This window comes from Hemitrygon akajei, chromosome 8 (genome assembly GCF_048418815.1).
Source record: "Hemitrygon akajei chromosome 8, sHemAka1.3, whole genome shotgun sequence".
Classification (NCBI taxonomy): domain Eukaryota; kingdom Metazoa; phylum Chordata; class Chondrichthyes; order Myliobatiformes; family Dasyatidae; genus Hemitrygon; species Hemitrygon akajei.
The window spans coordinates 38,883,601-39,027,779 of record NC_133131.1 but is presented as its reverse complement, the minus strand read 5'-3'; the positions used below and the strand labels follow the sequence as shown (position 1 = coordinate 39,027,779).

General features: G+C 45.4%; 1 protein-coding gene across 15 annotated transcripts; it reads left to right on the top strand.

The window, feature by feature from the left end:
* Window positions 1–40,761: 40,761 nt before the first annotated feature.
* On the top strand, window positions 40,762–133,523 carry fkbp6 (FKBP prolyl isomerase 6). Of its 15 annotated transcripts, none has more exons than XM_073053659.1 (10): window positions 40,762–40,886; window positions 59,567–59,670; window positions 60,526–60,643; window positions 63,292–63,381; window positions 73,142–73,344; window positions 85,028–85,147; window positions 92,090–92,287; window positions 103,348–103,457; window positions 107,211–107,296; window positions 126,067–126,601. In XM_073053659.1, the coding sequence occupies exons 2-9, from the start codon at window positions 59,611–59,613 to the stop codon at window positions 107,269–107,271; spliced, it is 960 nt and encodes a 319-aa protein (XP_072909760.1). In that variant the 5' UTR covers window positions 40,762–40,886; window positions 59,567–59,610; the 3' UTR covers window positions 107,272–107,296; window positions 126,067–126,601. The 15 variants fall into 15 exon arrangements, 14 of the variants coding, with proteins under 14 accessions (XP_072909760.1, XP_072909754.1, XP_072909759.1 ...); XM_073053653.1 differs by having other exon boundaries at window positions 40,767–40,916; XM_073053658.1 differs by lacking the exon at window positions 40,762–40,886 and adding an exon at window positions 52,228–52,388.
* Window positions 133,524–144,179: the final 10,656 nt, after the last annotated feature.

Here is a 144,179-nt window from a genome sequence, read left to right as displayed (position 1 = left end):
CTGTACGGGCTTCTATTCAAGCCAGGAACCAGGGTCACTGAGATACCCAGACAAGGTAAAGATGCGGACGGAGGATTCTAGGGCAACACTTAACTAATGAACAGTTATTTTTACTAATTATCAAGTATTATTAGCCTTTAATGTGCATATTTAATTAGTCATTAACATTTGAAATATGTATTTTGATTGGTACTGAAATATGCAAATGATGGGACAAAGTTTCTATTGGATCAATATTTGTATACAACTAGGCAATTTCTGTATAAAAATGAGATTTCTTTGTTCAGACTTCAGAGTGGTGTGGTGACAGGGGCCGGGCTGTTCTCCTTCTACACGAGGAAGTGAAGTGTGGGTGAGGAAAGAGTGCAAGCTCTCAGACAGTGTGCATGTCGGAAACACAAAGGACCCCAGAGGAAAATCACAGGGATTTACAAAACCTGCAGTCCGTTCATGATTTTCCTTTGTGATAGATTTTTCATTGAATTTAAAGCACACAGCTCACAAAACCACACTGCTACCCATTTCAGTTTAGTGCACAGGCTTTGGGGTCAGTTCTTTTTTAAAATCAACACTTTCAAGTATTTTATGGCTCTCCAGCTTTTCAAAAAGATTGTCCAGCAGAGGTGAGGAGCCCTGGACTGTTACATCACATTATTAATTTGGTTGCCGCTGTTGCTTTGTCGGGAAACTCCTTTGATTTTGATTCTATGGCAACATCTTCCCTTTCACATTGCAGCTTTCTGCCCCTTTTACCATATCACCCGCTGTGATGAAACGCCTGCATTTCAAAAGCCTGCTTTAATCCCAATAACCCTTTAAACTCAGTATCACCATCCAGTTTACCTACTGAATAATTTATCTGGCTGAATGTTTACTACCTTATTTTTGTCCTAAAATTCATCCCTCAGAAATGTTATCAGTATCACCAGGGAAAGGGACGAGACTTTCGAGAACATGGGTTAATGAACACGGTTTGCATTATTTTTCTGGTTTTGTTCTGCGTTGGAATTATGTAAAAACAAAATAGTGTTGCAATGAAAATGTGATAGATTACATAACGAAACATGAAATCCTGACAGTCTCAATACAATAATCTGTTCTTTTTACCCTTACCCTGACTCGCTGATCTGGTCCTGACATTGGAGTCGTAGAGATATGCAGCACAGAAACAGGCCCTTTGCCCTTTGACTCTACTCGCCATGACAACCAAGTTGTTTACCTGAGCAAGTCCCATTTGACTCTATTTGGTCCAAATGCCTCTAAACTAGGGTTTCCGAACCTGGGGCCACCGACCCCTGAATTACTGGTAGGGGTCCATGGCACAAAATGTCAGAGACCTCTGCTCCAAACTATTCCAAACCATTCTTCTTAGATTCCCCTTCGTGCTCCCGATGCCGGGACTCAAGGACCTCCAGACCTTCCCGAATGCTCCATTCCCACTTTGAGCATTCACAGGCCAGGGATTCCCAGGAATTAGCAAGGATGCTCCATTTCTTCAGGGAAGCTTTGAGCATATTTTTGAACCTTTTCTTCTGTCCATCTGTTAATTTATTCAGTTACAATATCTGTTTAGGAGTCTGGTGCTGGTCATGGCTGCCCAACAAAACCAAACGCCTCTTACTTGGGAACTCAGTGCTGGGGAGGCTGGTCTGGGAGAGGACGCTGACATTGGTTCACTTGTTCTGACAGTGAAGTTGAATAGTTTTTGTGGAATTCGGTGGTGTTTCTACAATGTCTGCAGGTTCTTGCTATGGGTAGTCCAGGTCTTTAGAGAAGGGCAGGAATCACGACTGCCAGGTAGAGCAAGAGGCTATCGACCCTGCCCCCTTTGCTTTTAACATCAAAAATATACTGTATTCCTAAAATATACAGAAAATACAATCAGTGCAAGCCCTTTTCTACTCTCATCGTACCATCAATACCGGAATAATTCCTTAGAGCCAGCCAGGGAGAATTATAAGTTGGACCTGGAGGCTGGTGGGGTGGTAGGTGAGGGCAAGGGGAACCCTATCCCAAGTGGGGTGGCGGGCGGATGGGGTGAGAGCAGATGTGCGGGAAATGGGAGAGATGCGTTTGAGAGCGGAGTTGATGGTGGAAGAAGGGAAGCCCCTTTGTTTAAAAAAGGAAGACATCTCTTTCGTCCTGGAATGAAAAGCCTCGTCCTGAGAGCAGATGCAGCGGAAACGGAGGAATTGTGAGAAGGGGATAGCATTTTTGCAAGAGACAGGGTGGGAAGAGGAATAGTCCAGGTAGCTGTGAGAGTCTGTAGGCTTATAGTAGATATCAGTAGATAAGCCATCTCCAGAGATGGAGATAGAAAGATCAAGATAGGGGAGGATGGTGTCAGAAATGGACCAGGTAAATTTGAGTGCATGGTGAAAGTTGGAGGCAGAGTTAATTAAGTCAACGAGCTCAGCATGCGTGCAGGAGGCAGTGCCAATGCAGTTGTCGATGTAGCGAAGGAAAAGAGGGGGATGGATACCTGTATAGGCTTGGAACATGGACTGTTCCACAAAGTCAACAAAAAGGCAGGCATAACTGAGACCCATACGGGTGCCCATGGCTACACCTTTGGTTTGGAGGAAGTGGGAGGAGCCAAAGGAGAAATTATTGAGAGTAAGAACTAATTCCACTAGACGGAGGAGAGTGGTGGTAGGGGGGAATTGGCTGGGTCTGGAATCCAAACAGAAGTGTAGAGCTTTGAGACCTTCCTGGTGGGGGATGGAGGTATATAGGGACTGGACGTCCATGGTGAAAATAAGGCGGTGGGGCCCAGGAAATTTAAAATCATTGAAAAAATTCAAAACGTGAGAAGTGTCACGAACAAAAGTGGGAAGGGATTGAACAAGGGGGGATAAAACAGTGTCAAGGTATACAGAAATGTGTTCAGTGGGACAGGAGCAAGCTGAGACAATGGGTCTACCTGGACAGGCAGGCTTGTGGATCTTGGGTAGGAGATAGAAATGGGAAGTGCGGGGTGTGGGAACTATGAGGTTGGTGGCAGTGCATGGGAGATCCCCAGAGCTGATAAGGTTGATGATGGTTTGGTAGACAGTGCCCTGGTGCTCTGTAGTGGGGTAATGATCAAGGGGTAAATAAGAGGAGGTATCAGAGAGTTGACAATGTGCCTCGGCCAGGTTGAGGTCAGTACATCAGACTACAACAGCACCCCCCTTAAGTCCACCAGCGTTTTGTGTGTGTTGTTTGAATTTCCAGCATCTGCAGATTTCCTCGTGTTTGTTTTTTAAATTCACTACTGTGAAGCCTCTGCCAGTGATGCCCACACTGAAGAAATTTAAATCTTCTCTTCGATGGGAGTTCAGTGAAACCCTCTCTTGCTGCTCCCCATCTATAATTCCTTCGGCCCTTCAACTTTTCATCATATTCTGACCCAGACCCGCTATTACAGCCATATATCCTTCCTTGGAACGTGTCTCCGCCGCCAACTGACTCCTGTTGGCTTCAGGATCCGTTTTCAAGCTTCTCAATCTGGACCTTCTGAGGATCCCAGGTACTCACATTTAATTGACTCTGCCTCCCGTTGTTTCTCCCGTCGAGCTCTGAGGGCAACACTCTCCGCCATGAGAAGGTACCTGGCGTCCCTATCACAATCCCTTCCACACCTCCGGGACACCTCTTTCTCCGTTTGTAATGGACCTGTCCGTTATTTCATCCTCTGTCGGATCCATGCGCGCAATCGCCCTTTCTTTCACTTTAGGATCGCAAGATCTTCAATCCGCAGACCCCAGAGCGTGCTGGCTCCACCACTAGCAGGCATGGACTTTGTATCGCGGCCTCGGGCCCGGCCGTCAATCTCGGCTGCCCCAGCTACCCAGGGCATATTCAAAACACGGACTCCAGCACCATCGACGCGGGTTCCAACGACCATGGATTTGCCCCGGCCGTCAATCTCGGCTGCCCCAGCAACCCAGGGCATATTCAAAACCCGGACTCCAGCACCATCGACACGGGTTCCAACAACCATGGATTTGCCCCTGCCTTCGATCTCGGCTGCCCCAGCTACCCAGGGCATATTCAAAACCCGGACTCCAGCACCATCGACGCGGGTTCCAACGACCATGGATTTGCCCCTGCCGTCGATCTCGGCTGCCCCAGCTACCCAGGGCATATTCAAAACCTGGACTCCAGCACCAGCACCTCGGGTTCCAACGACCATGGACAGCTTCAAAGCGATTGCGCAACCACCGACTGCAACTCCAGCCTTGAACTCCAGGCCGGGTCTTCACATGCTACGATTGTGACTCCCATCTCCCCTTCCCCCACCACCACTCTGCAATACCCTCTCCCTCAGATCCCATCGTCAGCTCCTGGGCCCTCAGAGGCTCCATCTTCCTCTCACCCCAACCCTCCCCTCTCCACTGACACCACCAGCCTCCCTCCCCCCTCTGATCCCATCTCTCATCCGTGCCGTTCCCTCCGACCTTCAACTCTCTGAGGCAGAGCACTCTGTCCTCGGTAAGGGCCTCAGCTTTGTCCCCCTTTGCCCACACCTCAGCGAGTTCCATGTACGCCATGACGCTGAACTCTTCTTCCGCCGGCTCCGTCTCCGAGCTTATTTCTTTGGCAAGGACTCTCCTACCCCCACCGATGACCCCTTCTCCCGTTTTCAACCCTCCTCCCCTTCATGGACACCCAGCTCTGGTCTTCTGCCTGCTCTGGATCTCTTTATTGCTAATTGCCAACGGGACATCAACCGTCTCGACTTCACCACTCCGTGTTCCAATTCCAACCTCACTCCTTCCGAACGCTCTGCTCTCCGCTCCCTCCGCACCAATCCCAACCTCACTATAAAACCTGCTGATAAGGGAGGAGCTGTTGTAATCTGGCGTACTGACCTCTACCTGGCCGAGGCACAGCGACAACTCTCTGATACCTCCTCTTATTTACCCCTTGATCATGACTCCATTAAGGAGCACCAGGCCACTGTCTCCAATACCATCACCAACCTTATCAGCTCTGGGGATCTCCCATCCACTGCCACCAACCTCATAGTTCCCACACCCCGCACTTCCCGTTTCTGCCTCCTACCCAAGATCCACAAACCTGCCTGTCCAGGTAGACCTATTGTCTCAGTTTGCTCCTGCCCCACCGACCTCACTTCTGCATACTTTGACACTGTTTTATCCCCGCTTGTTCAATCTCTTCCCACCTATGTTCATGACATTTCTCACGCTTTGAATTTTTTCAATGATTTTACGTTCCTTGGCCCCCACCGCCTTATTTTCACCATGGACATCCAGTCCCTATATACCTCCATCCCCCACCCGGATGGTCTTGAAGCTCTTCGCTTCTTTTTGGATTCCAGACCTAACCAATTCCCCTCTACCAGCACTCTCCTCCATCTAGCGGAATTAGTTCTTACTCTCAATAATTTCTCCTTTGGCTCCTCCCACTTCCTCCAAACCAAGGGCGTAGCCATGGGCACCCGTATGGGTCCCAGTTATGCCTGCCTTTTTGTTGGCTTTGTGGAACAGTCCATGTTCCAAGTCTATACGGGTATCTGTCCCCCTCTTTTCCTTCGCTACATCGACGACTGCATTGGCGCTGCCTCCTGCACGCATGCTGAGCTCATCGACTTCATTAACTTTGCCTCCAACTTTCACCCTGCCCTCAAATTTTCTTGGTCCATTTCCAACACTTCCCTCCCCTTTCTTGATCTTTCTATCTCCATCTCTGGAGACGGCTTATCTACTGATACCTACTATAAGCCTACAGACTCTCACAGCTACCTGGACTATTCCTCTTCCCACCCTGTCTCTTGCAAAAATGCTATCCCCTTCTCACAATTCCTCCGTCTCCGCCGCATCTGCTCTCAGGATGAGGCTTTTCATTCCAGGACGAAGGAGATGTCTTCCTTTTTTAAACAAAGGGGCTTCCCTTCTTCCACCATCAACTCTGCTCTCAAACGCATCTCTCCCATTTCCCGCACATCTGCCCTCACCCCATCCACCCGCCACCCCACTCAGGATAGGGTTCCCCTTGTTCTTACCTACCACCCCACCAGCCTCCAGGTCCAACGTATAATTCTCTGTAACTTCCGCCACCTCCAATAGGATCCCACTACCAAGCACATTTTTCCCTCCCCCCCCCCCCTTTCTGGTTCTTGCAGGGATTGCTCCCTACGCGACTCCCTTGCCCACTCGTCCCCCCCATCCCTTCCCACCGATCTCCCTCCTGGCACTTATCCTTGTAAGCGGAACAAGTGCTACACCTGCCCTTACACTTCCTCCCTCACTGCCATTCAGAGCCCCAGACAGTCCTTTCAGGTGAGGCGACACTTCACCTGTGAGTCGGCTGGTGTGGTATACTGTGTCCAGTGCTCCCAGTGTGGCCTTTTATATATTGGTGAGACCCGACGCAGACTGGGAGACCGTTTCGCTGAACACCTACGCTCGGTCTGCCAGAGAAAACAGGATCACCCAGTGGCCACACATTTTAATTCCACGTCCCATTCCCATTCTGATATGTCTATCCATGGCCTCCTCTACTGTCAAGATGAAGCCACACTCAGGTTGGAGGAACAACACCTTATATACCGGCTGGGTAGCCTCCAACCTGATGGCATGAATATTGACTTCTCTAACTTCCATTAATGCCCCTCCTCCCCTTCTTACCCCCATCCCTGACATATTTAGTTGTTTGTTTTTTTCTCTCTCTCTCTGCCCATCACTCTGCCTGTTCTCCATCTCCCTCTGGTGCTCCCCCCTCCCCCTTTCTTTCTCCCTAGGCCTCCCATCCCATGATCCTTTCCCTTCTCCAGCTCTGTATCACTTTTGCCAATCACCTTTCCAGCTCTTAGCTTCATCCCACCCCCTCCGGTCTTCTCCTATCATTTCTCATTTCCCCCTCCCCCTCCTACTTTCAAATCTCTTACTATCTTTCCTTTCGGTTAGTCCTCACGAAGGGTCTTGGCCCGAAACGTCGACAAGTGCTTCTCCCTATAGATGCTGCCTGGCCTGCTGTTTTCCACCAGCATTTTGTGTGTGTTGCCCCCCCTTATTAGCGGGTTTTATAGTGAGGTTGGGATTGGTGCGGAGGGTGCGGAGAGCATTTGGAAGGAGTGAGGTTGGAATTGGAACACGGAGTGGTGAAGTCGAGACGGTTGATGTCCCGTTGGCAATTAGCAATAAAGAGATCCAGAGCAGGCAGAAGACCAGAGCAGGGTGTCCATGAAGAGAAGGAGGGTTGAAGAACGGAGAAGGGGTCATCAATGGGGGTAGGAGAGTTCTTGCCAAAGAAGTAAGCTCGGAGACGGAGCCGGCGGAAGAAGAGTCAGCGTCATGGCGTACACGGAACTCGCTGAGGTGCAGGCGAAGGGGGACAATGGTAAAGGCCTTACTGAGGACAGAGCCCTGTGTCTCAGAGAGTTGAGGTCGGAGGAATGGTAAAGACCCGGCACGGATGAGAGATGGGATCAGAGGGGGGAGGGAGGCTGGTGGTGTCAGTGGAGAGGGGAGGGTTGGGGCAAGAGGAAGATTGAGCCTCTGAGGGCCCAGGAACTGACGATGGATCTGAGGGAGAGGGGATTGCCGAGTGGTGGTGGGGGAAGGGGAGACGCGAGTCACAATTGCAGCATGTTAAATTAAATTTTTATTATATTTACTTTGATTTGTACTTCGGGGAGCGCGTAGCGCAGAAACAAATATCACTGTGATGATCGCACGCTCTAGAATCAATTGTTTGGTGACAATAAAGTATTTGTATTTGTATTGTATGTGAAGACCCGGCCTGGAGTTCAAGGCTGGAGTCGCAGTCGGTGGTTGCACAATCGCTTTGAAGCTGTCCATGGTCGTTGGAACCCGCGTCGATGGTGCTGGAGTCCGGGTTTTGAATATGCTCTGGGTTGCTGGGGCAGCCGAGATCGACGGCAGGGGCAAATCCATGGTCGTTGGAACCCGCGTCGATGGTGCTGGAGTCCGGGTTTTGAATATGCCCTGGGTTGCTGGGGCAGCCGAGATCGACGGCCGGGGTGAATCCATGGTCGTTGGAGCCCGCGGTGATGGTGCTGGAGTCCGGGTTTTGAATATGCTCTGGGTTGCTGGGGCAGCCGAGATCGACGGCCGGGGTGAATCCATGGTCATTGGAACCCGCGTCGATGGTGCTGGAGTCCGGGTTTTTGAATATGCTCTGGGTTGCTGGGGCAGCCGAGATCGACGGCTGGGCCCGGGGCCACGATACGAAGTCCATGCCTGCAGATGGAAGATCTTGCGATCCTTGCTGGACGCAATAAAGTCAAAGAAACGGCGATTGCACGCATGGATCTGACAGAGAATGAAATAACGGACTGAGAAAGAGGTGTCCCGGAGGCGTGGAAGGGATTGTGATAGGGACGCCAGGTACCTTCTCATGGCGGAGAGTGTCACCCTCAGAGCTCGATAGGAGAAACAACGGGAGGCAGAGTCAATTAAATGTGAGTACTGGGATCCTCAGAAGGTCCAGATTGAGAAGCTTGAAAACGATCCTGAAGCCAACTGGAGTCTGTTGGCAGCAGAGACATGTTCCAAGGAAGGATATATGGCTGTAATAGCGGGTCTGGGTCAGAATATGATCGAAAAGTTGAAGGGCCAAAGGAATTATAGATGGGGAGAAGCGAGAGAGGGTTTCACTGAACTCCCGTTGAAGAGAAGATTTAAACTTTTTCAGTGTAGGCATCACTCTGGCAGAGGCTTCGCAGTAATGAATTTAAAGAGCAAACATGAGGAAATCTGCAGATGCTGGAAATTCAAGCAACACACCCAAAATGCTGGTGGAACACAGCAGGCCAGGCAGCATCTATAGGAAGAGCACTGTCGACGTTTCGGGCTGAGACCCTTCGTCAGGACTAACTGAAAGGAAAGATACTAAGAGATTTGAAAGTAGGAGGGGGAAGGGGAAATGCAAAATGATAGGAGAAGACCAGAGGGGGTGGGGTGACGCTGAGAGCCGGAAAGGTGATTGGCAAAAGTGATACAGAGCTGGAGAAGGGAAAGGATCATGGGACGGGAGGCCTCGGGAGAAAGAAAGGGGAAGGGGGGAGCACCAGAGGGAGATGGAGAACAGGCAGGGTGATGGGCAGAGAGAGAGAAAACAAACAACTAAATATGTCAGGGATGGGGTAAGAAGGGGAGGAGGGACATTAACGGAAGTTAGAGAAGTTCAATGTTCATGCCATCTGGTTGGAGGCTACCCAAAGGTGCTTCCCGGGAGAGAGACAGCACCTCAGTGGAGTAGAAACCTGCTGTCTCCTCTCAGAGAGACACCTCCACAACTCCACCAACACCCTGCTGTTGCCTCTCTATCTGTCACCCAGGACAGTGGAGCAGCTCAATCCAAAGCCAAACCCCAAGCCTGGTCCAAACTACTTGCGATTGTCTGTAAGGCTCTCGGTGACTTCTCCAGTGGCGGCTGTGTACCTCATTAGTTATGTGTACAATACAGGTGTGTGAGCACGGGCATCTCTGTCTATGTGGGGTGGTGTGTAGGAGTGCATATGTGTGACTGTATGTTGGTGTGCATGTATGTGCGTTATGTGTGTGTTCGTGCACATGCACGAGTCTGTAAATGTGTTTTTTTATGACAGGTGTTTTTCTCTCACACTTCTAATTGATATTTATCAAGCCACCCCTCCTGCTGGTGGCCACATCGACGGACCGCAGCAAAGCCTTCTCGGACCTTGGTGAGAGGGCAAGTTTGGACCAGGTGGAGGACGTCCTGGGCTGGGGCAGTAGGCTCGATTTGTGATGAAGTGTGGCCCGGGAGGGGCAGACGCGAGTCTGTCCGTTTGGGAGCCAAGGTTGGATCAATCTTCACCCGGCATCTCGTCCACAGCCACTCCAACATGGTGGCCCTGAGTGGGCATCGCCTGATAGAGTCCTTGAAGCAGGCAAGCTTCCACACGATGTCAACGTGTTGATCCAGGTCGTGGAGGTGTAAACGTGTGAGTGTGTGTAATTTATAAAAATGTGGGAGCTTATGAGAACATGGGAGCCCGTTGTATAATGGGAGAAATTAGATCACATAACACAGAACAGAACAGCCTAGAGCAGGCCCAGCAGCCTAGAATATTGTACTCAACTAATTAAATAAATAATCTAATGGCCAACAAAACTAATCCCTTCTGCCTACACAATGTCCATATCCCTCCATTTCTCTCGCATTCATGTGCCTATCTAAATGCCTTTTAAAAGTCCCTAATGTACCTACCTCTACACCACCCCAGGCAGTGTGTTCCAGACACCCACCAATTTCTCTGTAAAAACTTACCCCTCACATCTCCTATAAACTTACCCCCTCACCTTCAATGCCCTCTGGTACTGGACATCTCAACCCCAGGAAGAAGATGAGATTGAACGTTGGCCAATTTTGTACATTGTCTCTATCCAGCAACTCTTGTGAATCTTCACGGTAACCAACATTTGGTCAGTATAATTCAGCCATGATGCCCCTACATCAGATTAATGAGTTAACGTCAGGGAATTCACTCAGTAATTCACCTACATTAATGAGATTTTGTTCCAAATGTCTTTTATACACTCTGGGGTTGAGAGAGCAGATTATGAATGGAAGGGTAGTTCAATAGTCAACAGTCTGTCTGTGTCTGTTTTTTGGGGCCATGTATGAAGGACAGGCAAGTCCTGTCTCATCCGCTGTGTTTTTGCAGGAAGAATGGACGTTTGATGAGGGAGCGGAATGCTGCCCTGTGGGCGAGTAAGACCGACACCTACAGTCATGAAAGTAAATGGGGGAGAGAAAGGAAAACAGAAGACAAAGCACCACTGAAAAGAGAAGTAATGTAGTGTACCTTTAAGCTAGAAAATCTTTCCTTGGCATATTGTGAGGTCAAAGTTACAATTAGGAATCCGCTCGAACTGAGTCAGTTTTCATGCCAGTGTTTATAAACGTGTCTGCAAAGTCAGTTACAACAGGGATTGAATTCTTCTCCTTCATCACTCTCACATCATTGGCAACTGTACCATGGCATAATTTAATAAATATCAATTGATTTTTGGATTTTCCTCTGATTACAGAGTACCTGTACTTGATGAATTTTGAGTCTCCCATCATTCTGGAGAAAACTAATGAAGTTTTTAAGCACTTGTTTGAGGAGCGGTGAGCAAATGTTTCTGGCAAGTAGATGAAGTCAAAATGAACAATGGATCTGCCAAGAAAAATTCCTGTGCTTAATACATTTTCAGTCAATTAATTCTGTTACCGTCTAGTATCCTTCACCAATATTCTTTCAGCTCCATTGCTGCTTAAACAATGTTTCCAATTCAAACAGCTTCAGAAGAAGAGAAGTTGGTGAACAAATCAGTAAAACCATTTGTGTAACGTATCTGAGGGAAAAGGCATAATGTTATCCTCAACAGTGATTGCTTCTATCGTCCGGTGGCAGTCTCCCTTTAGAGTTCATTATAATGTTATCCTCAACAGTGATTGCTTCTATCGTCCGGTGGCAGTCTCCCAGAAGAGTTCATTATAATGTTATCCTCAATATCATGATTGCTTCTATCGTCCGGTGGCAGTCCCTGTTAGAGTTCATTATAATGTTATCCTCAACAGTGATTGGTTCTATCGTCCTGTGGCAGTCTCCCGTTAGAGTTCACTACTTTCAGAGAGAGAAGAATATAGTGTAGAAAGGTCACGTGTCTCTGTGGTGGAACTGTATTAGAAAACACTGCAGAGATTCCAGCAGTTCTTACTCCAGATCCCATGGATGTAGAGTTCGAGGTTCACCGTACCATTCAATGACGTACAGTGCTGAAATATTCTGATTTACAGGGACTCCGCAATAAACACAAGTTTTGGAGTGAAACCCACATTACTACACCGAATTACACTAATATTACAATAATTTGTACACTACAATAACTTTAACATTGTAGAAAAATAAATAACATAAATACCACTACTATAATGCAGATAATTTAAAAAGCACTATGATTATAATCTGAAATAAGCACTAATTGTAAATAATTCTGTAATAATCAGCAATATTACAGAGAAAGGGTAGAACTGAGAAGCAAGCAAATATAATGTAAATGTGCACATTCCAATTCTCAGATCCCAGAGTGAGTGTTAATAATCCACACGTTACCAATCGGGTGTCACCCTATTGGTTTGCTTTGTGTTTGATTGGTGACCAGCTTTCAATGGGAAGGTTCTGATGTCAGTATAAACCTCACTGCTGAAATCTCATATTTATTTATTTGTTTTTACTCTTAAATTCAGAGATTAATTCATGGACCATCTAATTCCTGTTGCAGGCCCTCCCAGCCCTTTACCCTTCGGCAGTTGTCCCAGTCCATCAGGTCAGGAAGCACTGGGTATTGCCATGGTCTAGTCTGCCCACCAGCATCACAGGGCTTCCTGCTGATCGTCCGGTCAAGACCCTACAAGCTGCAGAGTTAATAAGGGCTGAATGTGAGACAACCCAGCCCATAGTTACAAACCTGCCATGAGAAATAGATTTCCTGTCACCAGCGAGGATTAATTTACCTCGTGTTTGCTTGCTTGCCTGATGCATGGATTTATAATGTGGAAGCAGAGCCCAGATACAACCTTCTTTGCAATTCCAAGTGAATCTGCCATTTTGTGCTGTTAGGCCTGTTCAACTCAGAATCACTTGAAGTGAGTATTGAGCCAGATAACCTCGTGCTACTCCACATTTTAAACACGCTGAATGGAGAAAGCAACGACACCGAGGGACCTGTAAGATAAAGCTGACTGTCAGGCCAAGAATGCTTGGCAAACCATCGTCTGAGCTCGACAGACTGTAAGTGTCAATGTGAACCCTGGTGCCTCAGGTGGAGACACAGGCAGTGCACACATGCAACGTAGATACAGGAGAAAACACCCAGATCCGGATCAGAGCCAAAACACCCGGAGACCAAAGTCTGAAAGAAGAACGTTGGATGTGTTTATGTTGAGTGAGCTGAGAGATTTATTGAAGTGTCTTTACTTAGAAGCTTAAAGAGTTCGAGCGTGTAACCGGATACTCTGACAACATTCTACAGATGTACTGAGGAACGAATCCTGACTGGTTGCACCATGGTCTGGTACAGCAATTCGAATGTAAAAAGCTGAGGAGATTAGCGTATCAGCCCAGTACAGAATGGGGACAACCCTCCCTCCATCCCCACCATGGACAGTTCAAAGGTAGTGTATCAGCCCAGTACAGAATGGGGACAGTCCGCCCTCCCTCCATCCCTACCATGGACAGTTCAAAAGTAGTGTATCAGCCCAGTACAGAATGGGGACAACCCTCCCTCCATCCCTACCATGGACAGTTCAAAAGTAGTGTATCAGCCCAGTGCAGAACAGGGACAGTCCACCCTCCCTCCCTGCCATGGACAGTTCAAAAGTAGTGTATCAGCCCAGTGCAGAACAGGGACAGTCCACCCTCCCTCCCTCCCTACCATGGACAGTTCAAAAGTAGTGTATCAGCCCAGTGCAGAACAGGGACAGTCCACCCTCCCTCCCTCCCTACCATGGACAGTTCAAAAGTAGTGTATCAGCCCAGTGCAGAACAGGGACAGTCCACCCTCCCTCCCTACCATGGACAGTTCAAAAGTAGTGTATCAGCCCAGTGCAGAACAGGGACAGTCCACCCTCCCTCCCTCCCTCCCTACCATGGACAGCTCAAAAGTAGTGTATCAGCCCAGTACAGAACAGGGACAGTCCACCCTCCCTCCCTCCCTACCATGGACAGTTCAAAAGTAGTGTATCAGCCCAGTGCAGAATGGGGACAACCCTCCCTCCCTCCCTACCATGGACAGTTCAAAAGTAGTGTATCAGCCCAGTGCAGAACAGGGACAGTCCACCCTCCCTCCCTACCATGGGCAGTTCCAAAGTAGTGTATCAGCCCAGTACAGAATGGGGACAACCCTCCCTCCATCCCTACCATGGACAGTTCAAAAGTAGTGTATCAGCCCAGTGCAGAACAGGGACAGTCCACTCTCCCTCCCTACCATGGACAGTTCAAAAGTAGTGTATCAGCCCAGTGCAAAACAGGGACAGTCCACCCTCCCTCCCTCCCTACCATGGACAGTCCAAAAGTAGTGTATCAGCCCAGTACAGAATGGGGACAACCCTCCCTCCCTCCCTACCATGGACAGTTCAAAAGTAGTGTATCAGCCCAGTGCAGAACAGGGACAGTCCACCCTCCCTCCCTCCCTACCATGGACAGTTCAAAAGTAGTGTATCAGCCCAGTGCAGAACAGGGACAGTCCACCCTCCCTCCCTCCCTACCATGGACAGTTCAAAAGTAGTGTATCAGCCCAGTGCAGAACAGGGACAGTCCACCCTCCCTCCCTACCATGGACAGTTCAAAAGTAGTGTATCAGCCCAGTGCAGAACAGGGACAGTCCACCCTCCCTCCCTCCCTCCCTACCATGGACAGTTCAAAAGTAGTGTATCAGCCCAGTACAGAACAGAGACAGTCCACCCTCCCTCCCTCCCTACCATGGACAGTTCAAAAGTAGTGTATCAGCCCAGTGCAGAATGGGGACAACCCTCCCTCCCTCCCTCCCTACCATGGACAGTTCAAAAGTAGTGTATCAGCCCAGTGCAGAATGGGGACAACCCTCCCTCCCTCCCTACCATGGACAGTTCAAAAGTAGTGTATCAGCCCAGTGCAGAATGGGGACAGTCCACCCTCCCTCCCTCCATCCCTACCATGGACAGTTCAAAAGTAGTGTATCAGCCCAGTGCAGAATGGGGACAGTCCACCCTCCCTCCCTACCATGGACAGTTCAAAAGTAGTGTATCAGCCCAGTACAGAACAGGGACAGTCCACCCTCCCTCCCTACCATGGACAGTTCAAAAGTAGTGTATCAGCCCAGTGCAGAACAGGGACAGTCCACCCTCCCTCCCTCCATCCCTACCATGGACAGTTCAAAAGTAGTGTATCAGCCCAGTGCAGAACAGGGACAGTCCACTCTCCCTCCCTACCATGGACAGTTCAAAAGTAGTGTATCAGCCCAGTGCAGAACAGGGACAGTCCACCCTCCCTCCCTACCATGGGCAGTTCAAAAGTAGTGTATCAGCCCAGTACAGAATGGGGACAACCCTCCCTCCCTCCCTACCATGGACAGTTCAAAAGTAGTGTATCAGCCCAGTGCAGAACAGGGACAGACCACCCTCCCTCCCTCCCTACCATGGACAATTCAAAAGTAGTGTATCAGCCCAGTGCAGAACAGGGACAGTCCACCCTCCCTCCCTACCATGGACAGTTCAAAAGTAGTGTATCAGCCCAGTGCAGAACAGGGACAGTCCACCCTCCCTCCCTACCATGGACAGTTCAAAAGTAGTGTATCAGCCCAGTGCAGAACAGGGACAGTCCACCCTCCCTCCCTCCCTCCCTACCATGGACAGTTCAAAAGTAGTGTATCAGCCCAGTACAGAACAGGGACAGTCCACCCTCCCTCCCTCCCTACCATGGACAGTTCAAAAGTAGTGTATCAGCCCAGTGCAGAATGGGGACAACCCTCCCTCCCTCCCTACCATGGACAGTTCAAAAGTAGTGTATCAGCCCAGTGCAGAATGGGGACAGTCCACCCTCCCTCCATCCCTACCATGGACAGTTCAAAAGTAGTGTATCAGCCCAGTGCAGAACGGGGACAGTCCACCCTCCCTCCCTCCCTACCATGGACAGTTCAAAAGTAGTGTATCAGCCCAGTGCAGAATGGGGACAGTCCACCCTCCCTCCCTCCATCCCTACCATGGACAGTTCAAAAGTAGTGTATCAGCCCAGTGCAGAATGGGGACAGTCCACCCTCCCTCCCTACCATGGACAGTTCAAAAGTAGTGTATCAGCCCAGTACAGAACAGGGACAGTCCACCCTCCCTCCCTCCCTACCATGGACAGTTCAAAAGTAGTGTATCAGCCCAGTACAGAACAGGGACAGTCCACCCTCCCTCCCTACCATGGACAGTTCAAAAGTAGTGTATCAGCCCAGTACAGAACAGGGACAGTCCACCCACCCTCCCTCCCTACCATGGACAGTTCAAAAGTAGTGTATCAGCCCAGTGCAGAACAGGGACAGTCCACCCTCCCTCCCTACCATGGACAGTTCAAAAGTAGTGTATCAGCCCAGTACAGAACAGGGACAGTCCACCCTCCCTCCCTCCATCCCTACCATGGACAGTTCAAAAGTAGTGTATCAGCCCAGTGCAGAATGGGGACAACCCTCCCTCCCTCCCTACCATGGACAGTTCAAAAGTAGTGTATCAGCCCAGTGCAGAACAGGGACAGTCCACCCTCCCTCCCTACCATGGGCAGTTCCAAAGTAGTGTATCAGCCCAGTACAGAATGGGGACAACCCTCCCTCCATCCCTACCATGGACAGTTCAAAAGTAGTGTATCAGCCCAGTGCAGAACAGGGACAGTCCACTCTCCCTCCCTACCATGGACAGTTCAAAAGTAGTGTATCAGCCCAGTGCAGAACAGGGACAGTCCACCCTCCCTCCCTCCCTACCATGGACAGTTCAAAAGTAGTGTATCAGCCCAGTGCAGAATGGGGACAACCCTCCCTCCCTCCCTACCATGGACAGTTCAAAAGTAGTGTATCAGCCCAGTGCAGAACAGGGACAGTCCACCCTCCCTCCCTCCCTACCATGGACAATTCAAAAGTAGTGTATCAGCCCAGTGCAGAACAGGGACAGTCCACCCTCCCTCCCTCCCTACCATGGACAGTTCAAAAGTAGTGTATCAGCCCAGTGCAGAACAGGGACAGTCCACCCTCCCTCCCTACCATGGACAGTTCAAAAGTAGTGTATCAGCCCAGTGCAGAACAGGGACAGTCCACCCACCCTCCCTCCCTACCATGGACAGTTCAAAAGTAGTGTATCAGCCCAGTGCAGAACAGGGACAGTCCACCCTCCCTCCCTCCATCCCTACCATGGACAGTTCAAAAGTAGTGTATCAGCCCAGTACAGAACAGGGACAGTGTACCCTCCCTCCCTCCCTACCATGGACAGTTCAAAAGTAGTGTATCAGCCCAGTGCAGAACAGGGACAGTCCACCCTCCCTCCCTCCATCCCTACCATGGACAGTTCAAAAGTAGTGTATCAGCCCAGTACAGAACAGGGACAGTCCACCCTCCCTCCCTACCATGGACAGTTCAAAAGTAGTGTATCAGCCCAGTACAGAACAGGGACAGTCCACCCTCCCTCCCTCCCTACCATGGACAGTTCAAAAGTAGTGTATCAGCCCAGTGCAGAATGGGGCAACCCTCCCTCCCTCCCTACCATGGACAGTTCAAAAGTAGTGTATCAGCCCAGTGCAGAACAGGGACAGTCCACCCTCCCTCCCTACCATGGGCAGTTCCAAAGTAGTGTATCAGCCCAGTACAGAATGGGGACAACCCTCCCTCCATCCCTACCATGGACAGTTCAAAAGTAGTGTATCAGCCCAGTGCAGAACAGGGACAGTCCACTCTCCCTCCCTACCATGGACAGTTCAAAAGTAGTGTATCAGCCCAGTGCAGAACAGGGACAGTCCACCCTCCCTCCCTCCCTACCATGGACAGTTCAAAAGTAGTGTATCAGCCCAGTACAGAATGGGGACAACCCTCCCTCCCTCCCTACCATGGACAGTTCAAAAGTAGTGTATCAGCCCAGTGCAGAACAGGGACAGTCCACCCTCCCTCCCTCCCTACCATGGACAGTTCAAAAGTAGTGTATCAGCCCAGTACAGAATGGGGACAACCCTCCCTCCCTCCCTACCATGGACAGTTCAAAAGTAGTGTATCAGCCCAGTGCAGAACAGGGACAGTCCACCCTCCCTCCCTCCCTACCATGGACAGTTCAAAAGTAGTGTATCAGCCCAGTGCAGAACAGGGACAGTCCACCCTCCCTCCCTCCCTACCATGGACAGTTCAAAAGTAGTGTATCAGCCCAGTGCAGAACAGGGACAGTCCACCCTCCCTCCCTCCCTACCATGGACAGTTCAAAAGTAGTGTATCAGCCCAGTGCAGAACAGGGACAGTCCACCCTCCCTCCCTACCATGGACAGTTCAAAAGTAGTGTATCAGCCCAGTGCAGAACAGGGACAGTCCACCCTCCCTCCCTCCCTCCCTACCATGGACAGTTCAAAAGTAGTGTATCAGCCCAGTACAGAACAGAGACAGTCCACCCTCCCTCCCTCCCTACCATGGACAGTTCAAAAGTAGTGTATCAGCCCAGTGCAGAATGGGGACAACCCTCCCTCCCTCCCTCCCTACCATGGACAGTTCAAAAGTAGTGTATCAGCCCAGTGCAGAATGGGGACAACCCTCCCTCCCTCCCTACCATGGACAGTTCAAAAGTAGTGTATCAGCCCAGTGCAGAATGGGGACAGTCCACCCTCCCTCCCTCCATCCCTACCATGGACAGTTCAAAAGTAGTGTATCAGCCCAGTGCAGAATGGGGACAGTCCACCCTCCCTCCCTCCATCCCTACCATGGACAGTTCAAAAGTAGTGTATCAGCCCAGTGCAGAATGGGGACAGTCCACCCTCCCTCCCTACCATGGACAGTTCAAAAGTAGTGTATCAGCCCAGTACAGAACAGGGACAGTCCACCCTCCCTCCCTCCCTACCATGGACAGTTCAAAAGTAGTGTATCAGCCCAGTACAGAACAGGGACAGTCCACCCACCCTCCCTCCCTACCATGGACAGTTCAAAAGTAGTGTATCAGCCCAGTGCAGAACAGGGACAGTCCACCCACCCTCCCTGCCATGGACAGTTCAAAAGTAGTGTATCAGCCCAGTGCAGAACAGGGACAGTCCACCCTCCCTCCCTACCATGGACAGTTCAAAAGTAGTGTATCAGCCCAGTACAGAACAGGGACAGTCCACCCTCCCTCCCTCCATCCCTACCATGGACAGTTCAAAAGTAGTGTATCAGCCCAGTGCAGAACAGGGACAGTCCACTCTCCCTCCCTACCATGGACAGTTCAAAAGTAGTGTATCAGCCCAGTGCAGAACAGGGACAGTCCACCCTCCCTCCCTACCATGGGCAGTTCAAAAGTAGTGTATCAGCCCAGTACAGAATGGGGACAACCCTCCCTCCCTCCCTACCATGGACAGTTCAAAAGTAGTGTATCAGCCCAGTGCAGAACAGGGACAGTCCACCCTCCCTCCCTCCCTACCATGGACAATTCAAAAGTAGTGTATCAGCCCAGTGCAGAACAGGGACAGTCCACCCTCCCTCCCTACCATGGACAGTTCAAAAGTAGTGTATCAGCCCAGTGCAGAACAGGGACAGTCCACCCTCCCTCCCTACCATGGACAGTTCAAAAGTAGTGTATCAGCCCAGTGCAGAACAGGGACAGTCCACCCTCCCTCCCTCCCTCCCTACCATGGACAGTTCAAAAGTAGTGTATCAGCCCAGTACAGAACAGGGACAGTCCACCCTCCCTCCCTCCCTACCATGGACAGTTCAAAAGTAGTGTATCAGCCCAGTGCAGAATGGGGACAACCCTCCCTCCCTCCCTACCATGGACAGTTCAAAAGTAGTGTATCAGCCCAGTGCAGAATGGGGACAGTCCACCCTCCCTCCATCCCTACCATGGACAGTTCAAAAGTAGTGTATCAGCCCAGTGCAGAATGGGGACAGTCCACCCTCCCTCCCTCCATCCCTACCATGGACAGTTCAAAAGTAGTGTATCAGCCCAGTGCAGAATGGGGACAGTCCACCCTCCCTCCCTACCATGGACAGTTCAAAAGTAGTGTATCAGCCCAGTACAGAACAGGGACAGTCCACCCTCCCTCCCTCCCTACCATGGACAGTTCAAAAGTAGTGTATCAGCCCAGTACAGAACAGGGACAGTCCACCCTCCCTCCCTACCATGGACAGTTCAAAAGTAGTGTATCAGCCCAGTACAGAACAGGGACAGTCCACCCACCCTCCCACCCTACCATGGACAGTTCAAAAGTAGTGTATCAGCCCAGTGCAGAACAGGGACAGTCCACCCTCCCTCCCTACCATGGACAGTTCAAAAGTAGTGTATCAGCCCAGTACAGAACAGGGACAGTCCACCCTCCCTCCCTCCATCCCTACCATGGACAGTTCAAAAGTAGTGTATCAGCCCAGTGCAGAATGGGGACAACCCTCCCTCCATCCCTACCATGGACAGTTCAAAAGTAGTGTATCAGCCCAGTGCAGAACAGGGACAGTCCACCCTCCCTCCCTACCATGGGCAGTTCCAAAGTAGTGTATCAGCCCAGTACAGAATGGGGACAACCCTCCCTCCATCCCTACCATGGACAGTTCAAAAGTAGTGTATCAGCCCAGTGCAGAACAGGGACAGTCCACTCTCCCTCCCTACCATGGACAGTTCAAAAGTAGTGTATCAGCCCAGTGCAGAACAGGGACAGTCCACCCTCCCTCCCTCCCTACCATGGACAGTTCAAAAGTAGTGTATCAGCCCAGTACAGAATGGGGACAACCCTCCCTCCCTCCCTACCATGGACAGTTCAAAAGTAGTGTATCAGCCCAGTGCAGAACAGGGACAGTCCACCCTCCCTCCCTCCCTACCATGGACAGTTCAAAAGTAGTGTATCAGCCCAGTGCAGAACAGGGACAGTCCACCCTCCCTCCCTCCCTACCATGGACAGTTCAAAAGTAGTGTATCAGCCCAGTGCAGAACAGGGACAGTCCACCCTCCCTCCCTACCATGGACAGTTCAAAAGTAGTGTATCAGCCCAGTGCAGAACAGGGACAGTCCACCCTCCCTCCCTACCATGGACAGTTCAAAAGTAGTGTATCAGCCCAGTGCAGAACAGGGACAGTCCACCCTCCCTCCCTACCATGGACAGTTCAAAAGTAGTGTATCAGCCCAGTGCAGAACAGGGACAGTCCACCCTCCCTCCCTCCCTCCCTACCATGGACAGTTCAAAAGTAGTGTATCAGCCCAGTACAGAACAGGGACAGTCCACCCTCCCTCCCTCCCTACCATGGACATGTCAAAAGTAGTGTATCAGCACAGTGCAGAATGGGGACAACCCTCCCTCCCTCCCTACCATGGACAGTTCAAAAGTAGTGTATCAGCCCAGTGCAGAATGGGGACAGTCCACCCTCCCTCCATCCCTACCATGGACAGTTCAAAAGTAGTGTATCAGCCCAGTGCAGAATGGGGACAGTCCACCCTCCCTCCCTCCATCCCTACCATGGACAGTTCAAAAGTAGTGTATCAGCCCAGTGCAGAATGGGGACAGTCCACCCTCCCTCCCTACCATGGACAGTTCAAAAGTAGTGTATCAGCCCAGTACAGAACAGGGACAGTCCACCCTCCCTCCCTCCCTACCATGGACAGTTCAAAAGTAGTGTATCAGCCCAGTACAGAACAGGGACAGTCCACCCTCCCTCCCTACCATGGACAGTTCAAAAGTAGTGTATCAGCCCAGTACAGAACAGGGACAGTCCACCCACCCTCCCACCCTACCATGGACAGTTCAAAAGTAGTGTATCAGCCCAGTGCAGAACAGGGACAGTCCACCCTCCCTCCCTACCATGGACAGTTCAAAAGTAGTGTATCAGCCCAGTACAGAACAGGGACAGTCCACCCTCCCTCCCTCCATCCCTACCATGGACAGTTCAAAAGTAGTGTATCAGCCCAGTGCAGAATGGGGACAACCCTCCCTCCCTCCCTACCATGGACAGTTCAAAAGTAGTGTATCAGCCCAGTGCAGAACAGGGACAGTCCACCCTCCCTCCCTACCATGGGCAGTTCCAAAGTAGTGTATCAGCCCAGTACAGAATGGGGACAACCCTCCCTCCATCCCTACCATGGACAGTTCAAAAGTAGTGTATCAGCCCAGTGCAGAACAGGGACAGTCCACTCTCCCTCCCTACCATGGACAGTTCAAAAGTAGTGTATCAGCCCAGTGCAGAACAGGGACAGTCCACCCTCCCTCCCTCCCTACCATGGACAGTTCAAAAGTAGTGTATCAGCCCAGTACAGAATGGGGACAACCCTCCCTCCCTCCCTACCATGGACAGTTCAAAAGTAGTGTATCAGCCCAGTGCAGAACAGGGACAGTCCACCCTCCCTCCCTCCCTACCATGGACAGTTCAAAAGTAGTGTATCAGCCCAGTGCAGAACAGGGACAGTCCACCCTCCCTCCCTCCCTACCATGGACAGTTCAAAAGTAGTGTATCAGCCCAGTGCAGAACAGGGACAGTCCACCCTCCCTCCCTACCATGGACAGTTCAAAAGTAGTGTATCAGCCCAGTGCAGAACAGGGACAGTCCACCCTCCCTCCCTCCCTCCCTACCATGGACAGTTCAAAAGTAGTGTATCAGCCCAGTACAGAACAGAGACAGTCCACCCTCCCTCCCTCCCTACCATGGACAGTTCAAAAGTAGTGTATCAGCCCAGTGCAGAATGGGGACAACCCTCCCTCCCTCCCTACCATGGACAGTTCAAAAGTAGTGTATCAGCCCAGTGCAGAATGGGGACAACCCTCCCTCCCTCCCTACCATGGACAGTTCAAAAGTAGTGTATCAGCCCAGTGCAGAATGGGGACAGTCCACCCTCCCTCCATTCCTACCATGGACAGTTCAAAAGTAGTGTATCAGCCCAGTACAGAACAGGGACAGTCCACCCTCCCTCCCTCCCTACCATGGACAGTTCAAAAGTAGTGTATCAGCCCAGTGCAGAATGGGGACAGTCCACCCTCCCTCCCTCCATCCCTACCATGGACAGTTCAAAAGTAGTGTATCAGCCCAGTGCAGAATGGGGACAGTCCACCCTCCCTCCCTCCATCCCTACCATGGACAGTTCAAAAGTAGTGTATCAGCCCAGTGCAGAATGGGGACAGTCCACCCTCCCTCCCTACCATGGACAGTTCAAAAGTAGTGTATCAGCCCAGTACAGAACAGGGACAGTCCACCCTCCCTCCCTACCATGGACAGTTCAAAAGTAGTGTATCAGCCCAGTGCAGAACAGGGACAGTCCACCCTCCCTCCCTGCCATGGACAGTTCAAAAGTAGTGTATCAGCCCAGTGCAGAACAGGGACAGTCCACCCTCCCTCCCTACCATGGACAGTTCAAAAGTAGTGTATCAGCCCAGTACAGAACAGGGACAGTCCACCCTCCCTCCCTCCATCCCTACCATGGACAGTTCAAAAGTAGTGTATCAGCCCAGTGCAGAACAGGGACAGTCCACTCTCCCTCCCTACCATGGACAGTTCAAAAGTAGTGTATCAGCCCAGTGCAGAACAGGGACAGTCCACCCTCCCTCCCTACCATGGGCAGTTCAAAAGTAGTGTATCAGCCCAGTACAGAATGGGGACAACCCTCCCTCCCTCCCTACCATGGACAGTTCAAAAGTAGTGTATCAGCCCAGTGCAGAACAGGGACAGTCCACCCTCCCTCCCTCCCTACCATGGACAGTTCAAAAGTAGTGTATCAGCCCAGTGCAGAATGGGGACAACCCTCCCTCCCTCCCTACCATGGACAGTTCAAAAGTAGTGTATCAGCCCAGTGCAGAATGGGGACAGTCCACCCTCCCTCCATTCCTACCATGGACAGTTCAAAAGTAGTGTATCAGCCCAGTACAGAACAGGGACAGTCCACCCTCCCTCCCTCCCTACCATGGACAGTTCAAAAGTAGTGTATCAGCCCAGTGCAGAATGGGGACAGTCCACCCTCCCTCCCTCCATCCCTACCATGGACAGTTCAAAAGTAGTGTATCAGCCCAGTGCAGAATGGGGACAGTCCACCCTCCCTCCCTCCATCCCTACCATGGACAGTTCAAAAGTAGTGTATCAGCCCAGTGCAGAATGGGGACAGTCCACCCTCCCTCCCTACCATGGACAGTTCAAAAGTAGTGTATCAGCCCAGTACAGAACAGGGACAGTCCACCCTCCCTCCCTACCATGGACAGTTCAAAAGTAGTGTATCAGCCCAGTGCAGAACAGGGACAGTCCACCCTCCCTCCCTGCCATGGACAGTTCAAAAGTAGTGTATCAGCCCAGTGCAGAACAGGGACAGTCCACCCTCCCTCCCTACCATGGACAGTTCAAAAGTAGTGTATCAGCCCAGTACAGAACAGGGACAGTCCACCCTCCCTCCCTCCATCCCTACCATGGACAGTTCAAAAGTAGTGTATCAGCCCAGTGCAGAACAGGGACAGTCCACTCTCCCTCCCTACCATGGACAGTTCAAAAGTAGTGTATCAGCCCAGTGCAGAACAGGGACAGTCCACCCTCCCTCCCTACCATGGGCAGTTCAAAAGTAGTGTATCAGCCCAGTACAGAATGGGGACAACCCTCCCTCCCTCCCTACCATGGACAGTTCAAAAGTAGTGTATCAGCCCAGTGCAGAACAGGGACAGTCCACCCTCCCTCCCTCCCTACCATGGACAATTCAAAAGTAGTGTATCAGCCCAGTGCAGAACAGGGACAGTCCACCCTCCCTCCCTACCATGGACAGTTCAAAAGTAGTGTATCAGCCCAGTGCAGAACAGGGACAGTCCACCCTCCCTCCCTACCATGGACAGTTCAAAAGTAGTGTATCAGCCCAGTGCAGAACAGGGACAGTCCACCCTCCCTCCCTCCCTCCCTACCATGGACAGTTCAAAAGTAGTGTATCAGCCCAGTACAGAACAGGGACAGTCCACCCTCCCTCCCTCCCTACCATGGACAGTTCAAAAGTAGTGTATCAGCCCAGTGCAGAACAGGTACAGTCCACCCTCCCTCCCTCCCTCCCTACCATGGACAGTTCAAAAGTAGTGTATCAGCCCAGTGCAGAATGGGGACAACCCTCCCTCCCTCCCTACCATGGACAGTTCAAAAGTAGTGTATCAGCCCAGTGCAGAATGGGGACAGTCCACCCTCCCTCCATCCCTACCATGGACAGTTCAAAAGTAGTGTATCAGCCCAGTGCAGAACGGGGACAGTCCACCCTCCCTCCCTCCCTACCATGGACAGTTCAAAAGTAGTGTATCAGCCCAGTGCAGAATGGGGACAGTCCACCCTCCCTCCCTCCATCCCTACCATGGACAGTTCAAAAGTAGTGTATCAGCCCAGTGCAGAATGGGGACAGTCCACCCTCCCTCCCTACCATGGACAGTTCAAAAGTAGTGTATCAGCCCAGTACAGAACAGGGACAGTCCACCCTCCCTCCCTCCCTACCATGGACAGTTCAAAAGTAGTGTATCAGCCCAGTACAGAACAGGGACAGTCCACCCTCCCTCCCTACCATGGACAGTTCAAAAGTAGTGTATCAGCCCAGTGCAGAACAGGGACAGTCCACCCTCCCTCCCTCCCTCCCTACCATGGACAGTTCAAAAGTAGTGTATCAGCCCAGTACAGAACAGGGACAGTCCACCCTCCCTCCCTCCCTACCATGGACAGTTCAAAAGTAGTGTATCAGCCCAGTGCAGAATGGGGACAACCCTCCCTCCCTCCCTACCATGGACAGTTCAAAAGTAGTGTATCAGCCCAGTGCAGAATGGGGACAGTCCACCCTCCCTCCCTCCATCCCTACCATGGACAGTTCAAAAGTAGTGTATCAGCCCAGTGCAGAATGGGGACAGTCCACCCTCCCTCCCTACCATGGACAGTTCAAAAGTAGTGTATCAGCCCAGTACAGAACAGGGACAGTCCACCCTCCCTCCCTCCCTACCATGGACAGTTCAAAAGTAGTGTATCAGCCCAGTACAGAACAGGGACAGTCCACCCTCCCTCCCTACCATGGACAGTTCAAAAGTAGTGTATCAGCCCAGTACAGAACAGGGACAGTCCACCCACCCTCCCTCCCTACCATGGACAGTTCAAAAGTAGTGTATCAGCCCAGTGCAGAACAGGGACAGTCCACCCTCCCTCCCTACCATGGACAGTTCAAAAGTAGTGTATCAGCCCAGTACAGAACAGGGACAGTCCACCCACCCTCCCTCCCTACCATGGACAGTTCAAAAGTAGTGTATCAGCCCAGTGCAGAACAGGGACAGTCCACCCTCCCTCCCTACCATGGACAGTTCAAAAGTAGTGTATCAGCCCAGTGCAGAACAGGGACAGTCCACCCTCCCTCCCTCCCTCCCTACCATGGACAGTTCAAAAGTAGTGTATCAGCCCAGTACAGAACAGAGACAGTCCACCCTCCCTCCCTCCCTACCATGGACAGTTCAAAAGTAGTGTATCAGCCCAGTGCAGAATGGGGACAACCCTCCCTCCCTCCCTACCATGGACAGTTCAAAAGTAGTGTATCAGCCCAGTGCAGAATGGGGACAGTCCACCCTCCCTCCATCCCTACCATGGACAGTTCAAAAGTAGTGTATCAGCCCAGTGCAGAACGGGGACAGTCCACCCTCCCTCCCTCCCTACCATGGACAGTTCAAAAGTAGTGTATCAGCCCAGTGCAGAATGGGGACAGTCCACCCTCCCTCCCTCCATCCCTACCATGGACAGTTCAAAAGTAGTGTATCAGCCCAGTGCAGAATGGGGACAGTCCACCCTCCCTCCCTCCATCCCTACCATGGACAGTTCAAAAGTAGTGTATCAGCCCAGTGCAGAATGGGGACAGTCCACCCTCCCTCCCTACCATGGACAGTTCAAAAGTAGTGTATCAGCCCAGTACAGAACAGGGACAGTCCACCCTCCCTCCCTCCCTACCATGGACAGTTCAAAAGTAGTGTATCAGCCCAGTGCAGAACAGGGACAGTCCACCCTCCCTCCCTGCCATGGACAGTTCAAAAGTAGTGTATCAGCCCAGTGCAGAACAGGGACAGTCCACCCTCCCTCCCTACCATGGACAGTTCAAAAGTAGTGTATCAGCCCAGTACAGAACAGGGACAGTCCACCCTCCCTCCCTCCATCCCTACCATGGACAGTTCAAAAGTAGTGTATCAGCCCAGTGCAGAACAGGGACAGTCCACCCTCCCTCCCTACCATGGGCAGTTCAAAAGTAGTGTATCAGCCCAGTACAGAATGGGGACAACCCTCCCTCCCTCCCTACCATGGACAGTTCAAAAGTAGTGTATCAGCCCAGTGCAGAACAGGGACAGTCCACCCTCCCTCCCTCCCTACCATGGACAATTCAAAAGTAGTGTATCAGCCCAGTGCAGAACAGGGACAGTCCACCCTCCCTCCCTACCATGGACAGTTCAAAAGTAGTGTATCAGCCCAGTGCAGAACAGGGACAGTCCACCCTCCCTCCCTACCATGGACAGTTCAAAAGTAGTGTATCAGCCCAGTGCAGAACAGGGACAGTCCACCCTCCCTCCCTCCCTCCCTACCATGGACAGTTCAAAAGTAGTGTATCAGCCCAGTACAGAACAGGGACAGTCCACCCTCCCTCCCTCCCTACCATGGACAGTTCAAAAGTAGTGTATCAGCCCAGTGCAGAATGGGGACAACCCTCCCTCCCTCCCTACCATGGACAGTTCAAAAGTAGTGTATCAGCCCAGTGCAGAATGGGGACAGTCCACCCTCCCTCCATCCCTACCATGGACAGTTCAAAAGTAGTGTATCAGCCCAGTGCAGAATGGGGACAGTCCACCCTCCCTCCATCCCTACCATGGACAGTTCAAAAGTAGTGTATCAGCCCAGTGCAGAACGGGGACAGTCCACCCTCCCTCCCTCCCTACCATGGACAGTTCAAAAGTAGTGTATCAGCCCAGTGCAGAATGGGGACAGTCCACCCTCCCTCCCTCCATCCCTACCATGGACAGTTCAAAAGTAGTGTATCAGCCCAGTGCAGAATGGGGACAGTCCACCCTCCCTCCCTACCATGGACAGTTCAAAAGTAGTGTATCAGCCCAGTACAGAACAGGGACAGTCCACCCTCCCTCCCTCCCTACCATGGACAGTTCAAAAGTAGTGTATCAGCCCAGTACAGAACAGGGACAGTCCACCCTCCCTCCCTACCATGGACAGTTCAAAAGTAGTGTATCAGCCCAGTACAGAACAGGGACAGTCCACCCACCCTCCCTCCCTACCATGGACAGTTCAAAAGTAGTGTATCAGCCCAGTGCAGAACAGGGACAGTCCACCCTCCCTCCCTACCATGGACAGTTCAAAAGTAGTGTATCAGCCCAGTACAGAACAGGGACAGTCCACCCACCCTCCCTCCCTACCATGGACAGTTCAAAAGTAGTGTATCAGCCCAGTGCAGAACAGGGACAGTCCACCCTCCCTCCCTACCATGGACAGTTCAAAAGTAGTGTATCAGCCCAGTACAGAACAGGGACAGTCCACCCACCCTCCATCCCTACCATGGACAGTTCAAAAGTAGTGTATCAGCCCAGTGCAGAATGGGGACAGTCCACCCTCCCTCCCTCCATCCCTACCATGGACAGTTCAAAAGTAGTGTATCAGCCCAGTGCAGAATGGGGACAGTCCACCCTCCCTCCCTACCATGGACAGTTCAAAAGTAGTGTATCAGCCCAGTACAGAACAGGTACAGTCCACCCTCCCTCCCTCCATCCCTACCATGGACAGTTCAAAAGTAGTGTATCAGCCCAGTGCAGAATGGGGACAGTCCACCCTCCCTCCCTCCATCCCTACCATGGACAGTTCAAAAGTAGTGTATCAGCCCAGTGCAGAATGGGAACAGTCCACCCTCCCTCCATCCCTACCATGGACAGTTCAAAAGTAGTGTATCAGCCCAGTACAGAATGGGGACAGTCCACCCTCCCTCCCTACCATGGACAGTTCAAAAGGTCAAAGTTAATTATACACACACATAGACACGGTATGTCACCATATACTACCCTGAGATTCTTTTTCTTGTGGGCATTCACCATAAATACAAAGAAACACAGTGGAATCAATGAAAAGCTACACACAAAATGGACAAACAACCAATGTGCAAGACAATAGACTTTGAAAATACAGAAAGAAAAATAAACAAAGTAATAATAATAAATAAATAAGCAATAAATATCAAGAACATGAGATGAAGAGTTCTTGAAATTGAGTCTATATGTTGTATGAACAGTTCAGTGTTGGAGTGGATGAAGCCTGATGGTTGAGGGGTAATAACTGTTCCTGAACCTGTGGCTGTGGATCCTGAGGCTCCTATACCTCCTTCCTGATGGTTGAGGGGTAATAACTGTTCCTGAACCTGTGGTTGTTGGTCCTGAGGCTCCTGTGTCTCCTTCCTGATGGCTGAGGGGTAATAACTGTTCCTGAACCTGTTGGTGTGGGTCCTGAGGCTCCTGTACCTCCTTCCTGATGGCTGAGGGGTAATAACTGTCCCTGAACCTGTGGTTGTGGGTCCTGAGGCTCCTGTGTCTCCTTCCTGATGGTTGAGGGGTAATAACTGTTCCTGAACCTGTGGTTGTTGGTCCTGAGGCTCCTGTGTCTCCTTCCTGATGGCTGAGGGGTAATAACTGTTCCTGAACCTGTGGCTGTGGGTCCTGAGGCTCCTGTGTCTCCTTCCTGATGGTTGAGGGGTAATAACTGTTCCTGAGCCTGTGGTTGTTGGTCCTGAGGCTCCTGTACCTCCTTCCTGATGGCAGCAGTGAGAAGTGAACAGGGCCTGGATTCCTGATGCTGGACGCTGCTTTCCTGCGACAACCCTCCGTGTACATGTGCTCAGCGGTGGGAGGGCTTTACCTGTGATCCCCTGGGCTGTATCTACCAGGTTTTGTCGGCTTTCCCATTCAAGCGATGGCTGGGAATCGGACAACAGGCCGAGTCCCATCTGTAGAGTGTGAATTCAGTCCAGGGATTTGAACTCAAAACCCGGGTGCACATTCCAGTGAAATTCCAGGAAGGGGCTGCATTATGAATGTCACCTCTTCCTGGCTGGCCAACAGCTCGACTGCCTCAAGACGATGTACAACATTACTTTGAAGAAAGGAAAAGTAGATCCTGCTGGTGTCCCAACCAAGATTTCTCCCTTGACGGTATCTAAAACAGATACCTTCATCACTTTACTCTTTCAATGATCTTACAATGCAGAATTGGCTTCTTGGCTTTCTGGATTGCAAAAGTGACAAGATTTCAGAGTAGATCATTGGCAGTGTGGCATTCACTCTGTCCTGGGTTTGTGAAAGATCCTGTGTAAATGTAAATCCCTTTCCTCCTCTTCTGGAGGGGATGTTCATTGCTTTCACAAAGTAGTGACTGTTTCCATGTAAGTGAGGGATTTATGAACAATACCTGCTGTATTAAGGTTTGTTATGATGATGGTTTTACTGAATGGGTAATTTCCCAACACTTGTTCCCTTCTGATTCAGGCTTCAGAGAGTGACAGCCTATCCTGACGTTGCAGTGAGCACTTCATCAGCAGAACATTTCCACCCTGACACACTCACTCTGGGCCATTTTTATTTCAGTAGAATTACGGGCTGTCATGTGCTCGGGATTCAGTATGATTTCACTCTTTGTTCCATCAGTCTCTGAATAATTTATTAACTGTTAGTGGAGTCGCTAGCTGTGCATTCAGACCTCGTAGAGATGGTGCAATGAAGCTAAGCGTGTGTTTTGTTATATTATGTAACGATGATCAATTGCCTTTGTAAAGAGTTGAATCGTGTATATGTTCACCAATCCATCACGGTTTATTGGCTCTTAGTGTCACAATCTGCAGGCTGTTAAAACCCAGGATCAGCTTCACCAAATTCCTTTCTGGGGTCTGCTTGACCTTTCGCCACCAGGGTCTGACTTGACCCCGGGGGTCACTCCCTAAACCTCAGGCCCTCTAGTCCTGGCATCTTCATAAATACTTTCTTTCCAGTTTAAACACATCTTTACCCCGTGGCCGCACCTCGTACTGCTTAGAATTAATTTTTCAGCTCCGTTGGTGGGTGAGGCAGAAGATGCCCAATTTCAGAGGGTTTAGGGTTAGGGGATAAAGCAGTAGACGAGTTATTTTATTTTAATTATTTTACTTTAAAGATTTTAATAATCCACATATTAAAGCAATTAACATTTTGCTTGCTTTGACAATAGTGATTTTTAAATCTATCCAGATATTGAAACATAAAACAAAAGAGTAGAGCAGACAAGCAGGCTCTTTGGCCCACGATGTTGTGTTGATCTAAACTATCCTTTCTGCCTGCACGTGGACAATCTCTCTCCATTTTCTACATCGTTGTGGGCCTAAAACCCTCTGTCATCTCAGCCCTCACCACCACAGCATTGCATTCTACACTCCGTGTAAAAAACGTGACCCCACATCTTCTTTGAACACTCTCCCTCTCAGCTGAATTCCAGGCCCTCTTGGAAATAATTAAAAACTGTTAAAATCATTTCTAATGTTGTCAGGGAACAAATCTCTGCTCCCAGAGCCTGTGGGGGCTGACCCGGGGAAAGAGCAACAAACAGTCTATCATCAGAGACCCCACCACCCAGAGGACCCCACTACCCAGGGGACCCCCAACACCCAGTGGACCCTCACCACCCAGAGGACCTCGATCACCCAGAGGATCCCACCACCCAGGGGACCCTCACCACCCAGGGGACCCTCAATACCCAGAGGACCCCCACCACCCAGAGGATCCCCAACACCCAGAGGACCCTCACCACCCAGGTCATGCTCACTTCTCGCTGCTGCCATCACGAGGAGGTACAGGAACCTCAGAGCTCACACCACCAGTTCCAGGATCGGTCATTACCCCTCAACCGTCAGGCTCGTGAATCAGTGGGGATAATTTCACTCAACTTCACTTCCCCATCACCGATCTGATTCCACAACCTGTGGACTCTCCATGTCATGTTCCTGATATTTATTGCTTATTTATTTATTGTTATTATTATTTTTTCTTTTGTATTTCCAGTTTGTTGTCGTTTGCAAATTGGTTGTTTGTCCATTTGGGTTTGTCTCTCACTGATTCTGTCATGTTTCCTGGATGTGCTGTGCATATCCACAGGAAAACGAATCGCAGGGTTGTATTTGGGGACGTATATGTAACTTAACAATAAATTTAGTTTGAACTTTGAACATTTCCTACAACTTGGCAGATCTACAATGTTCACCCAGTCCACGTTTCTCAGTGAATGCCTTGCAGCTGAGTTCCCTCTGTGATCGACTGTATCGAGGGATCAATCCTTTAAGGAAACAAACTCTCCTGGAGTTAGCCTTTGGGCCTTTTCACTGGGAGACTTGTTGGCAATCAGTATTTTTACGCAGTAGGGCAAGTTAAGGCAGCTTTAAACCATGCATTTTTGTGAAATGTAATGTTGTCTATTAGCCAGGACACGGGCATTCCGGGAGTTAAAAACACGGCAGGCTTGTCTTCATGAACTCAGGACACCCCAAATGACTGCAGAGTGACGGAAGGAGTTCTAGAAGTGCAGTCAGTGATAATGTGGGAAACACAGCAGTTTATACAGATTCGGGAAAATCTTCCACAACAGTGTAGGGGCAAACACATTGTCTTTTTCCACATACAAAATGCCAGCGGAACTCTGCAGGCCACTCCTGCTGAAGGGTTTCTGCCCGAAATGTCGACTGGACCCTTTTCCACAGATGCTGCCTGGCCTGCTGAGTTCCTCCAGCATTTTGTGTCTGTTGCTCAGATTTCCAGCATCTGCAGATTTTCTCTTGTTGGTCTTTTTTCCAAGAGTGTTTCCCTCAAAGATCACATGCACCGCTTTTCGTGAAATCTATTTAAAGACAATGGTTTATGGGTAAATCTGTGAAAATAATTACGCTAAAAGAGTGGAGATAAAACTGTTGTGTAAAGTAAGTGATTAACTTTCCTCTGTCTCTGAGAAATATTAATGTATTATGTGGCTTACAACAGAAGCTGTGTTTTGTTGTGAAGACAGGAGTGTGAGTAAATGGAAAATGTTACAAAATGTGACCTATTTCATTTTCTAAAGTTCTCATTCATTATTGAAATGAAACTGTCAATTTGCTTCGTGTTTGATTAATAGCTGCAGTCGGGAGCTGATCCAGGACTCGGAGAGCAATCGGCGCCATTTTAACCCATTGAATGCCGCAGAACCCAGATACTTGCACTTGTTACGTTTGCGATTGGATAGTGGGCTGTGTGTCCCACAAACTCCAATAATGAGCAAAGAGCTGAATTTCGCTCAATATCAACAGACTATCCGACAAATGAATTTCCTAAAGCAATTAGCATAATGGTGGAATTTTTAACAAGCAAAACCTCATGCTTATTAATAACACATCACTTTGTATGGAATTTGACATAAAGATGACAAAAACTAGACAATTCCACAACCTCATCACTCTGGCCATGTTAAAAAGCAGCTCTGCGTTCCAAAGAACAATGAGCTTCCCATCCTGCTTTCTCCTGTAGATTATTCCAAATAACAAATGTTCTCTCACCCAAGGTCCACTTCAGGTGTGGATGTTTGGGAGGTAAAGCTTTTCATCGGAGTGAGGAATCAGACCTCCACAGTACACAGTAAATTCAGGCTCCTGTTCCTCTTCCTTTCCAGTCTTGATGAAGGGTCTCAGCCCAAAGCATTGACTGATTACCACCCTCCATAGATGCTGCCTGACTTGCTCAGTTCCTGCAGCAGTTTTTGCTTTTTGCACCGTAAGTATAGTGACACATTTAATTAGAATTCTTTTGCACAGAAACTGGATATTTTGAGCATAGTGCAATTTAATTGTAATAAGAACTAGAGTAAAATGAGATTATGTCAAGTGACAGAGTCGATGAGTTCCCGTCATCCCAATGCACACGATTTGGATGTGGTTCCTGCTGCAACGTCGGCGTTACAAGAGAATGTTCTTCGTTCTCTTTCCTCTTCCCTCCTCACCCTGACCGTGCTTCCTCTGGTCCTCATGCCTCTTGTCACCATTCTGCTCAGCTGCCCCTTCCCCAACTACCAAAACCCTTTCCCACCCAGGCTCCAGTAACCAATTACCTGCCGTTACCCTCTCAACACCAACCAAATATCCACCCTTCTGATCCTGAACGGATGAATAGTCTCCCAAACCTAAATCATCCCACCCTCCTAATGACAGCTCAACCCTTACCCTTCTGACCTCAAAATAAACCCTACCCACTAGGAGTGATCTACACTCTAACCCCAACCAACCTCTACCCTCCCAATCCCACATTGACCCCGATTCCACTGACTCCACCTTCCAGAAGTTCTGATCCTTGCATTCAGGTCGATTTAACCCGACCGTTCTGATCTCTGACTGAACCTCACTCTCCTGACATTATTGACCCATCCTCCAACCCAGTCAGACCCGTCTTCCCAACTGTTACCCTTCCTCATGCTGACCTGAACCTAACCTCCCATTCCCAACGAAACCTCACTCTCCTGACATTATTGACCCACCCTCCAACCCAGTCAGACCCGTCTTCCCAACTGTTACCCTTCCTCATGCTGACCTGAACCTAACCTCCCATTCCCAATGAAACCTCACTCTCCGAACTCAGGACTGAGTCCATCATGGGTAAAGTCCCCCTCACCATTGAGCACATCTACATGAAGCGTAGTCATAGGAAAGCAGCATCCATCATCAGGGTCTCTCACCACCAGGTCATGCTCTCTTTTTGCTGCTGCCGTCAGGAAGAGGGTACAGGAGCCTCAGGACTCACACCACCAGGTTCAGAAATAGAGATTCCCTCTCAAGCATCAGGCTCTGGAACCAAATGGGATAATCTCACTGAACTTCACTTGCCCCATCATTGAAATGTTCCCAAACTATGGACTCACTTTCAGGGACTCCTCATCTTGTGTGCTCGATATTTATTGTTTATTTATTTATTATTTCTTTCTTTTTGTTTTTGCACAGTTTGTTGTCTTTTGCACACTGGCTGAACACCCAAGTTGGATTGGTCTTTCATTGGTTCTACTCTGGTCGATATTCTATTATTGACATATTGAGTATGCCTGCAAGAAAATGAATCTCGGGATTGTATACGGTGACGTATATGTACTTTGATGATAAATTTACTTTGAAATTTGAACACTTTGCCAGGAAGGATGCACTGAACTCGATGCTGGGATGATGAACTCGCGGGTGCAAGAGGAGTTACGTGGAGAAGTTAAACTACCCTTGATGAATCTGGATGAGGCTGATCACGCATGGTGAAGCAACACAAAGTCATTGGCAAGTTTGGAGAACACGATACACCAGATGTAATTAAAGTCAGGGAATTCCCGAGACAGGCCTGGAGCAAGATATAGGACAAGACTCAACAGAAGCTTTTGCCCTGGATCTGGAGGGAGGAGGTGAAGCAGAAGTGCGAGTTTTTCCCGACTACTGGGAAGACCTGCAGCAACAGTAAGAAAAACAACAATTTTCCAGTAAAATATTGTGGGGGAGAATTGCCTGCTCAGAGACAAAGGCTGAAGAAATCTTTTTACCCTGAATGACGCAGGGAGCGAGACACATGCTGGAATCTGCGTAGCAGCCTGTCCAACGTGGGGTCTACAAGGGTAGGCAGGATTGTAAGCTCATCACAAGTGAAGACTCTGTGGGTAAAAAAGTGAGGTTAGACTTGGACATCAACGAGCAGAGTGATAAAAATGAAGAAGGACACTGTCTACTGAAAGGAACATTGTACAAAATCAGTGATTACAAACCAGTAATGAACATGCATTTAATAGAGAACCATCCTCACAAATTCAGTGCTAAGATACTGTTCGATATCGAAACCAATCTCACAAACTCAGTGGCAAGATGTTGTTCAATATTGGAACCATCCTTGCAAATTCAGTGGTAAGATATTGTTTGATATTGGAAATAACAACAGAAAATGCTGTAAATACTCAGCAGGTCAGTCAGCATCTGTGGAGAACAACGAAGTTAATGTGTCAGGTCAATGACCTTTCATCAGAACAAGTGATGTGCAATGAAAGACCATCGACCAATAACATTCACTTTCTCTCTCCTGCTCCCTAACCGTCTCTGACTGTTAAAAGCAGGCTGGTGATAGGGTAAGACAAGATGAAGGAGAGTACCAAGTTAAACTTGACTAAGTAGTGGATCCACTTCAATAGGTCACGACTATTGCTGCCACCTTGTGTAGTAATAAATCCTTATTTCAAACATTTCACCAACCAAGGGCCTAACCAAGTGACCAAGGGCTTGTGTAACGTCTTTCCTGAAAACTGCCTGTGTTGTGCTGGTCCATCAAGCAAGTCATTCTGATGGCATTGTTCAAAAGGTGTTAATGTTAGTAACCCATTGTGAACATAATTGTCTTGTTCACTGGGATAAGGATCTTTTGTTCAGTAATTACTTTGGGAAATACTGCAGAACTGAGGCAATGGGAAACTCCTTGTCTGTAAACAAATTGACAATGCAGCATCTGTGGCCAAACCAAACCATGTGGTCATCAAGGCATCGGAGACAAGGTGGATATCAGAACCGTAGAGAGATACAGCATGAAGACTGTGACTTCATCCACCAACTTTGTGTCAACCATCATCACCCATTAATACATACCCACCTTCAACCCATTTTATTCTCCACAACGTCCCATCAACTCCCCCAGATTCCACCATGTGCCTACACATCGTCACCCATTAACATATACCCTACTCTAACCCATTTGATTCTCCCCAGCGTCCCATCAACTCCCCCAGATCCCACCATGTGCCCACACATCATCACCCATTAATATATACCCTACTCTAACCCATTTGATTCTCCCCAGCGTCCCATTGACTCCCCCAAGTACCTACAGTGGCCAGTGACCTTCCAAAGCACAGGTTGTCTGGGACGAGGGAGGAGGGCGCAATGCCTGAAAGGAAGATTCAGTCACAGGAAGGACATGCAAACAGACAGCAATGGAAACCGGGGTTGAAGCCAGGTCACTGGAGCAGTGAGCAAGCAGCTCCACGAGCTGGGCCGTTGTGATACGATGTCTGAAGCTGCTGTCTGCTTTATTGTTCAGCTGTTGGGTTAGCTATGCTCGGGTGGTACTAATCAACAATGGCATGGGATGCTGACATGATGAATCCAAAAGGTGATCTGGGTTCTTCAATCAACGTCAAGTGGACTCTGTGAAAGACCATTAACACAACGGCCATGGTTTGAGGATTGGGGAATAGGATGGAAGTTCTGCTTCTGGGCTGTATGAGAAAGAGAGAAAAGGAAGTTCAGACTGAAGACACCAGTACCTGTGTCTGAGAGGCTCCGGACGTTGGTCTGCAAGTTACTTGTCAACTATCATGTACGGTATTATAAGTAAAGAATTTTGTGCTTAACAAACTCTCAATAATTATACAGTTAATACTCTCAGATTATTGAGAGTATGCACCAATAATCATACAGTTGTCACAGTACAGACAATTGACATTGTTTGACTCAGGGAAGGGGGTGGAGGGGTCACGGTATACCCTGTAATCACAGTAGGCATTCTAATCACTCAGGCTGACAACTGTATGATTATTGGTCTCAGATTGAGATGTATCTTATTCCGGGAGCAACAATGGAAACATTAAGAACATTAATATTACTGGAGGTGATGTCTGATTCATCCTGGTGGATAATTCCTTTGTTCTCCAGCTTGTGCCTGATTCAGCAAAGGAGCTGTCACCTAGCCCTAGTGTAGCTGTTGGAAATTCACCTGTGTTATATGGTCAATAAACACTGATATCATTCCTATACACTCCCAGCTGCACTCTCTGTGTACTGGGGGGTCAAAATGCTGGGTAGCCCTGTGGTGATGAGGCAGATGTAAATCAATAAACACTGATATCATTCCTATACACTCCCAGCTGCACTCTCTGTGTACCTGGGGTCAAAACACTGGGTAGCCCTGTGGTGATGAGGCAGCTACAGTACATCTTTTCTAAAACACAGCGGAATAAATGGAATTTGTTCAAACTGAAAATGACCATGTAAATATTAAATCACACCTGGGCTGGTAGTGGTAGTAATTGTTGAGGATTATTTTAAGAAAAGAAAATCAAAGATTTTAAAGATTTATTTGGTAGAAGTTGAATCTAATCTGAAACTGTTATTCAAGAAAGATGAAAAGAAATTAATTATTAAAGGGATAACAAACTGATTGAAGGGAATTGTCAGGAGAAATCATGGTTAAGAACAACACGAGTTCAGTTTGCTTTCTACTGGAATTATAACGAGACTTGGGAAAATTTGTTCACTGTAGTATTTATAAAAGTTGCAAACACCTCTTAGAATGTAAAAATAGTGAAGTGGGTTCCGGATAAACAACTTTCTCACAGAGCCCAGTGGTTTACTCACCAGTCACATCCTTGAGTTGCATCGGAAGCGAGAATGGGCTGGAGAACTGTTGTCATTCGAAACCCTGTCTTTGCTGCAACACCGAGGGAAAACATTTCTCTTGGACGAAGCATTCCAGATCAGGAGCCTGAACAAAGATAGAATCACTTTAATCGCCAGGACTGATCACCCAAATTCCTTTCCATTCCCACAAGTAAGTTTATAAAATAGAGCTTGAAAGTATCAGATTATTTACTCTGGTCCAGGACAATTGATTACGTTAGTTAGTATTTATTTATTTGGAGATACAAATAGGTCTTTCTGGCCCTTGACCCCCCCCCCCTCCCCCAACTTAACCCTAGCCCACTCACTGAACAGTTTACAATGACCAATTAACCTACTAACCGGTACGTCCTTGGACTGTAGAATGAAACCGGAGCACCCGGAGGAAGCCCACACTTTCCACGGAGAGGACGTACAAACTCCTTAATGAGGTTGTCAGGACTGAGCTCCATGGCACCCCAGTAACAGATGATTCAGATTCAGTTTATTGTCATTTAGAAACCACAAATGCAATGCAGTTAAAAAATGGGACAACGTTCCCCCAGAATGATATCACAAAAGCATATGACAAAACAGACTACACCAGAAAATCCATGTAACGTTTGGCAATCCCCAATCCAGAGTCCAGAGAGGGTGCCGCGTATTAATATCGCGCTACCGTCTAGCGCGTTCCCCGGAAAGGAGCTCCAAATCCACCAGACAAAAACAAGACCAAAAACTAAAGCTACAACACACATAATTACAACATATAGCTACAACAGTGCAAACAATAGCATAATTGATAAAAAAAAAACAGACTATGGGCACAGTAAAAATAGTCCAAGATGTTAAAGGACTGTAAGTTCAAAAGAAATCACCACAGTTTCCACAAGTCCCCAGGGTCCCGACAGACTTGTCATCCCATGCTGGGGGCAGAAGGGAATACCCCCACTATGGACTTCCAAGGTGCCGCCCGACTCAGCCTCGCAGACGCAGCACACACCGAAAGTGACCCGAGTCCGTCGAACCTCTGAGCTGACGACCATCCCCTCTGGCACAGCTTCTCCAAGCACCATCCTCTGCCAAGCGTATTAAGACGGCCCCAGCAACAGCCATCGGCAACGCAACCCCAAGGACTGGGGGCCTCACAGCAGCAGCAGCAACGAAGAAAGTCTTCCTGGAATTTCCCGATGTTTCCACATCCGTTTTCAATCGATTATGATTGCGCACGGCAACCCACTTCACAAATAACAGATAATCAGTTCCGGAGTGGCCGCTGCAAGCTGCGTCACGCCACCATCTTGGATCTTGGATGGACAGCGATGTTGCTGGTGGCTGTTTCAACAGAATTGAGTTTGTTGTTGAAGGGTCCAGCGAGATACCACAAGTGATCATTTAAACATTAATGTTGAAATGTTCACAAAGTCCTCTTCGTACTCCATTGTAATGACTGGAAAGACACATTTGTGAAGTACAGTTGTATCATGAGTCGGTTTGAATTGATGGGCTCGTTTTATCCACTGATCCAACAGCTAATGCTTATTATCAGTTTGTTCCTTCAGGATGTTTGGTATTTGCAAATATGGAACTTAGAACAGTACAGCTCAGGAACAGGCCTTCAGCCCACAATAAACTAGTAATTAAATAACTAACCATCTCCTCAGCCCACATGGTGTCCATATCCCTTCACTCTTTGCACATGCGTGTGCCTGTCTAAGAGACACTCGCCTCTTAAAACCCTCATCATATCTGCAGCATATCCCAGACATCCACCACTCTCTGTCAAAATCTTACCCCACACATCTCCTTTGAAATTACCCCCTGCCTTCCACTGTTCGACATTCTGACCCTGGGAAAAGATACTGACTGCCTACTCCATCCACGTCTACCTTAATGCCTGCAACTATCTGTTGTCGTATTTCCTGCATAATAACTGGCATGAAGCTTGAAAGTACTTTACTGGCTGTTTGCATTTTGCCATGTCCACAGGTCATAAAGGCACCAAGTAAATACAACTTTCCCTTCCTTAAAGAATTGATTTCAGTGGAATCACCAGCTCACAGGCTGTGATAACTGAATAGAAAAATGTACAAAGTAATCCTTGGTAGAAGGTAAAGTCAATTGAAATTAAATTATATTAAATGCAATCATTTCTAAGGAGATAGAGGTCCAGGGGGTAGGGGTGTAGAAGTCCAGGGGGATGGGGGGGATGTGGAGGGTCCAGAGGGGTGGGAGGGTGTAGAGGGTCCGGGGGGGGGGGGTGTAGAGGTCTGTGGGGGGGGGTGTAGAGGTCTGTGGGGGGGGTGTAGAGATCCAGGTGTAGAAGTCCAGAGGGGTTTAGAGGATCCGGGGGTGGGGGTGGGGGCTCCGATGCGGGTGCCAGAGCCTCCAGGTCGCTCTGGACGAAGGGGTGTGAACCGTGCCCGGGATGGACCGGCCGTGTCTCTCTGACCCCGGGGGTCACGGGTCAGACCGGGCTAATGGCTTTTACAGTGAAGTTTGGCGGCGTCGCTCTGTCACTAAACATCACATTTACACTTCTCGGTTTGTGAACATAATAAAACGTTTCATTTGTATTTTTAAACTAAATCCCCAATGAACGGCAATTGGCGGTGCGGCAGGTGGTCACGTGGACGGGAGGGTCAGGGGTCAGTTTGTGAGGGGAAAGGAGTTTGTTTCCCTCAGGTGCCGCCGAGCGGAGGGAGGCTGTTTCCTCCGGGAGTGGCTGGTGGAGCATCTGCACGTCGTGTCGGAGCCGCTGGAGAGACTCCCGGGTGGGTGGAAGCAGAAACCCCGCATGGCCGGTGAGAAAGGGCCGCCCCTCACACCGTGTCCCTCTGATTCCCCCTCACTCACACCGTGTCCCTCTGCTCACTCGCCCCTCACTCACACCGTGTCCCTCTGCTCACTCGCCCCTCACTCACACCGTGTCCCTCTGATTCCCCCTCACTCACATAAACTCACGAGCAAGGGTCCACGAGAGTGGTGTAAAGCTGAAGCCTCCTTGAAAGCATTGTGGTGGGTGGTGAGAGTTGACGGGCTGGATGAAAGGCCTGGGAGCTGTTTGCCATCGTGTGCTCACCCTGTGAGAACTGGGAGCAGTCTGTTTCATGTTCCGTGCCATTCTATCATGGGTTAGCAAAGCCTCTAGTTTAGAAGAATGATTTTCTGTTCAACATTGTCTGTGATCATACTCATTGTACTGGGTCTTTAATCGGTAATCTGGAGGTGAAACTAACACGTATCTGGCTAGACACACCAGTTTGATGCTGAGACCCTGTTTGATAGGAGAGATGGGATGGGTGATGCTGGTGTCTCGCAGAGCATCTGCTTCTGCCTCCATTTCTTCTCTCTGTTTTTGTCTCAATTTAAAAAAAAGATATATATCTGACTGAGCCTTACAATTCTCCACAGTTTGGTATAAAAGTTTAGCCTAAGTCAGTGTGACACAAGAATGTGAGACTCCTTCAGCGTCTGGGTGAAGTTAGTTTGGTGACAGTAACTGGGGTAATATCTCATGCCTCACTTGGTAGGCTGTGTTTTTTAAAGAACTTTTTGCATTAAATATAAACATAACATTTTGTATTAAATATAAACATTCTGGCCTCTTAAATCTAGATTACCTGCTAGAAGCACATTTTGAGGGAGATTTTAGGTTGGGATTCATGCTTTGGGCACATAACTACAATTCTGACATGCACATTCCATCCAGATGGTGCCTAATGACCCTTGGGTCCCCCAACCTGTCCAATCACTGCCCCAACACAGTTTAACAGAACCATTTCCTGGTTTAAGACTGTAAGAGAAAAGAGCAGGAGTAGGCTCTTCAGCCCATTGAGTCTGCTCCGCCATTCATTCATGGGCTGATCCAATTCTTCCAGTCATCCCCACTCCCCTGCCTTCTCCCATACCCTTTGATGCCCTGGCTAATCAAGAACCTATCTATCTCTGCCTTAAATACACCCAATTGCTTGGCCTTCACAGCCTCTCATGGCAGCATATTCCACAGATTTACCACCCTCTGACTAAAGTAATTTCTCCGCATCTCTTCTAAATGGACGTCCTTCAATCCTAAAGTTATGCCTTCTTGCCCTAGACTCCCTTACCATGGGAAATAATTTTGTCACATCTAATCTTTAATTACCTTTTAACATTAGGAATGTTTCTCTGAGATCCCCCCCTCATTCTCCTGAACTCCAGGGAATACAGCCCAAAAACTGCCAGACGTTCCTCATACAGTAACCCTTTCATTCCTGGAATCATTCTCATGAATTTTTTCTGAACCCTCTCCAATGTCAGTATATCCTTTCTAAAATAAGGAGCCCAAAACTGCACACAATACTCCAAGTGTGGTCTCACAAGTGCCTTATAGAGCCTCATCATCACATCCCTGCTCTTATATTCTATACCTCTAGAAATGAATGCCAACGATGCATTTGCCGCCTTCACCACTGATTCAACCTGGAGGTTAACCTTTAGGATATGCTGCACAAGGACTCCCAAGTCCCTTTGCATCTCTGCATTTTGAATTCTCTCCCTATTTAAATAGTAGTCTGCTCATTTATTTCTTCCACCAAAGTGTATGACCATACACTTTCCAACATTGTATTTCATTTGCCACCTCTTTGCCCATTCCCCTAAACTATCTACATCTCTCTGCAGGCTCTCTGTTTCTCAACACTACCTGCTCCTCCACCTATCTTTATATCATCAGCAAATTTAGCCACAAATCCACTAATACCGTAGTCCAAATCGTTGACGTATATCGTAAAAAGCAGCAGTCCCAACACCGATCCCTGTGGAACTTCACTGGTAACGGGTAGCCAGCCAGAATAGGATCCCTTTATTCCCACTCTCTGTTTTCTGCCGATCAGCCAAAGCTCCACCCATACTAGTAACTCCCCTGTAATTCCATGGGCTCTTGTCTTGCTAAGCAGCCTTGTGTGCGGCACCTTGTCAAAGGCTTTCTAAAAGTCCAAGTACACCACATCTACTGCATCTCCTTTGTCTACCCTGCTTGTAAATTCCTCTAAAAATTGCAGTAGGTTAGTCAGGTAGAATTTTCCTTTCAAGAAATCATGCTGGCTTTGGCCTATCTTGTCATATGCCTCCAGGTATTTCATAATCTCATCCCTAACAATCGATTCCAATAATTTCCCAACCACTGATGTCAGGCTAACAGGTCTATAGTTTCCTTTCTGCTGCCTCCCACCCTTATTAAATAGCGGAGTAACATTTGCAATTTTCCAGTCATCCAGTACAATGCCAGAATCGATCTTTGACAGATCATTGTTAATGCCTCCGCTATCTCTCCAGCTACTTCCTTCAAAACCCAAAGGTGCATTCCATCAGGTCCAGGAGGTTTATTCACCCTCAGACCATTAAGCTTCCTGAGCACCTTCTCAATCGTAATTTTCACTTCCCTGACACTCTTGAATGTCCAGGAATGTCTTCCACTGTGAAGACTGATGCAAAATACGCATTCAGTTCTTCTGCCATCTCTGTGTCTCTCATTACAATATCTCCAACATCATTTTCTGTTGTTCCTATAACTACCCTTGACTCTCTTTTACCCTTTATATACTTAAAAAAGCTTTTAGTATCTTCTTTGATATTATTTGCCAGCTTCCTTTCATAATTCATCTTTTCCTCCCTAATGATCTTCTTAGTTTCCTTCTGCAAGTTTTTAAAAGCTTCCCAATCCTCTATCTTCCCACTAGCTTTGGCTTCCTTGTATGCACTCTCTTTTGCTTTTACTTTGGCTCTGACTTCACTTGTCAGCTACAGTAGTGTTACATACACATAACCCTGTATCAGTATCAGTAGCAATAAAACACACCTGGAGTCTAGTTTTCCTGTTAATAAATACTATTTTATTAGTAATTACATCATATAGTAACTTAAACCAGGTAAATCAAGTGTTAGCAGTGTTATGCATATATAAATGTGTAAATAAAGTTCTCAAACTTATTCAAGCTCAGGTGGCAAGAGTTGCAGTCTTACGATGATGTGATAAGAAAGTTCTGTTCAATTCAGTCCACAAAATTTGAAGTGAGAAAGAGATATTTGTAATCCAAACAAACAGGCGTCGTCGATCTTCCCGTTGTCCTCCGAATCCTCACATGAAATATCACCAGCAGTTGCTCATCACAAAGGGGACCATCTTCAAGGAAACCACTACCCAGGAAAGGGTCGACACACCGGTAGATTCCACAAGGTTACCGCAATCACACACAACGTGATAGCCACTTACCCAGTTCCACAACATGTAATAACTCCAACAGGGATTTACCACAGGGGTGCCTTCAGTGAACTACCACACCCAGACAAAGGGTAAACATACATGTGGCATTCACAAAGATTTTCCCTCGCTAGAGAACCCACTCCTGTGGATTAACTATGTGACAGTCACACTTTGGTATTCGAATGGAATCAAACTCACCCTTACCGGCTACTTAGAGAGAGAGTCCAAACAGTGATCTCTTTGTCACTAGGTTTCTTCTGTTTCAAAATTTCCTCTCCTTTCCTCTCTTCTCTGCAAACTTCTTCTAGTTGCAGCACTTGTGAGAGTCATTTATCAATACTCAGGATTGATCTCAACTTGCCCCTTTTGTGCTACTGGAAGTTTAAACCAGCGACCGACTTGCTGGTGTCTTCCATTGACCGAATCCATCTTGACTAACTGTGTGTCCTTGTATATTCAAAACAAGCCGCGAGAAACCATAAACATTCATTGTCCATCAAATAACTCCACCTCTGTCACCATAGTAACCAAGCAACTTTGCAGTCAGTAGAAATCCAACAGTGTCTAAAAGTCAGTCTCATTCTCTTAGCATTTTAAAGTGACAGTCCACAGAAAAAATGAACCCTGGGGGTATATAACAAGTGTCTTTCTTCCATTTGAAAATTTCTTCTTATTTGGAATATATCTGTCTTGCACTTCCCTCATTTTTCACAGAAACTCCAGTCAACTTTGGCCAGTTCCCCTCCCATACCATTGTAATTTCCTTTATTCCACTGAAATACTGACCCATTGGATTTTAATTTCTCCTCAAATTTCAAAGTAAACTCAGATCATATTGTGATCACTGTTCCCTAAGGGTTCGTTAACCTTAAGCTCTCTTATCACCTCTGGATCATTGTACAACACCCAACCTTAGTGGGCTCAACAACAAGCTGTTCTAAAAAGCCACCCCTTAGACATTCTACAAATTCTCTTTCTTGAGGTCCAGTACTGGCCTGGTTTTCCCAATCCACTTTCATGTTAAAATCCCCAAGGATTATCATGGCATTGTCCTTCTGACACACCTTTTCTATCTCCTGCTGTAATTTGTAATCCACATCCCAGCTGTTGTTTGGAGGCCTGTATACAACTGCCATTAGGGTCCTTTTACCCTTGTCATTTGTTAACGCAAGCCATAGAGACTCTACACCTTCCAATCCCACGTCATTCCTTTCTAATAATTTAATATTATTTCTTATACACAGGGCCACACCACCCCCCCCGCCTACTAACCTATCTTTCTGATACACCATGTATCCTTGGACATTCAGCTCCCAATGGCAGCCATCCTTTAGCCAAGTTTCAGAGATAGCCACAACGTCATACTTGCCAATCTGTAGCTGAATTTCAAGATCGTCCATTTTGGTCAATGTTTGCAATGTACTTGTATACTGGTGTTTAAATAAATTATATTTGTGATAATGAAATGTGATTGTGCTTGTTCACCAACAAAGGGCATTTAATCCTATTTTCATTTATTTTATTTGGAGATACAGTGCGGAATCGGCCCTTGCAGAATTTCAAACTGCACCACCCAGTGACCCCCTCCCCCCGCCAACCCAATTTAAGCCTAATCTAATCGTAGGACAATTTACAATGACCTACACAGTGCGTCTCTGAAATGTGGGAGGAAAGCAGAGAACCCAGAAAAATCCCCACGTTCCACGGGGAGGATGTAGAGACTCCGACAGAGAACACCAGGACTGAACACCAAACTCCAATGCCCCAGGCAGTAATAGTGTCACGCTAAATGCAAAGTACTGTGGTGCCCCAAGTATTACACATCATACTAATCAATATCAGCCCTCTGTAACCTTTTTAACTGTAAAATCAATTTCCAGTTACACTAATGTATACCTTTTTCTAGACAAAAGCTTACATTGCAGCATAATGATTGAAGCTTCCTTGGAGTGCGCGGCCGGTTAATAGAAATTCACAGAGGTGACCGTTGTGTCCGGCCCAGATTTCTGATCTGCTGTCGTGTACATTCAACCCCACCATGTACTACAAAGGGACTGTACAGAGGACAACAGAAGGAAGCCATGGCAACCTTTCTCACATTTTTCTTTGGTCAGTTATAAGGATTGTTTTAAGCTTCAGCTCCTTTACCTGGGCTGATGCATGGTTACGTGAACTACAGGCCCCAACAGCATGGAAACTTGCACATTGGTCCACCAAGTCCACTCCAACTTTCAACCACCTGTTTACATTAATCTCATTGTGCTCCTGCAATTCCCAACAACTCTTTGCCCACCCACCCCTGTGACAAAAGGATTGTCGCACTTACCTATGGACTAGGGACACTTTGCTGTGGCTAATGAATACCTTGATGTATCTGGGAAGAAAGATTATCTGAGAGGAGGCCAGTACACTCAGAGGAATCTCACATGGTCACGGAGAATGTGTGAAATCCACAGAAAGTACATCCAGGGTGAGGGTTAGATCCAGGTCACCCCAGCTGTGAGATAGAAGCTTGGACAGTTGTATCACTAATGGGTGTGGTGGGAGGGTCCCATGTGCCTGTCCAGTATTGCCACAAGTTTGGAAATAAATTATAGAAATCTTTTTTACCTTTCATTGTCCTGGTTACCTTAAGGTGGTTTGATTTGAGTTTTTAATTAAATTTTGGGCCTGTACTTACTGGAGTTTAGAAGAGTGAGAGGAAATCTCACTGAAATGTATCAAATATTGAACGGACTAAATAGTGGATGTAGAGAGGATGTTTCCCATTGTGGGTGAGTCTAGGACCAGAGGGCACAGCTTTAAAAGGAATTTCTTTATCTAGAGGGTGGTGAATCTGTGGAATTCGTTGCCAAGATGGCTGCGAAGACCAAGTCATTGAGCATATTTAAAGTGGAGGTTGATGGGTTCTTGATTAGTCCAGGTGTCAAAGGTTACGGGGAGCAGACAGGAGAATGGGGTTGAGAGAGATAATAAATCAGCCATGATGGAATGGCTAGCAGCCTCAATGGGCTGAATGGCCTAATTCAGCTCCTATGTCTTCTGGCTTTATGGAAAGGTGATTGAAAACCAAACTGCTTGAGATGTGAAATAAAGCAGAAGCACCACAGATGGATTCTAAAGGAGCTTAAGGCTTCAGGTGTTTTTGGATTGCCAACTTTGGTTTACTTTTCTGAGAACTTTAATAACGTGACCAACCTCCTCAATGTCCCTGTCAATCAAACCGTCTTGTATCCCTTCTTGAATGTTTTGTGAAGTAGAAATTTGACGTTAATATCCTCAGTGATTACTTCTGTGCATCCACCACTGCAGTGTCCCGGTGAATGGCGATTATTCCGTCATTGTGGACACCTCTGATACAAGCCTGAAGATTTGGAAGCTCCAGAGATGTAAATTGTAACTTGACTTGTATATCTCTGTGTATCTGTAGAGGGGCAGGAATGTTATCAAACATTACAGCGGGGTATGTGTGCAGAGGGTTGCATTCAGGTAAGTGCAAGGGGTTGCATTTTGGGAAGTGAGACAAGGGATAGGATGTACAGTGAATGGTCAGGCCCTGGGGAATGCTGTGGAACAGAAGGACCAAGGAGTTCAAGTACATAGTATGTTGAAAGCTGTGTCACAGATAGACGTGGTAGTAAAGAACGCGTCTGACATGCTGGTCTTCGTTAGTCAGGCTGTTGAATATCATACACAATGCTACAAGTTCTGCCCTTACTGAGGAAGCACTTGGAGTTTTGGGCATGATTTTCAAAGTTCAGAATACTTATATGTCACCATATACTGCTTTGAGTTCATTTTCTTTCAGACATTTACAGGAAAATAAAAATAAATACAATAAAATTTATGAAAAACTATACATAAGCAAAGATTGAACCAACCAATGTGCAGAAAAAGGCAAATCATGCAATTAATAAAGATGAAAAAATACAAACACGAATTGTAGAGTTCTTGAACGCGAGTCTGTAGATGTGGACAAGAGATTCTGCAAATGCTGGAAATCCAGAGCAACTTGCTCACAATGCTGGAGACAGTTCAGTGTTGAGCTGAGAGAAGTTATCCACACTGATTCCAGAGCCTGATGGTTGTAGGATAATAACTGTTCTTGAACCTGTTAGTGTTAAACCTCAGGCTCCTGTACCTCCTGTTCGATGGTAGTAGTGAGATTTTGGAAGTCCTGTTTTGAGAAGGTTGTCATTAAGCTGAAAAGAGTGCAGAGAAGATTTGAGGATGCTGCCAGAGCTCGAAGGCCTGCGTTATACAGAGAGGTTGGCTAGGCTAGGAATGTTTCTTGGAACAGAGGAGATTGAGCAGTGACTTTAGAGATGTATAAAATCACGAGGGGAGTGGATAGGTGGATGCATGGAGTCCTCTTCCCAGGGCACAAGTTGAAGGTGAGATGTGAAAGAGATTCACTGTCACACACATGATGGTGCATGTATGGAGTGAGCTGCCAATTGTGACAGGCACAATAACAACATTCAGAAGACATTTGGATAATTATATGGATAGGAAAAGCTTAGAGCGATTTGGGCCAAATGTGGGCAAATGGGACCAATTTGGTGGGGGCACCACTATTGACATGGGTGGTAGGGACTGTCTCCATACTGTGACTCTGATCTGCTCTACGTGGGTGGTAGGGACTGTCTCCACACCGTATACTCTGACCCTGACCCTGGCCTGCTGTACATGGATGGTAGGGACTGTCTCCACACCGCATACTCTGACCCTGACCCTGGCCTGCTGTACATGGGTGGTAGGGACTGTCTCCACACCGTATACTCTTACCCTGACCCTGGCCTGCTGTACGTGGGTGGTAGGGACTGTCTCCACACCATATACTCTGACCCTGATCTGCTGTACGTGGGTGGTAGGGACTGTCTCCACACCGTATACTCTGACCCTGACCCTGGCCTGCTGTACGTGGGTGGTAGGGACTGTCTCCACACCGTATACTCTGACCCTGACCCTGGCCTGCTGTACGTGGGTGGTAGGGACTGTCTCCACACCGTATACTCTGACCCTGACCCTGGCCTGCTCTACATGGGTGGTAGGGACTGTCTCCATACTGTGACTCTGACTTGCTCTACACTGATGTGTGTTTTTCCCTCTCTGGGAATTTTGAATCTGACACTGGTTGTGCTGCACCTTAACAGTTCCCACTTAAATGGAGTGGAGGTTTCGTACTGTTAACTAATGCAGCAGGTAAAACCCAACAGGAGGGGTAGGGGGAATAAAAGACTTGGGTGTTGGGAATCTAATTAAAACAGTCATTGACAGCACTAAATGTGGAGATTAAAATGGCTTTATTCTCATTTGCTGGATTAACATCACTTAATTATCAGGAACCGTTTCTAATGCACTATTTAATAGGTCAGTACGAGCTAATCAAATTTCCTTGGTTAAGGGAATATCTTGAATCCTACGGGAAATAAATGCTGATCTTTTCTTCATTGTTCAGCACCGGTAATTGATGCCAAATAGTGGCACTGAATGTGGAGTTAATGTCAATATCGAAGCTTCTTTACTCCAATTCAACGAGAGATTTCCAGCTAATCTCCTGTATTGACTGAAATTCAAATGTGGGCTATTGGACAAGGTTGCTTTTGGGAGGAATGCCTGAGAAATGTCTCTGCTGAATGCAGCCTTATCCGCTCGGGAAAAGCGATTTGGCTGTTAGAAATCAGGGCTGAGGTAAGCCGTACATCTTCAGCTAAAGTATAATAAGACCTTATTTATAAATAATGCATTTGCTTAATTTTTATCAACATGGTGCCAGCTTAGGTTATAATGTTTGAAAAGGCAGTGGCAAGATCTTAAACTGTAGAAAAAATATCTAAGACACTAAAAACAATTTAAAAAATCATGGATCTCTAAATGTGAAATAAAACACATCTGGTCAGACAGCATGTGTGGTGTGAAGAGCTGAGTTATTTTCCAGACTTTTGCACGCCCAAGGTCTGGAATGCAACTCAGGATGAATTCAGTAGATTGAAGATAACGGGGAGCTGGTTCCTCTGCTCCCGTATTACCAGCTTTTATGTGACAAGTCGTCTATAGTCTAGTACAAAGTAGGAAACCATTACAGTGAGCTCAGCTTCTATACTGCACTCTCTCTGGTCCAATGAAGACCTTTGCTGATAAACTGATGCATTGAATTCCTATCTACGACACTTAAACCTCTGTCTGTGATCATCATGTGAAGCTGTATGCAATGTGTAGTCTGTAGGTGGAGAGAGGGTGCAGAGGAGATTTATCAGGATGCTGCCTGGGTTGGAGAGCATGTCATGAGGAAAAGGCTGAAGCGAGCTAAGGCTTTTCTCTTTGAGCGAAGAAGGATGAAAGGTGACTTGTAGCGGTGTAGAAGATCAGAAACAGAATTGGGTTTAATATGACTGGCTTATGTTGTGAAATGGATTATCTTTATGGCAGTAGTACAGTGTGTGCGTACCCTTCGTATCTTCTTCACCTATAGCAAGTTGTTTCTCATCCTCCTTTGCCCCAAAGAGAGAAGCCCTCGCTCACTCAACCGTTCCTCATAACACATGTTCTCAAACCCAGCCAGCACCCTGTAAATCCCAACTGCACCCTCTCTAAAGCTTCCATATCTTTCCAGTAATGAGGCGACTAGAACTGTAACATGACCTTGCTGCTGAACTCAATCCCCTGACTATTGAAGGCCAACACACCATACACCTTCTTAACCACCCTATCAACATGCATGGCAATTTTGAGGGATCAATGGACTTGGACCCCAAGATCCCTCTGTTCTTCCAGTCTGCTAAGAATCTGCAGTTAAACTTGTACTCTACCGACAAAGCACAAAGAGCAGGTGTTCCAGATCGCCACTAGCCACAGATCTCCAGGCAGAATGTGCTCCATTTGCTGCCACCTTTTGCCTTCTGTGGGCAAGGCAATTCCGAATCCATGTAGCCAATTCCATGGATTCCATGCCTCGATAGCCTTCCATGGGAAAACTTGTCTTAACACTTCACTAAAATCCATATAGATCACATCTGCCACTCCACTTTCCATCAGTTTGTTCTGTCACTTCCTGGGAAAAGTCAGTCAGCCACTTAAGGCACAACCTGCCCCTAACAAAGCCAAGCTGATTGTCCCTAATGAGGACTGTGCTCTTCCAAATGTTCGTAAACCCCATTCCTAAGAATCCTCTCCATTAGTTTGCCCACCACTGACAGGACTCACTGGCCTGTAACTCCCTGGATTATCCCTATTACATTTCTTAAACAAAGAGCAGCATTTGTTCAACAATTGTAACAATCCTCTGTTACTCCTGTGACCAGTGAGGACACAAAGATCTCTATCAATCTCTTCCCTCACCAAGAGTCCTTCATTCTGCATTATTTTAGCAGTTTTTATGCTGCCCATTTTTTTTCAGTCAGTCAATGATGCTTCGTGGGGCTCGTCAGAGACCCCCGGACTGCTGGCTCAAACGTGCTTGTCTTTGAATCGAAGATGGAATTAATTTTGGTGAAGCTTCTGTCCCTTTACTGGATTTGTGAGGTTATTCTCTTTATTTCACCTAACTTGCTTTGTGATTTATTTGCCATCGTGCAGGTTAGAAGGAGCTTCCAGGTTTAGCATAAGTAATTATCCTGCCTTCTTGCATGTGTTACAAGCCAAAATTACACATGTTTGACACACTAAGGATTGTATACTTACACTGATTTACCATATGGGATAAAGTTGGCCCCTGAAATCTTTTCCTTTGCAATGGGTGAAAAGCTGAAAGGAATCCTGAGGTGTTTGAACAAGCAGGAGGATTTCCTTGTTGCCACGGAGATGGAAAGCGGTGCTTGACAGTGTGGGATGAGGTGCTTGACAGGTTACAGAGCCACAATGTCCAGCCGTAATGTAACAAGTGCATTTATGCAATCTGCAGTTGTCAGTTTGATTTTCTGAACTGGCGTGAATGGCTGAGATCTGACGAGAGAAAAGTGCAAGAGATCTGACTGCTGATGCCATGCTTTTCTCTTCCGGGGATACTGCAGTATTGCTCAATTTTTATCAGGTTGGCCAGTATTTGTAGTTATTGTAGAGAGTGGAGGCCTGGAGTGCATGAGAGTTATGTCGAGTGAACAAGTGAATCCTGTTGTGGTGCATCATGACAAACAGAAATCAGATTAACCCATGGAACCCCTCACGTATGAAATGTTATTCACTTTTTGACGGGTTCTGGCTGTCCGTTTTGGACTCGCTCGCTTTCAGAAGTCTCTCATTACCAGTTGTTTCACTCTGATCATTTACCTTTAAAGCTACTTTGAGCCAGACTACAAATGTTACAGCAGACATCCAATCATGTGGGGGTGTGAAGACCCTTGTGGTGAAAGCTGAATCGGCTGTTGGTGAGTCAAGGTGCCAGAATGTGGCCCAGAGCATTGACTGAAGGTGTGACGGGGCTCTCGGCACGCAGGAGGTGTGACGGGGCTCTCGGCATGCGGGAGGTGTGACGGGGTACTCGGCACGCGGGAGGTGTGACGGGGTACTCGGCACGCGGGAGGCGTGACCGGGGTTCTCGGCACGCGGGAGGCGTGACCGGGGGCGTGACGGGGGCACTCGGCACGCGGGGGGCGTGACGGGGGCTCTCGGCACGTGGGGGGCATGACGGGGGCACCCGGGACGCGGGGGGCGTGACGGGGGCACCCGGGACGTGGGGGGCGTGACGGGGGCACGCGGGAGGCGTGACGGGGTACTCGGCACGCGGGAGGTGTGCATACGAAGGTAATTGATCAAGATCTTCAATGTCTTGGTCTATGTATGAGGAATGGAGGCCATAATTGTGTACAGCTATGGTCTAAACATGTTGTACCCATCTCTTTTCAAGAGGATGTATGTTGACTACTTTCAGTTATTAAAGGACCGTTTGTTGTGCCTGTCAGTGGTAATGCTTCCAATCTCTCTGACAATCCATTGCAGTTAAGTGCCTCCTATGGCATGGATTGTAGACCCAAAGGCTACTTTTTGTGTGATATGTGCCCTCCCGTCATTACTGGATTCTTATAATGGTCCACAGTTCAAGCTGGTACAATTTCGCTCAAACGGAATCTGACATGCTGTAGTATCCCCATATCATTGTAGGAGTGAAGGGGAGGCAGAACATTCTGTCCTTTGAAGGAGACATGGAAGTGTCAGTCGTTGGATATAGGGTCCAAGTTATCCCTGAATTATTAACTGCCATTCTTTATAGATGGGACCAACTCCCCACTGCACCATTGACTATTCCTGGGTTATGAACATGTCTGACATTGCTGCAGTCTAGCTTGGAAGGAAGGGGAAGAACCAGTGAAGGAAAAGAAGAGCTGAAGCTGGTACAGGTCACAAGGTGATGGAGCAATGGCCTCTGACCACTAAGCCATGGAGGACTGTTGAGGTGACATTGTGAGAAGATTGCAGAAGTCCTTGGATTGTAGATGTCAAAATCTTTGTTGATCCATGCCTATCATATCAAAGAGTTGGTAATCAAGCAGGTGATGTGCAGGTTGTGTAATGGGATTGGTTCTGTGATGCAGCCACTCCTGGGCAGGGCTTGGGTCAGAAGGTAGCTGAAAACTAAGTTCAGGGTAAATTTATTATCTAGACAACCCTGAGATTCATTTTCTTGCAGGCATTCACAGTAAATACAAAGAAATGCCAATAGAATCAATGAAAATCCACACCCAAGCAAAGACGGATGAACAACCAATGTGCAAATGACAACAAATTATGCAAATACAAAAGGAAAAATAAAATAATAAAACAAATAATATTGAGGACATGAATTGCAGAGTCCTTGAAAGTGAGTCCAAAGGTTGTGGTATCAGTTCAGTGTTGGGGTGAGTGGAGTTATCCCCTCTGATTCAGGAGCCTGATGGTTGAAGTGTGAACCTGGTGTGTGAAACTTAAGGCTCCTGAACCTCCTTCCTGATGACAACAGCCAGAAGAGCATATGGCCTGGATGGTAGGGGCCTTTGGTGCTTTCTTGTGGCAGTGCGCCTTCTAGGTGTGATTGGTGGCCTTACTTGTGATGGGCAGGTGAGGTGATAAACAGCCTGTTGGAGGAGGTAATCCATCAGAATTAGGGGCATCTGCTTGGACACTAAAGGGAGAACAAGAACGTTTTAGTTGGGATCTCAGAGGTTTAAAAAAACTGATCATTTAAATTCATAGTTGAAAGTTGTGTTTGTATATAAATATCACTTCATAGTGTATGAAAAACGTTTGCAATTGTGTTTTAATTTTTAAAGTTGTGTACCATGTGTATGATTTGTTATATTTTGAAATAGCAGACATCACTGTTAGTAGGTGGTGACTATTTTTAGTAAGAAATCTTTCCTCTGTAGCTCTATCAGTATTACTTGTCTCACTGATCAGTGAAAGATCCCACAGGCATTACACTCAGCTCAATATCAAAATCCCAGTGTGGGTGTGAAGGCTTTAATTGACTCCTTATCCACAGACTTTTGTGGAGGCTCTTGATCTGTTATTGTGGTTGTCATCTCTAACCAATTAAATAATTGAGACCTTGTGATATTATTGTGGCATTTTATGCATTCCAGTACAGCTCAAGTCTCTTTATCCAAAATCTGAAAACCTCCAAAATCCAAATTCTTTTTAAGCACTGACCTGACGTCACAAATAGAAAATTCAACAAGGCGTTGGGAAGGTCCCCAGGTAATGCCCAGGTCTCTGTATCACAGACAGTTCTGAGCAGTGACCTCACACGTGTAATGAACTGAAGTTAATGACAAATAGAGAAACATTGTATAAAGGGAAAAATGAAGATCCTATAGTGGATATGTCAGCGTCAGAGTGAACACATTCCACTTAACGGTATGTTGTTTATGAAACTGGCACAGATCTACCATGATGAACTGAAAATGGAAGGTAATTGTAAATATTTATCAGGCCAGTTGTGGAAATTTAAGAAAAGGCACAGCATTAAATTTTGAAGAAAAAGTGTTCGCAAATCATGAGACAGCAGGTAAATTAATTTTTCTTTCCGTCCTCCCCTCTTCTTCTATGCCCCAATCTGGCCTGTCACCTCCCCCTGCTGCCCTTCCTCTTTCCTTTCCTCTTATAGTCCACTCATATCAATTCTTTCCTCTCCAGCTTTTACCTGCCTTCACCTACCACCCTTCTAACTATCCTTTTTCTCCTCTCCCCCCCCCCCCCCCCCCGCCACCCCAAACTTTTTATTCTGGTGTCTTCCCACTCCCTTTCCAGCCCTGAAGGAAGTCTCAACCTGAAACGTTGACTGTTTGTTCATCTCCATGGACGCTGCCTGACCTGTGCAAATCCTCCAGCATTTTGTGTGTGTTGCAGAGAAATTTGTTGATGAGTTTGTAAAGATGTCGCTGCTGAACACCAGAGCAAGTCTACAAAGCTGATTGTTTTTATACCTTCTGTAAAACACAAACACAGCGCACTGTAACCTTTTAATCAAAACACGGCATCGTAGGTGGAGACTGAAAGCCTGTGTTGTTTGTTTGTTGTCCAACAAAAGGTGACTGCTACCCTTAGAGATGTAAACCAGGAGAGCTAAGAATAATGGTGAAAACCTCCCCTGTGTGGCACTGTCTGGATGCCCTATTGATCAAATGTCTAGCAGGAAATTGATTGCTCTGCGACCTCCTTTACCTGACATCCCCTTTGTCTCCCCTTTTGGGAGCAGGCTATTAATACTTTCAGAAACCTCGGCTGTGACCTTGTCATTAAAAAGTGATCGATAAGGCCGAGCTCTTGAACATGGAGATGGTGGATTACCGGTGAACAATGACACTGAGTATTGACTGTTTCAGTGTGGAACCGTTTCTGGGTGGAAGTTGATTGCCATGGAGAATGACAGTGAAAGCACCGAGCTGCTGCATTGATATTTCAGTTTGGTTGGCATTTAGTTCATCGTCCTCATTGATTTTCTGCTGTAGACGACCGCTCTGATGTGTTTTGCTAGGAGCTATGGAAGAGTTGTCTTCAGCTGTTGGCAGGGTGTAGATCATAGAGTCATAGAACAATACAGCACAGAAACAGATCCTTCGGCCCATCTAGTCTGTGCTGAATCATTTAAACAGCCTACTCCCATCGACCTGCACCGGGACCATAGCCCACTACACCTCTACCATCCATGTACCTCTCCAAACTTCTCTAAAACGTTGAATCGAGCTTACATGTACCACTTGCACTGGCAGCTTGTTCCACACTCTTACGACTCAGTTGACTGACACACAGATGAACCATGAATGACTCTCCATGTCGCTCTTTAAATGTCCAGAGGTCAAATAGCAAACTAATATGATACAGAAGCGGCTGCTAAAGCCACAAAATGTGTCCCTTTTAAACAGGTCAACAGTTTCTCATTCTCCAGCTATACTCTTCCTCATTTTTAAGAACGTTGCCAGTTACTGTCGAAATTGAGATTTTAGTTTTATTTTTAGGTTCCGGATGTTGTTGGCATTCATTGTCTATCACCAATTGCCCTTGAAAAGGTGATGAAAAGCTGCAGTCTTGTGTTGGAGCTACTTTTGGAGAAGGAGTAGACCCAGTGACAATGAAGGGATAACAATACATTTCCGTGGCTGTGGTGGGCTACTTGGGGAAGAAACCAGTAGGTTGTGGTTATTGTGTTCCATTGCATCTGCTGCCCGTCACTCCCTCAATGATAGATATTGGCCTTGGCCGGTGTGGCGGGCGGCCTGGGCCGGTGTGGTCAGTGGACTGGGCCAGAGTGGCTGGTGGTCTGGGCCAGTGTGACTGGTATGGCCGGTGGTCTGGGACAGTGACTGTAATGCTTATTCTGTTGTCTGCCAGTGGTGGAGGGAGTGAATATTTGGGGTAGTTGACTGGGTGCCAGTCGAGTGGGCTGTTTGGTTATGTGTGGTGTTGGCCTGCCCAGGTGTTACTAGAGTTGCACTCATCCACTCATTCTGTGATGCTCCTGACTCGTGCCCTGGCAGATGTTGGAAGGGTTTTCAGGCGAGTCCCTTTTTGCAGCCGTGGCATTTATGTGGCTTGTCTAGTCGAGCTTCTAATCAATAGTGTTGATGGTGGGGCACTTGGTGTTGGCAGTACCATTGAATGCCAGAGATATGTTGCTCTAGTTTCTTTCTGGCACTGGCATGGTGCCAGTGTTCTGTCCCACTCGTAATATTGTCCAGGTATTTCACCAGGCTGAAAGTATGCTGGCTGGTTGGTGGTGGTTTATTATTGTCACATACAGTGAAAAGCCTGCTTTGCTTACTGTTCATACTGATCAAGTCCCACAGCTCATGTTTGTATGTTGTCCAGTGAAAGCAATGGTGACACAGAAATGAAACCAGCATTTGACTGAGTGTGGCATCGATAAGCTCTGCCAAATGGAAGTTGACATCGGGAAAAGTGATTACTCAGTCTGGTTGTTGACCAATTATTGCAACTCCAGGACATTGCTGCAGGAGTCCCTGGCCCAACCATCTTCAACGCTTCAAAGTCAGAAGTAAAAATTTTACTGAGGTTCACACAACTTTCAGTTCCACTCGCTGCTCCTCATCAAGGCCGTTGCTGCGGTTAACAGAACTGCATTCAGCCCCTGCTTTGGTCACTGGGCAGCTTTGCCTCATAATGACGTTGCTTTCATTAGATAACGGGAGCAGAGCATTGCGTTACAATTCGATGATGTCCACAGCAGAGGAAGAGAAGCTCAGAGGAGGGCTGAAATTGAATGTACCAGGAGTTTCATGTAGTTTGGATTAGGTTTTGGGAGCTGTGTGCTGGAAGGCAGAGTTTGGTAGATCAGCTACAGTACGTGGAAGGTTTTGTCCAAAGAACAGGGTGATCGATTGCTTCTGGGGTTACTGACGTTGTCTCTTGAAAGCTCCCTGTGCGCCCTTGAGAAGGGTTTTGGCCAATAACCTTGCATATTCATTTACTTTCCAATGAATGTTTAATGTATAAAAAGCAATAAGATGAAGAGCACATCCAGTGTCATTACCTGACAGGTCAGAAAGTGCTTTGTAACTTGGCTTTTAGATGAAGATTACCACTATAAAAATACCCTAAAGTAAAACATTGAAAGGTCGCTTTCAGTGAGAAATAAACCATTAAGCAGCAGTAATAAAGGAATCTACGTCAACAGACCTTGGGCCAGATTGGATTTTGATATTGAAATCCATTTTAAATACTGTGGTATATTAACATTTCCAGTGGTTTACATGTGGATGTGTTGGAGCAAGACTGAGATTGGAATTTGTAAATGGAAAACAATAGCAGGTTAAAATGGCGTTGGGGATGAAGAGAGGGGTAATATTGCCAGACTTTGAGATACTGAGTTTTTGTTAGTGGAGATGGGAATTTGATTTTAAAAGGACATAGCTTGTTTTTATTATATTTCAACCAATCAGTAAAGCAAACCTGCAATGACAAATTGCCAATGTTTGTGTGTTCATGTTTCTCTATAATAAAATATTTCACGGATCAGAGACTCCAGTATTTTATGGAATGCCAAGGAATCGATGTCACATACCTACAGTTTAGCTGGAAAAAGGGGCGGTGATGTACACAAGAGTCTTTTAGTTAGTTTTGTGTCAAATATTAATTGAAACAAACTGGGAAAATGTTGAATGAAGTTAAAGGGGAGGTTTTCTAAAGCATGAAATTAAACAATTTCAACTAATTCATATGAAGGATGGCTGAAGCATGCCAGTTGCTGTTGCCACAAATCTGGAGTGTCCTGGTTGCATTTGGGATAGTCAAAGGAGTCACCGTTTTGCCCTGATGGAAGGTTTGAATACAAGGTTGAAATTAAAAGTGAGAAATAAGATTTAAATAAAAAGGTAACCAAGTTGTGGAAAGAATTACCTGGAAGACTGTCAGTGCATAATTGTTGAACTGAGATGCTTGGCTGTCTCTATACAGTGGAGGATCTGAGGGATGTGATCAGAAAGAAATGGGTTTGGATTAATCGATGAATGTTGAACTGGCTTGTTTAATGACAGCTTTGTGTTCCTTCAGCACTCACTTATTATGGTATAGTAAATAATGAGTGAAGCTGTCTAATAACTTAGAACACTGAAACTTGTTTTAGCTCTCACCCATGAGCCGGAGTTCGTGATACCTCTGGAGAGACGTCAGTTGAGTACCATTTTTGCAGTACCATGAGGACTGAGCCAAGTAGAAGTGAATTTAGATCATGTAAAATGTTTGCAATTAATGTTTTAATTCTGATCTGTATAACTGCAGATTTCCATCCCTTCGTTGAACAACTTCCATTGTATACCCTCACTATGGCTGAAACAAAACCTGACTGGGCTATTAGAACCAACAGAGCATCTGAAGACCAACAGGTAATTCTTCAGGATATTATTTTCACGACTTTCTTTCAAGCAGTCAGATTGGCCAATCAGCGAGGTAAAGGCAGAAGCAGTTTGCTAGATGTCCGAGAGAGTCACTCTGGGTCTGCCAGTGTCCTGCTGCAGTGTGTAAATGTCGATCTCAGAACAGTGACTTGGTTCCTCTCTTCACGAAGCATGAAGATAACAGGAAATCATTGTTTCTCAGTTGTCCCTCGGTAGTGGGATGGAGTGGAGCTGGTCCATTCCCAGTCTCGGCTCTGGGGCTCCAAACTAAGGGGGTACATTTCACAGAGCATCGAACAGTACAGCTCAGTGTGGGTCCTTCAGCTGATCTTTTAACCTACTCTACCACCAATTTAACCTATCCTACATGGCCCATAGCCCTCCATTTTTCTTTCATTCATGTGCCCATCTACGTCTCTCTTAAATGTTCCTAAAGTATCAGCCTTGACCCCCACCCTCACAGTGCATTCCAAGCACCTACCATTCTGTTTAAAAACAACGCTTTGACATGTCCCCTGAACTCTCCTCCATTCACTAGAAAAGGAAGTAGAGTTGGGATCCTGAACTATCCAGAAGCCTGTGGTCAGGCATTGTTTGGTGGAAGCAGTTTTGGCTTGGACTGGGCCCTGATGTTTTTCAGGGGTAGACAAGCAAGTTTGTGCGTGTACCAGGTCAAGTGTGGACAGCACACCATTGGGAGACAATACGGCAGCATTAACCTTCCCCTTCCGAAATGGTGCATATTGCCTGAGGGTGGAGTGATATGGGAGAATAGATATGTATCTTTGGTCTGACGAGTACTGTAATTATGTACAAGTGATGTTCCATTAATTTTGTTTCCAGAGTCCCTTCCACTGCATGTCCCTGAGAATGCAGGATGTGGCTGGTGATGGTGGTGTGTTGAAAGAAGTTCTGCGGCCTGGCTCAGGCAGTGTAATTCCATCTACCGCATCGGTCTCTGGTAGGGTCAGTCACTGGGTTTCCTGAACTCTGCGTTTCAAGACTGGGGCGATTATGTTGTGCCTTTCTCTGGATGGGCTCAGTGAACTGAGAGGCACTGCTTGGAAATGAGGGGCTTCCCATTTGCCTTTAGTTATAGTTCCCCTTTTCCCAGCTGCGGATCATTAAATCATAAGGTGACACAACTGAGGAGAGGGTCTCTAGTTTCGACTTGGTCCCAGTAAATGTCTGGACGGCTGAGGAAAGGGTCTCTGGTTTCAGCCTGGTCTCAGTAAATGACTGGACAGTTGAGGAAAGAGTCTCTGGTTTCAGCCTGGTCTCAGTAAATGACTGGACGGCTGAGGAAAGGGTCTCTGGTTTCAGCCTGGTCTCAGTAAATGTCTGGATGACAGTCAGGCTGTTTGAGCCAGCAGTTCCCGTAATGGAACAAGAATTCTGTACTCATAGAAACATAGAAAACCTACAGCACAATACAGGCCCTTTGGCCCACAAAGCTGTGCCAAACATGTCCTTACCTTAGAAATTACTTAGGGTTACCCATGGCCCTCTATTTTTCTAAGCTCCATGTACCTGTCCAGGAGTCTCTTAAAAGATCCTATCATATTGGCCTCCACCACCATCACCAGCAGCCCTTTCCATGAACTAACCACTCTCTGTGTTTTTTTTAAAAAAAAACTTACCCCTGACATCTCCTCTGTACCTACTTCCAAACACCTTAACACTGTGCCCTCTTGTGCTAGCCACTTCAGCCCTGGGGAAAAAACCTCTGACTATCCACACACAGTCAATATCTCTCATCATCTTGTACACCTCTATCAGGTCACCTCTCATCCTCTGTTTTTCCAAGGAAAAAAGGCCGAGTTTACTCAATCTATTCTCATAAGGCATGCTCCCCAATCCAGGCAACATCCTTGTAAATCTCTTCTGCACCCTTTCTATGGTTTCCTTTCTATCCTTCCTATAGTGAGGCGACCAGAACTGAGCACAGTACTCCAAGTGGGGTCTGACCAGGGCCCTATATAGCTGCAACATTACCCCTTGGCTCTTAAACTCAATTCCACAATTGATGAAAGCTAATACACAGTACGACTTCTTAACCACAGAAATAACTTGTGCAACAGCTTTGAGTGTCGTATGGACTTGGACCCCATGATCCCTCTGATCCTCTACACTGCTGAGAGTCTTACCATTAATGCTATATTCTGCCATCATATTTGACCTACCAAAATGAACCACCTCACACTTATCTGGGTTGAATTCCATCTGCCACTTCTCAGCCCAGTTTTGCATCCTATCAATGTCCCGCTATAATCTCTGACAGCTCTCCACACTATTCACAACACCCCCAACCTTTGTGTCATCAGTAAATTTACTAACCCATCTCTCCACTTCCTCATGCAGGTCATTTATAAAAATCACGAAGAATAGGGGTCCCAGAACAGATCCCTGAGGCACAACACTGGTCACCGGCTTCCATGCAGAATATAACCTGTCTACAACCACTTTTTGCCATCTGTGGGCAAGCCAGTTCTGGATCCACAAAGCAATGTCCCCTTTGATCCCATGCCTCCTTACTTAATCAATAAGCCTTGCATGGGGTACTTTATCAAATGCCTTGCTGAAATCCATATACACTACATCTACTGCTCTACCTTCATCAATGTGTTTAGTCATATCCTCAAAAAATCCAGTCAGGTATGAATGGCACAACCTGCCTTTGACAAAGCCATGCTGACTATCCCTAATGATATTATGCCTCTCCAAATGTTCATAAATCCTGCCTCTCAGGACCTTCTCCATCAACTTACCAACCACTGAAGTAAGACTCACTGGTCTATAATTTCCTGGGTTATCTCTACTCCCTTTGTTGAATAAGGGAACCACATCCTCAACCCTCCAATCCTCCAGAACCTCTGCTATCCCCATTGATGATCATCGCCAGAGGCTCAGCAATCTCCCACAGTAACCTGGGGTACATCTCATCTGGTCCCGGTGACTTATCCAACTTGATGCTTTCCAAAAGTTCCAGCATATCCTCTTCCTTAATATCCACATGTTCAAGCTTTTCAGTCTGTTGTAAGTCATCCCTACAATTGCCAAGATCCTTTTCCGTAGTGAATACTGAAGCAAAATATTCATTAAGTAACTCTGCTATCTCCTCCAGTTGCATACACACTTTTCCACCTGAGTAGAGATGGCAAATTGTGGGCATATCAAGTGGCATAGGTTGTGTTAATTAAATTCTTACCCCAATGCCCGCCTGTGTCTACAGTGTGAGGATTGGTAACCAAGGGGGTTCAGTTTAACCCACTCAAGACGTTTAACACCATCATTGACCGATCTTGTTTATGTTAGATTTAGCTAGTAAAGGGGAAGAAGCAAGCAGACAAAACACCCAGCTTGCTTTTGCAAAGTGCTGAACTGGCTGACGTTCAGAGCCCCCTGCCTCCCCTGACTGTTTCTGGCAGAGCTTCTGCCCTGAATCACAGTGTTCTGTACTTGTTTGGGTCAAGGGCTCAGCAGGATTGCCTGTGGTTGTAATAGCCACAGTGGCTGAATCGTCTGAACCCTTTGAATCTGCTTGTCACCTTCCTTGGCTGAGCTTGCATCTCAGCTTTGTTTTTTTTTCTCCATTCACCTTTCTTGCAGTTCATTACAGTGCCTACAGTGAATACACAGACAGGCCCTTCGATTCCAACGTGCAGAGGAATACACCGAGGTTCATGAAGATTGGTCAAGGTGCGTGTTGTCTGTGGTGTGGGGACCCTTGCTGATGCCATCGAGAGTGGCCCGTCACAAACTGGCATTGCAGTGCTGCGCTGCTGCCATTTGTAACTTGCCTGAGCTGGGGGTACGATACTGCTGCATGTTCTCATCTTGCTGCCCAGCAAGCAACAGTACTCCAGTTTCTACACGGCAAGTGAAAAGGGGTGATTAAAGTGAGAAAATGGTGCACACAGTAGATTACTGAGGATATTGTCATTGTGAATTACCCAGTTTTGCTCTCGTTCTTGCCCTTGGTGAAAAGGCAAAAACTGGAAGCGAGTGGTTCTGTGAACTGATTTCTGTCTTGTGGATTGAAGCCAATCTGATTCCATTCAGCAACTTGAAATCTGGGATCTTTCATGTGTTGCTGCTGGGCACAAAGCAGGTGCTGTTTCTCTGCTGGCCGTCTCAGATCAATCTGTGTCCACTTGTGGCCGTCTCAGATCGACCTGTGTCCGCTTGCGGCCGTCTCAGATCGACCTGTGTCCGCTTGCGGCCGTCTCAGATCGACCTGTGTCCGCTTGCGGCCGTCTCAGATCGAGCTGTGTCCGCTTGCGGCCGTCTCAGATCGACCTGTGTCCGCTTGCGGCCGTCTCAGATCGAGCTGTGTCCGCTTGCGGCCGTCTCAGATCGAGCTGTGTCCGCTTGCGGCCGTCTCAGATCGAGCTGTGTCCGCTTGCGGCCGTCTCAGATCGAGCTGTGTCCGCTTGCGGCCGTCTCAGATCGAGCTGTGTCCGCTTGTGGCCGTCTCAGATCGACCTGTGTCCGCTTGTGGCCGTCTCAGATTGAGCTGTGTCCGCTTGTGGCCGTCTCAGATCGAGCTGTGTCCGCTTGTGGCCGTCTCAGATCGACCTGTGTCCGCTTGTGGCCGTCTCAGATCGATCTGTGTCAGCTTGGTGTTGTGGCTATATGCTGTTGGTTAGTGACATAGGTGGTAGAGGTTGGAGTAAATTTGCTGAGGACTGTGGGCATCAGCCTTGTGAGTAATGTGCATTAAAGGCTGAGGTGGCAGAATCCCTACACCAATCAACTCTTCCTTCTGGCAGTGATCACCATCACTAGAGTCTCACTGATATAAACTAGACGGTAAGCAGAATATTTCTGAAGATGAGATTGCTGATGCTTAAATGAAGAGCAACAGGAAAAGTATGGAGGAACTCAGCGGGTCAGGCAGCATCTGTGGTGGAAAATGAAAAGGTGATATTTCAGATTGAAATCATTCATCTGGACTCCTTTGGTTCTGATCAAGGGTCTTGACCTGAAACATCAACTGTACATTTCCTTTCAAAGTGGACTCCATCTTTGTGTTTCTGCACTTAGTCTGCTGCCAGTGGAAGTAAGGTTTTATGAAGGCTGGTTGGGGACTTCTGTGTGCTTTCTCTAACCATAAAATCAAAGTAGCAATTGTACAGACTTCAAAGCAAGGGACCAGGTATTATTCTTGTACTAGTTGCAGGCCATTTGAGATGGGATCTTAACACACTGAGGGGTTATTCTGAGCACAAATCCTCTTGGGTGCTGTATGAAGCCGCTGAAGTTTAACTCTGTGCTTCTGTTCACCCCCAGCCTCTCAAAGTGACCTTGAATTTGCAGCAAACCTGCGCTGAGAAATCGGGGTATTTTTGAGACAGCACTGATCGCCCAGCTCCAGGTTATCCGTGGTGCACTAGTGCCATCTAGGCATAAAACCCGAGTACTTCACCTCCTGGATTTTCATGTATTTGAACAAAAAGCTGCCCTTGTCATCAATAAAACACTCTGAGATCCTTAATTCCCAATATTTTTCAAGTTGGACAGTTAGGTTTTCTTGGTAGCCTAAATGTAGGGTAGTGCTGCTTTAATAATGAAAGGAAATGTTATCCTAAGGACTGTTTGTGTGTGTGTGGGGGGGGGGGGGGGGGGTTCAGACACTGACCTAGACCGGTGAAGGGACTGTGTTCTCTGCCAGTCACTGTGAAGCAAGGTTATGCAGTGTTTGCCTTCAACTTGCCACTAAATTGGCCGCTCCATTGACGTGTGATGGTAACCTAGAGTGCTGTGCCTGACGTGGAGCTGTGTATTGAAGCAGTGTAAACTGAAGTAACTTGGTAGCACTTCCCTCAGTGAGGTCACAAAATTACTAAACATACAAGACAATAAAGTCCTTTGCAAGGAGCTGTAGAAGCCACACACCACTATACTCAGCAATGCCAGAAATTGAGATTTCAGGCATTGGACCTGTTGTAACATGTCTTTTTTTGTTCTGATTTTTTGGACAATTATGTAATTTATTATTTTTGTGTATGTTGTTTGTGTGATACAATGTGTTTGTGATGATGCAGTTGGATTTTCTTTGCATCTCTGCATGTATGTACTGAGGCAAATGATAATGAACTTGACATCGACCTTAACAGCTGATACTAGGTGAGGTGGATTCATCTTAATTCTGCTGCAAGCCAACCGCTTTTAAGTAACAGTGGGTCATTCGAACCCTCAGTCCTACCATTCAACTGGTTTATAATTCCAATTCCGATCCCAGTTCCGATGTGTGGGTCCACGGCCGCCTCCTGTGCCAAGATGAGGCCACCCTCGGGGTGGAGGCACACCACCTTGTATTTTGTCTGGCTAGCTTCCAATCTGATAGTATAAATACCGATGTCTCCTTTTGATAAACACATTTTCCCTCCCCCTTCCTCTATTCCCCACTCTGACCTTTTACCTCTTCTTAACTGCTTATTACTTACCCTGGGTCCCCTCCTCCTTCCCTTTCTCCTTTGGCCCATTCTCCAGCCCTTGACCTTTCACATCCTAGCTTCACCTGCCACCTTCCGGCAAGTGCCCTTCCCCTCCCTCCACCTTTTAATTCTGGCATTTTCCCACTGCCTTCTCAGTCCTGAAGAAGGGGGGTCTCAGCCTGAAACATCGACTTTCTATTGTTTCCATAGATGCTGCCTGACTTGCTGAGTTCTTCCAGCATTTTGTGTGTTTCTTTATACTGTTCATTTCCTTGAATTCCTGTTGTTCCAAAACCTCCCCCCCCCCCCATTGTGAATATGTGTAAGAGGCTTCCAGAACCTGCTACAGTGGAGAAATCCAAAGATTTACAGCCTAGAATTAAGCTACTACTTGCTAATCCTAAATAGTTAACCCTTTTCTTTTAAGAAGTTCTAATCTTTCCTATAGTGGAAATGTCCTTCCATTGATATTGTGTCCTAGCTGTCTATGTGATATGCAAGACAGGACAGTTCGATATGGAGAGCAAGCTAGTGCCCACGTAGCAGGGTCTCCCTCTCCATGCTACTGATGAATCCAAAGGAATGGCAGAGACCAATACAGTTTGACATCAGCAGCATTGCAGGAGTTGCCAGACAGCGTTGAACTCAAAGTAGGATTGTCTGAGAGGCTCCAGCTCTGGATTTTTCCTGGGAGTTTACTCCTGAAGCCTTTCCCATGAATGGGCTTAGCAGCAGAGGTTTCAGGTCAGATTTTTCCTTCTCCTACATGAGCTGCCAACCACAGCTGAAGAGCCCCATCTGCCTGAAGCATCTGGTTTTAAGGAACCGGTGACCGACCTTTACCCCTTCTCCTGTCAGTAGAAATGGTTGCATCAGGGTTTGTAGCTAAGTCACACTTAGGAACTGGACTTTGTTGTTGGAGGCTACTGAGACACACGGCTTTGAGAGCACTGAGTAGGTAGTGGGAGCTTATCCCCATTACCTCCTTGTCTGTGATAACCTTAAGGAACCAAAGTACATGTATGTCACCAGATACCACCCGAGTTTCATTTTCATGTGGGCATTTGCAGTAAATATAAACAAACACAATCAAATCAATGAAAAATAACACAGAACAAACTGGACAAATAACCAAGTGCAAAATACAACAAATTGTACAAAGCAAAAAGGAAAAAAGAAACAAGATGATAAATAATTATTGAGAACGTCAGTTGTAGAGTCCTTGAAAATGAGTCCATGGGTGAGAAATCAGTCCATCGTTGGGGTGAGTGAATTTATGCACTCTTGTTCCAAAGCCTGATGGTTGAAGGCAAATAACCGTTCTTGAACTTGGTGGCCTAGGACCCAAAGTTCCTGTGCTTCCACCCCAATGGAAGCAGCGAGAAGAGAGCATGGCCTGGATGGTGGAATAAACCTTGATGATGGATGCTGCTTTTTTGTGACAACAAGCTTTGTAGATGTGTTCAATGGTTGAAAAAGCTGTATCTGTGATGGGCCAGGCTGTATTATTGTAGGCTTTTCCATTCAGGGGCACTGGTGTTTCTCAAACAGACCATGATGCAACCAGCAGCACCCTCTCCACTGCACATCTACAGAAGCTTGTCAGGGTTTTAGATGACAATGACATGCTGAACCTTCACAAACTTATAAGAAAGTAGAGACTCTGCTGTGCCTTCTTTGTAATGGCAGTTGTGTGTTGGACTCAGCCAGATCCTCTGAAATGGTAACGCTGAGTTATTGACCCACTCCACCTCTGATCCCCTAATGAGGACTGGCTCATGGACCTCTTGTTTCTCATCCTGTAGTCAATAATCAGCTCTTTGCTTTTGCAGACATTGAGTGAGAGGTTGTTTTCGTGACGCCATTCGGTCAGCTCCCTTCTCTCTGCTGATTTGTCACCACTTTTGATTTGGTCTACGTCAGTGCTGCCATCAGCAAATTTAAATATGGCAGTGAAGCTCTACTTAACCCTACAGTCATAAGTATCAAGTGAGTTGAGCAGGGGCTAAGCACACAGCCTGTGGTGCACCTATGATGATGAAGATTGTGGAGGAGGTATGTGGCCAAACTGAACTGACTGAGATCTGCAAGTGAAGAAATCAAGGTTCTAGTTGCACAAGGAGGTATTGAGACTTGGGTCTGGGGTCCTGTTGAATAGTTTTCATGGGATAGTAGTGTTGAATGCAGAGCTGCAGTCAAGAGCATCTTGAAGTATGCATTTTCACTGTCAGATGTTCCTGTGTTGACTGAAGAGCTAATGAAATGGCGTCTGCTCTTGACCTGTTGTGACAGTAGGCAAATTGGAGCTGATCTAAGTTGCTCCTCAGGCAGGAATTGATATATTTCATCACCAACTTCTCAAAGCACTTCATCACAGTGGATGTAAGTGTTACTGGACAATGGTCATTCTTCTTGAATGTCATAACCTCCTACAGAGTTAAACCTTGCGACACAGAGGACAGAAGAGCTTCGCTTCCAGATGGGCTTGATGCCTCCTGTGTTTGCTTTAACCACCAGAACAGAGAGGAACCATCACATGCTTCCATGTCTCCCAATGTCACAGTATCTGAAAATGACATGCGGCTGCCTTCAAGAGAGTGAATCCAAGGAAAGCATCCAGTCCGGATGGTGCACCTGGCCGAGTACTGAAGGCCTGTGCCGACCAACTGGCTGGTGTATTCATGGATATCTTCAACCTCTCACTCTGGCAATACCCATCTGCTTCAATCATACCAGTGCCCAAAAAGAGCATGGAACCTGTCTAAATGACTATCGCCCAGTGGCATATATCCACAGTGATGAAGTATTTTGAGAGGCTGGGGTTGAAGCGCATCAGCTTCTATCTGAATGGCGACTTGGATTCACTCCAAGCAACATCTACAGCAGATGCCATCTCATTGGCTCTTCACACAACCCTAGGACATCTGGACAGCAAAGATGCTCTCTTTGCATATGATGTTCTCTTTGTATACATAGGATCAATTACAGCTCAGCATTTAATTCCATCACCCTGTCCAAACTAATCAGTGACTCCCAAGATGTGGGCCTCAGCCGATTGGATCCTGCATTTCCTCACTTGTACACCCCAGTCATTTTGGATTGTGGGGATGTTTTTGCCAATCTTCATCAGCCCAGGATCACCACAGGGATGTGTGCTTAGCCCCCTGCTCTACTCGCTTTACACCTATGACTGTGTAGCTAAGTAGAGCTCCAACTCCATATAGAAGTTTGCTGATGACAGCACTGTTATGGGCTGTATCAAAGGGCGTGATGAATCAGCATACAGGAAGAAGACTGAAAATTTGGCTAAATGGTGTAAAAACAACAACCTTTCACTCAATATCAGTAAGACCAAGGAACTGATTGTAGACTCAGGAGAAAGAAACCAGAGGTCCTTGAACCAGTAATCATCAGAGGTGGAGAGGATCAGTAGCTTTAAATTCCTGGATGTCACTATCTCAGAGGACCTGTCCTGGACCCATCATATAAATATAATTGCAAAGAAAGCACGACAGAGCCTCTTCTTCCTTAGGAGTCTGGAGATTCAGCATGTCACTAAAAAACATTGGCAAACTTCTAAAGATGTGGGGTGGAAAGTGTGCTGACTGGCTGCATTACTGCCTGGTACGGGAACACCAATGCCTTTGAGTGGATAATCCTACAAAACGTAGTGGATTCGACCCAGTACATCACGGGTAAAGCCCTCCCAACCACTGAGCACATCTACATGAATCATAGACATAGAAAAGCAGCACCTACCTTCAAAGATCCTCACCACCCAGGCCATGCTCCTTTCTGCCATCAGGTGGAAAGTACAGAGCCTCAGGAATCACACCACCAGGTTCAAGAACAGTTCCTACCCCTCAACCATCAGGCTCTTGAACAAAAGGGGGTAACTACATTCATTCTATTTCTGGTGTTCTCACAACCAGTGATCTCACTTGAAGAACTCTTTATCTTGTTATTTTATGTTTGGTGTTCAGTTGCTATTCATTTATATTTGCATTTACACAGTTCATTGTCAACTGCTCTGTAGATTTGCTAAGTATGCCCACAGATAAAGAATCTCAGGGTTGTATGTGGTGATGTGTATTTACTCTGATAATAAATTTTACTTTGAACTTTTGAACTTTGGGCACCGGTATAATTAAAGCCTGCTTGAAGCAGGTTGGTACCTCAGATTGCCAAAGTGGGAGTTTTACGATAGCAGTGAATATTACATTAAGTTGATTAGCACAGGTCTTCAGCACCCATCCAGGTTCACTATCGGGCCAGAAGCTTTTCGCAGGTTCATCCTCCTGAAGAATGTTCTCACGACAGCAATGTGAAATCACCGAAGCATTGGGGGCTGTGGGTGTTCATGAAGATGCCTCTATGTTTTGTCAATCAAAGTGATCATAAAAGGCATTGAGGTCATCTGGGAGCGAAAACTTATTGCCACTTATGTCACTGGTTTCACTCTGTAGGAGGTGATAGCATTCCAGCCCTGCCTTGGCTGTCGAGCATCCTCCTGTGATTTAAGTTTGGTACAGACTTGCCACTTACATGCGAGATGGCTTTCCAGAGGAAGTACCTGGATCTCTTGAACTTCACTTGATCATCAGACCTGAATGCCAGTGATCTGGCTCTCAGCAGATTGTGAATCTCTTACATCACCCAGGGCTTCTGGTTGGGAAAGGCTGAATGATTTTGTGGGGAGACCCTTGTCCAGAACTGTTTTTATAAAAGTCATTGACAACTATGGCGTATTTGTTCAGATCCCCGAGTTGTTAAATATAGCTCAGTCCACTGATTCGAAGCAGCCCTTTACCTCCTGCAACCTCCTCATTGTTGTCCTTGCTTCGGGAGCCTTGCTCTTTTAGCCCTCGGCATCTATGAGGACAGCCAGATGATCGTATTTCCTGAAGTGTGGTCTAGGGAGGGAATGGCAGGCATTCCTGATTGTAGTATACAAGTGGTCAAGTGTGTTGGTACCCCTGGTGTGTTGATGATAATTGGGCAGATGTGTCTTCAAACAAGCCTGACTGAAGTCCCTGGCAATCATTTGAAAGGCATCCAGGTAGGCTATTTCTAACTTGCCTAATTGTGGTACTCAATGTATCGAGTGCTTGCTTAACATCTGCTTTTGACGGTCAGGATCACAAAGGAGAATTCTCTCAGTAAGTAGAACAGATAGCACTTAATAATTGAGTGTTCCACGGAGGAGGGCAAAACCGTTACATTTGAGCACCACGAAGGGTTTATCATGAAGTACAGACCCCAAACTCTTCTGTGAATCAGCACTTTGGTCCATTTGGTGGCCTGGGAAGTCTCTTGGGCTGGAGCACCATGTCTGGAGAGAGCCATGTTTCCATGAATCCCTCAACGCAGCAATCCCTCATTTCCCTTCAATACAGCAATCTTGCTCTTAGATGATTTGCGGTCTGTGGCTGCCCAGTTATCAAACCTATTCAACACAGCGATTCTTGGGCACCAATGGTTTGCAATTTTGTAGTCTGATTCTTAACATTCTTCATCAGCAGAATTGCGTTCCCACCTTCCAGTTTGCAAGTACCATTCTCAAACCATTGTGGTCATTATTCTTTTAACCACTTCTTTTAAAATCCTAGGACATGAGCCATCATGGGACTTAACACCTTTTGGCCCCGTTATTTTCTCCAGCATTGTTTCTTTACAGATTCTTAGTTTCTCATTTTTGATTTCCCTTTTTGTTTTGGTGATATCCAATCCAATGTGATCCCCTCTTTTGTAATTTATCCTATTTATCTGTATGCGACCAATCTGTTTCTTTTTTGTTTCATATAAATCTATTTCACAACTGATTAAATACCATGTTCGGTTTTCATTACCCATATTTGGATTGTGTTACCTGTGGACTTTTAAATTAATATTATGTAAAATGATTACGATTTTAAAAGAATATAAAATCTCATTGTTGATCTACTGATGTGCTTTAATCAGGTTTCCCATCTACTTTAATCAACATGCCTTGTATCTAATTTATTTAGATTCAGTTTCTCTGAATTAGTCATTAGCTTGCCTCACTGCACAATACTAGAACTAAATAGTCTGTTTTTGCATTATTCCTGAATATTTAGTCACCATCTCTCAAAGAATCAACTGACACCCTGGTCCATCAGTCACCAATGCTGACAATCAGGTAGCCTCCAACCTGATAACATGAACATCAATTTCTCTAACTTCCGGTAATGCCCCCCCTTCACCATTCCCTGTCCCCTTCACCCTCTCTCATCTTACCTCCTGCCCTGCCCATCACCTCCTGGTGCTCCTCCCCCTTTTTCTTATTTCCATGGCCTTCTGTCCTCTCTTATTAGATTATCCCCTTCTCCAGCCCTGTATCTCTTTTCACCAATCAACTTCCCAACTCTACTTCACCAACCCCCCCCCCCCCCCGTTTCATCTGTCACCTTGTGTTTCTTCCTCCCCTGCCCCCATCTTCTAATTCTTACTCCTCATCTCTTATTCACCAGTCGTGCTGAAGAGTCTCGGTGCAAAATGTTGACTGTACTCTTTTCCATAGATGCTGCCTGGCCTGCTGAACTCCTCCAGAATTTTGTGTGTGTTACTTGGATTTCCAGCATCTGCAGGTTTTTCTCTTGTTTGTGACAATCAGCTCTGCTTCTTTGTGCCCCGTACCCTCCTCAGTACATTAAGAAGTCTGCAAAATGGTCAAATAATTTCTGTCCTGGTCTCTCTGCCCCTCTCACCCTTCCATTTGTCAAGTCTAATTCCTTTGTGCTCTTTAAACAAAAGTATCAAGTGTCCCTGTTTAATTTCTCCTTGTTAGTTGCATTGTAATGTCTACATCAAACCCATTGACTTCATCCAGAGAGGTTGTGAGGTGTTGTTGATTCTCCTTGAGGCAGTCCGGTTGGACTATATGTAGTGATAGTCCATGTAACAAGTGCTGTACTACATGGGCAAAGTAATGCAGTGTGACTAACACGCTTTGCATCTCAGCTGCTGTGTGTGTTTTCATGGTGCCTGGTGTGTTCCAGATATAACGCTGCCTGGTATGGAACTAGCAATACTGACCATGAGGAAAGGAGAGTTTTCACGGTTTCTTTTCAAGCCAGAATATGCATACGGGAAGATGGGCTGCCCCCCTCGGATCCCACCAAATGCCACTGTAATGTTTGAAATAGATATCCTGGACTTTTTAGATACTTCGGAATCTGATCAATACTTCTCTTTGTCACAGGTAAGCAAATTTGCCTGCTCCACTATAAAGCAGTGTTGGTAAAAGTCGTGCCACTGCAGAACACAATTTGCTAACACAGTTTTATCTGAACTGTCACCCTGGCACCTGTCCGTGGGATTCAGTTCTGTTCTAGTTGCACTTCAATTTCTTCTTTGTTTATTTTCCTGGAAAGTTTCTGGGTGTGGAGATTTGGGACGGGCTGCGTTTTGCACAGTAACCTCACTAATAAGCAAATCTGAAAATCAATGACAGCTTGATCAGCCCATCAGGGCTTGTGGTGACACAACTCGTCGCATACAATAGTAGCAGTTCGGTATTTTGAGCAATGTTGTCATCTGTGTGTTTATTACTGCGTTAAGGCATTTCCAAGAGATTTTAATAGAATTTGCTTTGATTCTGTGTTTGGCATGGCCTTGTAAATGCGTGATTAGTGCAAATCAAAATCCAACTACAGATGCTGAACCTCTGAAATAAAAGCAGAAAATGGCACAAATGTTCAGCAGGTCGGTCAGTTAGGTCGAGGAACAGTTGACCTTTCAGTGTGAAAGTGCTGCCTGACTTATATTTCCAGCACTTCCTGGCATTTTCTGTTTTTTGTCCTGTGTGCTTAACTATTTTCTTAATCTTTTTTCCACTTGTTTCTTGTCTAGTTTGTGAGCTTCATTTTTAAGTAATTTGAAGCAGTGTTCAGGATTGAGTACAAGTTGTTAAATGACTTCAAATCTCAAACACGAGGCAATCTGCAGATGCTGGAAAATCAAGCAACACACACAAAATGCTGGTGAAGAAACACTGTCGACGTTTCGAGCCGAAGCTCTTCATCAGGAATAACTGAAAGAAAAGATAGTAAGAGATTTGAAAGGGGGAAATCCAAAATGATAGGAGAAGACAGGAGGGGGAGGGATAAAGCTAAGAGCTGGGAAGTTGATTGGCAAAAGGGATACAGAGCTGGAGAAGGGAAAGGATCATGGGACAGGAGGCCGAGGGAGAAAGAAAGGGGAAGGGGAGCACCAGAAGGAGATGGAGAGCAGGCAAGGAGTGATTGTGAGGGGGCAGAGAGAGACAAAAAAGGAGGGAGGGAGGAAATAAATAAATAAATAAATAGATAAATAAGGGATGGGGTAAGAAGGGGAAGAGGGCCATTAACAGAAGTTAGAGAAATCAATATTCATGCCATCAGGTTGGAGGCTACCCAACTGGTATATAAGGTGTTGTTCCTCCAACCTGAGTGTGGCTTCATCTTGACATATCAGAATGGGAATGGGACGTGGAATGAAAATGTGTGGCCACTGGGAGATCCTGCTTTCTCTGGCGGACAGAACGTAGGTGTTCAGGGAAATGGTCTCCCAGTCTGCTTTGGGTCTCACCAATATATAGAAGGCCGCACTGGGAGCATCGGATGCAGTATACCACACCAGCCGACTCACAGGTGAAGTGTCGCCTCACCTGGAAGGACTGTCTGGGGCCCTGAATGATGGTAAGGGAGGAAGTGTAAGGGCAGGTGTAGCACTTGTTCCGCTTGCAAGGATAAGTGCCAGGAGGGAGATCGGTGGGAAGGGATGAGGGGGGACAAATGGACAAGAGAGTTGCATAGGGAGCGATCCCTGCGGAAAGCAGAAGGGAGGGGGAGGAAAGATGTGCTTGGTGGTGGGATCCCATTGGAGGTGGTGGAAGTTACGGAGAATTATACGTTGGACCCAGAGACTGGTGGAGTGGTAGGTGAGGGCAAGGGGAACCCTATCCAGAGTGGGGTGATGGGAGGATGGGGTGAGAGCAGATGTGTGTGAAATGGGAGAGATGCGTTTGAGAGCCGAGTTGATGGTGGAGGAAGGGAAGCCCCTTTGTTTAAAAAAGGAAGACATCTCCTTCATCCTGGAACGAAAAGCCTCATCCTGAGAGCAGATGCGGCGGAAACGGAGGAATTGTGAGAAGGGGATAGCATTTTTGCAAGAGACAGGGTGGGAAGAGGAATAGTCCAGGTAGCTGTGAGAGTCTGTAGGCTTATAGTAGATATCAGTAGATAAGCCGTCTCCAGAGATGGAGACAGAAAGATCAAGAAAGGGGAGGGAGGTGTCAGAAATGGACCAGGTAAATTTGAGGGCAGGGTGAAAGTTGGAGGCAAAGTTAATGAAGTCAACAAGCTCAGCATGCGTGCAGGAGGCAGCGCCAATGCAGTTGTCGATGTAGTGAAGGAAAAGAGGGGGACGGATACCCGTATAGACTTGGAACACAGACTGTTCCACAAAGCCAACAAAAAGGCAGACATAACCGAGACCCATACGGGTGCCCATGGCTACGCCCTTGGTTTGGAGGAAGTGTGAGGAGCCAAAGGAGAAATTATTGAGAGTAAGAACTAATTCCGCTAGATGGAGGAGAGTGCTGGTAGAGGGGAATTGGTTAGGTCTGGAATCCAAAAAGAAGCGAAGAGCTTCAAGACCATCTGGGTGGGGGATGGAGGTATATAGGGACTGGACGTCCATGGTGAAAATAAGGCGGTGGGGGCCAGGGAACTTAAAATCATTGAAAAATTTCAAAGCGTGAGAAGTGTCACGAACATAGGTGGGAAGAGATTGAACAAGGGGGGATAAGACAGTGTCAAGGTATGCAGAAATGAGTTTGGTGGGGCAGGAGCAAGCTGAGACAATAGGTCTACCTGGACAGGCAGGTTTGTGGATCTTGGGTAGGAGGTAGAAAGTGTGGGGTGTGGGAACTATGAGGTTGGTGGCAGTGGATGGGAGATCTCCAGAGCTGATACGGTTGGTGATGGTGTGGGAGACAGTGGCCTGGGGCTCCTTAGTAAGGTCATGATCGAGGGGTAACTAAGAGGAGGTATCCAACCTGATGTCATGAACATTGATTTCTCTAACCTGTTAATGCCCCTCCTCCCCTTCTTTCCCCCATCCCTTATTATTCCCCCTTTTTTTCTTTCTCTGCCCCTCTCGCAATCACTCTTTGCCTGTTCTCCATCTCCCTCTGGTGCTCCCCTCCCCATTTCTTTCTCCCCAGGCCTCCTGTCCCATGATCCTTTCCCTTCTCCAGCTGTGTATCCCTTTTGCCAATCAACTTTCTAGCTCTTAGCTTCATCCCTCCCCCTCCTGTCTTCTTCTATCATTTTACATTTTCCCCTCCCCCTCCCACTTTCAAATCTCTTACTATCTTTTCTTTCAGTTGGTCCTGACGAAGGGTCTCGGCCCGAAACGTCGACTGTACTTCTTCCTATAGATGCTGCCTGGCCTGCTGCATTCCACCAGCATTTTGTGTGTGTTGCTTGACTTCAAATCTTCTGCTTTTTGTCCTTTTCTCATTTAATCAGTTTCTGTGAACTGTTTTTTCCCTGAATTTGTGAGTCTTATTCCCCTTTCTCTGTGCCATTTGCACTACTTTTTATATTGACTTTATTAAATTTTTCTGTTGTTAAAGTGTGGTCTGTCCAGTTTGCTGTATAAGCTTGCCACAAGTCCCATGTAGCACCACACTGGTCTAACCACATCCCAGCACTGTCAGGATGTGCTATATATACTGTATATTACAGTAAGACCTTGGAAACTTGTAGCTTCCAAATCCTGAGAGTTCACGTGCTGGATCTGCTTGTGTTTGCATTATTTGTGTTGTTTGATTTATTACACTGAACCAACAGAACTGCTCTATGACCAATGCCATTGCATCTGTCATGTACCTAGGCCCCATCACAGCCGGAAAACAAGGACAATTGTGTTAGAGTGCTGTTTCTGGATTTCTGGTCAACCCTATTGTCCCACAGGCTTGGTCTGAATACAGCACTGTACAGCTGGCTGTTGGACTTTCTCTCCAGCAGATAGTCGGGATGCACAACCACTCCTGCCTCTTCATCATCCTCAACACAGAGCTGTGTGCTGAGCCCATGACCATACACCCTGCTCTCACTTTTGCACAGCCAAAACCTGAGCAATCACATTGTCAAGTTTACCGATGACACGACAGTGGTGGGCTGTCAACAATGACGAAATAGCTACAGAGAGGTGATAGAGCTGGAGGCCTGGTACCAGGCAAATAACCTCTTCCTCAGTGTCACATGACAAAGGAGATGGCTATCGAGTTCAGGAGAACTCGCACCACTCACTAGGAAACTGCGAGCCACTCATAGAAACAAACCTTCAGCCCACAATGCAGTGCCGAACATGTACTTACTTTAGAAATTACCTAGGATTATCCATAGCCCTCTATTTTTCTAAGCTCCATGTACCTGTGCAGGAGCTTCTTAAAAGACCCATCGCTGGCAGCCCATTGGATGCACTCAGCACTCTGTGTATTTTTTTTAAAAAAGCTTATCACTGATATCTCCTCTGTATCTACTTCCAAGCACCTTAAAATTGTGCCCTCTCATGCTAGCCATTTCAGTCCTGGGAAAAACCCTCTGACTATTCACACAATCAATGCCTCTCATCATCTTGTATACCTTTATCAGGTCACCTCTCATCCTCTGTCACTCCCAAGAAAAAAAGGCCGAGTTCACTCTACCTGTTTTCATAAGGCATGCTCCCCAATCCAGGCAATATCCTTGTAAATCTCCTCTGCACCCTTTCTATGCTTTCCACATCCTTCCTGTAGTGAGGCGACTAGAACTGAGCACAGTACTCCAAGTGGGATCTGACCAGGGTCCTGTATAGCTGCAACATTACCCCTTGGCTCCTAAACTCAATCCCACTATTGATGAAGGCCAGTGCACCATATGCTTTCTTAACCACAGAGTCAACCTGCACAGAAGCTTTGAGTGTCCTGTGGACTCGGACCCCAAGATCCCTCTGATCCTCCACACTGCCAAGAGTCTTACCATTAATACTATATTCTGCCATCATATTTGACCAACCAAAATGAACTGCCTCACACTTAACTGGGTTGAACTCCATCTCCCACTTCTCAGCCCAGTTTTGCAACCTATCGATGTCCAACAGTGACCTCTGACATCCCTCCACACTATCCACAACACTTCCAACCTTTGTGTCATCAGCAGATTTCTTCACTTCCTCATCCAGGTCATTTATAAAAATCACAAAGAGAAGGTGACCCAGAACAGATCCCTGAGGCACACCACTGGTCACTGACCTCCATGCAGAATGTGATCTGTCTACAACCACTCTTTGCCTTCTGCGAGCAAGCCAATTCTGGATCCACAAAGTAAGGTCCCCTTGGATCCCATGCCTCCTTACTTTGTCAATAAGCCTTGCATGGGGTACCTTATCAAATGTCTTGCTGAAATCCATATACACTACATCTACTGTTCTACCTTCATCAATGTGTTTAGTCACATCCTCAAAAAATTCAATCAGGCTCTTAAGGCACGACTTGCCTTTGACAAAGCCATGCTGATTACTCCTAATCATATTATGCCTCTCTAAATGTTCATAAATCCTGCCTCTCAGGATCTTCTCCATCAACTTACCAACCACTGAAGTAAAACTCACTGGTCTATAATTTCCTGTGCTATCTCAACTCCCTTTCTTGAATAAGGGAACAACATCTGCAATCCTCCAGAACCTCTCCCATCCCCATTGATGATGCAGAGATCATTGCCAGAGGCTCAGCAGTCTCTTCCCTCGCCTCCCACAGTAGCCTGGGGTACATCTGATCCAGTCCTGAAGACTTATCCAACTTGATGCTTCCCAAAAGCTCCAGCACATCCTCTTTCTTAATGTCTATATGCTCAAGCTTTTCAATCTGCTGTAAGTCATCCCTAGAATCGCCAATATCCTTTTCCATAATGAATACTAATGCAAAGTATACAGTAAGTATCTCTGCTATCTCCTCCGGTTCCATACACACTTTTCCAGTGTCACACTTGATAGGTCCTATTCTCGCACATCTTATCCTCTTGCTCTCCACATACTTGTAGAATGCCTTGGGGTTTTCCTTAATCCTGCTTGTCAAGGCCTTCTCATGGCCCCTTCTGGCTCTCCTAATTTCATTCTTAAGCTCCTTTCTGCTAGCCTTATAATCTTCAAGATCTCTATCTAGTTTTTTGAAACTTTTGTAAACTTTTCTTTTTTTCGTGACTAGATTTTCAACAGCCTTTGTACACCACGGTTCCTGTGCCCTACCATCCTTTCCCTGTCTCATTGGAGCATACCTATCCAGAACTCCACGCAAATATCCCCTGAACATTTGCTACATTTCTGCTGTACCTTTCCCTGAGAGCATCTGTTCCCAGTTTATGCTTCCAAGTTCCTGCCTGATAGCCTCATATTTCACCTGGCTATGGTAATGGAGATAGAATTGTGATCACTATCTCCAAAATGCACTCCCACTGAAAGATCTGACACCTGACCAGGTTCATTTCCCAATACCAGGTCAAGTACTGCCTCTCCTCTTGAGGGCTTATCCACCTATTGTGTCAGGAAACCTTGAACACACCTAACAAACTCTACCCCATCTAAACCCCTCACTCTAGGAAGATGCCAATCATTTTTGGGAAATAAAAATCTCCCACCACGACAACCCTGTTATTATTTTGTTTGCCACAATATGTTTATTTGCATTTTAATACCACAAAATACAGCTTTTACCTTCCTATACTCTCTTATATTATTCAGAAAATACATAAGTTGCTGTATTAACACAACAAACAAGACAACACACACAAAAAAATGCTTCTATTTCAACAAGTGATAATCTATATATAAAAAATGTGTAAAGTTTAACAGGTATTTATAACACAATTCAAAAATCAAACAAATAATATGAATTTTCTACAAATTTTGGAAGCTGCATTGTCTACAACAACCCTGTTATTATTACGCATTTCCTATCTACTCCTCGATGTCCCTGTTACTATTGGGTGGTCTATATTTAAAAAAAACACCCAGTAGAGTTATTGACCCCTGTTCCTAACTTCCACCCAGAGACTCTGTAGACAATCCCTCCATGACTTCCTCCTTTTCTGCAGCTGTGACACTATCTCTGATTAGCAGTGTCACGCCCCCACCTCTTTTGCCTCCCTCCCTGTCCTTTCTGAAACATTTAAAAACTGGCACTTGAGGTAACCATTCCTGCCCCTGAGTCATCCAAGTCTCTGTATTGGCCACAACATCATAGCCCCAAGTCCTGATCAATGCTCTAAGCTCATCTGCTTTGTTGATGATTCACATGTTCATGGTCCCAGAACATGTCCTATACAGACAAGAAAGCTCACCAACACTTCCTACTTCCTGAGGAGGCTGAAGGGGTGGAGGATGCACATCAAAACTCACGACCTTCTACACTACAACAGACAGGAAGGCTCAACATCAGGTAGTCAAAGCTGCCCAATGCATCACCAGCATCAGTTATCAAGGACTTGTTTACAGAAAGGTGCCAGCAATATCATGAAGGATCCTACCAACCCTACTCATGGACTGTTCGCCCCTCTTCCCTCGGAGACCATCCACAGCAGGACTCCAAACAGTTTTTTTTCATATATATGCGCGTGCACACACACTCGTACTATCTTATGTATTTATGTTTATTGTCTTTTTTTGTTATTATGTTCTTGTCTTACTGTGTTTTTTTTGTGCTGCATCCAATCCAGAGTAACAATTATTTTATTCTCCTCTACACTTGTGTACTAGAAATGACATTAAACAGTCTGGAATCTAACAATATTAATTGTGGCAATGAAACATTCTTTTCCCTCAGTAGCTAATACTTTTTTTTCCTCAGAGTGACAGCAGATAGATTCTAGGAGTTGCATTTTCTTCAAATGCTCCTTTGTGCAATGGAACTTTGAAAGGCTGCTGCTAGAATTGAGGCTTGAGCATTTAGGGAGGCAGAGTGACTTAAATGCTTCACTTAACTGACTTGGCAGAAGTGAATTTTAGAAAGCAGTTTTATAAAAGAAGTGCAAGTTAAAATGAATTAATTGGGCACTAAAACTGCAAATGGATCAAATAGCAGTACATTTTTGTGAAGAGTTCTATGAGATACAGCAAAGTGATTTCCCATGGTGGGGGAGTCTAGGATACGACTTTAGGATTGAAGGACGTCCATTTAGAACAGAGATGCGGAGCAATTACTTTAGTCAGAGGGTGGTAAATCTGTGGAATTTGTTGCGAGGAGTGGCTGTGGAGGCAAAGTCATTGGATGCATTTAAGGCAGAGATAAATAGATTCTTGATTTGCCAGGGCATCAAGGGGTTTGGGGAGAAGGCAGGGAAGTGAGGATGACTGGAAGAATTGGATCAGCCCATGAGTGGAGCAGACTCGATGGGCCAAATGCCCAACTTCTGCTTCTATATCTTTGCCATATCTAATCTGTTCAGGCCTTTTAACATTCAGAATGTTTCTATGAGATCCCCCCCCCCCCCCCATTCTCCTGAACTCCAGGGAATACAGCCCAAGAGCTGCCAGACATTCCTCATACAGTAACCCTTTCATTCCTGGAATCATTCTCGTGAATCTTCTCTGAACCCTCTCCAATGTCAGTATATCCTTTCTAAAATAAGGAACCCAAAACTGCACACAATACTCCAAGTGTAGTCTCATGAGTGCCTTATAGAGCCTCAAAATCACATCCCTGCTGTTATATTCTATACCTCTAGAAATGAATGCCAACATTGCATTCGCCTTCTTCACAACCGACTCAACCTGGAGGTTAACCTTTAGGGTATCTTGCATAAAGACTCCCAAGTCTCTTTGAATCTCTGTATTTTGAATTCTCTCCCGTCTGAATAATAATCTGCCTGTTTATTTTTTCCAGCAAAGTGCAAGACCATACACTTTCCAACATTGTATTTCATTTGCCACTTCTTTGCCCATTCCCCTGAACTATCTAGGTCTCTTAGCAGGCTCTGTTTCCTCAACACTACCCGCTCCTCCACCTATCTTTGTATCATCAGCAAACTTAGCCACAAGTTCATTTATACCCTAGTCCAAATCATTGACATAGATCATAAAAAGCAGCAGTCTGAACACCAACCTCTGTGGAACTCCACTGGTAACCAGCAGCCAGCCAGAATAGGATCCCTTTATTCCCACTCTCTTTTCTGCCGATCAGCCAATCTCCACCCACACTAGTAACTGCCCTGTACTTCCATGGGCTCTTATCTTGCTAAGCAGCCTCATGACTGGCATCCTGTCAAAGGCTTTCTAAAAATCCAAGTACACCACATCTACTGCATCTCCTTTGTCTACCCTGCTTGTAATTTCCTTAAAGAATCGCAGTAGGTTAGTCAGGCAAGATTTTCCTTTCAGGCAATCATGCTGGCTTTGGCCTATCTTGTAACGTGCCTCCAGGTATTCCATTATCTCATCCCTAACAATCGATTCCAACAACTTCCCAGCCACTGATGTCAGGCTAACAGATCTATAAGTTTCCTTTCTGCTGCCTCCCACCCTTCTTAAATATTAAATGATGTGGGATTTTTTTAAGGTAGTACCATTGAATGGGAAGAATTATTCACTGCAGTTTCACTCTACATCTCTGCTGGGAAGTGTGCATACAGTGTATCTGATGATAACCGGATCATTGTCCATCGTGATATCCTCTGCAGTTAAGCAGTTGTATGGTACTTCCCGTAGTGACTTGGGAGACTAAGGCTAGCCGTAAGCAAAATGCTGGAGACCAAGTTGCTTTAGGGTTGGTGGATATGTGAGAATATTGGTGAGGAGGAACAGAAATTTGCTGGATCAGCTGGAATTTGGCAATCCCATTCCCACAACTGAGGGCAAGCTGTTAGAAACATGGAAAAGCTGCTTGGTTACACTTTTTTTAAAAACTTTTTTTATTGAGTTTTCAAATAATTACAGAAATAAAAGAAAATATATATATATATCCTTCCCCCCTCCCCTTAACCCCTCCCCCCTAACATCCCTATAGAAAAAAAAGAAAGAAAAAAAAAGAATGCCTGGATATCGGAAGATCCCCACATGCTCCATGGAGTTCATAATAACTTTAGTATATATACTTATTTATTTCCCCAAATAACCAATTATTTCATCTTTGGAGCACCTATATATTTAATCCTGTCTTTTGTAAATAAGGGTGCCAAATTTTCAAAAATGTTTCATATTTATCTCTTAAATTATAAGTAATTTTTTCAAGTGGAATACAGCTATAAATTTCCTTCTTCCAACGATCTATACTTAAGTATGCATCCGATTTCCAAGTTACTGCAATAGCCTTTTTGGCTACTGCCAGTGCAATTTTTATAAATTCTTTCTGATATTTATTCAATTTGGGTTTCGGTTTTATCCCTTCAATATCGCCTAGTAAAAATAATATTGGATTATGTGGAAGTTGTGTTCCAATAATTTGTTCAATAAAACTCTTAAATTTGTCCAAAAAGGTTGAATTTTAGAACAAGACCAAGTAGAATGTAAAAAAGTACCGATTTCTTGTTTACATCGGAAACACTGATCGGATAAATTTGGGTTTCATTTATTTATTTTTTGTGGTGTATTATATAATTGATGTAAAAAATTATATTGCACTAATCTTAACCAGACATTTATTGTATTTGTCATACTATCAAAACATAGTCTTGACCAATTTGTTTCTTCAATTTTAATATTCAAGTCACTTTACTCAATCACTACCAATACAACTACCCCAGAAGTTTTTTCAAGAGTTAAACAAATATGTGAGGAAGTTTCTTTGGAAAGGCAAGATGTCAAGAATATCGTTGGAAAAATTGACATGGAAATTTGATCTAGGAGGGTTACAACTTCCAAATTTTAAGAATTATTATAAAGCAAATCAACTTAGATTTATTGCATCTTTTTTTGAGAAAGATAGACCGGCATGGATTAGAATAGAACTACATAAAATAGGAGAAAATGCACCAGAAGATTTTATATATAAATGGGAATCTAAATGGATACGGGAAAAGAAAGAATCTCCTATATTAAAACATTTGATTGACTTATGGAATAAGATAAATGTTGATGATGAGACAAAAAAATATTTATTAGCAAAGAGATCTTTAATTCAAAATAGACTTATTCCTTTTACAATGGATAATCAACTTTTATATAATTGGTTTCAAAAAGGGATTAGATATATAGGAGATTGTTTTGAAGGAGGTATATTAATGTCATTTGATCAATTAAAGAATAAATATAAAGTATCAAACAACACTTTTTTTGTTACTTCCAACTAAGGGCTTATTTAAGAGAAAAATTAGGTCAAACAATGTTATTGCCGAAGTCTAATAAAATAGAAACTTTAATTCAAAAAGGAAAGATTAAGAAATTTATTTCTTGTATGTATAACTTGATTCAAAAATAGGCAATTAAACAAGGAGTCCATAAGTCAAGACAAAAATTGATTTACACTCTTGAGCATGGAGAAACTTGCTCCTACTTCTATCCATCTGACCTACTCCCTAATTCCACCATTGTCACTTTAAAGCCTCTTAACCCTGTACTGCTACGTGTCTCCCAATTGCTTCATCTTAAATGCTGGCAGGGTGTGGTAGAACTCCCTGTCATTTCAGCCGTCCAAGGGAGAACATTTTTGATATTGCAAACCAGAAGTATGATAATAAATCATGAAAATATTTTATGATCCGGTCACTTCTCACATCTAGTAGAATCCAGAGACTTTTAAAAACACCATTTATGGAAGACAGTTTATTTCTTTCAACTGACTTTTACTCCAAGATGTGTTAATCAGGACCTGGTTTTGTGGAAAGTGCCTTGATAACTGCTGGTTTTCTTTTATTCTTCGGCTTTAGGCAGAGCAGGTTAACTACCCTCTGGACAAACTGCTGAAGGTCGTCAACACGGAGAGGAAATTTGGGAATTATTTCTTCCACCAGAAGCAATACCAGGATGCCAAGGACAAGTACAAGAAGGTAGGAAGGAGTGGGTGGAAGTTTACTGCTGCTTTCTGACACCATGAGTCGTCGGTTCTGATGGTGGTGGGGTAGGAAGTGTTCCGGATCTGTTAATTTGAGCTCATCAAATAGCCTTTATTAGATGTAAAAGTTGGTGGTCACAGCTGTTTTATGTGATCCTAATAAGATGATGACTGAAACCAACTTGCTGTACTAAAGTGAAGGCAGAGTCAATGAAACAGAACAACAAAGTCATAGCCAATCCAACTAGACTAGGCAGATAAAGGATAACAAGTAACCCATGAAATAGGTTCAGTGGCACAAAACGAGCTCCACTACAATTGCTAAAAGTTCATTGAACAATTACACGCATAAGAGGTTGTATAAAAATGTGACCAAGCATAAAGTGAGGTGGCATGATGGTGTAGTGGTTAGCACAACGCCTTACAGTACCAACAACTCAGTACAGCATCGCTGCCTGTGAGGAGTTTCTACGTTCTCACTGTGACCGAGTGGATTTCCGCCGGGTGCTCCGGTTTCCTCCCACAGTCCAAAGACCTACCGGCTTGGTAGGTTAATTGGTGACTGTAAATCGTCTGTGATTAGATTGGGGGATTGGTGGGTGGCTCCAAGAGCTGGAAGGGTCTGTTCCATACTGTGTGTCAATAAATAGATGAAACTAAACTACAAGGAAAATAACAATTATAGACTCTAATCCAACACCTCCTTTCTAAGAACATTTGAGGATGCAATGTACAGGTCATACCACAAGCACTTGCAAACTATAGTAACTGGTAATACTAGCTGAAATTTTAGTAAAAATCCACTTTGCCATAACCTTGTTGTCAATGTACAGGCAGTCTGAATAGAAGGGAATTAAAAAGACATTCTTTATTTCCCTTAAGCATAAGCTTCACAAAGTAGTGCCGATTAGTGATGACTTCATGATGGGAATCATCAAACATTCTCATTTATGACTACTTCAGCTGAAATCCACAGTCACAGCCATGGGTACTTCAGTAAGCAGCATTGTTTTAAGACATTTAAAAAATCTACTGATCCCCAAAGTCAACAGACCCCGAATTGAAGATGGTTGCGAGTGCAGTTCCCCTTTTTAACAAAAAAACCAAAGTGTGGAAGACATGCTGCACTACAGGTATGGTTGAAAAGCAGACACCCCTCCCAACTATCCTACTGGGGAATGTACTGTTTCTGCAAAATGAGCTGAGAGGAAGATTACAGAACCAAAGTGACATCAGGGACTGCTGTGTACTTTGCTTAATGGAAACATAGCTCATGCCTGCCATTTCTACACAGCACTACATCCTGATGGTTTCACCTGTCTCTTCAAAGACAGGTCAGTTGAGTCTTTCAAAGGTAGAGGAAGGGGAGTATGCTTCATGAGTAACTCATCATGATGCATGGACACGATGATTCTGTCTTGGTCCTGCTCACCCATCCTGAAATGTCTAGCGGTCAAATGTCATCTATTTTATCTGCTAAGGGAGTTTTCTGTCCTCATCCTGGTAGCAGTGTGCATTCCACCTCTGTCCATCATCAGGCAGACACCGAAGGAGATCAGCAGCCATAAAACAGCATACTCTGATGACTTTCCTATTATTGTGGGAGGTTTCAACCAGGCCAGCTTGAAGCTTCTGAATAACTACCACCTGTACAGTGTGATCATAGTCACCAGAGAGACTCTGGAGTTGTCAGTATGAAAGCCTTTATTCATCGTGACAAATAGTGATTCTTGTGGAGACACTCATGGTAGAATCCCCCCCCCCAACTCGAAAGTACATCTCATTCTTGTCCCCTGAAGATCATAGGTGATTCAACACAAGTTACAATGACATTGTTTACTTCATTACTTTGGGTTGACAATGCTTCCTTTGAATTGAATATCTACAGTGAGCTGAATGTTCAAATACCTTGGCTAAGATAAAACTAACTGCAAACTTCCCTGAATTTACAGTGTTCACTATGTTACAATGGTGTGAATTCTGTAAACCCGTAGTTGATTAACACAACCCAGTTGTCTTAAGCTACGTTCACACTACACTGGATAAATCCATAACTGAAGCTTTTTCTCTTCATTTTTACCCTCCATCCACACTAAAACAGCATTTTTGTCCCCAGAAACCGGAGCTTTTCAGAAACCCTGTCAGGGTGTGTAATTTTGAAAACGCCACTTGTGCGTTTTCAGTGTGGACGGGGTAACCGGAGAAATCTGAAAACACTGTCAGACGGCAGCGTGCGATTTTATTGTTTTCTTGAATGCAACCTAACAATTTCAGAACAGACGGCAACGAGACTGAAGCCAGAAGAGTTAGAAATGTACACACCAAATACTTTGACCCATAACTTACTGAATAAATAAATATACTCACTTTGCCCTGTTTTCTGTCCTTGCTTGTATGAAGGTGGTTTACCTATTTATGCATGTACTTCTCTGACAATAGATGTGTAACAGCCTAATGTAATATTGTATGGAAATACGAGATAATACTGATGCGGACATGTTTTACACATTTAACAAGGTGCTTTATTAATGCAACAGAGTTAGTCAGTTTTTCAATGTTTGACATCAGGCGGGTCATACTGTCTGTGAACTCCTTGTTGGTTGCCTCCGTATGCTTCAGTATTTTTTTACTTCTAAGCAGCTGCCTGTCGTTTAAGTTTTTCTAGTCTGTAACTGAAAAAACACACACCGTCTTTCACAGCAAGACTTGACACCAAACATGTGGCTTGTTTTTGGTAGATGTATCCTGCGCATGCGCAGTAGGAGGAGATTCGCCGAAATATCCATTTTAATGTGGACAGAAATATTTTTTAAAACGCATAGTGTGGACGTCTATCGTTTTTACGAGAAACTGGCGTTTTCAAAATTATCCAATCTAGTGTGGATGTAGCCTTAGTGTTTAGCTGATGCATATGCAAGCATGATTTATGGACACCATTTTGCAAAGGTGTGCTTTGAACTTCAGTTTACTGTTTTCAGTTTACAATTTATATTAAGAACTGAAGGCTGCTTCTTGCTCAAATTAATACCTGCTATATTCACATAACTACAGAATACTCCCTAACACCACCAACGTATCTCCTGTGGAACCAGAGGAGCCAACACACTTGGTCACTTTTATACCACACCTGCACTTTGAAAAGTCCAGTCACCTCAACGTACTCACATTCCTGGTGTATAGGCAAAGTCTAAAGACCACAGCACCAGTGGTAAGGACCAAGAAGGTATGGTCAAGGGAAGGTGGAAGAGCACTTACAGGACTGCTTTGAGTCGGTGGACTGGTGAATATTCAGGGATTTATCTTTGGATCTGAATGAGTACGCCACAGTTGTCACCGACTTCATCGAGACCTGTGTGGATGAGTGTGTGCTTTTGTGAACATACAGGACATACCCAAACCAAAAGCCGTAGATGAGCCAGGAGATTCATAGTCTGCTGAGGGCTAGATCTGTTCCATTCAAGAGAGGTGATCCAGATCTATATAAGAAGTCCAGGTGTAACATGTGGAAGGCTATTTTAAGAGCCAAAAAAAAATTCCAGTTAAAGTTATAAATGGATTTGAATGCACATTGACTCTGGCAGGGTTTGCAGGCCACTACTTCCTTCAAGGCGAAACCTAACATCATGAATTATTGTGATGCTTCACTCCCAGAGAGGCTAAATGCCTTTTATTCACACTTTGAAAGGGAGAATAAAATTACGCCTGTGCAAATGACCCTATAATCTCTGTCTCAGAGGGCTGACCTCAGAACATCTTTCATGAGAGTGAACCTTTGAAAGGCATCTGTCCCTTATGAATGTCCCTGGTAGGGCACTGAAAACCTGTGCAACTAACTAGCTGGAGTGTTCAAGGACATCTTCAGTCTCCCACTGCTGCAGTCAGCAGTTCCCACCTGCTTCAAAAGGGCAACAATTCTACTGGTGCTTAAGAAGAGCAGGGTGAACTGTCTCAATGACTATCGCCCAATTGCACTCACATATACTGTGATGCAGTGCTTTGCGAGGATGGTCAAGGACCTGGACCCCACTGCAATTTCTCTAATGCCACAATAGGTCTATAGTGGGTGCAATTTCTCTGGCTTTCCAACCAGCCTTGGATCATCTGGAGAATAGCAATACCTTTGTCAGGTGGCTGTTTATTGATTACAGCTCAGCGTTTAATGCCATTATACCCACAGTACTAATCAACAGGCTCCAAAACCTGGGCCTCTGTACTTCCCTCTGTAATTGGATCCTTGACTTCCACATTGGGAGACCACAGTTAGTGCAGATCTGAAGTTGCATCTGCTCCACACTGACAATCAACACTGGCTCACCTCAAGGATGTGTGGTTAACCCGCAGCTGTATTCTGTCTACACCTACAACTGTGTGGCTGGGCATAGCTCAAATGCCATCTATAATTTTGCTGATTACACAATTATGCATTGTTGGCAGAACTTCAGATGATGATGAGGGTGGTGAATCCACTGGTTGACTGGTGCATTCGACATCAACAATACCAAGAAATTCATTGCGGACTTCAGGAAGAGGAGATCAAGGAAATACGCACCAGTCTTCATTGAGGGATCAGCAGTGGAAAGAGTGAGCAGTTTCAAGTAGCTGGGTGTCAACATCTCCAAAGAGCTATCCTGGGCCCAACATATTAATGCAATTACAAAGGCACAACAGTGGCTATATTTCATTGGGAGTTTGAGGAGACTTGGTATGTCACCCAAGACACTCTTAAATGCCTACAGGTGTACCTTGGTGAGTATTCCACCAGGTTGTTTTAGTCTCTGGTATGGAGGGTCCACTGCATTGGATTGGTAAAAGCTGCAGAAAGTTAAAAAACTCAGCTAGCTTCATCATGGACACTAGCCTCCCAGCATCAAGGACATCTTCAAAAGGCAGTGCTTCAAAATGGCATCATCTGTCATTACACCCATGTAAGGGTTTCTTCTTTCATGTTACTTGCCTAAGGCTCATAAAATGGCTTCTCTGTAGTGTTACCTGCTGAGGCAGTGGTTCTCTGTAGCAGCATGTTTGGGTTATAATTAGTGATAAAAGGATTTGTATTCATTTGCTAGCCAATTGGGATAGGTGTTATTCTTTCTGTCTGTGTGAAAGCTGTTAGTTTGCGTGGGCTTGGGGGAGAAGGCGTGAGGAGGATGAAGAGAGAAGATGTTGCTTGAGGAGACGGTTGCCGGACCCACTGGGCCTGGGCTCGGGCCGGGAGCCCAGGAGTTGACGACGAGCGGAAGAGGATCAGCGAAAGGGAATCCATGAGCTCCAACGTTTGTGCACTGGACATGTTTATGAGATTATTGGCGCCTTTTATTTGTTTTCCTTTTCTTTTGGTTCCCTACTAACCCCATACTTAAATATAAAATCTTAATCGTTTAACTGCACATTGCTGACTGAATGTTATTTCAGGATACTGATGTTACACAGGGAACACACACGCAGCATCCACCCAATCAAGAGTGCTAAAGTCTGGTCGGGGAGGGGGCGCCACCCCCGAGATCATGCCACTAGAGGCAACGAATCTTACACCCAGGGCATGTTCTCTTCTCATTGCTGATATCAAGGATGTACAGGAACCTGAAGGCACGCATTCAACATTTTAGAAACAGCTTCTTCCCCACCACAGTCAGATTTCTGAATGGACAATGGGCCCATATACATATCTGACTTTTTATTCACTTTTTGCACTATTAATTTAATTCTATATTATAATATTGTTTTTTATTATTATGCCAGTAACATTGCACACACAAGATTGCAAATGCTAGAATCTGGAGCAGTAAACAAACTGCTGGAGGAACTCGGCAGGTCAGGCAGCATCTGTGGAGGGAAATAGACAGTCGATATTATGGGTTGAGGCCCTGCATCAGGCTTATTGATTAGATTGATGAAGGTGCATCATTGATTCGCCCCATTGTAGTTGTTAGATTCCTGGTAAATGTAGAAGTGATATCTAATTGTACTGTATTTTACCTCTGTACAAGTTTGTTAAAGATCATTTTGTGCCATTTTAAAAATAATGATTGTGCTATAAACTAATACATCTCCTCTATTGTGTTATCTCAAACATCTAGTCCTCAATTCATTGTCCATCTTTTGTCCTTTTCCTCTCAAGTTCCTGAATATGCTTCAGTCTCTCGGGTTTGCACACGTTTCCACTTCCTCGTCTTGCCTGCTGCTGCAGCATCTCTCCATACTTTTGTTAGCTGTAGAGTTTTCCACAAATTTCTGGTCAGCCTCCCCATTCTTCCTCTGAGCTTGTGCAAAACTCTGTCTCTTAAATCATGTCAGAATCTCTTTACCCTCTACCCCTTTGCTGGCTGATTGGTTAAGTAATGCTTGGTTTCAAAGTTAACCTTGTCTTTGATTTCTTCCACATCCTTGGCCCTTCAAACTCCCAGCCCTATAATTCTCTATAATCCTTCTCCTCTGGCTCAATGATCATCCTAGAATGTAGTTGTACATTCTAATTGCTAATGGGCCAAAAATTTCTAACGTTCTCTAGATTTATTTATTGTCCTATGCATAGAGCTCCCTTGCCTCGAGTAGATGTGGCCTTGCCTCATCCCTTTGCTACACAACTTTTCAGAAAATACAGGTGTCACCTCTCTTGCATTTCTGGTCCAGAACACCCTCTTTTGACTGTCATTCAATTTGTGTTTGAATAATGGACCCTGTGCTTCCATTGTGTTAAGGTTCCCCACAGGAAATCTTCAAGCATTCTGAAGAAAATATTTCTGATGGAGCTTGATATCGTTTTCCCCCGTTCACTTTCTGAATATTCTGAAAGGTCTTCACTACATTTGCTAATCTCTGGGTTTTAATTGCATATTAATTTCCCCCATCCCAGCTGTATTACACAGCCAGTCCCAGAGAGATGGCAGAATGACAGAATTATCCTATGTGTTCTCCTCCTCTCATTGTTTCTCCTCAGGCCCTGTCCGTGTTTGCTCAGTACCAACCGGTTAATGAGGACCAAAAGCAGCAGATTCACTCCTCCAAGTTGTTGCTGTTCCTGAATCTGTCCATCGTGTGTCTGAAGCTGAATGCTCCGAACCGTGCACTAGTTTATGGGGAAAGGGCCCTACAGATCGAGAGCAAGCATCCCAAAGCATTGTTCAGGTGCGGCCAGGTGAGTGGTTTACGCTACACGCAGCTTCCTGCTGAGAAAGCTCACACTTCACTTCTGTGAATTCAGTGCTGAAGGGGAAGAATTGTCATGTCTGAACGGCCTAGAGTTTTGGCTGTAATTTTAATATTGAAATCTTGTAAATGAAGTGAACAACTGAATCATGTCTTCACTTGGATTGTAACTGCTGTTCCCTGTTCTTGAATGTACCAATGAGCGCAGACATAGGACATGCCAGTTTTATTTCTCAGCCTGTCTTGAGTTAATTTGGGCTTGTGGAATTGCATCCACTGCTGTACATTAGGAGGCTATTCATCAAGTCCATCAAGTTTGTGCCAGCTCTTTTTAGAGCAAGTAGGTTAGTGCCATTTTTATATACTTTCATCTTATCCCTATAAATTATTCCATGTAAGTTATTCTCCCTTCTGCTCCATGCAACATGCTCTTCAAAACTATAACTCTGTTCCCACCTCCCAAACAGGCAACGAGCAAGATCTTCAGTCTATCTGACAATAAACCACCTGCACATCCCTATCGTTCTGTACCCAAGCCACTGTACTCTTTGCTGTTTACTTCAAATCTATACCCCTTGGTTCATGAAACATCTGCTAATTGGACATTTCCTCTCTACTTGTTCTAAATGAGGTCACCATGATATTGCTTGGGTCTTGTTTGTTTTTAGGAGAGCATCTCCAATCAAACCTGTACCTGAAGTCACCATCACACACAGAATACTGGAGGAATTCAGCAGGTCAGGCAGCATCTCTGGAAGTGAACCTGGAATGTCAACTGTCATTCATTTCCATAAATGCTGCCTGACTTGCTGAATTCCTCCAGCATTTTGAGGTACAGAAGCCGGAAGGGGCACGCTTAGTGATTTCAGAACTGCTTCTTCCCCTCTGCCATCCGATTTCTGAATGGACATTGAGCCCATGTGCATTACCTCACTACTTTTTTAATTCTTTTTTTTTTGCACTACTTATATTAATTCAACTATTCAATAGACATGTATATACTTCAATTATTTTTATCTCTATATTTATCTATTGTGTATTTCATTGAACTGCTGCTTTAAAGATAACAAATTTCACAACATATGCCTATGATATTAAACCTGATTCTGATTCCCAGCGTGTGCAGACTTTCTCATGTTTATCATTCTAGTAATTTTTTTCTGCACTTTGTCCAAGACATTCACACTTTCCTAAAAAATGCTTTACAGAATTGATAGTAATAGACCGAATGTTCCCTAATTAATTGTAAAGATTTACCATAACCCGCAAAACACAGCAGGGCTGTGGTAGAAGCTGGTGCTTTAGGGACATTTAAGGGACTCTTAGATATGCACATCGGTGAAAGAAAAGAGGGTTGTGGGCTGTGTCGGAGGGAAGGGTTAGATTGATTGTAGAGTGGGTTAGAAGATCAGCACCGCATTGGTGACCAAAAAGCCGATACTATGTGTACTCTGCTATGTTCCATAACCTCTACATCAGAGAGACCAGACACAGACCGATTCACAGAACACTTGGAATCTGTCTGCAATGATCATCTGAGCCCCCAGTCACACGCTGTTTCCATTCCCACAACAACCTGCCCAGCTCTGTTCTTGTCTCATCCCAGAGTGAGGTGTAACTCAGATCAGAGACATAACACCCCATACTCTGCCTGGGTAGACTACAACCCAATGGCACGAACGTTGTGTTTTTCAACTTCAGGTAACCCTTGCCTCTGGTTTTCTCCATCACAACCCCACCCCCACTCACCCTCTATCCTTCTGATCCCCTATTTTTGTCCCCTTTCCCATGTATTCCATCCACCTATTTACCCTCACACTTCACCCACCGACTCTCTTCCCTCTACCCTCCCAAACACCCCACCCTGGCCTTCTCGTTCCTCTGACCTTTCACCTCTCCCCTAATGGCTCCCATTTATGACCTTCCTTATTTATCAGATTCCAACAATATTAGCCCTTGCATATCATCCTCCAGCAGCTGTCTCTACCTTCACCCTCTCACCTCCCGGCTCCCATCTTTTTCTTTACCCCTCCCTGACTTTCCTCTATTCCCCGCCAACCCTTCTTACCCACCATCACCTCTGGCACTGGTCTCAGCACCTTAGCATGCCCCCCCCCCTCTGTTATACTGGCCACCTCCCCTCCCCACTCTCAGTCCTGATGCAGGATTTTAACCTGAAACCAGCCACTCCTTTCCCCTCTCGATGCTGTTCAACCCATTGAGTTCTAAAAAGCCGGTTGTTTGTAGCTGCAGCTCATCACGATTCTGCTTGCTTTCCTTAGGCAGCATTTTTATCTAAACCATCATTTGATCCTTTTTCTTTATTTTCTGGGTTCAATTTTGTAACCACCTTTTATGTGGGACTTGGTCAAGCACCTTCTGGAATCCCACTGCATTCCTTTCAGTATCCTTGGCATGTCAAACACTGTTTGCTTTTAAGAAATCAATGCTGGCCCTCTTTCAAAATTCTCCAAATGCCTATTAGTGGTTTGAAAATTAAAAAGAAAATGCAGATGCTGGAAATCTGGAGCAAAACAGGAAACACTGGATAAATTCAGCTGGCCAGGCAGCATCTGTGTAAAGAGAAACTGTCAATATTTTGCAACTGCAGCCCTTCACAGAAGCTATTAATGGTTTCTGTTGTTATTTCCAAATGTTTTCCCACCACCAAGATGAAGAGGACCAGCCAGTTTCCCAGAATGTACTTGCACATCTTTTTTTAGTGCTATGGTGTTGCATCACCACTTCCTAGTTCTCTAGGAGCTCTATTTCTTCTAAGAAAATTATAAAGCTGTTCAAGAGTCCACCCACACCACCTATAGAAATCTGGGATATAATATGTTTGAAACAGGTGGTGATTATGCTTAGCCAGCTGTTCTAACACCTCCTCATCACTTTTTCTTTATCTTTTCAGCTAATGTTTTAGCAGCAGAGGTTCCTGTGGTTGAAAACTGATTTTAAAAATAATTATCAATTAAGTGTACTAATCCAGCTGTTTTCTATGACAGTAATCTGCACTGCCCATCCTTTCACTGCAGGCCAGTAGAAGACTTTGATTCCTTTTTTGTATTAACCACCATGCCACCGTTTTCCCTCCTCACCTGTCTTATTTTCTTTTTCATCTGTTCCTTAAGATTTCCATGTGAAGTCGAGTTCCTATTTTGCATTATTTAGCAGATGCATATCATGCATCCCTTTGGTTTCATTATGTCCTTTGTCTTCCAAGGAGTTTTTGTGTTGGTTATTTTTCAGTTTTCCCCTTTGTGGGACTGTACAAAGCTAGCATCTGAAATATAATCTTTTTAACTCATTGTTCCAAAGTATTTTATCTTATCTTCAGTTTTGTTTTAGCCTGGTCAAATTCTCTCATCACATTGAAGTAAGCCCTCCTCAGTTTAATGTGTAAAGTGTAGTACATTCAAGTATGTATGTGCAGTGACAATTACGACTGAGAGGGAAGTGAAGTATGTGCAGTGAATTGAATTGACTTTATTTCTTGCATCCTTCACATACACGAGGAGTAAAAGTCTTTACATTACGTCTCCATCTGAATGTGCGATCACACTAATTTATAATGAATAGAACAGTCATTGTAATATAGAGTACACTCAGATCAGCGTGAGTTCATCAGTCTGATGGCCTGGTGGAAGAAGCTGTCCCAGAACCTGTTGGTCCTGGCTTTTATGGTGCGGTACCACTTCCCGGATGGTAGCAGCTGGAATAGATTGTATTTGGGGTGACTCAGATCTCCAATGATCCTACGGGCCTTTTTTACACGCCTGTCCTTGTAAATGTCCTGAATCATGGAAAGCTCACAACCTCAGATGTGCTGGGCTGTCAGCACCACTCTCTGCAGAGTGCTGCAATTAAGGCAGGTACAGTTTCCATACCAGGCAGTGACACAGCCAGTCAGGATGCTCTCAGTCGTGGTCCTATAGAAAGTTCTTAAAAATTGGGGGCCCATACCAAACTTCCTCAACTGTCTGAGGTGAAAGAGGTACTATTGTGCCTTTTTCACCATACAGCCGGTGTGTGCAGACCATGAGAGGTCCTCGGTGATGTGGATGCTGAGGAACTTAAAGCTGTTTACCCTCTCAACCCCAGATCCATTGATGTCAATAGGGGTTAGCCCATCTCCATTCCTCCTGTAATCCACAACCAGCTCCTTTGTTTTTGTGACATTGAGGGAGAGGTTGTTTTCTTGACACCACTGTGTCAGCGAGATGACTTCTTCCTTGTAGGCCACCTTGTTATTGCTTGAGATAAGGCCAATCAATGTAGTGTTGTCGGCAAATTTAATTAGCAGATTGGAGCTGTGGGTGGCGACACAGTCACAGGTACACAGGGAGTAAAGGAGGGGACTCAGTACGCAGCCCTGAGGGGCTTCTGTATTGAGAGTCGGAAGGTTGGAGGTGAGGGAGCCCACTCTTACAACCTGCTGGCAATCTGACAAGAAGTCCAGGATCCAGCTACACAAGGCAGGGTCAAGGCCGAGGACTCTGAGCTTCTTGTCAAGCCTGGATGGAACTATGGTGTTGAACACTGAACTGTAGTCCAAGAACAGCATTCTCACATTGGCATCCTTCTCCAGGTGTGTAAGGATGGCACGCAGAGCAGTGGCTATTGCGTCATCTGTCGATCGGTTGTGTCAATAGGCGAATTGTAGGGGGTCCAGTTTGGGTGGTAGCAAGCTGCAGATGTAATCCTTGGCCAGCCTCTCAAAGCATTTACTTATTCTTAAGGTGAGTGCGACAGGACGATAATCGTTCAGGCATGTTGCCTTGGTCTATTTTGGTAAAGGGGCAATGGTAGATGTTTTGAAGCAGGAGGGCACTTTACACGGGGAGAGGGAGAGATTAAAAATGTTAGTAAACACACCTGTCAGTTGTGCTGCGCACATCTTGAGTACTCGCCCTGGGATTACGACTGAGAAGGTGCTCAAGAAGCTTAATGGTCTGAGAGTGAATAAATCTCCTGGACCTGATGGAATGCACCCTCGGGTTCTGAAGGAAGTTGCTGGAGAGATTGCAGAGGCATTAACAATGATCTTTCGAGAATCAAATTGTAGTGAATGACTAGAAAATTGCAAATGTTATTCTGCTATTTACAAAGGGTGCCACACAGGAGGCTGCTTAGCAAGATAAGAGCCCATGGAATTACAGGGGAGTTACTAGCATGGGTGGAGCATTGGCTGATCAGCAGAAACCAGAGAGTCGGAATAAAGAGATCCTATTCTGGCTGGCTGCTGGTTACCAGTGGAGTTCCACACGGGTCGGTGTTGGGACCGCTGCTTTTTACGATGTACGTCAATGATTTGGACTATGCAATTAATGGATTTATAGCTAAATTTGCCAGTGATGCAAAGATAGGTGGAGGAGCAGGTAGTGTGGAGGAAACAGAGCTTGCAGAGAGATTTAGACAGATTTGGGAATGGGCAAAGAAGTGACAAATGAAATACATTGTTGGAAAGTGTATGGTCATGCACTTTGGTGGAAGAAATAAACAGGCAGACTATTATTTAGATGGGGAGAGAATTCAAAATGCAGAGATGCAAAGGGACTTGGGAGTCCTTGTGCAGGAAACCCTAAAGGTTAACCTCCAGGTTGAGTCGATGGTGAAGAAGACGAATGCATCATTGGCATTCATTTCTAGAGGTATAGAATATAAGAGCAGGGATGTGATGTTGAGGTTCTATAAGGCACTTGTGAGACCACACTTGGAGTATTGTGCGCAGTTTTGGGCTCCTTATTTTAGAAAGGATATACTGACATTGGAGAGGGTTCAGAGAAGATTCACGAGAATGATTCCAGGAATGAAAGGGTTACTGTATGAGGAACGTCTGGCAGCTCTTGGGCTGTATTCCCTGGAGTTCAGGAGAATGAGGAGGGATCTCATAGAAACATTCCTAATGTTAAAAGGCCTGAACAGATTAGATATGGCAAAGTTATTTCCCATGATAGGGTATTCTAGGACAAGAGGGCACAATTACAGGATTGAAGGACGTCCATTTAGAACAGAGATGTGGAGAAATTTCCTTAGTCAGAGGGTGGTAAATCTGTGGAATTTGTTGCCATGAGCGGCTGTAGAGGCAAAGTTATTGGGTATATTTAAGGCAGAGATAGATAGGTTCTTGATTAGCCAGGACATCAAAGGGCATGGGGAGAAGGGAGGGGAGTGGGGATGACTGGAAAAATTGGATCAGCCCATGAATGAACGGCAGAGCAGGCTTGATGGGCTGAATGGCCTACTCTGCCCCTTTATTTATTGGTCTTATGGTTCTGATCTACTTTATTGCTTAAAGTAGATCAGTACTGGGGAAACACAGGGCAATTTTCTCTCTTACTATTGCTCACAGTAACATTTCAACAACGTGCTGAGACTCAGAGGGCAGACGATGGTGCAGCCAGCAAAGCTGCTGTCCCACAGTACCGGAGTCCTGCAGTTCATCCAGCTCTTGGGTTCAGTGTGTGTGGACTTCGTCTGTTCTCTCTGTGACTCTGAGGTTCCTCCCACATTCCAAAGGTTGTATCAGTGTGTGTCTGTGTTGTGCATCTGAGTGTGTTCTGTGTATCGTACTGTCCTCTCGCTGCTGCCATCGTTTAGAAGCTATAAGAGCCCCAGGACTCTCACTGCCAGGTTCAAAAACAGTTATTACCCCTCAACCACCAGGCTCTTGAACAAAGGGGGCCCTTCATTTGCCCCCATCATTGAAATGTTCCAACGACCAATGATCTCACTTTAAGGACTCTGCATCTCATTATCTCATGTTCTCATTATTTATTGCTATTTATTTATATTTGCATTTGCAGTTTGTTGTCTTCTGCACTCTGGTTGAATACCCTAGCTGGGCAGTCTTCCACTGATCCTGATTTAGTTACTATTCTATAGATTTGTTGAGTATGCCCACAAGAAAATGAATCTCAGGGGTGTACAGATATGAACTTTGATAATAACATTTACTTTGAACTTTGGTGGGTAAATTGGCAACTAGACTTTCCTCTGAGTATGTAAGTGAGCAGTGGAATCTGGGGTTAGTTGATGAGAGAATAAAATAATGAGGTTCCTGTAGGACGAGCATAAATGGGTGTTTGATGGTGATGAGCACTTCCTGGTGAAGGGCTGTACATCACTATGATTGTGGTTCTCAATAAGGCACGAAGGAGAAGGGCCAGTTCCTTGCCCAGTTCTGTGGCACATGTTTAAATTCTCAAATTTAAAGTCACAATCCTTCTGCAGAAGTGAGATCGATATCACTGAGGGCAAGAACAAACTCTGACTGAAGAATCTCATCTTCTCAACGAGTCTAACTCAAAATGATTAAACTCAGTTTGGATTTGACAAGGGAATCATCCCTGATTACTACTGAACTGAATCGATTTCACAACCTATGGACTCACTTTTACAACTCCTGTCTTGATAATTATTGTTGATTTATTCATTGTTTTTATTATATTTGCAGTTTGTTGTCTTTTGCCCATTGCTTGTTCGTCCGTTTTTGTTGTATGCTTTTTCATTGATTCTCCTGTGTTTCTTTGTCTTTACTGTGAATGCCCACATGAAACCGGATCTCAGGGTTGTATATGGTGACATAATGTACATTTACTTTGAACTTTGAACTACTCAAACTGCATTCCATAAACTTTATGGAAAAATATCTGTGCAGAGTGGCAGAATGTGTGGCTGCTGACATCGCCCGAACCTGAAACCTTAAAGCTGTTTGTCTTCTCACAAATCCGGTCTGACCTGCCGAGAGTTTCCAACATTTTCTTTTACCTCACATTCCTTGCATCTGTGGTTGTTCTGATTTTCAGTTGGCCTCTGCTTACATCACACCCTCGGCTAAATTGAGTTTAGACCACATACACAAATCCCCTCGTGGACGAGTGTGTCCCCACAAAATCAATCAGAGTCTTCCCCACCCAGAAGCCCTGGATGGACCAAGAGATCGACAATCAGCGACCAGGTAAAATACAAGAAGTCCAGGTATGACCTCCAGAAAGCCATCTCGTGTGCGAAGTGGCAATTCCAGACCAAACCTGAATGGCAGAAAGATGCTCGACGGTTGTGACAGGGCTCGGATACTATCACCTCCTACAAAGTGAATCCAGCGACATACCTAACAACATGGTTTTGCTCCCGAATGAGCTCACTGCCTTCTCTGCTTGTTCTGAACATGGAGACAATTTTGCAAACTTCCACAGTCCCTGATGACCCCGTGACTTCAGAAGAATATGGTAACCTGCCTCAATGACTACCGTCCATTAGCACTTACAGTACATCCAATGTGAAACACATCAACTCCTGCCTGAGGAGTGACTTGGATCCACTCCAGTTTGCCTACTATCACAACAGGTCATCAGTAGATGCCATTTCATTGGCTCTTCACTCAATCCTGAAACATCTGGCAGTGAAGGAGCATACATCAGGATGCTCTTCAATGACAAATGCTCTGCATTCAACACTACTGTCCCACAAAAACTAATCAATAATCTCCAAGACCTTAGCCTCAAAATCTCCTTTGTGCAGCTGGATCCTCAATTTCCTCGCTTGCAGATTCCAGTCAATTCGGTTTGGCAACATCTTCTCCATAATCACCATCTGCATCGGTGCACCACAAGGCTGTGTGATTTACCCCCTGCTCTACTCACTTTACACTTATGACTGTGAAGCTAAGCACAGCTCCAATGCCATATTCAATTTTGCTGATGACATCATTGTCACCGGCTGAATCAAAGCTAGTGATGGATCAGCATAGAGGAGGGAGGTTGAAAATCTGGCTGAGTGGTGCCACAACAACAACCTCTTACTCAATGTTAGAAAGACCAAGGAGCTGATTATTGACTTCAGGAGGAGGAACCTAGAGGCCCATGAGCCAGTGCTCATCAGGGGATCAGGGTTGGAGAGATTCAACAGCTTCAGGTTCCTTGATGCTGGATGTGTCCTGGGTCCAGCACACAGCGCCTTTACTTTCCTAGAAGTTTGCTGAGATTCAGCACATCATCTAAACTTTGAGAAATTGCTATAGATGCACAGTGGAGAATATACTGACTGGTTGCGTTATGGAAACATTAATGACCTTGAATGGAAAAGCCTACAAAAAGTAGTGGATACAACTCAGTCCATCACGGATAAAGCCCTCCCCATCACTGAGACATCTACAAGAACAGTGTCGTGGGAAAGCAGCATCCATCATCAAGGACCTCCACCATCCAGGCCTGCTCTCCTCTCATTGCTGCCATCAGGAAGAAGGTACAGAGGCCGCAGGTCCCACACCACCAGGTTCAGGAACAGGTATGACTGCTGAACCATCAGGCTCTTGAACCCAAGTGTACAACTTCACTCACACCAACACTGAACTGATTCTGCAACCTTTGGACTCACTTTCAATATTCTGCAACTCCTCTTCTCAACAGTTATCATCTATTTATTAGTTTTCTTGTTTTTTGCATTTGCAAACTTTGTCTTTTACACATCAGTTATTTGTCCATCTTTGTTGTGTGCAGTTCTTCATTGACCCTAGTTGTGTTTCTTTGGATTTACTGTGAACGCCCGCAAGAAAATGAATCTCAGAGTAGTAAATGGTTACTTATACTGTATGTACTTTGATAATAAATTGACTTTGATCTTTAAATGCCTTACTGAATCTGAGCTTCAGTCAGCTCTGTACATTGTACTCTTTCGATGCCAGTGCAGGGTCAGGCAACAGAAAGCTGAGCCAAGGTGCTGCTTTGCATGTTGTGTGACTGAAAACTGAAGCTTCTCCATTGTAAACAATTAATCCTCCCAGTGCCTTAGGAGCGAATGATAGCCAAAGGCTTCCTACACCCACTGTAACCCTTCTTCATGGTGTGTTACCTCTTCACTACCCTGTTTATATCCTTCTCTACAACTGGAATCTCCTTTTGTACTGCTCCTCCACATACCTCTCTTCTGAGATATGTTTAAATACTTTATTGCCAGGTTGTGATTCGCGGTGGGCCAGAGGCCCCCAGAGTAGAATCAAAGCAGTCAGGCTGAATTTTGTTTTGTTACGATACCTGGGTTATGACCGAAGAAAAATAGCTGGAATTGCTTTGCACTTTCATGCAAAGGTATTTATTCAGTGCATCAAGAATCAAACTGACAAAGATTAGGGAAAATAGTGAAAAGAAAACTGCAATACTTACGAAGAGCTATCTGCCAGACGACACAAAAAGAGTCCCACACTATTTTGTCCCGTGTGAACTCCTGGCACAAACAAGAGAAAATCTGCAGATGCTGGAAATCCGAGCAACACACACAACACAGGCAGCATCTATGGAAAAGACTGAACAGTCAGTGTTTCCTCATTTCCATAGATGCTGCCTGGTCTGCTGAGTTCCTCCATTTTGTATGTGAACTCCTGGCGGCTCGATCTCTCTATTCTACTGAGAGTGTTCCAGGCACCAGGGCACGTCATCTTTCATTACCAACAAAGTTCACGTCGGACTACACATATGATGTCCCCCACAATGTAGTTACAATTGTATTACAAAATAAGCTGAAGTATCTACCTTAAATACAGTATACTAAGAATATATACACATTTACACAACCCCATTACTAAAACAATGAAATATTCCAAAGTGTTGGTGAGAAAGCACCACAAAGCCAACCCATTATAAGAATAAACAGGGGGAAGATATTGAAGTGAGCTCACTCAGTGCAATGACAGCAGAATGACAAGGGGGGGGGGGGGGGGGTGTGTGTGTGTGTGTGTGTGTGTACACACAAAGTTGAGGCAGGCAGAGTGACATTTAAAAGATATTTTAATGAATATTTCCATAAGCAAGGTTTAGAACAGGGGTTCCTAACCTTTTTTATGCTATGGACCAATACCATTAAGCGAGGGGTCATGGACCAAATGTAGGAAAATGGGCCAAATATAGGCAACTGGAGCTGGTTTGGGAAGGCACCTTGGTCAGCGTGGACAAGTTGAGCTAAAAGGCCCGATTTCACAATGAATTACTCTGACTGTAGTTGTGTGTAGTCCTTCTCGTGTCTAACCAAGCTGCTTGTGTCCTGTGCCAGGCCTGCCTGCTAATGTTGGAGTACGACAGAGCCAGAGACTTTCTGATTAAAGCACAGAAACTGGAGCCATTCAACCCTGACATCAACAGTGCCCTGGTGAAACTGAATAGGTGAGAGAGTCTGTCCCAGAAAATTCCGATCTGCGGTCCATTGTATGGGGAAGTAATGTGAACATTTAAAATAAGACTGGCGCCATTTTCAGACTTGGTATGGGAGCTTTGCCCATTGTGGGAAGTAATTCAGGAACTGAGCACATGATTTTCCAGTTGGGTCAGAACTACACAGCCAAGAAACGAGCTCTGAGCTACTTGTCATAAAAGAGAATTCTCATTCTTTACTTTTTGGTATGGCTGTTTAGATATATTATCAGGGTAGTAATTTTATCATGGTGAGAAGACTTGCTTGAATTGAGCCTGTATCCCAGGAAATGTAGATCTGTGGGATTTGGTGTTTTTCAGGGTAAATTCATGGACTGTTCAATGTTAAAGATCTTCTGTAAACCAAATCAGGAAATTTACTGGCAAACAAGGGCACATTTTATGAAGCCTTTCAGTATTTTCTGCATCTCTTTGCTTTTCATGGTGAAGTCCAGGAGAACTTGGTACACTGGCTGACTGTTAACACTGCGCACATCGCAGCTACGTTGCTGTTAAACCGGAGTAACGTACCACGATAAAGCCACACCAACTCCAATGGGTAGGTCACGGCTTTCTGATGCATAACTCGTGTCTCCCCAAACAGATGCTTTGCCCCCAGCTAAAGAAAGCTCAGCAAGCTCCTGGTGGGCAAAGAAAACACTTCAAAGATAAAATCAAAATCAGCCTGAAGAAATTCAACATCTAAAAACTGGGATTGCATTGCACTCAGTAGATCCACCTGGAAGGAAACCTGTTCAAGAGGGAGCTGCGCTGTTAGAGAGCGACCTCTGCGGTGCCGCAGAGAACAAGTGGCAGCTGTGAAAGGACAGACTGAACAGCCAGAGGACCTAATCACTGGCCACAGCCACACTGCACCAGAATGCAAAGATCCTGGATCGGCCTCTACTACCACAAATAGACAACGGCATAGGAAAACATCATACTCGACCTGAGTGATTGCACTGGTGATGTATGAGTAATACATCCTCATTCCTGAGTGGCTGCCTAACAAATGTGCCTTTTATCATTTTTAATATACTGATTATGACACTAGGTGGAGCTGGTGAGCTTCACCATGAGGAACTGGGGACAAGTGTAGATGTTTAATATTGAGCCACTGTATCCCTATTGTAATGCTACTGCCTTAGAAGCTTGTGCAGGAAACTTAAATTATCAGTCATTCCGTCACCATCCCTGTGACTTGGCTTGATTTGGTCTGGATCTAATTTTATGATTTTAAAACAAACTGTTACAAATATTTTATTCCCCTAATCTGAGAGTAGAGTGGCTGGGAAACGCTTTGTGTCACTGTCACCCACTCGCATTGCTTCAGAAACTGGTCAGGGTGGTACAGGTCTAATACAGTTGGCCTTCCGTATCGGCGGATTTAATCAACTGCGGATCGGGATCGGAAAAAAACCCAGAGGTTCTCTCTCCAGCACTCATAGGAGCATTGTTCGCCTTGCACCTCGTTTGGTTGCTATTAGTGTTGTGTGCACCCTTTGCTTCTGTGAAAAAATGGCTCCTAAAAAGCAATTAAGTGGTCAAAGCAATTCGTCAAAGGCTAAGAGGGAGCATAAAGTACTGTAATCTAGAGATGATTAAAAGTATTACTCATCGTTTGAGAGCAAACTCGAGGAAATCTGCAGATGCTGGAAATTCAAACAACACACACAAAATGCTGGTGGAACACAGCAGGCCAGGCAGCATCTATAAGGAGAAGCACTGTCGATGTTTCGGGCCGAGACCCTTCGTCAGGACTAACTGAAAGGAGAGATACTAAGATTTGAAAGTAGTGCGGGGAGGGGGAAATGCAAAATGATAGAAGACCGGAGGGGGTGGGATGAAGCTGAGAGCTGGAAAGGTGATTGGCAAAAGGGATACAGAGCTGGAGAAGGGAAAGGATCATGGGACAGGAGGCCTCGAGAGAAAGAAAGGGGGAGGGGGAAGCACCAGAGGGAGATGGAGAACAGACAGAGGGATAGGCAGAGATAGTGAACAAAAAACAAACAACTAAATATGTCAGAGATGGGGTAAGAAGGGGAGGAGGGACATTAATGGAAGTTAGAGAAGTCAATGTTCATGCCATCAGGTTGGAGGCTACCCAGCAGGTATATAAGGTGTTGTTCCTCCAACCTGAGTGTGGCTTCATCTTGATAGTAGAGGAGGCCATGGATAGACATATGGGAATGGGACGTAGAATTAAAATGTGTGGCCACTGGGAAATCCTGCTTTCTCTGGCGGACAGAGCGTAGGTGTTCAGCGAAACTGTCTCCCAGTCTGCGTCGGGTCTCACCAATATATAAAAGGCCACACCGGGAGCACCGGACGCAGTATACCACACCAGCGGACTCACAGGTGAAGTGTCGCCTCACCTGGAAGGACTGTCTGGGGCCCTGAATGGTGGTGAGGGAGGAAGTGTTAAGGGCAGGTGTAGCACTTGTTCTGCTTACAAGGATAAGTGCCAGGAGGAAGATCGGTGGGAAGGGATGGGGAGGACGAGTGGATGAGGGAGTCGCGTAGGGAGTAATCCCTGCGGAAAGCAGAAAGGGGGGAGGGAAAGATGTGCTTGGTGCACACATTTAAATTCCACATCCCATTCCCATTCTGATATGTCTATCCATGGCCTCCTCTACAGTCAAGATGAAGCCACACTCAGGTTGGAGAAACAACATCTTATATACCAGCTGGGTAGCCTCCAACCTGATGGCATGAACATTGACTTCTCTAACTTCCGTTAATACCCCTCCTCCCCTTCTTATCCCATCCCTGACATATTTAGTTGTTTGTTTTTTTTCTCTCTCTCTCTGCCCATCACTCTGCCTGTTCTCCATCTCCCTCTGGTGCTTCCCCCCCACTCCTTTCTTTCTCCTGAGGCCTCCTGTCCCATGATCCTTTCCCTCCTCCAGCTCTGTATCACTTTCGCCTATCACCTTTCCAGCTCTTAGCTTCAGCCCACCCCCTCCGGTCTTCTCCTATCATTTCACATTTCCCCCTCCCCCCACTACTTTCAAATCTCTTACTATCTTTCCTTTCAGTTAGTCCTGACGAAGGGTCTCGGTCCAAAACGTCGACATCGCTTCTCCCTAGAGATGCTGCCTGGCCTGCTGTGTTCCACCAGCATTTTGTGTGACTCGTCGTTTGAGCATTGTTTGCCTCACATCTCGTTCATTCGCTACTTGTGCTGTGAGCGAAAGGAAGGAGTTTAAGGCTAGTAAGGGATGGCTGGCTAGCTATGTAAAGCGCTACAGCCTCAAGAATGTAAAGATCATGAGATAATCGGCATCGGCTGATGCTGAGGCAGTATCAGCATTCCCAGAAGAGCTACGATGGTTGCGTCTGTACTGAACATGTACAGACTTTTTTCTTGTCATTATTCTCTAAACAATACAGCATAACAACTATTTACATAGCATTTACATTGTATTAGGTATCTAGAGATGATTTAAGTATATGGGAGGATATGCGTAGGTTATATGCAAATACTACGCCATTTTATATAAGGGTCTTGAGCATCTGCAGAATTTGGTATCTGCAGGGCGTCTCAGAACCAAACCCCCACAGATACAGAGGGGCAACTGTATTTTTTATAGATAACTGAAAATTATCCATGAATTGAAGAGGTGGTGACCAATAGAAAGTAGAATTTCCCATGACAAATACTTAAAAACACCCAGCTTCCAGCTGCATAATTTCTCCATTTTAATCATTTTTCTTTTCACACAGCTGTTATCGAGAGTGGAACTTGAAGGAGAAGGAAATCTGTGGCAGGATGTTTGCTGCCTAGGAGCTTCTGATAGTGATAGACAAAGGTGAGTAATTAGTGACTACTTCCTGTTTAAGCAGAGTATGTACTGAGTCTGTGAACACAACATTTCTTTAGCGGAAGCTGCATGCGCTTCACTATGCTCCTGACATTAATACACCAACAGACAATTTTATCTCAAACCCAGGACCAAACTGTTACCAAATACATATCTAGGGTGTTTATTGTTATATCGGCAGTTAACTGGTATATCTGCTGATCTGCATCCTTGTTGCCCTTTGAACAGAATGTTCTTTTTTTTGCCACTTTACCTTTTTCCCACTCCTCCAACCAGCCAGACTATCTAGTAAAGACGATATTGCTCAAACACGAGAAATTCTGTAGATGCTGGAAATCCAAGCAACACACAAATGCTGCAGGAACTCAGCAGGTCAAGCAGCATCTGTGGAAAAGTCAGCGTTTGGGGCAGAGACCCTTCATCAGTCCAGATGAAGGGTCTCAGCTTGAAAGGACTGTTTTGCTGCTTGATGTATTGATCCAGTCTTGGTCCTTGGCAATCGTATAAAAATTAGGAACGTCCTATTCCTGAGATCATTAAGTATTTGCTTCAGTTAGTTTGCATAACTCTTTGAAGGAGAGCATCAGTTTTTTACTGTCCCCTCTTGAGGCTAATTTGGCTTTAAACTGTCTTGTGTTCACAGCAGGCAACTCCGAAATGGATCTTATTGAACTTCAGTAGCCATTTATCGCCTGCCCTGCAGCCCGAGGCATACATTTCCATTTATCACCATGTTCCACTTCCCATTCCAAGTTCCTTTCATTCCAGTAGTTTAATCTGCCAATACCTCCGCAAGCCCTAGCTCATCAGAAACCATCCCGTGCATGAGTTATTATAATACCTGCCTCTGTGTCAACTCATCACTCTGACATCACTGACAACTCTCAAGCAACCATTGCCTTTTCTTCTCCTCGTCCTTCGCTCGCATCGATCATGAGCACAGCAACAGCTGCGTCGCATGGTCGTCCGCTCACCACCACCTTGTATTTGTGCTGGCCGGCTCCGATGGAGTCAACAAACTCCATTTTGTGTAAAGCAATTAGTCTTGGGCAGAGTGCAGAAAGTTTTTATTTTGCCAGTAAGCACGCTGCATGCTGTATCTGGGGCCTTATCACTAATCGCCATCTCACCTTTTGTGAATTTTGTAATTACTTATGAGAGAAAGTTTGACAGAAAGCTGTATTGTACACCCTTCACTCAGGCTGAAGAGAGAGGCGGGCAGCCAAGCTGCATGTTGAGGTCATTTGGAGAAATTAAAGATGTTAGTTAAACAACTGTGTCCCTTTTCATTAAAAAAAATCTTCTGTCAGCTTTGGCTCAGTTGTTTCATATTTCCCTCTTTCTGAAGGTCATGGGTCCAAATTTCAGTGATTTGATTATATTGTGCTACCTTGACATACCTGACAGTGCTTTACCTCTAAACTGAGACCCCTTTTTCCTCCTGGGAAAATTTGAAGGGCGATGAAGTTCTCCTGACCAGTATATATCACTCAGCTGTGTCATCATTCTATGATTATATATGTGTATATATTTCAGTATATAGCTCCTCTATCATTGTTCTATCTAAAGTATTCTATTGTGGACTCAGAGAGGGAAGGAAGCAATCGTGGTTGGGAAAAGGGGGAGGGGAGGGAGTGGGAAGCACCAGAGAGACATTTTTCTTCAAACTTTTCTCCTTCACTTTCTAGTATTTAACATTTCCACCTTAGGGAATAAAGACTCTGACTATATTGTATCTATGTGTCTCAAAATTTTACATACTTCTATCAGGTCACCCCTCAGCTTCTGATACTCCAGGGAGAATGCTGTAAGCTTGTCCAACTTCTTTATAGTTAAATCTCTCCAGTTCAGGTAGCATCCTAATGAGCCTCTTACATACCCTCTCCAAAATGTCCACATCCTACATTGGTGACACAATGATCCAAATTTAACCTAACCCGTTTTGTGCAGCTGTAATGAGATTTCCCAACCTTTGCACTCAGTGTTCCAGCACTGAGCACCAAGATGGCGCTGACGACATATAGCGGCATTTTATGGCTAGCTCACTAAGCTACCAGATACTCCACTAGGTATACTGTACTTCTGAACTATGATCTCTGCAATCCCTTGAAGAAAAATATGTTTGGACCGTCTAAATGAACTAGCAATTTTACGATCTCCTGAAGGATTGGACGAACTTGACTCTAGGTTATAGCTGCAGCCATTGTCAGGGCAGCTATCACTGGGGGATGCTGCGTCAAGGCTAGAGAGTGGAAAACAAGCCAGTTTTCGACAATACCTGTGCTTGACCATCTCCCTTTCTTTTCGCTGCTACCATCAAGCGAGAGGTTCAGGAATCTTGGGCCGAGTGCCACCGGGTTCGGGGGCATTTATTGTCCTGCAGCCATTGGGCTCTTAGAACAGGTTCACTTGCCTCAGCGCTGAATTGACCCACAGCTGTCTACTCACTTTTGGAGTTTCTGCAGCTTATGTTCTATGTATTTTTTAACTATTTGCACAATTTGTCATCTTTGTACATTGGATTGTGTTTGTTTTGTGGGTGCGTCCAGGAAGATGAATCCAAAGTTGTATATACTTCGATAATAAGTTTGAATTGATGATGGCAAGTATGCCGTATGCTGTCTTTACCACCTATCTACTCATACCCTCCTTGTACCCGCTGCTTGATCCTGCTGATTTCACGTTAATATGACTGGTCTGATTCAGCAAGTTTAAACTGAAGATGTGTGAGAAACTAATTCTGCTCAAACCCACCTGTCACTATTTCAACCTCCAGTGATGGGTAAACAATTCTATTTCTGGGTTAAACAGATTGGCTGACTGTCTGCCCAAGTCTGGGCTTGTTCCTGCAATACAATCACCTGGGAATAGCTTGGCTCCTGACGCAATAGAAGAGCACTGATGAAGTAGCTTGTGAACTTCATGGAAATTGCTTCCTTCCCTCAACTTTGAAAGGAAATGTTCTTCCAGTCTTTCTTTTTTTTAGTTATAATATGAACCAGTGCTTCTGGGTGTCCACGAGGCTTGTTGAGAAGCAAAATTAGGACACAATAGACATGACTGTCTGGTGCACAGCAAAGGACATCCTGTAGATTCACTCCATGTACACACTAGTGGCCACTGGATCAAGGCTCTCACATTCTGCCAGTCTAGTGCAGGAATAATCTGGAGGAAGGGGAGTTTAGCAGCTATGAATTAAGCTGCAGTGGGGTGTAAACTATTAGTTACAGCTTTATCACTTTACCCGTGTTATCACTTTTCCAACGTCCTTACTTGGCTTGGAGTTGAATTCCATTTGCTGTGCTCTATGTGAGGGTATCTTTGTGAACCTTCATACTTAGATTAGCTATAGGTTTTAAACTTAGGATTATGAACAGAAAAGCCTTTGGGTATTAGGTTATTTGGTACGTGCCTATGATCTTTAGTGAACTGTTGCAGCATCAAACCTCAATTCAAGCATAACCGATCAAATGTTACGGGACTGAAAATGAATACAGATAAATAATACTTTATACTAATTCCATGGAACTGATAAAAGATCACAAAGTTTTATCTGCACATGGATTTGTCAAATTCTTCCCACTGCAAAAGTAGAAGTAATTTGATGTAATTTTTGTCAGTCGCAAAAGATTCTCCCATGAACTAGGATGTTCAGACAACATCTGTGAATTTGAAGAACACTCGGATAGATTTGGACACAGTTGGCTGTCACTTGTCAATTATGTTTGCTTAAGATGGAGAGAATCAGAATCAGGTTTATTATCACCGGCATGTGTTGTGAAATTTGTTAACTATGCAGCAGCAGTTCAATGCAATACATAATATAGAAGAAAGAAAGTAAAAATAAATAAATAGTAAACCAATTACAGTATAAATATATATATATTGAATAGATTAAAAATCATGCAAAAACAGAAATAATATATTAAAAAGTGAGGTAGTGTTCATGGGTTCAATGTTCATTTAGGAATTGGACGGCAGAGGGGAAGAAGCTGTTCCTGAATTGCTGAGTGTGTGCCTTCAAGCTTCTGTACCTCCTACCTGATGGAAACAGTGAGAAAAGGGCACGCCCTGGGTGCTGGAGGTCCTTAATAATGGATGCTGCCTTTCTGAGACACCGGTCCGTAAAGATGTCCTGGGTACTTTGTAGGCTAGCTTCAAGATGGAGCTGACTAGATTTACAACCCTCTGCAGCTTCTTTTGGTCCTGTGCCGTAGCACCCCCTCCCCCCCACCACTTACCAAACGGTGATGCAGCTTGTCAGAATGCTCTCCGCAGTACATCTATAGAAGATTTTGAGTATTTTTGTCGACATTCCAAATTTCCTCAAACTCCTAATGAAATATAACCGTTATCTTGCCTTCTTTACAACTTCATCAATATGTTGGGACCAGGTTAGGTCCTCGGAGATCTTGACACCCAGGAACTTGATACTACTCACTCTCTTCACTTCTGATCCCTCTGAGGATTGGTATCTGGACCTTCGTCTTACCCTTCCTGAAGTCCACAATCAGCTCTTTTGTCTTACTGACATTGAGTGCCAGGTTGTTGCTGCAGTACCACTCCACTTGTGGCATATCTCACTCCTGTACACCTTCTCGTCTCCATCTGAGATTCTACCAACAATGGTTGTATCATCAGCATATTTATAGATGGTATTTGAACAATGCCTGGCCACACAGTCATGTGTATATAGAGAATAGAGCAGTGGGATAGGCACACAACCTTGAAGTGCATCAGTGTTGATAGTCAGTGAGGAGGGAGATGTTATCATTAATCCACACAGATTGTGGTCTTATGGTTAGGAAGCTGAAGATCCAATTGCAGAGGGAGGTACTGAGGCCCAGGTTCTGTAACTTTTCAATCAGGATTGTGGGAATAATGGTGTTAAATCTTGAGCTATAGTCGATTAACAGCATCCTGACATAGGTGTTTATGTTGTCCAGGTGATCTAAAGCATTGAGATTGCATCTGCCATTGACCTATTGTGGCGATAGACAAATTGCAATGAGTCCAGGTCCTTGCTGAGGCAGGAGTTCAGTCTAGTCATGACCAACCTCTCAAAGCATTTCATCACTGTTGATGTGAATGTTACCGGGCAATAGTCATTAAGGCTGCTCACAGTATTCTTAGGGAGAAATGTCACAGCGCTTCTCCCTATAGATGCTGCCTGGCCTGCTGTGTTCCACCAGCATTTTGTGTGTGTTGTTGTTTGAATTGCCAGCATCTGCAGATTTCCTCGTGTTTGCTCTTTAAATTCACAGAATTCTTCTTAGGCACTGGTATAATTGTTGCCTTTTTGAAGCAAGTGGGAACTGCTGCCCATAGCAGTGAGAGGTTGAAAATGTCCTTGAATACTCCTGCCAGTTGGTTGGCACAGGTTTTCAGAGCCTTACCAGGTACTCCATCGGGACCTTCTGCCCTGCGAGGGTTCACTCTCTTTAAAGACAGCCTCTGAGACAGAGATCACAGGGTCATCAGGTGCAGCAAGGATCTTCACAGCCGTAGTTATATTCTCTCTTTCAAAGCGGACATAGAAGGTGTTGAGTTCATCTGATAGTGAAGCATCACTGCCGTTCACGCTATTGGGTTTCGGGTTGGAGAAAGTAATGTCTTGCAAGCCCTGCCAGAGTTGCCGTGCACCCGATGTCGCCTCCAACCTCGTTCGAAATTGCCCTCCGCAAGTCATATCTGATTTTCTGGTATAGACCTGGGTAACCAGACTTGAATGCCACTGAACTAGCCTTCAGCAGACAATGTACCTCTTGGTTCATCCACAGCTTTTGTATTGGGAATGTACAGTAAGTCTTTGTAGGCACACACTCATCCACACGGGTTTTGATGAAGTCGGTATCAACCGCAGCGTACTCATCCAGATTCGAATATGAATCCCTGAATACGGTCTAGACCACCGATTCAAAGCAGTCCTGTAGGTGCTCCTGTGCTTCCCTCGTCCATACCTTCTTTGTCCTTCCTACTGGTACTGCAGTCTTCAGTCTCTGCCTATACTCAGAGAGTAGAAGTACAGCCAGGTGATCAGACTTTCAGAAGCGAGGGCGTGGAATAGCACGGTAGGCATTCTTCATGGTGGTGTGGCAATGGTCCAGTGTGTCTGATATTGCAAGCCATCTGTTGATGGTAATTGTTTAGTGATTTTTTTCCCCCCCCCCTCCCCCCAGACTGGCCTGGTTAAAATCACTCAAAACGATGGAGAAGGTGTTAGTGTGCGCTATTTTGTGCATGTTAATCCCATTGCTCAGATCATCTAAAGCCTGATTGACATTGGCCTGAGGTGGAATGTATACCGCTACCAAAATGATCCTGGAAATATCCCATGGTAGGTAAAAAGGAGGGCTCTTAACTGCTAGATATTCCAGGTCTGGTGAGGAGAATTGGGACAGTATTAATATATTTGTGCACCAAGAAGAGTTGATCATGAGGCATACTCTTCCACCTCTGCTTTTGAGAGACTGTATAGATCTATACTGATGGTGTATAATAAACCCGTCAATCTGAATCACTGCATCCAGTATGGGAAGGGGTTAACCAGGATTCCATGAAACAAAGGACACGCAGTCCTAATGTCCCTCTGATTCAGCACCCTGGCTCTGAGATCATCGATTTTATTCACCAGAGGCTGCACGTTTGCCAGCAAAATAGTCGGTATCGGGAGTTTAAAACCCCGTTTCCTTAAATGCACTTGTATCCCTAACCTGCAGCCACGTTTTCTGCATGGAATCCAGCGAAGAGTCCGTCCACAATCGGTTTTGTTTTCATCAGTTTTAAGCAGTGATAGTTCATTTAATCGCATTAAGACATCTTTGTTAACTGTACTGGCCTTGGAAGCAGTTGTGATTTTAGCTGTATCAGCCTGAAACAAGAATATCCATTGAGAGTTCTGCTGCCACTCGAGGCGCCCTGGAATATTCCTTGGCCTCATGTTTTGATCACTAGCTTGGATGACACAGGGTTTAGGCTTAGAGTAGATGTGGAGATTATTGCAGCTGCTTTTTAAACCTGGGGCTAGATGTAAAGGGGTAGCCATCTGAAGTCAAAAGCTTCTCAAGTGAATCAGGTTGGGATTTGACTAAATCTCTGATCAAAAGGTATTGTGCAGACTAACTGATGTACACATTCAGTGGTGACCTGGGGTACCCACAAGCCTTGTGGGTACCCAGGAGGACTGGTTCATCTTATACAAGTGCCCTAGAAGAGCAAGGTGAGCTGCCTCAATGGTTATTGTCCAGTGGCACTCACATCTACTGTGATGAAACACTTTCGAGACATTGGTCATGCCCAGAATCAACTCCTGCCTAAGCAAGGACTTGAACCCACTGCAATTTGCCTATCACCACAATAGGTCTACAGCAAATGCAATCTTACTGGCTCTCCACTCAGCCTTTGATCTCCTGGACAATAGTAATATCTACGTCAGGCCGCAGTTTATTGATTAGGGCTCAATGTTCAACGCAATCATACCCTCAGTTCTAATCAACAAGCTCTAAAACCTGGGCCTCTGTGCCTCCCTCTGCAACTGGATCGTTGATTTCCTCGTCAGGAGAACACAGTCTTTGCGGATCAGAAATAACATCTCTTCCGCACTAACAATCAACACTGGTGCACCTCAAGGATGCGTGCTTCGCCCACTGCTCTCCTTGCTCTATGCCCACGATTGTGTGGTTAGGCACAGCTCAAACACCATCTATAAATTTGCTGATGATACAAATATTGAACATAGGACATAGAAATTTACAGCACATTAAAGGCCCTTCAGCCCACTATGTTGTGCCGACCCTGCAATCTCCTCTAGAAACTGCCTAGAATTTCCCTAGCGCATAGCCCTCTATTTTTCTAAGCTCCATGTACCTATCGAAGAGGTTCTTAAAAGACCCTATTATATCCGCTTCCACCACTGCCGGCAGTGCATTCCACGCACCCACCACGCTCTGTGTGGAAAAACTTACCCCTGACATCCCCTCGGTACCCATTTCCAAGCACCTTAAAACTACACCCCTTAATCTCACGGTTGATGAATGCCAATACACCATATGCCTTCTTAACAACACTGTCGACCTGCACAGCAGGTTTGGGTGTCCTTTTGACACGGACCACAAGAGCTCTCAGATCCTCCACACTGTCAAGAGTCTTACCATTTATATTCTCTTCAAATTGGACCTACCAAAATGAACCACTTCACACTTATCTAGGTTGAAGTCCATCTGCCACTTCTAAGCCCAGTTCTGCATCCTATCAATGTCCTGCTGTAACCTCTGACAACCCTCCATATTATCCACAACACCACCAACCTTTATGTCATCAGCAGACTTACTAACCCACCCTTCTACTTCTTCATCCAGGTCATTTATAAAAATCACAAAGAGTGATGATCACAGAACCAATCCCTGTGGCACACCACTGGTCACTGACCTCCATGCTGAATATGGACCATTTATAACCACCCTTTGCAAGCCAATTCTGGATCCACAAAGCAAGGTCTTCTTGGATCCCATGCCCCCTTACTTTCTGAAGGAGCCTTGCATGGGAAACCTTATCAAATGCCTTACTGAAATCCATATACATTTTATCTAGCGCTCTACCTTCATCAGTGTGTTTTGTTACATCCTCAAAGAATTTAGTCAGGTTCCTAAGGCTTGACCTGCCCTTGACAAAGCCATTGCTGACTATCCCTAATCAGATTATGTCTCTCCAAATGTTCATAAATCCTGCCTCTCAGAATATTCTCTAAGATCTTGCCCACCACTGAAGGCAGACTCGCTAGTCTATCATTTCCTGGGTTATCTCTACACCCTTTCTTGAACAAGGGAACATTTGCAGCCCTCCAATCCTCCGGTACTTCTCCCATCCCTATTGATGATGCAAAGATCATCGCAAGAGGCTCAGCAATCTCCTCCCTGGCTTCCCACAGTAGCCTGGGCTGTATCTTATTCAGTCCCGGTGACTTATCTAACTTAATGCTTTTCAAAAGCTCCAGCACATCCTCTTTCTTGATGTCTATATGCTCAAGTGTTTCAGTCCACTGTAAGTCATCCCCACAATTGCCAAGGTCTTTTTCCCTGGTAAATGCTGAAGCAAAGTATTCACCGAGTACCTCTGCTACTTCCTCTGATTCCATGCACACATTTCCACTATTGCACCTGATTGGTCCTATTCTCACATGACTCATCCTCTTGTTCTTCACATACTTGTAGAATGCCTTGGGGTTTTCCTTAATCCTACTCACCAAGGCCTTCTCATGACCCCCTCTGGCTCTCGTAATTCCACTCTTAAGCTCCATCCTAGCAGTCTTGTAATTTTCTAGAGCTCTAACAGTAGCTAGTTTATTGAACCTTTCGTAAGCTTTTCTTCTCAGCTAGATTTTCTGTGTACTTTGTGTACCATGGTTCTTTAACTCTACCATCCTCTCCCTGCCTCAACGGAACATACCTATGCAGAATTCCATGTAAATATTCCCTGAACATTTGCCATGTTTCTGCCATGCATTTCCTTGAGAACATCTGCTCCCAATTTATGCTCCCAAGTTCCTTCCTAATAGCATCATATTTCCCCCTACCCCAATTAAATGCTTTCACAAGTTGTCTGCTCCTATCCCTCTCCAGCACTATAATGAAGGAGATAGAGTTCTGGTCACTACCTCCAAAATGCTCTCCCACCAAGAAATTGACACCTTGATGGCAGAATTTCAGATGGTGACAAGAAGGCGTGCAGGGGAGAGTTAGGTCAGCTAGTTGAATGATGTTGCAGTAACAGCCTTGCATTCAATATCAGTAAAACCAAGGGATTGATTGTGGACTTTGGAAAGGGGAAATTGAGGGAACCCACACCGGTCCTCACTGAGACATCAGAAATGGAAAGGGTGAGTGGTTTCAAGTTCCTGGCTGTCAACATCTCCAAGGATCTGTCCTTGGCCCAACATATTGATACAATTACAAAGAAGGCATGACAGCAGCTTTACTTCATTAGGAGTTTGAGCAGAATTGGTATTCTGCTCATGGGTGCATTGAGACCCAAAGACGCTCACAAATTTCTACAGATGTACCTTGAAGAGCATTACCATCTGGTATGGAGGGGCCACTGCACAGAATCAGAAAAATCTGGAGAAAGTTGAAAACTCAGTCAGCTCCATCATGGGCTCTAACCTTTCCAGATCCAGGACACCTTTGAAAGACGATACTTCAAAAAGGCAGCATCCATCATCAAGGACCCCCATCACCCAGGACATGCCTTCTTCTGATTGCTACCATCAGAGAGGAGGGACAAGAGGCTGAAGGTGCACACTCAGTGTTTCAGGAACAGCTTCATTCCCTCCACCATCAGATTTCTGAATGGACAATGCACCCATGAACACTACCTTAGTTTTTTTTGGGTCTCTTTTTGCACTACTTATTTAATTTTCTTTATTTATATCTATATAGTTTTTATTATTATGTATTGCACTGTACTGCTACTGCCTCAAAACAACAAATTTCACATCATATGTCGGTGCTATTAAACCTGATTCTGACTGCAGCTGTCTTCTTCCAGATTTTTGTCAGGAGCTGCCACAATTCTGATGAGGTTTTAACTTAGCCTCACAGTTGCCCCTCCTGTGGCTGAGGGATAGTTTGTTGTCACGGTGTAGTTTGATTGTTCAACGAGAACATTCTTCTTGTGGCCATTGTTTCTCTTGACAGCACCAGCTTGCCTGTTTAGAACTACTTTGCTTGCAGGGCAGTAACCCAACCCCAAGGCTGTTTATGGAATGTGATCTTTTTTTTCTGAGCTTTCAATTACTTATTTGTTGATTGGAAGAAATAACATGTCAGTTACATACCAAATAAAACATTAATTTTAAATGGAATTAGAAAGAAAAATACTGCAAATGAGCAGAAATGGTTCAAAGCATACCTCTAATTTGGTGGGATTTATATTTATATTTAAAATCCCTCAGATTGGCATGGCTGTGCTTTTAAATGGTGACTCAGCAGAGATTGTCGAGTACAACTGAGGAGGCTGCTGTGAGAGGGCTCTTGAGGTCACCGACTGGAATCATATTATTTGGAAACCCGACAGTCTGTGATCTTCGCATAGTAGAAAGGAGAAAGGACACGTTGCCCATAAACTCTGGCCGGCCTCGGTTTAAGCTGTGGATTATCATTCCATAAAACTTGCCCTGAAGCAGATTCTGTTTCATGGAGAAATATCCCAGTAATCTCCTGCAATTGATAATTTGAATGTTTATAGCTGGACTCTGATGCCTAGTGCAATGGCTTCTGCTTTGTATAATGTTTTTGGAGGTGATAACTAGTTATGCCTTCACACAAGTGAGTCAACCTCTACTGATTGGATTTGAATTAGATTTTCAAACTGTAAATTTTTTACCATTGCTGCTACACAAATCTGAAAAGTGGAGTTGAATGGTTAGATTGGGAAGGTTATTCCTGGATAATTAGTCAAATTGCAAACAAAAAAATCTGCAGATGCTGGAAGTACAAAACAGAACACAAAGTGCTGGAGGGACTCAGCAGGCCAGGCAGCATCTACAAAAAAAAGTACAGTTGACGTTTCAGGCTGAGACCCTTCGACGAGACTGGAGGTGAAAGAGATTCTCAACCATAGGAAGGGCAACTGTGATGCTGATTTAAAGCGACATCTGAATTGCAGCACTCCTGACAAAAAGGTGGATGAAGACAGCTGCAGTCAGAATCAGGTTTTTTTTTCTCCAGTCCTGTGCAAGGGTCTCGGCCCAAAACGTCGACAATACTCTTTTCATAGAAACATTAAAAACCTACAGCACAGTACAGGCCCTTCTGCCCACAAAGCTGTACCAAAAATGTCCTTACCTTAGAACTACCAAGGCTTACCTATACCCCCCTATTTTTCTAAGCTCCACATAGCCATCCAGGAATCTCTTAAAAGACCCTATCATTTCCGCCTCCACCACAGCTGCCACTTTCTGCATTAAAAAAACTTACCCCTGACATCTCCTCTTCCATGCACCTTAAAACTATGTCCTCTCTTGCTAGCTATTTCAGCCCTGGAAAAAAGCCTCTGACTATCCACACGATCAATGCCTCTCATTATCTTGTACACCTTTATCAAGTCACCTCTCATCCTCCGTCGCTCCAAGGAGAAAAGGCTGAGTTCACTCAACCTATTCTCATAAGGCATGCTCCCCAATCCAGGCAACATCCTTGTAAATCTCCTCTGCATCCTTTCTATGGTTTCCTTGTCCTTCCTGTAGTGAGGCGACCAGAATTGAGCACAGTACTCCAAGTGGGGTCTGACCAGAGTCCTATATAGCTGCAACACTACCTCTCGGCTCCTAAACTCAATCCCACAATTGATGAAGGCCAATGCACCATATGCCTTCTTAACCACAGAGTCAACCTGCACAGCAGCTTTGTGTGTCCTATGGACTTGGACCCCAAGATCCCTCTGATCCTCCACACTGCCAAGAGTCTTGCCATTAATGCTATATTCTGCCATCATATTTGACCTACCAAACTGAACCACCTCACAGTTAACTGGGTTTTCCATAGGTACCGCCTGGTCTGCTGAGTTGCTCCAGCATTTTGTGTGTGTGTCCTGGATTATTGGTGTTGAGTTGTACTGCAGTGACATGCTGATTAAAATATGGATTTTGAAATGTATCAGTATCCTAGTGTCAGTGTAACTAAGCCTGCGTTGTTCACTATGTTTTACACATTTGAAGCAAAAATAATGCATGGTCTGTTTAGATTCAATTGTGTTTAGGTACACGATTTGTTTTTGTGACTGAGTATCACTGCACATTCTGTAGATACCATCATATTCAGGATACATCTTGTCCCCTCAGTGGTGTTCAGTTCCTCAGCTGTTTTGGTTTCGAGCATTTTGTTGAATTGAGCACAAAGACAACTGTGCAGCAAGAGATCTGAAATATGGGCTGAGTTTGAAGTCCGAGCTGGGATTAGGGGTCAGAAAGAAGTAGGTGTCTAGCTGGAGCCAAGGTACAGAGAGCTTGGGATATTTCTTACTCCCTTCAAATTCACTGAATTTGCTGAGAAACTTGCTTAACCGTTGTGAGAAATCTAATGAAGTTGTCTGACCTTTAATAGGAATAACATACAAAAGTCTGAAATCCTGCTAGACCAGCACCACCATAAGGTCCCATGGAGAGTTTCAGAGTTTAACTGTGTTCGCAAGGCAAATGGTATTTTAATCTTTACCACAATCTGAATACAGAGCTAAGTAATAGACATGAGAATCTGCAGTTGCTGGAAATGTTGAGCATCTCATGCAAACTGCTCCAGGACCTCAGCAGCAACAGTGGGCCTCATTCCTTATTCCCCTTCACAGATGCTGCCTGACCTGCTGAGTTCATCCAGCATTTTGTATTACAGAAGTACGAAATTGTATGCAAAGCCTGGAATTTTGTGTACAATTTTGATTGCCTTACCTAAGAATGAATGTTTTCCAATAGCGAGAGTAGAGAAAAGGTTTACTAGACTGGTTCCAGAGATGAGGAACAAGAAGGCAGCGGGAGAGCACCTAAGGATTTCCAGCGGGAAGACATTTTAAGTTCTCGGGGGAAGAGAGAGGTCAGACGGCGAAGGCACGTGACATCAGCCAGCAGTTGAGCGCAAACAGTTTAACAAGAAGACAGCCATATCCAGCAGGCAGCAGAGTGAAAGGGCTTTGGCTCAATGGGCTTTGACGGTAACGGGGCGAGGTGAGGCAGTTGTTGCTTGCAAAAGGAGGTAGTATGTGTGTAAGGCCAGTTTTCTGTGGTCGGTGTCAGATGTGGGAGATCTTGGAGTCTCCCAGCATCCCGGACAGCCACATCTGCACACGGTGCATCGAGATGCAACTCCTAAGGGACTATGTTAGGGAACTGGAGATGCAGCTCGATGACCTTCGTCTGGTCAGGGAGAGTGAGGAGGTGATAGAGAGGAGTTACAGGTAGTTGGTCACTCCAGGGCCACAGGGGACAGAGAAATGGGTCACAGTCAGGAGAGGGAAGGGGAACAGTCAGGTACTAGAGAGTACCCCTGTGGTTGTACCCCTTGACAATAAGTACTCCTGTTTGAGTACTGTTGGGGGGAGGGGGGGGGACAGCCCACCTGGGGAAAGCGACAGTGGCTGTGCCTCTGGCACAGAGTCCGGCCCTGTGGCTCAGAAGGGTAGGGAAAGGAAGAGGAAGGCAGTAGTGATAGGGGACTCTATAGTCAAGGGTTCAGACAGGCGATTCTATGGACGCAGGAAAGAAACTCGGATGGTTGTTTGCCTCCCAGGTGCCAGGGTCCGGGATGTTTCTCATTGCGTCCAAGATATCCTGCGGTGGGAGGGAGAACAGCCAGAGGTTGTGGTACATATTGGTACCAATGACGTAGGTAGGAAAAGGGAAGAGGTCCTGAAAGAAGACTACAGGGAGTTAGGAAGGAAGTTGAAAAGCAGGACCTCAAAGATAGTAATCTCAGGATTACTGCCTGTGCCACGTGACAGTGAGAATAGGAATAGAATGAGGTGGAGGATAAATGCGTGGCTGAGGGAATGGAGCAGGGAGTAGGGATTCAGATTTCTGGATCATTGGGACCTCTTTTGGGGCGGGTGTGACATGTACAAAAAGGACAGATTGCACTTGAATCCCAAGGGGACCAATATCCTGGCGGGCAGGTTTGATAGAGCTGTTGGGGAGGGTTTAAACTAGTTTGGCAGGGGGGTGGGAATCAGAATGTGAGTGCAGGGATTAAGGTAGAAGGACAAGGGCATGATGCTAAGAGTTCTGAGTTGATGAGGAAGGACAGGCAGGGGACAGAACATAATTGTAGCCAGTTAAAGGGGTTGAAATGTGTCTATTTCAATGCTAGGAGTATTAGGAACAAGGAGGATGAACTTAGAGCATGGATTAGTACATGGAACTACGATGTTGTGGCTGTTACTGAAACTTGATTGAAGGAAGGGCAGGATTGGATGATGCAGGTCCCGGGGTTCAGGTGTTTTAAAAGGAATAGGATGGGAGGTAGAAAAGGGGGGGAGTGGCATTGCTGATCAGGGATAGTATCACGGCTATAGAAAGGGAGGACACTGCAGAGGGAGTGTCACTGAGTCGGTCTGGGTGGAAGTCAGAAATAGGAAGGGATCAATCACTGTGCTGGGAGTAGTCTCTAGGCCCTCAAATAGCCCTCTGGACACCGAGGAGAAGATAAGTAGGCAGATTTTAGAATTGTGTTCAAAATACAGGGTAGTAGTTATGGGTGATTTCAACTTCCCTCATATTGACTGGCACCTCCTGAGTGTAAGGGGGATAGATGGGGCTAAATTTGTCAGGTGTGTTCAAGAAGGATTCCTGACACGGTATGTGGACTGGCCGACGAGAGGAGAGGCTATACTGGATCTAGTTCTGGGTAATGAACCTGGTCAGGTGACAGACCTCTTGGTGGGGGAGCATTTTGGTGAGAGTGACCACAACTCCCTTAGCTTCAGCATAGTGATGGAAAGGGATAAAATCAGACGAAATGGTAAAGTGCTTAACTGGGGAAGGGCTAACTTTGAAGGGATGAGGCAGGAACTAGTGAGAGTAAATTGGAAACAGATGTTCAAAGGGGAAAGCACAGAAGTAATGTGGGAGAAGTTTAGGGACCACTTGAGCTGGGTTCAGGATAGGTTTGTCCCACTGAGGCAAGGGAAAAATAGTAGGAAAAGGGAACTGTGGCTGACGAAACATGTGAGGCAACTTGTCAAGAGGAAAAAGGAAGCATATGTTAGATATAAGAAGCAGGAAGTAGGAGGGACTCATGAGAAATATAAGGTAGCCAGGGAGGAGCTAAAGAAAGGACTTAGGAGAGCTCGAAGGGGGCATGAGAAAGCCTTGGCATGTAGGATTAAGGAGAACCCCAAGGCATTCTATGCATACGTGAAGAACAGGAGGATGACGAGAACGAAGGCTTCATTAACGGGGATTGAGTTCAAGAGTAGAGAGGTCATGTTGCAATTCTACAAATCTCTGGTGAGACCGTACTTAGAGTATTGTGTTCAATTCTGGTCACATTATAGGAAGGATGTGGAAGCTATGGAGACGGTGCAGAGGAGATTTACCAGGATGTTGCCTGGTTTGGAGAAAAAGTCATATGAAGCAAGGTTAGCAGAGCTGGGACTTTTCTCTTTGGAGCATAGAAGAATGAGAGGGGACTTGATAGAGGTCTACAAGATTATGAGAGGCATAGATAGGGTGGATAGTCAGTACCTGTTTCCCTGGGCACCAATAGCAAACACCAGAGGGCATATGTACAAAATTAATGGAGGGAAGTTTAGGGGAGACATTGGGGTAAGTTTTTTTACACAGAGGGTTGTGAGTGCCTGGAATGACTTGCCAGGGATGGTAATGGAGGCTAAAACATTAGGGGTATTTAAGAGCCTCTTGGACAGGCACATGGATGAAAGAATAGAGGGTTATGGGGTAGTGTGGGTTTAGTACTCTTTTTAAAGATTCTATGGGTTGGCACAACATGGAGGGCTGAAGGGCCTGTACTGTGCTGTAGTGTTCTGAATTTGTTTTTTACGAGGCTGAGTCACTAGCTCGACATTCAGCCCCAAGAGGATGGAAAACGTTCACGGAGCCAGCCAGATTTAAACCCAGGACCACTGGCCTTAAAGTCCAGTGCTGATGCCACCACACCACCGGCCGGCTAGAGTCTGAGATTTAGGGGTGGGCTAATTAGATTCAAGATGAAGAGAAATTTCTTCACAGTGGATGGTGTGTCTTTGGCATTCTCTAACCTATAGGGTTGAGGAGGGTTGATCATTGAGTTCACTCAGAAAAGAGTTTGATAGATGTCTAGACATTGATGGAATTGACAGTGATTGGCCTTGGGGCATGGCAAAAGCACTGAGGTAGAGGATGACTTTCGATGACTGGCAGAAGCGACCCAAAGGAATGGACGGACTTCCATTCCCATTTCTTATTCTCTGCTGAATGTTTCAGTTCTCTCATCACCTTTTGCTTGCTCGTGGATGCTTTGTTTATGCATCACGTATATCATATTTATCTTAAATGAAAATAAGTATCACTTGTGCTTTTATTCCACATTTTCTACCACTGCCCCTTGCACTGCAAATGTAGGTTAGCATGAAATGGGATTAACTTTTTTTTTCTGTTTAATTTGAACTCCTATACCCTGTTGCTCAGTCAAGCTAACAAACCTCAACTCTTTAACAGGCCCCATGTTCAAATCCATTTGACCATGCAAACCTCAGATCATGCTTGCCTTATCTCATTAATCTTCTCCCATTTTACATTATCTCTCAGCTATTCTAATGTCTGGTTTCATTCACTCCTCCAGTGTTTATCTCTTGTTCATCTTCCTTTGTGCTTCATGTCTTCCTCATCCTCTCCCCCTTCACACAGTATTTACTGGCAATCCTGCCCTTTGTACTGTTCATGCTGAGTATCTTTTCCCTTTGTATAGCTTCTGGTGATCTTTTCTCTTCTCTTAATCTTGATGCTAGGTGTCAACTTCAAACATCAACTTCTGCCCCTTGCCTTCACAGATGTTGCTTGACATGCTATGTTCTTAGTGTTCTGTTCTTATTGTTTTAGATTCCAGCATCTTTTTGTTTTCAGTTCCATGTCTGTTCATGGTGCTCTGGTGCCTGTGCATGTTACGCCATGCCCTGCTTTCCTTGATTGCCTCATCCTATGCCACCCAAGACTCCTGCTGTACAATCATCCAATTAGTTTTTTTCTGCACCTTCTGGCATGCCTTGGCAAGACTATATGCACTGTGGAGAATGGTTAAAGTAAAATGTTTCTTTACAGTTGTTTTTTCTGAATGATCAACATTAAAGCTTTTGTGTTTAAGGTTTGTTATCTAAATCAGACCTTGGAGCCTCCAATACCTATCACTGCAGAAATGCGTTCAAATTTGATGCGGTCAAGCAGTCTCTCCTAGTTAAATTTGTATTTTACCAAGCTATTTAATCCCACATCTTTTTCCCCCCAGTAGTTCTTTGTATTCATCTGTCTTGGTCATCAGAGAGGTTTAAGCTTCTATTCCCTCTGAACTTAACCTGGTACAATCCAGAGGTGGTACTCTATTTTACAGCACCAGTGACAGTAGTACGAGCAGGAAATTCTCCCAGTGGCCCTCCAGCATTTCTCTCTGTGTTAAAAGATTTCTGCTCATTTACATTGTGCGAGGAAATGTCGTCTCTCCTGCTTTAAGTGTCTATAGTCACACTGTGAATGAAACCTTGCAGAGGGAGAAAGCAGTGGGATAGAAGGAAACAGTCAGTTACATCTAAAGGAGAGTAGTTTCAAACTAACCTGCCTACTGGATAATTGACTGGACCTAGAGTAATCAATTGCTCTTTCTGTAGTCCACTGGTGCCATTGCAGAGGTTAACAAGGCAGCCAAATCACCCTGTTAATTCTACCAGTCAATACACACAAAATGCTGGAGGAACTCAGCAGGCCAGGCAGCATCGATGGAAGAAAGTACAGTCAGCGTTTCAGGCCGAGACCCTTCAGCCCACTGCTCCCCCTGTGTTCTCTGCTGCTCTCTGGGCATCGACTGTGCTTTTTTCCATAGATACTGCCTGGCCTGCTGAAGGCCTCCAGCATTTTGTGTGTGTTGCTTGGACTTCAAGCATCTGCAGATTTTTTCTTGCTTTGTGCTGATTCTACTAGTTCCTTGCCAATAGGTTAGGTTGGAACAAGCCCTTGGGATTGAATTATGTTAAAGTGGTTTGTTTACTGCTGATACTTCTTTTCTTGACAGGGCTTCAGCAGACCCGATGATACAGTGGAGGAATGGAATCTGTTTTGTACAGAGACAATAGTAAATATAAAACTAAAATGTTTCAAGTGGAATGCATTTTGAAATATGTTAAAATACTTACTCAAAATTGGTTAAATGTTTCCCATACAGCAAGTATCTTTCAGGTAGCACCACTCTGCAGTTATTGGGAACGAACTGGGACAATGTACAAGTGTTGCTGTGAACATCAAACGTCCTGTGTGTATTCTCCATTTCGTTTGAAACCCATGAACTACTTGGTTGAAGTTGTATGGTGTTTGGTAGCTCCTTGAGTAATCTGATTTATAAGAATAAACTCTCAGTTATTTGTCACTGTTTAAATATAAAGTATGCATGTGCCACTGGTGCAGTGGATGTTGTCTTACACACTGGTGGAGAGGTAACAGTGATCTCGAAGAAATGAATCAACTCAGAACTGACAGTCATTATTCTGTGTATATGTTGTTCCCAAGAGTTCTGTTTAATTTTGCTTTAAATAAAAGGTTTGATTACGAAAGTTGTCTGACCATTGCAAAGCTTCAATGAAATAGATAAATATGCACAGCTTGGAGACCATCCTTGTGAATTTACTGTTGTTATAAGGAGTTTGGTATTTCACTGGCCTTGTTCTAATTTTCCAGCCTTATAAGTATTTTAAACTGTATTTTTAATTTTATGAGCATAGGCAACATCTTAAATGGAAAGTTCAACCCAAACTGGATTGCTTGCCTCTTGTAATAACAGTGTGATACCTCTTCGGCCAGATCTCTGTCACTCATATTTCCAGCTCAGGTCACTGGTGTAAGCAGCCTCCTGAGTACTTCCTTCGTCTGCTTCTGTGCATTAAATCAGAGTCCTTGGTATCTTATCTAACTCAGAACTGCTCCTTTGATCTGTTGGCTCGAGAGCTTTTGCTAAACTTGAAGCAATAAAAGGTCATGGACCCAGTGTTGTCTTCACAAACTAATTGGTTCCCATAATTACAGTGATATATGGGTCAGCCTAATTCCTGAAAAATCAGTAAGGCTTATTGGATGGATTATAGCCCTCTTTCTAGAACTGGGCCATGTGTGATAAACGGAACAGCAGCCTGTGCAGGAAGTGCAGTTGTGGTGACAAAATGAACAGCACTGAGGTGGTTTCATTGTAGTAGGGGCAGTTTCTTTGGCACTTGGTTCCCCCCTCATCTAAGGTCATTATTTACTCCCCTGACAAGTCAAGCATCTAACATTAAACTTGTTTTGCAGAAAAATCAAAACCTAAATATCTAGAGCAAACTGCTGAAGTATAACCTCATAACTTCAAAGCAAGAGAATCAGCATCTCTGGCCTGGTTGGACAGGGAAATGATTGCATCTCCTCAACCAAGCAGATTTTGGGCTTTCTATAAATCCATAAACATTGACAACTAAATTAAAATACACAATGAATTTTCAGTTCAGAATTAAATATCAACAATTAACTTATTTTGGATTAAAGGTAATATGCTCTTATAATGAAAGCATCTTCTGCAGGGGATGTGTCTGGTCTCCAGGCAGGAATGAGTGTTTTAAATCTACAGAAGAATTCACTTTCATGAAATTAGCACTGAGCAAATTGGGCAGAAATTCCTGTGTTAACCTTGCCTCGCTCTTGTTCTTGCCTGTATTTGCTGTAGCATTTGTCCTTGAATAAGGGAAACAGCATTAACCTCACTGCTACTTCTTCAGTAAATTTGGACCCATTAGTACCTGCCCTGTGGGAGTGGTATGTGAATTGATAAGTGTACTGAGATACCTGGTTTAACTTTCACTGCACTTAGTTAACTTTTTTTGGGGAACAGGTTATTTAGGATTCGGGTCAATCCACCTTCCTGCCTCATCTCTTCCCCACCCCCACCCCTGAAGAAAACAAATGGAATTTCATCAGCATCCAGTCATGACCTTTGTTGGTATGTTGTGAAGCCATCACTAGAGAGCCATGGCCTGGCAGTGCCTCTTCAGAAACAGATTGGGGATTGTACTTGAGTATAAGGCAGTAACACCCAGGAAAGAGATGCTGCTTTCTTTATGTTCTGCTTTATCAGTTGGTTGTATTCCTCATCTTGTTCCTCACTCCCCCCCCCACCCCCCACCCCCGTCTGCCTTCTGTTGTGACAGACCCTGTCTTTCAGAAGACGGAGCAAAAATGGACCCTGAGCCATAAAGTTCTGGAAAATAGAAGGACTGGATGCCTCGTGGGATTTTGGTGATGACTACTTTAGCTAACTAGTCAATCAACAACTACTGTCCAAGATGAGACTTAGAATAGTTAGCTGACTAAGGTCTTGAAGTTGAGAGTCTCCTAGAGCCTGGGGAGGTGATAGCTGTGAGAAGTGAAAAGACTGAATTGTTTTGGAACTAAAGGGGTCAGAGATAAAAGAGTTCCCACAGGACTTTCTTCAAGTAGAACATACACAAATTCCACCGACTTTGTTTTAAGTGACTTCAATAAATCAGTTGTGAAATAAAATGCTCTCCTTCTGCCAAATCCATAATCTCCTTTCTGCTGTATTTACTGTGATATTTAGACAGGATGTCCTAGTTAAGCTGGGAATCTATGATACTGGGAGCATTTGTGGAGAGGTGACTCGAAGACATGACACTATAAGAAGCAAAGGTTACTTAAAAATCATGCTGCATTCTGAGGTTGTCTAACGTGGTAATAAACTACAGTCTTGTTTTATTTCTGTGTTGCTTTTTGTAAATCAAGCATTGCACCAGCAACTCGTATTAGGTTGTGTGCAGGCTTATTTGTTGTTGAGTAACCCAAATGTTCTTACTGCTACGAATCCTGCCCCTCAACACCAGAAGTGATGTAGGACCATCAACATCATGCTCAGTCTCCAACATCAACAAAGAAAAGCTGTCACTAGCAGCTGAATGAAAGCTGTCCGCACAGAGATACAGCAAAGGAACAAGCCTACCAACTGCATGCTATCAACCACCCACTTAGAGTCACCTTTCACTAACTCCATTTTTTTTATTCTCTCCATATTCCCATCATCGTCCCACAGATTACGCCACTCACTGTGCACAGGGGAATTTACAATGGCCATTTAAACCACCAACCCACACACCTTTGGAATGTAGCAGGAAGTCAGGTCATCCAAGGGAAACCCACACAGTCACAGGGTGAATATGACAACACCCAAGATCATAATTCGTCTCAGATCTCTTGTGAGGCAGCAGTTCTACTTACTGAGCTAACCACAGTGATTATTTGTTGAGCCAAACGAATTAAGTTTTCTCTGTGTTGTCTTTACACCTGCTCTTTCCAGGACTTCTGTTCCACATTTACAAATGGGGCCACTAACTGACTGCTCAGAGTCCTGGAGCACGTGCTGCACATTCTCAATATCCCCTAGCATTTATAGGTTTGGATCAGTATACAAATTTGTGGAGAGGCAGGAAAATTTTTACATTTTTAAGATCTTTTCCCAAGAGTTGGAATATATACAAAGACTAAAGGCTTTGCATTTTTGGCTTGCACTGGGTTTCAATGTTGATCAAATGCTTCAGTCTAAATTACATTAACGGATCCCTTCAGATCCAACTAAATGGAGGCTAAGGATTGCTTTTCCTTCGTCACTCAGATCGGTAGCATCGTTTGACTGTATCCTTTGTGTTGCTATAGCAGTTGTCATTGTGGTTCGTGACCAAAATCTGGGCATTATGTGACGGAGGCATATGATTCTTGATGGGAAAAATAAAGAAATGGCCGAGGCATCAAAGGACTTATATGTCGTCTTTGTAAAGTTCACGTTAAAATAGAAGTAAATGCCAGTGAAGAACTTAAATTAGTATTATTAAGATCTGCAGGAGATGAAGGACTATCAGTACATCTAAAATTCCCTCGATTCAGGGACTGTCCCAGCATACTGGAAGCTAGCAAATGGAGTAATACAATTAGAAACATGAGGGAGAGGAAAGCAGAGAGTGACTGAGGTTGGATGCTGATGGACTCGTCCCTCAATCTGGAAAGGCTTGAACGACGGGGCACAACCTCTAGATCATGGGTTGATCATTTTAAACTGAGACAGGAGGAAATTTATTTGTGAAAAATAGTGTGAATCTTTGGCATCCCCTTCCAAGGACTGTGCCTACTCAATCCTTGAATGCATTTTAAGGATAAAGCAATTGATTTGTAGGCATTAAGGAATCTGATGTCACAGCAGGCTGTGATTTATCGATGACCCTGAGCACCAAAGATGAAGAATTTTGACCCAAAATGTCAACAGTTCCTTTCCTTCCATAGATGCTACTGGACACACAGAGTTTCTCCTGCAGTTAGTTTTTTGGTCTATCAGCCATGATCATGTTGAATGGTGGAACAATTGCAAAGGGCTTCAGAGGTTACACCTGCTATTTCCTACACTCTTATGTTCCAAGAAGTGTAGTTAAGAAATGAACTTCATCTGCTTGAACCTTTGCTTCTGTGAAACATAGTCAAACCACTGATATTGGGGCAGGTTCATGGACGGGATAGTGGCCTAATGCAAACAACTGGGACCAGCTCAGGAAGGCACTTTGGTCAGCATGGACAAGTGGGTCTAAAGGGCCAGTTTCATGCTGTATAAATCTATGGCCTTATGACCCTGTCACAGGCTTTTCTTCTTCTCTTCTTGGGCCCTTAACTCCCAGTGAAGCATAGGCCATTGATGACCTGTCTCCATCATCCAAAGTCAATGGTGTGGTTGGAGTTCATCAAAGTTTCTGCAATCCATTGTATCCACTGTACAGGGGATTGGCCTACACAGGTTCACCAGAGACCAGTTGGCCAGCCTTGCCCATATCCACCTCTCATGACAGGAGTGTAGGGTTGGACTTTGAGAGGTGGCACAGGCTTTTAACTCATACAAAATCTAAAGGGGTGATGCCAGGGAGTTTCCAACTTTGAAGGGTGTCTATTACAGAAAGCAACTCTGTAGCTACAGGTTGTCAATATAAAAGCTGCCTGATTTGATTAATTATCGTTTAAACATCTTAGATTCTTCCAGGAATTTTAAACTAGACCCTAAAGTTTCTTTAATATCAAACGTTGCAATTCCTAAATAAATCTTTTGAAATTTGAACTATTTACAAAATAAAGGTCTATTGTGCTTTGATTAATGTTAGGTTCTGAAATTAAACTGATTTAAACATCGGTTAATATAACGAGTTTTGCAAATATTGTCAAATTTAATTTATGTTTCATACTTCTTGGGCCAAAGAGTTTTGTTTGGCACTAGCTGCAGTTCAGATGCAAGGTAACCGCTGAGCAAGCAGGACATGGGGCAAACTGTTTTAATCTTGCAGCCAAGTATTTTCAGCCCCTGGCCGGGAGGAAGGGTGTCAATGAGCTGGAGGCAGCAGTGAATTTCCTTGTTTGCAGCCATCCACTCCCCCCCCCCCCCACCACCCCACCAACCCTAGCCGGGAGGAAGAGGTCAATAAGCCGGAGGCAGCAGTGAATTTCCTTGTGGTGTGCTATTTGGTCCCAGTGATTAGAGGAGTCCTCCTACCGGGCAGGGTTCTCTGGTGGATCAGTCATCTGTGTGAAGGGGAAAGTCTGACACACTGGGCAGTCTCTGTGGAGTCATTGAAACAAACTGGTTTTAATATTGTTGTACTGAGATCTCTTGGCTACTTACCTCGTATTCTCCAGCTTGATTCAAAAGTTTGAAGCAGGAGAAGGAAGAGGCTCCTCAAGCCTGCTGAACGGCCCAACTAAACGTAACATTAACTGTGTTTCCATCTACCCTAGAACCTCTGAAACCTTCTGTTTTCCCTCACCCCATGAATCTGTCCACCTCAGAACAGAATCAGGGTCTGCCTTCACCACTCCTTGGGGAAGAGAGTTCTCAAGATCCACAAGCCTCAGAGAAAAGGTTTCAAATTCTTTCACAGGAGAAGGCATCTTCTTCCCATGCCCTCTGTCAGAGTTACTATATTTATTACTCTACCTGTGCCACAGGTAATTCTGTCTTTTAACCCAGAATCCATGCCGACCCCTGGGAAAGCAAGTCCATTCAGTCCCCTTCTTCCTCATGTCCCTGTGGTCCTGTAACTTGTTGCCACTCATATACCCCTCCCCTTTGATTCTCTTGCCTGAAAACAGGGGTAATCTAACACAACAACACACACAAAATGCTGATAGAACACAGCAGGCTAGGCAGCATCTATAGGGAGAAGCGCTGTCGACGTTTCGAGCCAAGACCCTTCGTCAGGACTAACCGAAAGGAAAGATAGTAAGAGATTTGAAAGTAGTGGGGGAAGGGGGAAATGTGAAATGATAGGAGAAGACAGGAGGGGGTGGGATGAAGCTAAGAGCTGGAAAGGTGATTGGTGAAAGTGATACACAGCTGGAGAAGGGAAAGGATCATGGGACGGGAGGCCTCGGGAGAAAGGAAGGAGGGGGGGAGCACCAGAGGGAGATGGAGAACAGGCAAACAACTAAATATGTCAGGGATGGGGTAAGAAGGGGAGGAGGGGCATTAACAGAATTTAGAGAAGTCAATGTTCATGCCATCAGGTTGGAGGCTACCCAGCCGGTATATAAGGTGTTGTTCCTCCAACCTGAGTTTGGATTCATTTTCTTCCACCCCCCCCCCCCTTCCTTTCTCCCGAGGCCTCCCGTCCCATGATCCTTTCCCTTCTCCAGCTCTGTATCACTTTCACCAATAACCTTTCCAGCTCTTAGCTTCATCCCACCCCCTCCGGTCTTCCCCTATCATTTCACATTTCCCCCTCCCCCCACTACTTTCAAACCTCTTACTATCTTTCCTTTCAGTTAGTCCTGATGAAGGGTCTTGGCCCGAAACGTCAACAGCGCTTCTCCCTATAGATGCTGCCTAGCCTGCTGTGTTCTACCAGCGTTTTGTGTGTGTTGTTTGAATTTCCAGCATCTGCAGATTTCCTCGTGTAATCTAACACAATCACTTTACCTACCTGTGCGATTTGAGAAGTGGGAAGAAATCACAGCACCTGATGGAAATCTGCATTGTTGCCGGGAGAACGTGCAAGGGATATCACAGTTCGATGCAGCAATTGTTAAGGCGCCTTTAGGGAATTGACGTGCCGCTAAGGAATTGACATGCCATTAGGGAATTGACGTGCTGTGTGTCCCGCAAATGATGAACTCTTTGTTGTTTAATTCAGCAGAGGGGCACTGAGGCTAAAGCTGGTTTCTCACCACACGTGAACCTGGCTGACTTGGAGATCTCAAGAAGCACGAGGAGCGCTTGGCCACAGCAGATCCAGGGAACAAGCTGCAATCAACTCAGTGACTTTGAGGTAAAAGCCTCAGTAATCTGCAAAGTAATATCAGAGTAGGGGGGCAAGTCAGTGAGACTGAATTGCAGGATTACAGGGAAATGAGGAAGAGTGGGACTAATAGGTTTTGATCTTCAGGGGCCAGCATGGACTTGGTGGATTGAATGGCCTCCTCCCTCGGTGAAGTAAGTAAAGGGTGCTCAAGAACAGGAGGTATTGGCTTTTGTTTATTATTGTCACATGTACTGAGGAACAGAAAAAGGTTTTTTGAACAGACTATGCCATGCATAATTACATCAAGGTAGAAAAAATAAAAACAGAATGCAGTATCCAGTGTTACTGTTCCAGAGAATGTGCAGTCCAGGTAAACAAGTACAAGAACCACAACAAGATAGATTGGGAGATCCAATGTTTGAGAATTCATCTTTAATTATGTTCTCCTTTTAAATAGCAGGATGGTGTGGGCTGATGTGATGTTCCAAAAGTGTTTTTCGCATAGTTGCAATGTTGTTTTAATTAGAGATTTTTAAACTTCAAAGTAAATTTATTATCAAAGTGTATATATGTCATCAAATACAACCCTGAGGTTCATTTTCTTGCAGGTGTATCCAATAAATCCATAATAGAATCATAACCATAATAGAATCAGTGGAAGACGGCACCAACTTGGGTGTTCAATCAGTGTGAAAAAGACACTGAACTGTGCTAATACAAAAGAAAGAAATAATAATTAAATAAACAATAAATATTGAGAACATAAGATGACATTCCTACAATCCTGATCAAAAAGCTATCGAACCTGGGTCTTTGTGTCTCCCTCTGCAACTGGATCCTCAGCTTCCCAACTGGAAGACCACAATCTGAGCGCATTGGTAATAACATCTCCTCAACACTGACGATCAACACCGGCGAACCTTAGGGATGTGTGCTTAACCCACCGCTCTACTTGCTCTGTAGCCATGAATCTGTGGCTAGGCAAATGCCATCTATAAATTTGCTGATGATATAACCATTCTTGGCAGAATCTCAAATGAAGATGAGAGGGCGTACAGGAGTGAGATATACCGGCTAGTGGAGTGGTGTTGCAGCAACAACCTTGCATTCAATGTCAGTAAGACTAAAGAGCTGATTGTGGACTTCAGAAAGGGTAAGATGAGGGAACGTAAACCAGTCCTAATAGAGGGATTAGAAATGGAGAGAGTGACCAGTTTTAAGTGACTGGGTGTCAGTATCTCCGAGGATCTAACCTGGTCCCAACATATCAATGCAGCTATAAAGAAGGAAAGACGGCGTCTATATTTCAATAGGTGTTTGAGGAGATTTGGTTTGTCACCTAAAACACTCGAAAACTTCTTCAGATGCACCATGGAGAGCATTCTGACAGGCTGCATCACCATCTGGTATTGGGATGGGGGGGTGGGGTGGTGGGCTACTGCATAGGATCGAAATGAGCCACAGAAAGTTGTAAAATTAGCTCCATCCTGGGCACCAGCCTCCATAGTATGCAAAACATCTCAAGGAGCAGTGCTTCAGAAAGGCATTGTCCATTATTAAGGAGCCACCACCCAGGACATGTCCCCTTCTCATTGTTACCGCCAGGTAGGAGGTACAGAAGCCTGAAGGCACACACTCAGCGATTCAGGAACAGCTTCTTCCCCTCTGCCATCCGATTTCTAAATGGACATTGAATCTGTGAACTTTTTTTATTTCTGTTTTTGTACTACTGTTTTTAATTTAACTACTTAATATATACATGTATACTTAGTATAATTAATTTATTTTGTCTCGATATTTATCATGCATTGCATTATGCTGCCACCGTGAAGTTAGCAAATATCACAACATATGTGGGTGATATTAAATCTAGTTTCAATTCTGATTCTGAGGAGTCCTTGAAAGTGGGTCCATAGGTTGTGGGAATATTTCAGTGATGGGGCAAGTGAAGTTGAGTGAAATTCTCCCCAGTAGTTCAAGAGCCTGATGGTTGAGAGGTAATAACTGTTTCTGAACCTGGTGGTGTGAGTCCTGGGACTCTTGTACCTTCTTCCTGTTGGCAGCAGCGAGAGAGCATGAGCTGGGTAGTCGAGGTCCCTGATGATGGATGCTGCTTTCCTGCAAAAACATTTTGTGTAGGTGGTGGGGAGGGTTTACCCGAGATGGACTGGGCCATATCCACTACTTTTTGTAGGATTTTCTATTCAAGGGCATTGGCGTTTCTATATCAGGCTGTGATGCAGCCTACACTACACATCTATAGAACTATCAAAGTGTTTGATTTCATGCCAAATCTTCACAAACTCCTTAAGGAAGTAGAGGTGCTGCTATGCCTTCTTTGTAATTCCACTTAATGTGCTAGGCTCAGGACAGGGCCTACAAAATGATAACACCAGAGAATTTAAAGTTGCTAACCCTCTCCCCCTCTGATACTCTGACAAGGACTGGTTCATGGACCTCTGGTTTCCTCTTCCTGAAGACAATAATCATCTCCTTAGCCTTGCTGACACATTGAGTAAGAGGACCACTCAGCTAGATTTTCAATCTCCCTCCAATATGCGATTCATCACTGCCTTTGATTTGGCTAACAACGATGGTATCATTAAATGTTAAAACTTTTTAAAAATGATTTTAAGGATGCTTAAGCTCTATTTGCCTCAGTTGGAGTTCTTGGCCCTGATCTGTGCTCTTGTCAGTGTTTTCAGATCCTATAGGTAGAATAAGGCTCACGATGTCACACTTGCAGCCGTATTAAACAATAAGGTCTCGTAGTATTTGTACTGAGTTCTTTCTGGGAGGGTTGCCTTATGGAGGTTAGTGCCAAGCACCGTCAGATCACACTGCCTGCACATTTTGGGCCATATCACCATCCATTTCTCTGCAGTGAAGTTTGCCTGTCATATCTCAACCCATATCTATGTCCTTTTGAAATCTAGTATCAATATTTTGTCTAGAATTTACAGCTCTCATTCTTGTTTGTTAATCTCTCTGTTCACTTATCGCTGTAAACTCCCCCAGACTCTGAGGTATCTCTGTTCCCCTGATTTGATCCTCTGGCTACTAATCATTTTATCAGTAACGTCTATGCCTTCAGCTGCCATGGGCTTGAACTTTCAATTTCCCTCCCTATATATCTTCTCTAGCTCTTTTCCTTTCTTGAGAGCCGAGAAATCGGGAATGGAATTCTATTGTGACCAAATCCTACAATAAAAAGAAAGGTAAGAGAGTGAGCTGTATTTCATGTATGAGGTAACCCAGATTCTTCTATACTGAATTCTTTCTTCTCTCTCCCCTTTCCCTCTCACTCTCTCTTTTTCTTTCTCCCCCTCTCTCTTTGTCCCTCTCCTCTCTCTTCCTTCCTCCCTCTGTCTCTCCCTTCCTCACTCTCTCTCTCCCTCTTCCTCTCTCCCTTTCTCCCTCACTCTCTTCCCCCCCCCCCCTCTCCCTTAAACAATTTTCAGCAGTTCTGTTGTTCTCACTTGAATAACCGTCATTTCTCTACGTTTTGCTGATATGCCTAATGTTACTCTAAGCTTTTATCACAATTTACTCTCCCAGCTAACTTTGTACCATCAGATTTGGCCACAATACACTTGGTCCTGTCATTTGCTTTCAACATAGTTTGAAAACAGCTGAGACCCAGTACTGATCCCTGTGGCACAGCTTGCCAACCGCAAAATGATTCATTTATTCCGATTCAGCTTTTCAGCCAATCTTTTGTCCAAGCAAATACAGTATATTACCCACAGCGCTGAGGTCATCTAGTGTACTGATCAAAAGCTGCTGAAAACCCATAATCACTTCATCTATTGTTTTCCATTCATCCAATATGTTTCACACATCTTCAAAAAAAAACTAATAAATGTGTCAAATATGATTTCCTCTTCATAAAACCATGTTGACTCTCTCTGATTGTACTCTGAGGCCCTGAAAGTCCTGCTTCTCCTTCCTTGGGGATGAGGATGGAGTACAGGAGGAAAAAACCTCTGGAACACTTGGAAAATGCGAACCCTGACCTTCTAAGAGGGACACCATCTACTATTGTCAGGCTGCCAGAGACTCCTACCCCTCCTCCCCCTGTCTCCCTCCCCCCATCTCCCACCCCTCCCCCATCTCCCACCCCTCCTCCCTCGTCTCCCACCCCTCCTCCCCGTCTCCCACCCCTCCTCCCCGTCTCCCAACCCTCCTTCCCTGTCTCCAACTCCTCCTCCCGTCTCCCACCCCTCCTCCCATCTTGCACAAATCCAGTGCTCAGCTCATGCTGACTGACCCCACAGACAAGAGCTGGGATCTAGGGGACCTCGGGAGCCTGTTCCATTCCAATTCTATTGTTTGTCGGCAGGCTTTCAGGTCACCTTCTGTGAAGTTGGAAGCTCCTTGGCTCTGCCACACCGGTGAATCTATCAAGCACTAAATGAATGCAGACATAATCTTTATGAGCGTTTCCCAGCGGGGGCTCCCAGTTACTGTAAATCCTCACCACAACAGAGGGCTGCACTGTGCAGGCTGCAGCCTCATCTGATGAATGAAGATTACAGAACCGGAGCTGAAATGATTTGCTTTTATCTTCTGTCAGAGCCACTAAGGAGAACAGTAATGGAAGGTATAAATACTCTTTAATCGGTAATCTAATGGCAGCGACGATGTGAGTTTATCTTGGTTTGAGTACATCCAGTGCTGTTTATGAAGTTCGGCTTCATTTGCTGCCAAGTTGTTTCTGGGTAGAAGAAAGGCTCAATTAACAATTCTGCTGCTTGATACTTCAAAATGAGTGTTGATGGGTTTCTGTGGATCTGGGGAGCAAACTCAGAGTTTGTCACAGGAAAGAGGCAGATGAGCATAAAATGCACGTCTGCTGAGTGGGAGGGTCGATAGTGCTGGGTTCAGAGATGCCCGCGTGTCTGTAAAATCCCTCATTGGGGATCTGGGCATCACAGGCAAGACTATGATTTATGAGCTGCACTAGAGTCCCTTCAGAAGATGGTGCTGAGCAGCTGCTGTCAGTCACTGCAGTCCTCCCGCTGACGCTGGGAAACAAACCCCAGGACTTATGACAATGGACCAGTGATCCACTTCAAGCTTGGGTGGGGGCATATCTGCACGTCGTAGTGTTTTCATGCACCTGCTGCCCCTCAGTGTTATAACAATAGAGGTTTGGTGGGTTTGAGAGGCACAGTTGGAGTAGCCGAGGCATCTTGTCACTGCTACAGCCTCCTGTGCTGTGGGAGAGCGTAGGTAACAGAGTATTGATTAGGTGGACTGTTCAGCCTTGGATGGTGCCAAGCTTCCTGAGGGTCATTGGAACAAGAGTAAAGGGAGCATTCCGTCACACTCCCGACTCGTGCCTTATAGATGGTGGGGACATTTGAGATGTCAGGAGGTGTATCAAAGGGGGTGCCTAAGCCAGAGGCCTTGATGTGCTAAGGAGTTTGGGAACTGCCCCCCAAGTGTGAATATCAGCACCTAGTGAGCCACATCAGGAATTCTGAACTGCAGTTCAGCAGATTATTAGAGATATAGAACCATAGAACATTACAGCACAGAAACAGGCCTTTTGGCCCTTCTTGGCTGTGCCGAACCATTTTTCTGCCTTGTTCCACCGACTTGCACCTGGACCATATCCCTCCATACCCCTCTCATCCATGTACCTGTCCAAGTTTTTCTTAAATGTTAAAAGTGAGCCCGCATTCACCACCTCATCTGGCAGCTCACTTGTGATGTGAATGCAGGACCTAGAAAACGTTCGGGCATGGGATTCATGCCACTTACAATCCCATGCTGATTATTGTCTGGGCTTTGCTGCATGCAGGCATGGCTGCTTCCTTTGTTGAGATGAATTGAACCCTGGGATTTGGACCTTACGTTAGAGGAAATGTCATTGCTGAGGCAGCTGAACATGGATGGACCTCGGACACTGCGCTGAGAATCTCCTGCCGTGACATCCTGGGGGTGGGCTGCTGACTTGTGACAAACGCAGCCACTCTTCTCTGTGAGGGGGCTTGACTCCATCTACTAGCGTGTTTTCCCTCTGATCCACGCTTGAGTTCTGTGTTATCGGAGCAGCTTGGGGCCACGTTCACTCAGAGGCCACACTAATGCCAAGGGCAGCCACTCCCAACTCACCCCCGGAACTCAGCTCTCTGATCCCTGTTCACAACAAGGCTGTGATGAAGTTTGGAGCAGAGTGGCCCTGCCAAATCCTGAAGCGGGCATCATTATTGGTAAGAGCCACTTGATTAGCGAGAGTAGACTGCCCGGGCAGCAAGTAGCCAGATTGGATTTGCTCTGATTTCTGTGAACAGGAATTACTTCAGAAACTGTCCACATTGTCAGGTAACTGCCAGTGTTGTATCTGTAATGAAATAATATAGCATCTGCTTTTCGAACTCATTCTTCACAGTAAAGTGGCTTACTTCACCTCAAAATATCTTCATCTTCACTTTGCCTTGTTTCCTTTCGCTCCCTCACCATTCAATCTTCCAGGTAACCTGTTGATCGTTTTAGCTGAAGCCCAGAGTTTAATGATGTCTGCTTATTGTCAGACATTGGAGTTTGGTAGTGACCTACATCACCCATGATCCTTAGCGGAGGCCTGTTTAATAAGATGAAATTTGTTCTGCACTGTCCCTCAAACACACACAGAGAATTAAAATCTGGCCTTAAAATTACAGCATGAAACGTGACAGAGAGTGCTCAGTAAACACACTCAACACACATGTGCATTCATGCGTGCGCACACATATACACACACACACACACATACACACACACACACACATACACACACATTCACACTTCACACACACACACTCACACTTCACACACACGCACTCACATGCACGCACACATACATGCTCACATACACACACTCACATAAACTAACACACACACACACACACACATACCCTTGTCATTCTGCTGTCATTGCACTGAGTGAGCTCACTTCAATATCTTCCCCCTGTTTATTCTTATAATGGGTTGGCTTTGTGGTGCTTTCTCACCAACACTTTGGAATATTTCATTGTTTTAGTAATGGGGTTGTGTAAATGTGTATATATATTCTTTGTATACTGTATTTAAGGTAGATACTTCAGCTTATTTTGTAATACAATTGTAACTACATTGTGGGGGACATCATATGTGTAGTCCGACGTGAACGTTGTTGGTAATGGAAGATGACGTGCCCTGGTGCCTGGAACGCTCTCAGTAGAATAGAGAGATCGAGCCGCCAGGAGTTCACACACAAAATGGAGGAACTCAGCAGACCAGGCAGCATCTATGGAAAAGACTAAACAGTCGGTGTTTCCTCATTTCCACAGATGCTGCCTGGCCTGCCGAGTTCCTCCAGCATTGTGTGTGTGTTGCTCGGATTTCCAGCATCTGCAGATTTTCTCTTGTTTGTGCCAGGAGTTCACACGGGACAAAATAGTGTGGGACTCTTTTTGTGTCGTCTGGCAGATAGCTCTTCGTAAGTATTGCAGTTTTCTTTTCACTATTTTCCCTAATCTTTGTCAGTTTGATTCTTGATGCACTGAATAAATACCTTTGCATGAAAGTGCAAAGCAATTCCAGCTATTTTTCTTTGGTCATAACCCAGGTATCGTAACAAAACAAAATTCAGCCTGACTGCTTTGATTCTACTCTGGGGGCCTCTGGCCCACCGCGAATCACAACCTGGCAATAAAGTATTTAAACATATCTCAGAAGAGAGGTATGTGGAGGAGCAGTACAAAAGAAGATTCCAGTTGTAGAGAAGGATATAAACAGGGTAGTGAAGAGGTAACACACCATGAAGAAGGGTTACAGTGGGTGTAGGAAGCCTTTGGCTATCATTCGCTCCTAAGGCACTGGGAGGATTAATTGTTTACAATGGAGAAGCTTCAGTTTTCAGTCACACAACATGCAAAGCAGCACCTTGGCTCAGCTTTCTGTTGCCTGACCCTGCACTGGCATCGAAAGAGTACAATGTACAGAGCTGACTGAAGCTCAGATTCAGTAAGGCACTTAAAGATCAAAGTCAATTTATTATCAAAGTACATACAGTATAAGTAACCATTTACTACTCTGAGATTCATTTTCTTGCGGGCGTTCACAGTAAATCCAAAGAAACACAACTAGGGTCAATGAAGAACTGCACACAACAAAGATGGACAAATAACTGATGTGTAAAAGACAAAGTTTGCAAATGCAAAAAACAAGAAAACTAATAGATGATAACTGTTGAGAAGAGGAGTTGCAGAATATTGAAAGTGAGTCCAAAGGTTGCAGAATCAGTTCAGTGTTGGTGTGAGTGAAGTTGTACACTTGGGTTCAAGAGCCTGATGGTTCAGCAGTCATACCTGTTCCTGAACCTGGTGGTGTGGGACCTGAGGCCTCTGTACCTTCTTCCTGATGGCAGCAATGAGAGGAGAGCAGGCCTGGATAGTGGAGGTCCTTGATGATGGATGCTGCTTTCCCACGACACTGTTCTTGTAGATGTCTTAGTGGTGGGGAGGGCTTTATCCGTGATGGACTGAGTTGTATCCACTACTTTTTGTAGGCTTTTCCATTCAAGGTCATTAATGTTTCCATAATGCAACCAGTCAGTATATTCTCCACTGTGCATCTATAGCAATTTCTCAAAGTTTAGATGATGTGCTGAATCTCAGCAAACTTCTAGGAAAGTAAAGGCGTTGTGTGCTGGACCCAGGACACATCCAGCATCAAGGAACCTGAAGCTGTTGAATTTCTCCAACCCTGATCCCCTGATGAGCACTGGCTCATGGGCCTCTAGGTTCCTCCTCCTGAAGTCAATAATCAGCTCCTTGGTCTTTCTAACATTGAGTAAGAGGTTGTTGTTGTGGCACCACTCAGCCAGATTTTCAACCTCCCTCCTCTATGCTGATCCATCACTAGCTTTGATTCAGCCGGTGACAATGATGTCATCAGCAAAATTGAATATGGCACTGGAGCTGTGCTTAGCTTCACAGTCATAAGTGTAAAGTGAGTAGAGCAGGGGGTAAATCACACAGCCTTGTGGTGCACCGATGCAGATGGTGATTATGGAGAAGATGTTGCCAAACCGAATTGACTGGAATCTGCAAGCGAGGAAATTGAGGATCCAGCTGCACAAAGGAGATTTTGAGGCTAAGGTCTTGGAGATTATTGATTAGTTTTTGTGGGACAGTAGTGTTGAATGCAGAGCATTTGTCATTGAAGAGCATCGTGATGTATGCTTCTTCACTGCCAGATGTTTCAGGATTGAGTGAAGAGCCAATGAAATGGCATCTGCTGTTGACCTGTTGTGATAGTAGGCAAACTGGAGTGGATCCAAGTCACTCCTCAGGCAGGAGTTGACGTGTTTCACATTGGATGTACTGTAAGTGCTAATGGACGGTAGTCATTGAGGCAGGTTACCATATTCTTCTTAGGCGAAAAGTATTATTGAAGACTTCTTGAAGAAGGCAACAGATGGGTACAGATCAGACTGCCAAAGTGAAAAGTTTAAGATATCAATAAACACTCCAGACAGCTGATTTACAAATAGTCTTCAGTAATCATCCAGGTACACTGTCTGGGCCAGGTACTTTCTGTGGGTTCACATTCCTGAAGGATGCTCTCAAACTGAACTCACAGACTGAAGTCACGGGGTCAGCAGGGACTGTGGAAGTTTGCAAAATTGTCTCCATATTCAGAACAAGCAGAGAAGGCAGTGAGCTCATTCGGGAGCAAAACCATGTTGTTAGGTATGTCGCTGGATTCACTTTGTAGGAGGTGATAGTATCCGAGCCCTGTCACAACCATCGAGCATCTTTCTGCCATTCAGGTTTGGTCTGGAATTGCCACTTCACACTGTTACGTACCCCGTAACTGGGTCACTTACCAGCAAAGATAGAGAGGTCCGTTGAAGTCTGATGGTACTATTTTTAACAGCATTTATTGCTGGAAATACACAAAAATAATATCAATGCAAACACACAGATAATATACGTTGTCAATACTAAATCTAAAAGCGCGGGTATAATAATAATCAATAAGAAATAAGCTGTATCGTTGTCTAGGGGATAATGAATTGTCCGATGGAAATATATAGTTCGTTCAGTTCATACAGGCTGCCGCCGTTGGGGACCCTGTGTGGCAATTGTTGGAGAGAGAGAGAGACGGGTTAAAACTTGCCCATTCTGTTTATGATGTCAATCCTTCGAGAGTCGTTGAGAGTTGAGTTCCCCGTTGTTAGCTAAAAACCGTTTTTCCGCGGCAAAGGTCACCGATTCCGGGCAAATGGAAGCGGACGCATGTGGCCTTCCACCGGCTTTCTCTATCACGGGATTGCTAGTGTTTCTTCTGGTGCGTCTGAGGGGCTGTTCCCACAGACCCTCTTTTTATCCTGACTCACAGGGGCTCAAGTGTCAATCAGGTTGGGGATGATGCAATCCCTCCACCAACCTCCTCCTTGGTTCATTGTCTGGGGCGTCGATGCATCGTCCAGGATACAATACACAAGTCCGTCTCCAAGAGACAATAGCCGGTATCAATGGGTCCGCCTCTCGGAGGCCAAGGCACATTCCTACGCCTTGTGGATTCGGCATGTCTTTCTCTCATTTCCTGGGTCTCCTGAATTGACTCAATAGTGATCTTGCGATTCTCACAAAGGAGGGGGCTACCCCCGCACCCTTCGGCCCCTCAGAGCTGTGGTACATTCATAACAGCACACGAGATGGCTTTCTGGAGGTCATACCTGGACTTTTTGTATTTTACCTGGTCGCTGATCTGACCCTCAGCAAGTTGTCGATCTCTTGGTCCATCCAGGGCTTCTGGGTGGGGAAGATTCTGATTGATTTTTTGGGGACAC

Bases quoted from the DNA above. Each gene is read 5' to 3' on its own strand.
- fkbp6 (XM_073053650.1), top strand. From the start codon at position 52,482: ATGACAAACAGAAATCAGATTAACCCATGGAACCCCTCAC. The intron at 60,644-63,291 runs GTAGGGTCAGTC...CCTTTCTTGCAG, and splicing joins ATCTACCGCATCGGTCTCTG to TTCATTACAGTGCCTACAGT. The intron at 63,382-73,141 runs GTGCGTGTTGTC...GGTGTGTTCCAG, and splicing joins GTTCATGAAGATTGGTCAAG to ATATAACGCTGCCTGGTATG.